The 144,179-nt window shown below is 40.8% G+C and overlaps 1 protein-coding gene across 3 annotated transcripts; it reads right to left on the bottom strand.

Moving 5' to 3' along the window:
- Positions 1 to 19,862: 19,862 nt before the first annotated feature.
- BCHE (butyrylcholinesterase) lies at positions 19,863 to 71,041 on the bottom strand. Of its 3 annotated transcripts, XM_059479281.1 has the most exons (5): positions 70,963 to 71,041; positions 62,481 to 62,543; positions 44,160 to 45,681; positions 27,898 to 28,064; positions 19,863 to 21,346 (listed from the first exon to the last, which is right to left on the bottom strand). In XM_059479281.1, the coding sequence occupies exons 3-5, from the start codon at positions 45,674 to 45,676 to the stop codon at positions 21,225 to 21,227; spliced, it is 1,806 nt and encodes a 601-aa protein (XP_059335264.1). In that variant the 5' UTR covers positions 45,677 to 45,681; positions 62,481 to 62,543; positions 70,963 to 71,041; the 3' UTR covers positions 19,863 to 21,224. The 3 variants fall into 3 exon arrangements, with proteins under 3 accessions (XP_059335264.1, XP_059335265.1, XP_059335266.1); XM_059479282.1 differs by lacking the exons at positions 62,481 to 62,543; positions 70,963 to 71,041 and adding an exon at positions 48,771 to 48,951; XM_059479283.1 differs by lacking the exons at positions 62,481 to 62,543; positions 70,963 to 71,041 and adding an exon at positions 48,577 to 48,622.
- Positions 71,042 to 144,179: the final 73,138 nt, after the last annotated feature.

The following is a 144,179-nucleotide window of genomic DNA, read 5'->3' on the forward strand; positions in this document are numbered from 1 at the left end:
ACCTGCAGCCCACAGATGCTGTCCCTGCTCCATCCCAGGTGTCTGGAGATGGGGAATTGATTCCCATGGGCAGCTTGTGCCTCTGTCCTGCACCCCAGAGCCCAAGGACATCCCAGCAAAGGTGGCACCCATGGAAACCATGGAGCTGCAGAGTTTTACAGCCCACATTTCTGACAAAGTGGTGGCAAAGTGTTTCCCGTTTCTCTTTTAAAAGTAGCAATTATGGGATCTCCTGCGCTTCAGCTTGCAATAAAACACCTGATTGTGGGAGTTTTTTGGAAATGCCTTCACACAGCCCTTGCCACTCGGTGCTTTTGGCCTCACAAACCCTGCTACTGTTCACTTTGCTTTGCATAACTGCGGGCCAATTAATTTCCCTTTACATTAACTTGCCTGAGCAGGAGCACAGAGAGTCCCCAAGGGAATAATGCATGGCTTGCCCTCCTCATTTCCTTCCCCAGGTGAGCTGTGGGTGCTTGAGGTGCCCAGCACAGCTGTAAATCTGCCAGGCTGTTCAGGAGAGGGGGGCTGCAGCTGGGATGCCATCCAAAATTTATCCTAAACTCACTGAGATTGAGCCATGAGGGAGAATCCTTGCACAGAACTCGTGTTTGAGGAAGGGGAGCCCAGCCACATTCCCTGCCTGTGCCAGGAGGTTGGAATGAGATGATTTTTAAAGTCCCTTCCAACCCAAACCACTCCATGATTTTTTGATGTGTTCTTTACCAGAATCCTCCAGGATTTGTATTAATTCCAAGAGTTACCAGGTCGCCTTTATAAATCAAAATATGAACCAGGAGCTGTTTTCTTGTCCCCCAGCCATGTGGAGGATGATTGCAGAGCATCCATATGGTTCCTCCTCTGTGCTTGGTACAACTACACCTGGCCCAAAACATTTATTGGATGTAGTATCCCAGGAATTATATGGCCCCTGAGACAGCAGAGCTGGTGTTTCTGCCAGGGTAAGTTATGTTACAGCTAAATAATGTTACAACCCAAAGTTCATTGTGCTACAGGAAGTGTGGGAAAAGGTTTAAAGGGATCTTTGCTTTCCCAAAGGATCTATGTTTCTTCACCTTCCACCCTTGCAGTCTAAAAATGTTATCTCTATTACCTCAACAATCTTTTTTTTAAAGCTTTGCTGGTTATTTCTATGTGCTTGTAGGTTTTGGTGGCTTTTTGCCCTCTTTGCTGTCTTTTACGTGTGCATGAAAAATGAATAAAAGCTGTGCAATAAAAGATATTTCATTTATAAAAGCTTTTCAGATCTTTATTAAGCACTAGTGGCATTAGTCAGGGAGAGGAGAAAATTCCTCACAATCAGAATTCCCAAGCTGATTCTTTGAGACAGCAAAAAAGGGTAAAAAAAAAAGGGTAAAGAGGTGTTGCAATAAAATAAAACGTGGAAAATTCCGAGCTGCTGCCTTCAGTGCTTCATGATTGTGTTAACAATCATTTCACAATAATGAAAACAAGCACTGGCTGTAAATGTTAGACTTCAGGATCTGAACCAAAGTGCTGGTGCCTGGCTCACTGTGGAACCATTTCCACCCCACAGTTACTGCAGTTATTGCCAATCCACCCTGCCTTCCCCTCAGATTTTGTATTTTTGTGACTAACCACACTCTAAAGAGCTTCACACAAATGCTTCATTAAGGAACTTTTGATTAGTCATGAACACTCCACAGCCACCAAGAGATTTGCTGAATATTAAAACCTTTTTCTGTCCCACCTTACCATGAAAAGATTGACATATTTAATAGGAACAGTCACGTCTTTTCTACAGCCATAATTTTGGAATCTAAAATCCAATATCATATGAAGAAATATTTGTCTTAATTTCTTAATTAATTTCTTTTTCATTCTCATTATTTGCTCAAACATGATATTTGTTTCTTAAACACGGGAAGACACAAAGCCATCTCTTCACTTGAGATCCCTGCACCAAACTCCATTTTTGGGAAATTCCTGAAGCCCTGTTGAGGCTGTGCAGCAAAACATTCTCATAAACACTGTCCTGCAAAATAATTTTTCTCTTCGCAGGAACTCCTTTAAGGTGCAGGAGAATTCCTAAAAATATTGTGTACTTTAAAGGAAGAGAGATCCCAAAGGCTGGATGCTCCATGAGCTAAAGAAAATGGTTTTTATGAGCTGGTTAACATGGCAAAGTTTACTGCAGTTAATCAAGCACGGGCATGAATGACCTGTTAATCAAACACAGGCATGAATGACCTAATATTATTTTGGGGATAATAATTCTGAAGAAAATGAGCTCCAAGTTTTCAAAGATTTGGACCTGGACTTCAACCTCTGGCACAGGGTTTGGGTTTAGATGGACTGAGAGTCTAGTGATGATTCTTGTCATGATAGTTGAAGTTTTAAGGAAAGAGCCATAGGAAAAATACTGTGAGGAAAATATTTTGGTGCTCCAAAAGTGAGAATTACATTCAGGTTCTGCAGGATGAAGAGCTTTTGACAAATTGTTCTAAATACTTCGAACAACCCTGTCTTGTAGGTACTGATTAAATTATGGTAAGGAAAGAAACCAAATATTTTATTTCTCTTGGTAGTTTTCCTTACTAGAGGACTTCAGACATCTCTGACCCTTTGTACCCAGCAAAGGGAAGGACAACACCAGAGTCATGTTGTGCTTCAGTGGGGTTGCTGGAGTTGAGCACACACATTGCAGACACCTCATTCCTGCACAAACAGGAGCTGATTTCCCACTAACTGGGATAATTTTCTTAGGTTCAGTGGAGACACTCCTTATTCATATCCTTGAGACAAAGGAAGGCCCACGGTGTTTGCAATAAATTTTGCTTTTTTGCCTGAAGATAAAGCAGCCAGGATTACATTTGCAGCAGGAACAGCCACGGCCTCTGTGCTATTGATTTTCCATGCTGCTGCAGATGGGGAATATTGTCTGCTCCTGCCCAGCTGGAGGTGTTGGGTGAATTTCCAAGATTTAAATATTTATTGCTCTTTCAGTAATTTCTCGAAGTTTCCCTGGGTTTTTTCAACTTGCCTGATCTCCACCTATGGGGAGGAAAACTTTTAAAGCTGCCAAAAGCCAAAGTATTTTTAGAGAGGGCATCATGTATTGATTATTGCCAAATCTCCATGGACCAAGACACTATGTTATTGTCAGCATTTTTATTGCTGCCACTGCTTTTTCTTTTTTTCCCTTTAATGGTTACAAGTGAGTCCAATATATTTTAGGTCAAACTCTTCTACCAGCTAGAAGCCACAGAGAACTTTTCATAAGAACCATATCCAGCTTCAAGAGGCAGAAAAATGAATATTTTTTGCTGTGTTTCTCTTCCTATCAGCCATTGCAGAGAAGAAGAAATGCTATTTCTGTTGGTTTTGACAAGCAAAGAGAATAATCTCGTTCTTCTCTTGATCTCGCTATCCCTTCACAAATTACAGCTATCTCACATGTAACGTAAAAATCATATAGAAATTGAAATGCGTGAAGGAGAGACAGGAACAGATCTCTCAGGATGCAGGGGAACAGGAATTTGTCTGGGGAATCGGGCCCAGGAAACACAGGGATAATTTGTGAACGACGAAGAATCTGCCCATCTGGAAAATGTTATGGAAAGTTCAATTTGATGCACATCTGAAAGGCAAAGCCCTCCTTGGTGTGCTTCCCTCTCTCTGCAGCTTGGTCAAGATTTACCCTCTCAAAACCAACCCTGCATGGAGCACAAGGGCAAAAGGGACATCAGGTTTTGGGGCCAGAACATTCATGGTGCTGTGGGGAGGGGCTGAGGGAGCTGGGAAGGGCCTGGAGCACCAGGAGGGGCTGAGGGAGCTGGGAAGGGTTTGGGGCACCAGGAGGGGCTGAGGGAGCTGGGAAGGGTTTGGGGCACCAGGAGAGGCTGAGGGAGCTGGGAAGGGTTTGGGGCACCAGGAGGGGCTGAGGGAGCTGGGAAGGGTTTGGAGCACCAGGAGGGGCTGAGGGAGCTGGGAAGGGTTTGGAGCACCAGGAGGGGCTGAGGGAGCTGGGAAGGGGCTCAGCCTGGAGAAAAGGGGGATCAGGGGGGACCTTGTGGCTCTGCACAGCTCCTGACAGGAGGGAACAGCCAGGGGGATTTGGGATCTTATCCCAGGGAACAGGGACAGGAGGAGAGGGAACGGCCTCAGGCTGGGTCAGGGCAGGCTCAGTTGGACACCAGCAGGAATTTCCTCATGGAAAGGGTGAATAAACATTGGAACAGACTGCCCAAGGAGGTTTGGAGTGCCCATCCCTGGAGGTGTCCAAGGAATTCCTGGATGTGGCACTCAGAGCTCTGGGCTGGGGACAAGGTGGGGATGGGTTACAGGTGATCCACGATCTTTGAGGGCTTTTCTATCTTTTCTCATTCTGTTTTTCTGTGACCTTCATGGCCGGCAAAAATTTATTTCTGCATTTATCTTCATCAAACAGCTTTTTATCTCTCCTGCTTTAGTTTATTCAAAAAAAAAGAAAATCATATCAGAAACGTTCTCCTTTTTTTCATGCCATAATTTGGCATAGACCCTGACATTAAGCAGACCTTTTTTTTAAGATCCCGATAGCACATTTCTGTTCCCAAACAGAGCCAGATAACCAAGGCCACTGCTGATGAGAGGCTTATCTGTGGTGTTTCTGTCAGAGAGAGTGCAGTGTAACACAGGTCAAGTGCACCAGGGTTCGTGTGAGAAAAAGGAGAAATTAATTGCAAAGCCCAGCTTACAACATCTCCAATAATGAACTCGTTCAGCTCACTGCTCTCTCTGATGTTGAGATTCAGAAGGCTGGGGCTGAACCTGCTGTGTTCCAGCTGTGAGCACAGCATTCCCCCCCGCGGGAATAAACGGGATTTTTGTATTCCTTGCACTCCTCCCTGTGGGTCAGATCAGGGGGATGTCAGTGGGGATGGTGTGACAGATGAAGCAGGAGCCTCAGCAGGCCCAGATTTCCTGCTGCAGTCTGGACGTGCCATTCCTGGGGCTCGCTGTCCCTTGTCCCACACCCTGGCACAGAGGGAGGGCTCTGAGGGACAGGAGCAGGAACGCTGCAGCTGCTTCCCAGGGGCACACGGAGGGAGCAGGAACCACTCCAGAAATGAGGTGTGAGGAGAAGTGAGCTCCACTTGAAAGCACTTAGAGAAAACTCACAAGTGCTCGAGTGACTGGGTGCATGGTGACGGGGAGGAGAGCGGCTCCTCTGCTCCATGCCAAGGCAAATCCCTGGAAAACGAGGTGGGAATTACCCAGGTACACACGTTACCAGCACTGGAAAGTATTTCTTCTCCTCTTCTCTGGTGTTTCCTATTGCTTAAGTAAAGGGACGTGTGGAATGAGAGCTGGAGCTGTAGAAATTCCAAGGATTTTAAAGCCCTTTTGCTGATCTGATCTGCTCTGGGGAACACCTTCCCAACACCCCTGCAATGTCCAAACCTGACACTGTCATTGTGCTCATCCCTGAAAATAACCCAGATTATTTTAACCAACTTCTGGGCAAAATCTAAACTCTTCCATGAGTTTGCCACCCCCAGAGAGCAGTGATGGAGCCAATGCCATGGATCATATTGAGGTGCCCTCACTTGCATAGGCCAGCAGGAGTGCTCTGAATTTACTCAGCAGAGTTCTCCTTTCTGCATTTGTTGCACATAAACTTTGTACAAATAACATTTTTTTCTTTTTCTTTTTTTTTTTTTTTTTTTTTTGCCTTTGCTTGTTATTCCCAGCGGCTTTTTTTAAGTGCTGTTTTGCCATTTCTCACAAGTTTCTCTGTGCTGTAATTATGCCAGTCTGCTTTCCAAATATACTTTTTCCTTGGTGCTGAAATAGAAAGGTTGGGACTGCACGAGGGAAGGGGGAATAATTTTCACAGAATTATTTCGGCGACTTCAGGGACTGCACGCGACGTTTTTACAGCTTCCCATAGATTTTCCTTCTCCCTCCACTTGCACATGTTTGGAAATCACTCAGGCAACACGACATCCTGAATATCCCAGCCCAGGAACAGCAACTGCTGTGCCTGCAGGAGTGGATATTTTACATGAGACAAGTGGTTATTGTCAACGAGACTGGGAATAACTTGCCTGAACATTTCCAAGCTGGCTCCAGCTCTGTATATGCAACAGGAGCAGTGATGGAGTAGTTGCAATATTTCTCCAGCAGCACAGCTCCCTGCAGACGTCAGCAGGTTTTATCAGGCTCACAGGGAATGTTCCCACTGTTTATTGCACTGGGGAAGTTCTGCCTCCAACAGCTCAGGCCAGATTAGGCTTCTCAAAAGCCCTGGTTCTTGAATTTTATATATTTTAATGCTTTTTGACTGGCAGGTCTGAAGGGGTTTTTTTGGCAGATTTTTATCAGAGGCAAAGAGGGAAAATATTTCCCAGAGACCACTTGAACATGCATAATTTTATATCATTTTGGGGCTGAAATGTGCAGTCAGCATGATTAGGCAACATAAGAAATGCCATATAAGATAAAACCGCCAAGAACTAAGTTCCTAATATTCTGAGCAGACTTTGGGGCTGGTGATATTTAAAGCTATGAACTCCAGCTCTCTTAAGATAACCAAGAGAAATCCACTGCAGCTGCCTGCACCAAGGTGGAGATGCAGGGATATCTCCTTTAAAATCTCTGTTCATCAGTATGGGAGGCCAGCTCTCCTGCCTCAGCTCAGAACTCTCCCTCCAGCAAGGTTAGAGAGGGCCATTATCATTTCATAATAAGGCACAGGATGAGCACAGCATTCCTGATGTGTGCAGGACTGTTTGGAACCAGGAGGTGCCTCCAACTGAGCGACGGCAAATTGCACAGCCCACTGAAAATACTGACTCAGAACTTTGTGCAGCAAAGGGCTTCAGCTCAAGCCCAGCCTCTCCCAGCAAAGCCCTTGTTTCTGGGGGTGGCTCTCAGTTGATTTTAAGAGGGCTTTGCTGCTTAGATGTTTGTGGAAACTAAAACCAGGAGAAGAGTTTAGCAAAGTTCTCCTGGCAGGGGCGTCAGCGCTCGCATTCGCAGGGATGAGATCCTGCTCCCTGCCAGCACAGCACCTCTGCCTCCCTCTGAGCCCTCTGCTCATTTGCTGGCCAGGGGACAGGTCTGTCACCGTGCCAGCCTGGGCAGGAGGTGTTTGTGCCAGGGAAGCTCTGTGCTACGTGACCCGGGCAGGGCATTTCTGCCATTCCCTTCCATTTCCCGCTCACGCCGGTCCCAGGATAACTCTGTCATCACTCCTGGGAGCACAGTGGGGACAGAAACCAGATCTCTGACTCCATTTCCTTCCAGGCACCTGCTTGAGGCAGGATTAGAAGGATAACAAGCTCAACCTTGCCCTGCCAGGTCTGCAAGAGGAACTTGCAGGCCAAATATTCTGTGCTACACAGGATCCAGGATTGCAGTGATCCTGCTGATGGCAATTTACTCACACATATAAGATAAAAAATGAATAAATGAATAAACAAAAATCCATATTTTGGAGTCATATCCCAGCAAGTGATCTCCACAGGCTGCCTAGCTGGCCCACTGGGCTTGGCAGTGTCACACACCCCTGTTTGTGAGATGGGGAGCAGTTTGGATTGTCCCACATGGGGTTTGTTACCATCCACCGCTCCTGACATGAGTCTTCAGGAGGAGGATGGAGCTGCTGAGGTCTCTCTGCTCTGTGAGACCCTTCTGCAACATCTTATAATACTTTATTGATATCATGGAATGATTTGAGTAGGGAGGGGCTTTAAAGTTCGTCTCAGTTCCACCTCTGCCATGGGAATATTCCACTGTCCCAGGTTGCTCCAAGCCCCTTCCAGCCTGGCCTTGGACACCTCCAGGAATGAGGTATGAAGAATTTAGTGTGTCTCCTAAAAACAGAGGACTCATCCTTTCTAATAAGAAACTGCTCCAAAAGAAATGAAACCAATTAGTAATAAAAGGCAGATGTCAAGAGTGTTAAATCCAGATTATCCACCCCAGATGAGGACTGGGGGCAGCTGATGGCAAAAGCTTTTGGTCTCTGAGTTCTCAATTGGAATGCCCTGGCTGAGCTGGTGGCTGTGTTACAACACTGTTTACAGACACTGGGTGGAATCAGAGGCATAATAAATCCAGGGAAAGAGCTCCTGAAATCGAGAGGGAAGTTCGCACTTCATTGAATTCCGTGTCAGCTTCCATTAAACTCAAAGGGACCGGAGAGTCTTCACGGGGTTACTGAGCATCTGTAAACACTTCCAAGCATGCCCCAAGTTACAGGTTTATTTTTCAGTTCAGAAAAATTGGCCAGGCGAAGAAACGTTTATTTCTTATTACAGAAATAGGAGAGCAAAGAAGAACGAGCCAAGAGGCTTCATAAGCGAGCAAAGACATAAAAAAAAAATGTAATCTAAATATTACCTTATTTGGGGTGCTACACAGTTTAGGGACCTCATTGGATGGAGGGAACCTAATCTAATATGATTTATTTTATTATTTGTTACTGCTCCTGGCAGTGTATTTTCATTCCAGGCAGAATGTGAGGATGGCAGGGGCACTTGACATCCTCACATTTCATGTCTGATGTGCTTCACATTGAGGCTCTGGATTAATGGACACATTCACAGAGTCTCAGGATGGTTCAGGTTGGAAGGAACCTCCACAGATCACTTGCTCCAACCCTTCTGCTCCAGCAGGACCACCCAGAGCCAAGGTCAGCTTGGATGGGACTTTGGGAAACTGGGTCTACTGGGTGACATCCCTGCCCAGGGCAGTGGGGTTGGAACAAGATCATCTTTAAGGTGCCTTCTGACCCAAAATATTCCATAAGTCTATATCCAGACATCTTTTGGATAATTTCAAGAATGGAGACTCCAGAACCTCCCCAGGCAGTTGGTTTGGCTATCCTCACAAGTGAGGGTGCGTTTGGCCACCCTCACAATAAATTTGTGTTTCCTGATGTTCTGGGTTTCAGGTTTTGCCCACTGGCTCCTGTCCTGGAGCGCTGCTTCTGTTTGGAGACTGCTTCCTCCTCATCAAAAACCAAACAGCCAGCTCCTCTCCAGGCAAGGCCAGCAGGATCACTGGGGTTTGTGTTAATTAATCACAACTTTGAAATGAGGAAATAAAACAAACCCTGCCTGTGATGAGGTTAAAGAGCTCTTGTTCAAACAAAGCTCCTTGCTTAAATATCAGAGGGAGAAAAGAGGAGAGGAAAGATAGGTAAATATGTCAGTGCTAAACCAGGTTTAAAGGTAAACATTTCAGTGCTAAACCAGGTTTAAAGGTAAACATGTCAGTGCTAAACCAGGTTTAAAGGTAAACATGTCAGTGCTAAACCAGGTTTAAAGGCTGGGCCTTTCCCAGCAGAAACAGGAGAGGCCCCTGGTGCAAAAGTGAAGTTGGCACCTCACTCCTTCCTAAATCTTCCTGGGGAATGTTATGGTCAACAAAGCACTGCAGTTCCTGAGCATGTGTGGCTTACTCATACATTCAACTTCAGCTATAAATAAATGCTTAATTGTTCTGGACTCTGTGTGTGCCTGAGCCCAAGCACAGCCCATGGATCCTCTGCTGGAAGGGTTGGGGTAAATCAGGGTTCACTTTAAATCCCACAAACCCCAACTGCAAGGCTGGCAGGCTTCAGTCACCTTTAAATGAGGTTTTTGGTGCAAAATATTGAAACAGTTGGCAGCAAAAAAATCTTGGAGAATGAAATCATGAGATGACTGAAAATAAAACCATCAAGTTTTCTTAAGCCTTGGAGTTTCATTGCTATTGGGAGCTGAAAGGACAAACACAAGCTGGGGAATGGAAAAGCTCTTCTAGGCTGAAGCTTTAAGAGTTCCAAACTTCTTGGAGTGGTAGGAAATGCAGAGTGGAGAAAGAATGAGGAAATTATTGCAGCTGAATTCTGTGGATGGCACCACCCTGGTGCAATCTCTATGGAAAATCACCTTGCCTTTCTTTCATCATAAAGCAAAAGGATAGAGAAGAATTAATTTTTAAAAATTCCATAACACTGAGTAACAGACCAGGCAACACAGGGAGGAAAAGCAAGAGACAGAAAGGAAAGGGTAAAAAACCACATGAGTAACTGAAGCCTACATGATGCAATTTGCCACAGGGATTCAAAAGAAAAATAGAGATTACTTAGTGGTTAGTGAGAGATGGCAAAAGAAAATTACCTAAGTGTTTTTCTTATGTGAATTTGGATTGAAACTGGAGATTAGAAATCACCACAAAATCAGCTGAACTCTGCACTCTGATGTCAAAAAAAAAAATTGTATGTGTTCATATTTTGTAGCTGGCTGGATTTTAATAACCTAAATATTGACCAGGATAAGTATTACACAGGAAAGGCTGTTTGATTCAAGGGAACGGTTCATCTCTCTGAAGATTTTCTTGATAAACGACTTTTTCCTTTTCCTTTTGCACATTTCAGGTTAGTCGCAGGTGCAGGTCTGGAGGTGAGGAGGTTTTTGCTGTGGTTGTTGGGATGGCGCATCCCAGGCTGGAATATCTGACAGGACCAGCAAAGGAAGAAGAAAGTTTTCCTGCGCGAAGGAGGTGGAAGGGAGGGAAAACCGCGGTGTCAGCAGCTCTGAGCTGCGCCATCCATCAGGGCTGAGCTCTGAATCACTGCAGCTCCCAGGAGCGCCCAGACACCCAACTGGGGAACCATAAAGGGACGCCAAGCAGACCAGCCCTGATCCCCAAACAGCTCCCGAGGAGCTCCGTAACTCAAACAGAAACACCCTCAGAGCTGCTCACGTATTTATGGCCGACCGCAACTCATTCCTTTGTGCTTTATTTTACAAATTCCCCATTACTTGCTTCAGCTGCGCTGGAATGGCCTCCTGTATTTCACAGTATTTCAGGCTGATCCTGTACTTGGCTTTTCTGTGTCTGAAATCTTCAGACAATTGAACAATCAGATTACTGAGAAGCTGTTAAGTGCCTCGTGATGCAAGGAAGTGTGAGCTATTTAAGAACTAATGTGAAAAATGGCAAATTATATGCTACCAGCTAGGTCTGAAAGGGAAAAAAGGAGGAATAAGTCAATATGATTAGACAGGACTACATTCAATAAGCACAATTTTGGTTTGAAATTGTGCAAGAAGAATTTTATTCCTTAGGAGATTTTCCTCTGGATTATTGAAGACACTTCTGCTCTGCAAGACACATTTTGCTTTTCCAATCCTCATATTTATAAAAATAATCTGATTGAAAAGAACTGGATGCACAGAAATGAGAATTTCTTGTTTTTTACGATGCAGATATTAAAATGGATTCTCTATATTAAAAATTGCAAAGATTATTTATACAAGAAGTGCCCAATCAATCATTTTCCAGGCAGAAAAGCTGTCAAAAAGAAAAATCTTGCATTAATGATCATTCTTTGGCAGCTCTGCATAGGTTTCTCTGGAATGAGAAGTGGTTGAGTTCATTTGAGTGGACACAGCACAAAGCCATTACTTTAAGCAGCTGGTAACTTTGGCCAAAGGACTAAGTGAGCATTTGCACAGAAAAAGAGAATAAAATGAACTGCAATGCCTGTGTTTTGCTGCATTTTATTGATGGGGATTTACCAAGTGCTCAGTTCTGAACTAAATCTGTGGTTAAAAATGCAAATATTAACAGAAGAATTCCCACATCACCAGCTGAGGCACTGGGTGTGTAAATGAGAGTGTCCTTTTGCAGAAACACAGGAGAAACCCAACAGTGTCAGAGAATTCCTGGTGGAATAAGAGACTCTTTGGAATCCTTATGGGATATCCTGGTCACAATAAATTAATTAAATCCAGGTTTCAAACACCGAGGTTCTGTTCCAGCTGCCAAACTTTCGCTCCCCAGTCCCCAAAATGCCCCCCTTCCATAGCACCATCATTTCTGGATTGCACAAGTAAAAAACTCAAGTTTATCTTCTTAAAATTCTTCTATTCTAGAACTTATTTAGGTTTGAATCTGGCTTAGAAGGGAGTGGGAAATTGGCAATGCAGAATATTCACTAATCTGTGGGTCATGTGCTCATAAAATGAGAAAAGCTTTAAATCAGAAAATACTTTTTATAATTATAATTTTATAATTATAATTTTATAATTATAATTTTATTTTACACAAAATATAGCAGAAACTGTGTTTTTAATGGAATTTCCAGCATGGAAATACAATCAATGTTTAATATTGGGAAAAAAATATTCAAATGTTTATGGCAGTAAAGATGGAGTCAAAAGTATTTACCAGACTGCTCATTTCCATTGAAATCTAAGTCAATGACAAACTATTAAGATGTTTTGATGAAGCCCAAAGGATTGCAAGAAAAATGCAAAAAATGCTTTTAATTACAGCATTTTGTACCATTATCTATGTATTTACAGAAGAAGCCATACCCTAGAGAAAGATGGCAAGTGTTTGCAGGAAGGAAGGTGAAGAAGGTCACAAAAACTGCACATTCTGTGGAAAATGGGGAACGTGGGCTCTGTAATTAATGGATCAAATTGCCAGGGAATTGTAGAGAGGATCAGAGGGTAAAAAGATAATTAGCAGATCAAAGGGTAAGAAGGCAAGTGTTGAAATAAAGTGGTGGTAATAGAAACAGCTCAAGAGGAATTATTGACCAATAATTGTATTGCTTTGGGCAATGTCTGCTTTGATAGAGCTGTTATTAAGGAGGTTTTTAATGCACTAATCTGTTTTTATAACTGGAGTTATGGGTGTCAAATGCCATGAATTCACTGCAGAACTCTGACTCCAGCCTGGTTTTTAGGAGCTTGTAACCAATGCCAGTGGGAAAGACAAGGAATTCAGGCTGCAGGGGTTGGATATGTGTCAAGAAATCTTCCTTTAAATGGAGAAATAACAGAGGGGGATTTTCAGGGATTTTGGCATTTTTCTTGAATGAACAGGAATTTCAGAGTTTATTCTGCAGTGGGGGAAATGTTGGGTTAAATCTTCCACTGCTCTGAGCTTCATTCCCTTCCCTGCAGGCTGAGCTTTGTCTGAGATCCCTCTTTGCACTCTGGGCTAACAAACGCCAGCCTTGGGAGCTCCTGCAGAGATTTCTTGTCAAGATCCCTCTCTAGAAAGGAATTTTTGGATGTGTTGGCCTAAATATTTGGAATAATACCTATTCTGAGTGTGGATAAGGATGGGAAATGGATTAGATTTATGGGACAATGACAAAAATCTGTGGAGAGCCTTGGTGAACAGAGGCGGGCTGCAGACACTGCCGGTTCTCCCAAGGATTGGCAGAGGAGAATTTGGGTTCTGCTTCCATTTTTCAGAGTCCATTTATTCACAAATAGCAGCAGCATGGAAAATGTAAAGGAAATGGCATTTGTAGTGGATTTTCCTCTGCAAAGAGGAGAAGATAAACACAATTTGTTCACATCTTTACGCTCCCATTTAGCTCATCATTGAGAGAAATCTGTGGAAAAAAATACATTCTGAGGTGTGGATTTTTTTTTTTTTTTTTTTTTTTGTTAAATAGTAAATACCTCCCAGATTATGAAATGATAAGGAAGATTGCAAATGTCACTCAAAGGAGCTTTTGTGTTTCCTCTGAGGGCAATGACAAAATTTTAATTAACTGAAAGTCACCCAATGATCAAGAAGTGGGAGTGCTGTGTCATTCCCAGAGATAGATGGATCTAGAAGTTTATGGAATGGAATGGAATGGAATGGAATGGAATGGAATGGAATGGAATGGAATGGAATGGAATGGAATGGAATGGAATAGAAAAATGGAATGGAATGGAATGGAATGGAAAAATGGAATGGAATGGAGGCAGTAGTGAGTGTTTGTGGATGAAATTGTGATTTTGGTTTGTAGTAATGATTTTTGAAACCTGAATTCTGCAGTGAGAGCTCCAGGGTCAAGATCTTAAGAGCAGAGATGGGGAAAATTCTGACTGTGCTCATCACTGTAGCGCTGAAAATGAGAGATGAAATGGGATGAAGATCAAGATAAAAATATGCTGAAAACAGAACAGGAGCTAATTCTTTTTTTTTTCTGCAGTTGTAAGTCTTAATTTAAGAAAATAATTTTAATATATTGGCTTTAGGTCATGAGAAATGAGGCTTGGTTAGGGTATTTAATGACTGATGTAACTCCTGCTAACAGTACCTATAAAATTTATATCCCTGTAATTAGTGAGTGAGAAAAGTTTAATATTTCAGAAGCATCCCTTTGGATGTGTAATTTCAGCTGGTTCTCACAGTCCTGAATAAGGTCCTTTGAATTACTTTCTAAACAATTCTGGGTAAATGATCAGTCACAGGTTTTGCTCCTTTTTCTGGGTTAAAACCTTAACTTTCTCACATGTGAGATGATGAAATGAGATCAGTATTAAATGCAGTTGAAATGTAACTGTTTTGTAGGAAAAGGTGCTGCACAGGCTGTGCTGGGGAGAGGCTGATGAGGTGATTAAACATCCTGCAAGGAGGAATTTCATTGGGAAGATTGAGAGCTGTGGTGAGAACTCCTCTCTGCCTACACATTTTTACCACTTCTCACTCTAACTGAGGACTTATAAATAGTTTATAAATTAAAATAATTAACCCCAGCACTCCCAGACTCACACTTTTCACACATGGTTCTATTAACAGTGGATAAAACATTAAGTCTTGCAACCAGGGCTCATATTAAAATGGAAAAGATTGGAAATGTCAGCAGCTGGTGATATATATATATATATATATATATATATATATATATACACACACACATATACATACATATATATAAATATACATACATACACATATATACATATATACACATATATAAATATACATACATACATACATATATACATATACACACACACACACACACACATATATATATATATATATATATATATATATATATATATAAAATGTACGGATTTGGAAGGAATAGATGGATAATTTGCAATACAATGATGATTTAGTACAATAGTAATTTCCTGGCTAGCTCCAGATCCCTGAAAAGAATACCAGGGCGTTTAAAGAGTGATACATGTAATGACCAAATTCAGTAAATCCCAAAAAACAGCACCCACAGGCTCTGGAAGTGTCATCGCTTTTATCACTGTTCACTTTGTTTAGAAGCCCCTGTGCAGGAATTAAAGTTCATTTTTTCTGCTGCTTCTCCTCAAAGCCACCCAAACCATCACCTCCCCATCCTGCACTTCTTGGAGCATTTCTGGAAGCCTGAGTTAGTCTCACCTGCAATCCAATTAAAAGCCTCTCCAAACCTTGCACCTGCACTAATTGTAGATTCACATCACTGCTCTGCAGTCATTAAGTGCACGAGTTAAAGTTTGGATGAGTGCAGCTGATCTGATTTATCAACAAAGAGCTGCAAGGTTCCTGTGCTGAACCAGGATAATCAGCAGGGGTCAGGCAGGAATTATCTTGTCTGGCCAAGCATTTCAAAATGGCTAATTATGTTTGTTCATAGAAGCTGGACCTAAAACAACTGAAATCCGAGGGAAAAGCTCTGGAACTTTTAGCTGTGAGTAACTCATTTGGCTGAGGTGTTGATTTATATCAGAAAGTTCTGTGAGTGTTTTATTTTTCAGCAAAAAAGCAGCATACTGGAGTTGTGTTTTTAGGTGCAGCAGATAAAACTCCACCTCCATGCTGCTGAACCTGCATTTCCATGGATATCTGTGGGAATGGATGCATATTCCCCAAGAAACACACAGTGCGGTCCTCTCACCTCACAGAGTCAGGCTGTTAAATAAGAACCCAGTCAGGCTGTTAAATAAGAACCCAGTTGCCAAATTCCTGTTGTAGATCCCAAAGTATCCAAACAGTCTAAAATTCTGTATTTTACCAGAGAGTTTTTTAAAGTCTCTTTGTGTTCATCCAGCAGCAATGGAAAAGAGGTGTAGGTGAGGATAAATAACAAAAGGGAAGGAAGGAAGGAAGGAAGGAAGGAAGGAAGGAAGGAAGGAAGGAAGGAAGGAAGGAAGGAAGGAAGGAAGGAAGGAAGGAAGGAAGGAAGGAAGGAAGGAAGGAAGGAAGGAAGGAAGGAAGGAAGGAAGGAAGGAAGGAAGGAAGGAAGGAAGGAAGGAAGGAAGGAAGGAAGGAAGGAAGGAAGGAAGGAAGGAAGGAAGGAAGGAAGGAAGGAAGGAAGGAAGGAAGGAAGGAAGGAAGGAAGGAAGGAAGGAAGGAAGGAACTGTTTTTTTGGGGGTTTTTTGTTTGTTTGGGTTTTTTTGTTTATCCTAAAGGATTCTTGCTCCCAATTCAGCACACCTGTGGCATGTGGAACAGATGGAGCAGGCATGGCAGAACACCTCCAGCTGCACAGATCTGTTACACAGGTGCTGGGTTCAGGCTCTGCCTGGCCAAGGGCACTGGGGCTTTGGCACATGCCCAGAATTCCAGGGGCTGGAAGAGAAAAGCCAGGGAGAAAGGAGTCAGCTGGCAGCAGCACCTTCCAGAGCAGCCCCCAAGAGAGCCAAACCTGCCTGGCTCATTCCTCACCCCGTGCTCAGGATCACTGTCAGATTCCTAAACTTATTTGGCGGTTCATGGGGAGGAATTTTTGGCTGGAGTTACTGGAACAGAGACACTGGGATACTCAGTGCCTCAGTGGAGGGTGTGAAACCCTTCCATGGTTGAGCATTCTTGGGGGAGATGCTCTTGTGTGAGGCTTTTTAATTCCTTCCCCTTATTTGTTCGTGTTCTTTTCACACCTTATTTTTATCACTCCCATTTTCTGCCAGACTTGCTCCCCCACCCTGGTTGTATCTCCTTCCTCTTTTCCCCTTTCCTTTCCTTTCCTTTCCTTTCCTTTCCTTTCCTTTCCTTTCCTTTCCTTTCCTTTCCTTTCCTTTCCTTTCCTTTCCTTTCCTTTCCTTTCCTTTCCTTTCCTTTCCTTTCCCTTCCCTTCCCTTCCCTTCCCTTCCCTTCCCTTCCTCCTTGTTTGTTTCCACTTTTTTGTTTGGTTTTCTTTTTTTAATTCCCCTCCTTGGTGTTTCTTTGTGGGGAGCGTGGATATTTTTGTTCATTTTTTTTTTTTTTTTTTTTTTTTTTTAGTTTGCTTGGTTTGGTGTGGGTTTTGTTCACTTTTTAAATTTTTATTTTTCCCTTTTTTTTTTTCCCTCTATATTTATTTTCCTCTCCTTGGTTTTTATTTTTTTGGGATGTTTATTTTCTCACTTGTGCAAATCTCTCCTCCACTGAGGAGGACAGTAACTGTGTCAGGGGGCAGTGACAGCCCAGGCTGCTGTCTGTCACAGACATCTTTTATGAAAAATCCTTTCCTTAGGATTTTTCCTCCTGAGAAGCTGAGAGACCTCAGGAACAAAATGCAAACAATGGTTATCTGCTGCTGTGGGATGCAACAGGTGCATCTGGGATTGGTCTCATGTGGTTGTTTCTGATTAATGGCCAATCACAGTCAGCTGGCTCGGACAGAGAGCGGAGCCACAAACTTTTGTTATTCATTCGTTGTTATTCTATTCTTAGCTAACCTTCTTATGAAATCCTTTCTTCTATTCTTTTAGTATATTTTTAATGTAATATATATGATAAAATAATAAATCAGCCTTCTGAAACATGGAGTCAGATCCTCCTCTCTTCCCTCATCCTGGGACCCCTGTGAGCACTGTCACAGCTCTCCACGCTCTGGACACGCTGCAGGTGTAACTCAAGCACGGTGACGTTTGTTGTGTCCCTCTAAATAGCTCTGCTGATGGTGCAGAACTGGTGCTGAGCCAGGAGAAATGATAAAACATAATCAAGCCCCTGAAGACGATGTCGTGATGTTGATAGAGACAAATTTATATCCCTCCTCTGCCCATGTTATGTTCAGATTAATCCATTTGGTATCTGTGTGTTATAGAAGCCAAACCACTTGGTAATGATCTGCTGGGACAGGAACATGAGAATTCTTTTATAAACTAATTTTCTCTCCCAAACCCTAATTCAAATACTAATTTTTCTGTTTAAAAAAACCCAAAATGCTTCATTTCCTTCTGTTGAAATGACACCTTCCCAGCTCTGAGCTGGTGGGGATGAGCTGTCTCCTCATGAAGATTTAACTGGGTACATAAATCCGTGTGTTTATAGAGCAGAAATCTCTGCTGGATAAACACACTGAGCCTCTAGTGACCAAAGAAGGCCAAACCCCAGCCTCCCACTGAAACAGAAATTTGCCTTTTTTGGTGTGAAAGCATCAGAGTGACAGCCAAGGTTTGGAATGGCAAGGCCTGAAATCCAAAAATCCAGGCTATGAGGGGTAAAAAACTATGAGGGGGTTATGAGGGTAATATCTGCAGCTGGGAGGAAGCTTGGAAATTTTGGGAGGGTCCAAACTGTGTTAAGGACAATTTTGGACTCTGTTGAAAGCCAGAAATCTTCAGCATTGGTTGGTCCAGCTCTGCAGACCAGGCCTGGTACCGTGAACATCCCAACTCTTGTGAGTTTGACACCCAGATTGGATTTCAAACAAATAATGCTCAACTTTACTGAAAGCTTATCTAACAAAAAGTTCTTCAGACAAAACATTTAAAATGTGAAGGAAAAAAAAAAAAGAAATGGTGGGTTTGATTGCTGGGAAATGTCTGACTTCAGTCCTCCAATGCCAACATCTAAAATAAGTGTGAAATATCTGTCATTAAACCTGGGAGATTATAAACCCAATGAGAACTGGTTTAATGCCAACGTTTTTGTTGGCACTGCAGTTCATCTTGTTCTGATCTTTCATCGACTCTGTGACTAAATTCAGAATTCTTGCTTTGGGTAACAAAGATGGTAAGAAAGAAGCAACACATTTTCTCAGGTTTCACAGAGAAACCTGTGTTTCTTGGCTCTCAGGAGCGAAAAGAAAACATCAATTAACAACATTCCATCTTCAGGAAGGTCTGGGTGAGACATCCCTCTAATATATAATCATCATTTTCAGCAATCACAGTCTTTTTTCACTCCTCATTACTTTAACCACTTACATCCAAGTACTTCAGGCTTTCCTTGTTTTGTTTTTTTTTTTTGCAGGTATGAGCCATGAATGACTACATAATGTACTGATTTCATTTGAATGATAAATGGTGATATTATTTCCCAGCAAGTGAATAAATACAAAGCTAGCAAGTCACACCAAGAAAATCAGTAAAACCTTCAAAAAGTGGTTTAACCTTTGTTATACTCAAACAAAAACCACCTTTGCAACCAAATATTTTATAAACTCCTTCAGCACCTTTCCAAAGGTTATTTTACATTTTAATTGGCTCAGATAATTTTCCCTCATTGATTAGGCTGATCAGACAGGTGGATAAGGAAATATTGCAGTGAAGAGGATGGCTGAAGAAATAAATGTGCTTTGATGGTGCTGTCAAGACTCACTGTGGCACAGCAGCACCCAAAATCCCCACGAAGAACAGCACAGAAATAAAATGGAGAGTGCCAAAACTGCTCAAGGATCAACAAAAAATTCCCCCTTCTGTGTTTATTTTGATTATCCCATTGAATATTTGATAAATACTATGCTAATGTATGTCATGGGGTAATTACCTGTGGTATAAACATGTAGTGCTACATAAAAAGGGCTTTTGCATCCCAGATCATTTCAAGTTTTGATCAGCATGCTCAAAATTCATCGGATTTTTTTTTCTCTGTGCAGGTTTGACTGCAGCCTTTGAAAATCCTGTGCTAAAAAGTGGTTTTCCATAGAGTAGTCAGGGAAATAATCATGTTCTCTTAGAAATAACTGGAAAGATGATAGGGCATCCTCTCTTGCAGAATTTGGCCTTCCTGTATAAATAAATCCTTTCACTGGAGGGAGCCTGTGTGGTCAGACTGATTGCCAGGAAGAGAACACTCTCAGTTCATTATCTGGAGTTCTTCAGCTCAATCCAAGGAGGCATTTTGCAATCACTAGCACAGAAAATAGATGCACTGAGATGCTACTGCATTTACAGAAAGCTTCAGGATAATTTATTTACGAGATGGCTTGTTGCTCTTACATACTACTTACATTCATCAAATTCTTGGCATTTATTCTTCCCAATTGGGCCAGTGAAAAGCAACCAATTACGGTGGTGTTCAGGCAGAAAAAAATTCCAGAAAGAATTATCCATGGGGCCAGTGAAAAGCAGCAAATTACAGTGAGTGGTGTTCAGGCAGAAAAAAATTCCAGCCCCATCCAGAAGCAGGGGAGGAGGAAGAATTATCCATGGGTTTCTGTAGAGGTTTTTAATGGGCTCAGCTCAAGCAGGTGGAAAGGAGTGTGGGAGACGCCAGCTCACAGGGCAGGGAGCTCACCTGGCCGCGGCAAGGAGTGCTTTGGGTCCTGCCCACCAAGGCCACGACTGCAAGGATCCTCTCCCCAGCCTTCCATCCAGGAGATTCCTGGTCACCCCCACTCTCCTGGCAGGTTTTGGGGCTGGGAATCTGCTGACACAGCGAATGAGGTTCTTGTGCAGGTATAAAAAACCTGTCCCAGGTGTTTCAGTAAATGTGGGGGGTCCCTCAACCAGGAGGCAACTGAGTGGGCAAAAAAGAAACCATAATTGGAGTTTGCCTCCATAGGAAGGACTTTTCCCAGCATGCCTGAGCTGGAAAGGTGTGAATTCATTATTTGTGAGTCCATAATTCTTTACTCCTTAAAAAATGGGAATTATGGGGAAGGCGTTGGCTTTTCCAGCTTATTTCACTGTAGCACTTGATTTAGATTTTCAATACAAATCCTCTCCTGCCGTGGCTTTGTCCACGTATTTGGCCAGAAAGAAGCTCTGATTCCCACTTTTGTGGCAGTCTTAAAACTTTTTGGTCTAGCAAGCAAATATTGCCTGGTGCGTCCAGCAAAGTTATTGCATCTTTATGTTTATGTTGATGAAATTATGCCTGAAACAAGGCTTGAGTGAGGTGGCATTGCAGTTAAAGATTAAATCTGATTGTGCTCTGCATGGCAATGCTGTAAAACTGCTATTTCTGTTTTAAATAAAATCCATTTTCCCCTAAAAGATTGCATTGTTTCTTTGAAGGGTGAGTTTAAGCAGCCAGTGTTTATAAGAATATGTACACCATTAATCTCCAGCCTTTAATCTCTGCAGTCCTACTTAACCTGGGGAGGCTTCAAAGGGTGTGGGTGCCTTATATTTTTATATTGGGAGAGGAGGTAAAATATAAATGAAAGATCTGAAATCAGAGTTGTAGCTGTCATATTTCCTTTTAATCTGCATAATATATTTAATGCTTGGCAGGTTGGGAAGCTACCTGGATATTTGCCTGATGAACAGTTCTAGGGACACACTGGAAAGAGTAAACATATTAATTAGAGACTGCACAGCTCCTTCTTGCTGGTGTAATCATTAAATTGATTTTTCCAGTCTGACATGTAATTGTTCCAGCGATGGAATCCTGCTTTCCACTCTCGTTCTGCTTCATCAATATTTCCTGTAAAACATGAAATGGGTTACATTAATCTAAATTTGAATCTCTTTGTATGCTAATTGAAAAATAATTTTGATTATCAATGTCATCTGCTTCAAATACATTATGGGATGGTCTTTTGCTTCTTTCCTTAAACCTGGAATGACTGAAAATTCAGTGATTAGTATTTTGTCTTTACATCAGAAAGGAAGGAGTGCAAAGATATTATTCTGGCAGGGTAATAAATATACTTTGGATTTTTTAAAATATGTATCTTTAAAATACATTTTAGATAATTCTTCTGTCCATCAAAATCATAATTTTAAAGTCTTTTTTTTTTTCTTTTTTTTATCCTCAACATATTCCTTTGGTTAAATATACCTTGCATTCAAACCCACACACCCTGAAGAATAAATAATGCAAAATGAGAGAGATGCTTGTAAAGACAAGGTGAAATCACATCTTTGTTTAAGGCAACAACAGGATTTCCATTGTTTTAATGGATTTCAATGGATGTCCAAGACCTCGACCTCCCATGGAACAAATCCCCAAATTTAAAGCATCAAGGGCACAGGTTTGGAGAAGAACACTGTCAGATGTGCACTATGTCAACATGAAACCAACTTCTCTTTTCCTTTCCATCCCCACCTTTAAAGCACTTTCCAAGTAATCCTGAGTCCCAAGGAAACGTTTATTGCCAAATTTGTTATGAGCATGGGAGCAGAGGGTGAGGATGAAAAGAGTCTCAAAAATACAGCATTTCACAGGGTTCCCAGAGTATTTTGTGGACAGGGATCCCCTCCTGAAGCCCCAAAAGGTGATTACCACCACGAGAGGAACATCCCAGACAGCACCAAAATGCGGATAAAACCTGCAGGCTGTACCAGACGCTGCTGCTCATCACTTTGTACCATCTGTAGAGCTCAGGATAAAGTTCAGAAACCATTGATGATCTGTGACTGCTCTGTTCATTCTGGACCCAGCTCTGGTGGTGTCCCTCACTGGCATGGCTCCCTTCCAGAGAAACTTGGGGATGGTGCTCCTGAGGTAACAGCTCCGCGGGTTCTTTATGCTCCTCTGGCTTTTATGTTCTTCTGCTGTTCTTCTTCCCTCCATAAATACACCCCTTCCCCCTTTTTTACAACCTGCCAGCGCTGCAAGTGTAACTGGTGATGTGAAAATGAAATACTTCAGTGTTTTACACATCACTAGAGAGAATATTCGGGGGAGAGAGTTCACTGATTCCGAGATTTAGCTTGGAGAAGCATCCAGTAATTTGGTCGCTTATCTGCAGTTTAGCTCAACGTTTCCAAACCTTTTTGGTCTGGAAATCCAGATGGCAATTTAATGAGACTTTGAAATGAGATTTACTTCTTGGTTCCAGTGAGACCAGAAATAAAACCAGGATATTTTTTTTCTCCGGGAAGTCCTGTACTTTTAAATGCAGTCAAAAAGAAAAGTGTGAAGAACACATATAGGAAAAAATGTCAATAAATTAACCACATCCTTCTCCCTCAGCTCAAAGTTGTAAATAAGCTTGGTTATAACAGAGATCAAAGGAAAGTTCACATACTTTAAAATTTTCTTTCTGCAGGCCACAACTGCCATTAACACAGAGATGATTTGGAAGTGCTGGTAACAATAAAATCTCATTTTCATTGCTAACTATGTAGATAGAAGTCAGAAACATGGGGACAGAACATGCACAACATTCTGCTTCCCTGACTCTAAGAACTCTCCTTTACACATATTTAATTTAAGGATGTAGTCAGGGACTCAGGCAAAGCCAAATTTTTCACATTAAGTCAAATGGATTGGTAATTTAGTGTATGAAGCAGTAGCAGTATTATTTGGAGAAAACTGCCTGAACTGTGTTTCTCATTTTCTTCTTGATTTTGGGTATCCAGTTCTATTTATTCAGGCAAAACCTCCACTTAAGAATTAAAAAGGAAACTCAAAACCCTCTCTTCTTTAATTATTCAGGTGCAGAGGTGTTTCAAATCTGCCCAAAGACACCGAAATATCTCTACCATAGACACATCTTGAATTAAAAGTCACCATTCTGGAGTATAACTTATGGGGCTTTTCAGTCCTTTTTAAAGATGATGGTGAACAAGTGAGCCAGCTAGAGAAAGAAGACATCAAAAAATTCAGAGGAGCCGCCATTATGGAACTAAAAGACAAAAGGGGGATGGAAACCACTGAAATAAGAACTTGGATTCCCATTTGTTTGCTTTTCTTCCCCCCAGTGATAAGACCCAAATTGAAGTCACAAGTCAATGCATCCCATTATCGCCAACATCATCAATCTCTGGGAGGCAACCACCCATGACTTAGATGAGCTGACAGCTGGGAGGCAAAAAAGGAAAAGATTAGAGGGTCCAAGCTGACCAATAATTACAGCTCAGAGCACTGAGGGCCTGCAGAGCCAGCTAACAGTGAAAACTGAATTTTCTAGAAGCCACTGGGGCAACCCCAAACTTCACCTTAATTCCTGTGCAAAGCGCAGTGAGGCTGGGCAGGAGAAAATGGGAGATTCTACAGGCAATGAATCAGTGCTCTGAAAGGCTTCAGTCTAACAGATCAAAATTTAAAAAGGGGTTTTTTTGATTCTTCATCTGGAATTTCCTCTCATTCCATCTCTCCCTTACTTTCATGGTCTTACAGCAAAGTTAAATTCATCCCCATCCCACCCTTTGAACTGCTGGATGTGCCAATGAAGTGCTAATCTTCATGTTAACACACAAAACCACATTTAGGATTGGGATAAAGGCCACATAGCTGTTAATTAATAAGGGATGGCAAGTTGGAATTAATTTTTCTGTCCTCAGCACCTCACGATTTCAGGTTTCATGACTGCAGGTTTCTGCAAACCTTCGTTTCTGGGTTCAGTAGTATGATAAATGCCACAGGTTTATGCTGAAGATTCTCATGGTGAGAGTTTCTCCACAAACATCACAAATAATATCTATATTGAATATTCTTTAAATCACACTCTCTGGATATCAAAGCTTTGTTAGACCCAGCAGTATATTAATTTTCACATGTGTTTTTAAGGACTACAAAATCCTCTCTTTTATTTTTTTAGTTCTTCCAGAAGTCAGCAGAGCTCTCAGGGAGATGAGTTATTCCAAGGGCTGTTATCTTCCTTGACAAGGAATGAAATAGAAAGAAATCAGATGGTTTAGGCACAGAAAATTTTTACTCACAGGTGCAATGAGTAAAGTCTTTGTTGGGAGGTGTGATAGTATTGGTGAGGTTACCTGTGATTAATTCACATTTCTTCATGTATCCTGCTCTGTGGAAATTTAATTTAATTCTGATGGTGAATTTTATATTTAGTCAATTTTTAAATATTCTTACCACCCTGAGTATCTATCTCTGTAGAATCCAGATATAGGTTGGAGGATCACAGAAAATAAAGTAATTTTTGTTGCTCATTGGTCAAGAGGTTCAACATTTCTCTGCCTCCACATTAAAAAAATCTTTTTCTGGTGGTTTTAAAAAGTAATGTATTCATATGGCCAAGCTTGATTTCTTCATAGATGATACATGATCCAGTAATATCAAATAAAATAGAAAAATATGTATTAGGCTCACTAAAATAGTAATGGGGGAGTAAATGGAAAGTTTGGCTGCCTGCAGCGTTCCACAATCAAGAGGAAACGGGCTCATATAAATAGGAAGGGCTTTAGATGCATTAAAGGTTGTGTTGAGGAGCTAAAGTCCAACACAGATCCTTTTATAATTAACAGATGATTGCTCTAAAAGCCACTTAAAAGTCACTTACTGTTTACTGTCCCTCCAGTGTGATTGTCCCAGCTGCAGCACAGCAGAAACCCTTCAGGTTTCAGGCTGGAATGGGAAATGCTGAGTGCCCCCAGCTTGTGCTGGGCTGGGCAGGGAGTGCTCAGGGCCTTGGAAATTGGGGTGAATCCTGTAGGAATTGTGTCTGCCTGGAGCTGAGAGCACAGGTCTACTTGTCCTGGACACAAAACTCCAGGTTCTGATTGTGTCTTTAGTTTTCTAATTGAAACCCGAGGAGAACACCTTGAGAAATCTTCCAAAATCACACAAATCACTCTATAGGTATCAAAGCCATATTTTATATATGGCTGTTACTCTTGTATTACTGGAGAGCCTTATTTTTTCCTTATTATTTTCCTACCCCACAACCATAATAATTTTATTTTTTTAAATCTGATGTGATTGCTTGAGGAAAAAGTGAATTTTCTAACAGTAAAGATATATATTTCTCATATATTTAGCTGCCTCAGGGAACTTGTCTTACCCAGCCTGTGACGGGAAGAGGCTGGTTCAGATCCAGGACACATTTGGAGCTGGCCTTTAAAGGCTTTAAAATCCCTCACTGGGTGGCAAGACTTGGGCTAGGAGTGGGTCAGGAATTAGGCTAGGGGGTACCAAGAAAATCCGTGGCAAATCCTGATCACTTGATGCTGAAAAATTGTAATTTCTGCAAAATAAGTTGTTTTGATTGTCCCTTTTGGGTTCTACCTGATAGAATTCTACTTTGCCTATCTGAACCCTACTTGAACTTGTAACAATGAGAACATAAAAATTCCTTACTTGTTCCCTGTCATCTTATATCACCTCATGTTAAAGCAACCTTCTTTTCCTAAGAATATTTCAATGAAAGGAGTAATAGAAAGGACAGGCTCTCAGAACAAGAGGAAATCTCTGCATTAATGCTGTGCACTGTCCTTTGGGCATAAAAGGAGAGAGAAAATGCAAAATAATATTTCAGTGAAGAGAATTGTTGCAATATAAGCTATTATATCACATTTGTACACAGGATTTCAAAGGGTTTTCTGTCAGAATTGGATAATATTGTACAGGGAGCATAATGGAAATACTGTTTTTATTACTGCAGTGTTTCAAGGACTGACAGATGATACAAGACAAGGCAGTGCCACTTGTTGACAACATCCTTGCCTCAGTTCTATATTTGGATCCAGACACGACGATTCTGCTCTTTTTGCTCAGAATACGCTCGCGAATTCCTTTTAATTAAATTATGTAAATTGATGTTGCCAATTACCCGACGTGGCACGGTGATGAATTCATGTCTGCTGGCAGGTCCTGAGTGCTGCTCCATCATCCCTCACCCCACAGGAGCAGGCAGGGCTCTCCTCTCCCCCAGGATGTGTTGGACTCTGCTGCTCTGCTCCACGCAGGCTTAGTTAAGCTCAGCCCATTTGTAGGATCCACATTTTCCCTAGGGTTCCCCAGCCAGGTTAAAGGAATATGTAAAAGAGTTCAGTTCTCCTGGCTCAGCACAAAGTTGTCAGAATCTTTGAAACCTCCCCGAAATCCACCCGTAATTGGGAAAGCTGTGATTTTAAAATCACACAGTAGGCTTCATAAATTATTCATTTTACCTACTGATTTCGTGTCTCTTGATTTAATTGAAAAACATCTGTTGAATTGAGAGGGGATAAAAGTTGAGCCATAATACAGTCACAGACTCAAATGAGGAGGGAATAAATTATTTCAGAAGGAATCATCTGTGCACCATGACAGTTTACATATTTTTAAGGCTTATGTCTTTTTAAGAGGAGCATTCAAACTGAGTCTTAGAGAAAGATTTTAAATTACTAATTAACATCTTAAAAGTGTATCTCATTTTTGAAACAAGACTTTCCCTCAGTCAAGCTGCAGAATGTGATGCCAGAGCTGCAAAATCACTTTATAAAATCAATTCCTTTTGAAATCCAGAGCACAGAGGCTTCATCTATTGCTGGGCTTTGGTAAAACAGGGCTATGGGGTCTTGGAAAAACTTGGATCTTCTCTGTTCAACTGATCCTAAAGTTTCAAACAATTATACTTTTCCTGGCAGTGAAATCTCATAAATCCATTGTAGACATAGACATGGCCAGGCACAAATCAGTTCTGTTTTCCATAGCAAATCCTGCAGGCTCTGGGTTCTCAGCAATGACACTCCAGAAATAAAACACAGGGCTCTCACGTGAGCTGGAAACCAGAATCCCCTCTTGGCAGTGCACTTCATATCCTCAGGGGATCAGTTGCGTAAAATAGAATCCCATAAATAATAGATAATATAATCCAAATATAACATCCTGTAACGTCCCACAGTTTATCCAGAACATCTGAAGCCTCCAGAGCTCCCAGTGCAAACTCTCCTTTAGCACTGATATTCCTGCTCACTCCAGCACCCAGGAACCCTGGTGGCACCAAAACTCTTTCAGGGGGCACCCAAGAACAGAGGTTTCAGCACTCAGTGTCTCACAGTGTGGCCGCATCTGGATTTTGGGACAGAAAAACTCCGTATCACAAAGTCCCGGCCCTGGGTGTGTGCCCAGGTCTTGTGCTGGTACAAAACAGGGTGGTGACCCCAAAGCCAGAAGGACACGGCTGGGGTCCACCCTCAGCACAGCACGGACAGCTCAATCCAACACCAGTTCAGTTCTACCCAAATGAACATCTCAGTTACAAACAGGGACAGAAGGATCTGAACCCAGTTATCACATTAACATCCCGCAAATGGTCCTTGCATGAAAGTTTTGTATAAAAGCATCTAGAAAAGAATTGTTACCTGTCATTTCCATCACTTTGGGGAAAAAGTGTTTCCAGAACCGACAGTGCTGAGCTCGTGGCTTTGTCAGTACCTCAGATGTGTTGGAGTTCAGTGTCAAATATTTCTGGTCAGCATTAGTGAAGACTGGCCATTTTATTCCATTAGTTGGGGTCCCGTTTGGAGATCTAAATGAGAAAATAAACACTCCATTTAGAATGATAAACCACCTCAGCACACAACAAAGCATGATTTGGGTTTATTTAATAGTTGTTCAGCTTAAGTGTGTTAGTTTGGGATGACTGATGTGTTCTTTTGGAAGTAACAGGGGAAAAAAAGCCAGATAAATTTCATTTACCCTCATTTGAAGGGAAAAAAAATCCCCTTTTTGAGGTGTTCTGGGTTCATCAAAGGGAATAACTTAATAAATGATCACATTCAAGCAACTTTTTAAATCTGGAGATTTTCACAGGAGCTGTGAATTATTAGGGATGACTCTAGAACTACCCAGCCTGCCAGTCTGAGAGGCTGAGTGTTTGTGTCTTAGTTTGAATGCCTTTGATCCCTTTAGCTGGATTGGAGTAAATGACTGGGATAAACATGCAAGTAAGGGTAGAAATAATGTCTAAACTGAGATAGGATCGGTACTGAGAGAGAGAACAATTATTCCTCATTAAGAAGGAACTCTCATCCTGGAGGTGTGCTGAGTCCTGTTTGTGGAGGGCCAAATGGGAACAATCTGAATTCTTGTGGAAACTGGGAAGAGGTACAGAGGGCTTGACCCTTATAAAACCAGCTCTGCATGTGAAAGGAGCACAGCTGTTGGTATTAAAAGAGTTGTGATAAATATTTATGATACAACAGAATTCTAAAGGCTCTAAGGACAGCAATCCAGATTTCACCTCCAGAAAGGACAGAATCTGTATGAGGGGAAAAAATTGGTTTAAATGTGTAGGAGAACAACAAAATGGGCAGTGTTACATTAGGGAACAAACAAAACAGAACATGAATTTTAGAATAAGTAGATTTGTATTTCAGTCACTCATCTCCATTAGCTCAGAGGAGGTTAAGAACAGAAATTAAACATTTTATCTCAGTGCAAGCACAAGGAGCCATTTTCTTTCCTGGAAGCTGACATCAAGGAATCTGGGATTTAGGGCAGAGCAACAGTAATTGGTGGTTCTTGGTGGGTAAATTAACCCTGAGCTGAGTTCATTTGGTTCTCTCTGCTTTGCTTTTCACCAGGACTCCTGCTGGAAGGCAGAAGGCAAAGAGGAGTCCAGGGAGTGGAGCCCATTTGGGTTCTGCTTCCCCATAGAGGGAACAAGGCAAAAGGGGTGGGGGGGGGGGGGAGCACTCAGAGCACAAGATGCTGAAGAAATATCGATATTTCTCACTTAATTCTGAATTAATCAAGTTTTCAGCCCTTGTGTTTGTGTTTTGGGGTCTTTGGCATTGGCTGCTTCAAGAACAAGTGTTGGAATAAAAGCTTCAGGCTGTCATTTCCTGACCTGCTCCCTTCTTCACTGATTTTTCCTGACGAATTCAGCACTGATTAACCCATGGCACCTTTTTTGAGTGCACATTTATTCGTGGCTCCTGAGAATGATGACTTAAGCAGAGCTGACTTGCACTTCAGTTCAAGATCAGGATGCTAATGGTGCTGTCAGTATTCATTTAACAGCTTTTATGCTATGAAATAAATCATGACATCCCACATTATAATTTACAGGTGTGTGGGGGGATTACACAATGCCTCGATAGCTACAGATGTATTTTACTAAAAAATGATTGAAAGAACTGTCAGGTGAACACAGCACTTTGAAGCCCGTGAACTTGCTGATTATGACAATCTCTGCATTTCTAGGAAGTTTACTGTTCAAAGAAATGCCCAGTAATTTCCTTCTTGGCTTTAATATTGAAAATTTCCCAAGTTAAAAAGCAGCTCCCAGTCAGAGCAAAAGGGAGATCACAGGAGTATAATTTGGAACAAGTTATGATTATAACCTTGTTGTTCCCTCACAATTACTGCTCATTCCTTCTTACTAATAACTTCATGATGAGAATTGCAGTGCCCAGAATAGGCTGTAAAATTCCCTGTTCTTTGCACCAAATTCAAGGTCTAATAATATTCATACAGAACAGTGGGGGTGTGGTGGGAATACCTTCAGTGAGCAGACAGGAATGCAATACCCTGCACAAACCTGTCGCTGCCCATTTAGGTTTGGATGGACAATCTTTGGTGATCGATTACAGGAACTTGTTTGTACTGAAAAAATAAAGTTCCATTTGCATGGAAACCTCCATTCTGTCATCTTTTATCAATTCCTTAATCTTCTGCTCTTTTATTTTCTGGTATTGCTTAATCACCTCTGCCTCAGTAATTCCAGTTTTGCCACTTTAGTGGTGGCACTGGGGCCTGATGGTGTGTCCTGAAAAGGCTTTGGGCTGTGCACCTTCAGGACAGGCCTCTATTTCATGGTTTTATCTGGTCAAATCACCTTTCTTGGACAAGATTTATTCAGAGAAGGCCTTAATTTTGTTTGGAGAAAATCATCAAATGGTATGGCTTGGAATGGAAGTTGGAAGATCCAACCTCCTGAAATGAGCAGGGACATCTTCAGCTGGACCAGGAATATGAGCTTCACTGAAGATCTTAGAAAGAATCTTTTTCCTTTTTTACCCTTTTTACCATTTGCAGGAGCAAGTCCTAAGGCAATGAAGAAATGCAATTCTTTGAACTGCTCCCAGAAAAGAAATGCGAGGCAGAAAAACAAAACAAAACAAAACACAACAAAACAAAACAAAACAAACCAAAGCAAAACACAAACTCAAACCACCTGTGTTTAAACTCTGGTGTAAACAGAATTTGTCTCATTCCTGCAGCTATGTTTGCTCTTTTCATATGCCCTGAAATTATAAGCTGGATTCTCTCTACTCTGTCAGTGGCACAGCAGCTCATTTATAGTAAATTATTTTGTTAAGATATGTTTTTAAGTGGAAGTTTCTTCATTGTACTTGTTGTTACTTAGATCAGGTTCTTCCTCCTTTGGGTTTTTCCATCCACAATTGCCAATAACTTCTAGTTTTCGAGATTAATTTATAGCAAGTGTACTAAATTTGATATAGGCGTGAAGAGGGTTCTGAAGAGCTTATTCACCAATCATTTCTCTGTATTTAATATTCATCTTCAGCAACTTTAGAAACAGAAAGTTAATTTCATTCCAATGGAAAATGCAACATGAACAGAGCTCTGTTAATCATAATAAACATACATACATTACCATTCTCATTAATATGATCAATATAGCCTGAGAAACAATACCAGCTCACTGCATTTTTATTAATATTCACACAGCATTACCTTTACAAATGGTTTATCATACAGACACACAAAAATATGTAATTCATCATCTGACTGCTTTTGGTAAACATTCAGGATATAAAGTACCTGGAAAATGTTCCCTTTATTTTTGGGAGCAAGTTCCGAACAGTGAAAAGTCATGGACTGAATTTCATCATTACCACATAGAGGTTATTCTTTTGTAGTGTTAAATTGTACTTTGAAAAAGTCCAGAATGGCAAATATTCTCTGCTAACCCTCCTGAAAACATGTTTAGAGTGCTTTAGGATTTACTTTTGTAAAGCAAGTGTCCTACAATGTAGCTTGGACTGTCCCAAGCTTTCACCATGCTCCTGTTTGTGACTTGTATTGTGGGTTTCTCCAGAGGACAAGAAAAACAACCCCACATCTCAGTGCCCACGAAGATGAATGAAAACTAATGATAATTCTGCTTCACCTTGTGCCTTCCCTGTGCAGAAGGAATTGACATCCAAGGGAGGCCTGTCCCTCCCAGTGTGAGTGGATTGGCTTCACCCTGGTTGGAATTGCTGCTGCTCCTTTCCAATTTGGCCCCTTTTCTTTTAAAAGCTGGTTTAAAGGCAGCAGAGAGGGAATGTGAATCCCTTTCATTGGCTTTTGTGATTCCTGGTGGCTGTGGGGCAGCACTGGCAATCAGCTGGTGTCCATGGGATGGTATTTTATGAAGTGTTTCCATGGGCACAAGAAAAACGGGAAGGGGAATTGCCTTGGAGGGAATGCAACAGCAAAAATAACCCCAGCTCCTGCAGGTTTCCTGCAGCTGCAGTGCAAAACCTCTGAGAATGATGGAAACAGTCAGTTCAGCATCAAACAAGAAGGACAACATAAAGGTTTCACCCCAAGGGTAGCTCTGGGAGTAAGGGCTGCTCCTGCATATCTGATGGTTGGATGATCTTCAAGGTCTAAACCAAACAGATGAACCTTTCTTTTTATTGTTTTTCTTTCCCTTCACATTTTGGAAGGAAACATTTTGTTGTTGATGAGGAGCTCCAGGCCCTCCTGTGCTGCCCCAGCCCTGCTCCAGAGGGGAGGGAAGTGTTTGTGGCATTAGCCAGGCCAGCACAGCCAGGTGTCTTACATGATTCCTGAAGGCCAGGATGGGTGATATCGATACCTATGCTCATTTTCCCCTTGCAGCACACTGCCTGCCAGGTTAATCTCAATTTGGGGGGCTGGTGTGGTCCCTGGGGGGATGATGGGGTAGTGACAGCAGATTTTGTAAGGCTTTGCTTGGATGGCACCATGGATGTGAAAAAAAGGAATAGTTTTCTGAAAATATAAGTTATTAAATTTTTCACATATAATTGATTTAAATGATCATATAATTGAAATTAGAAAATTTTCTCATATAATTGTTCCTTAATAAGGTGCAAAAATCCTGATTTTGTGGCATTTGAGCCTTACTGAGATTGCCACAGTAGGAAAGCAAGGGCTCCTCTGATGAGCACCACGAGTCTGAGGGATGTGCAGGCTCGAATCCTTCCAACTCCCTTTTTAATCAGCTGGTTCTGGGAAGTTCATTATACCCTGCTGCGCTCAGTTCTCACTCCCACATCACACACACGAGTCCATAATCCAGTGACTGCAAAGTGTCCCTGAGCCAGAGGGAAACTGCTTTGCAAGTCCTAGTCTGGGTAAATATTATTCCTTCTGCTGATCCCTGAAGAAAGCAGCAGGATCCAGCTGGCAGAGTCCTTAACTGAGAGAAAGTGGAGAAGAACCTTTGCAGCCAGGCTTTCTTACACCTTCACAGGCTAAATAAAGCTCAGCATATTCCTCCCAGATTCCAGCCTGGACACGGCAGCTGCCTGTTTAAATGCCTTCAACTATAAATTATCGTGGGATGTGATATTATATATCAGTTTCAGGAAATGAAGCAACAAGCTGATATTCCTTTTTTTCTTGGAGGGGTTTTTTTTTGGTTTTTTGGGGGTTTTTTTTGTGCTATTTGCTATTATGTTTTTTGTCTTGTGTTCTGCTCCAAAGAGCCTCATGGAGCACCCATTGAGTTGAAGCAATTCCTGCTCGTGCATGTCATAAATTCCTGCTGGACACAAGGCAGGCCTCAAGGTGTTGGTCATAAATAATGGAGTATTTGAGACATTCAGATGCAGGATGTTCTGCCTCAGCTCTTTGCTGAGTGTTCAGTATTTATATGGCTTTTGGATAGACATGAGAGAGGCAACACTGCAGCTTAGTCCTTTAAGCTGAAGGAACAATTTTACCTCTTTTTTTCCCCCCAGTGTTCCTGCAAAGTGTTTTGTGAGACCCTTCTGCCCTTTTGTGTGGTATCAATTTCAGCTTTCAAGGGCCACTTTTCAAAGCTGTTATTTCTTAACAGTCCTGGCTGCAGGATGACATCAAATGGAACTACAGCTTTTAGTGTTAACTTGTTGAAAAGGGATATTGGGAAATGGAAGAAGGTCCTGAACCCCACTGAGACCTTGCAGGAGGAAGTACCTTCCCTAACAGGTAAGCAAAGAGAGAGTAGACAGGAAGGTATGTGGCACTTGGCCTTCTACTCATCCTCTGGGGCTGTTTTATGCCCTCTGCCACTCCTCTTCCTCCTCATGACCTGGAAAACCACGAATTTACACAATATCTGAACTAGAATTACTCCCTGGAACAAACCAGGGGTTTCATCAGAAACAAAAAAAAAAAAAAAAAAAAAAAAAGAGGATAGGGAAGAGAATAATGTTTTTATAGCCATAAAACTATTAATACTGTGCTTTAAATTCCCACTGTCTTTGGTAAAATTTGTCAGCCCAGCTGGTTCTGAGAAAGAGTAAACACTGTGCTCATGGATATTATTGCTGGTTCCATTCCTTCCCTTCCCTGCCATTAATAAAGTTCATCCCAGGCACTCAGAAATTGTTGGATAAATGCGTTCAATGCTTTTCTTATCTCGAGAGACTAAATTTGCAATTGAGACTGTGTATTTGATACTATGCCAGGATATGATATTTGAGGTTTGTTTTCAATGGAAATTGCCCTAATCATGATTTATTTTCAGGATGGATGCTCCACAGAGCCCTGCACCAACCAAAACCCTCTGGATTCGTTGTGTCCTGATGGATTTCATCACAGTGGCATTTTTCTTTATATTTTCTACTACTGTTTTATTTCTGTGAGTGGGAGGAAGTGCATGAGTCACAAACTTTCATGACCATATAATATAGGCCAAATTGAGCAGTCCTAAAAATGAAACTATTGGGTAGTTTTCAGGAGGGGGAATTTGTGTTGCTGCCTCATCAGAAACTGAACCACTGCAGGTTCGTGCTGGGAAATGTAAGCAAGAGAATAGAGTGCTCTCAACCTTCTCCCCAAATATTTAATAATAATAATGATGATAATAATATTTTCTTATGGTATAAATTCATTATAGGTTTGACATTTACTAGTGGAAATTACATATGACTTCCTTTGATAAGGAAATTTGAATTATGTCCCATTCTTGTAAATTCTTCTGAGTCTCTGCTTTGAGCTGCAGCAAGAGGGAGATCTCCAAATACCAACACATGGACTGGGAGCATGGAAGTGTTGCTCTTAAGGAGAAACAATATGAGAAGAGAGGAGGAACCTGTTTAAAGTTCTTCTCTTTCAAAATTGAGAGGGTTTTGTGGAAATTATTAAATGCAGACTAGTTTCTTGCTAGGAAAAAACAGCTGTTAAACGTCTGAGCATTGCCAGTTGTACAGAAAATCCACTTGGAGGTTGCACCATGAATAAGACCCATGAGAGGCAGATATTTAAAAGTTCATTAAAATGAAAAGCTTTGTTAGAATTAAAAAAAAAAATCACTGTTTTTAAACAGCTGTTCCTGTAGGAAGAGGTGCACATTTGAGGTAGTGCTCTTTAGGGTTTGCATTTTTTGAAATGAAGAAATTCTCTTAAGTTCCTGCAAGGAAAGGTAGAGGACACAGAAGTGTCTGGGGAAGCAGAGAATGTCACCTTTCAATCTGATATTATAAAATTGTGTAATATCACCAACTGCCAGCACAAAATACCCAATTTCTACCAACACGGCTTCAAATTCTTGGGGACAGAATCTCCCAAATCCCAACACTGAATTTCTAACTACATTTCCCCACCACTGCCTTCCCCTGCAGCTGATTGAAAAGAGAATTAAACACCGCATTGAGCTGCCTTCAAAAATGTGGTGTTAGGTAACCTCTGCTGCTCCTCATTTCCTCTCCCCTCGCCTCTGCCACTTCCCTGGAACAGCCAATCTCTGGCGTTGGGGACTAAATTAAAATGTGCACTGGCAGGTTTCCATTCCTCCCCTGGAACTTCTCAGCGTCCCTTCAGATTAGTGTTCCAGAACCACCTGGAAAAATGGGGTTTGCAGACCTCTCCAGCTCCCATTTCTGCCTCCTGGTGATGAAACAGGGACTAAGCTGCAGGAAAGCAGCATGGAAGAAGAGTGGCCCTCAAAAAGGGATTAACTGTGGGTGAGCAAACGTTAATTAGAATTTCTCAGAGCCTTTTCGGACTGTGTGTTTACATGCCTGTAAAATACATTCTCTCTGAAGTGTCTGGCTTTATATGTGAATCAAATACAACTCATAATAAGTCCATGTGTGTCCTTCCTTCATTTCTCTGTTCTCTGGTTTGTTCTCCCCCTGCAAGTCTTTCAGACATTTTCTGCTCTCACATTTCAATCTCTTTTTTGTTCTCTCTCTTTTGTGCATTTCTTGGTCACCTGATGTCTTGCAGCAGTTACATTTCCCTCTCTTGCTTTCCCATTTTCCTTACTTCCCACCAGACACTAAATCATTTACATCTAACTTTCCCACTCCCACTCCCAAATACGAGGTGGCAACCATGCCATGGTTTTATTTCACTCTTGAAACGTTTCTTTCTCTTCACGCCTCTCCATTCCCCAGAATGTGTCTGTGTAGACTCTTTGCCAGGCCCTTGGAACTCTGGCTTGTCACCATCATATTTTCTGGAAAAATTCCCTTGCCCAGGATTTCTCTCCTGGGAAGCTGAGAAGCCTCAGAGAAAAAGGAAAACAATCTTATCTCATTTGCTTCTCCTGTGCTTTGCTGCTTTGAAATGTGGTTTGGACATTGTTTACCAACAGGTGATTGTTTCATTGGTTCCATGTGAATTGTTTTTACTTAATGACCAATCACCCTCCAGCTGTGTCGGGGCTCTGGAGAGAGTAATGAGTTTTTCATTATTATCTTTTACCTTCTATAAGTATCCTTTCTCTATTCTTTAGTATAGTTTTAGTATAGCATTCTTTAAGATAATATAACATCATAAAATAATGAGTTAGCCTTCTAAAAACATGGAGTCAGATTCATAATTTCCTTCCAATGATAGGGACCTCAGAAAATACCACACCTAACTCTCCAATAGAGGCTCTTCAACCCATCTCACTTATGAGGAAAGGCAGAGCCACATCCAAGATTTGGATCCATAAAATCAAAGAATTAGGTTGGAAAAGACCTCCAGGACCCTTAAGTCCAGCTTCTGACCCAGCACTGCCAAGGTCACCACTGTCCCATGTCCCCAAGAGCCACATCCACACGGATTTTAAATCCCTCAAGGGATGGGGACTGTACCACAATCCTGGGCAGATTTACCAGGGCATTTTCCAGCTCCCTCAGCCTCTCCTGGTGCTCCAGACCATTCCCAGCTCCATTCCTCCCTCCAGCCCCTCAGATCTCCCTCTCTTCCAGGGCCTGGTTCTCCTTGCTCAGCCCCAAGCCACCACTGATGGTTTTGATCCCACAGCCTTTGACAATTGAATTTGAGCTTCCCCTGCTCCACAAAGCACTGCCACAGTTCTCTTCCAGGCCATCCTCTGCATTGCAGCTCTAGGTTTAAGTTTTGCTCTCACTCAAAGGCTCCTACAATATTTGGACATTTCCTTAATAGATGTTCTCATCTCCTGTTTGGAAACAATGGTTTGACTCATCTGTTGGAGGGAGGAAAATCCGTGAGGACAGAATTGAGTTTGCTGCACATATGGAAAGGAACTTTGTATAATTTGCAATGTTTGTAATAAAATTAAACCAATCTCAACAATTTGAATCCCAGACTAATTTTCAAAAGGCATCTGAATCCAATACTCCTGTTTTCAGTTTTGAAATTCAATGACAGCTTGTCAGCTTGCAAGCCAGAGAGAGAGAGAGATGCCTGCCAAGGTGAGTCTCTGGTTACTGATATTTTCCATGATCCACTGTTCCCTATTAGTTTGCTAAAAAGGTGTTTCCATTGCTGTTCTGAACAGAACAATGGATGTAAACTCTGGTAAAGACGATGAGTCACTTCTAAGTGGAAAAATAGGAGTAAATTTTCTTCAAAATTAAACCATTTTCCTCCCTTTTTTTCAAGACTATAATTTCTGCAATTTCCTTGCATAGCTCAGAAATTTCGCACATGAAAGACAGTGAAAGAGAGAGCAAATGTGTCCTTTTGGGTCAAAATGAAAGCTTTGATTTTCCCTAACACGGGGAAGAAAGACTTCCCATATATATTTTTGTATTTTTGGGAACCTCTCTCCCACTCTGCTCATACTCCTTTTTTTTTTTCTGGATTCTTGACCTAATCAGGAAAAAATCACTTGTTAAGATGAAAAATTAACTTTTCTGGAAAAGTGTGAGATCTCAGGAGCAGCAGCCTCAGGGAAAGGCTCCTCTTGGTCCCCCTGAGCTCTGATGTGTTTGAAGGCCCCGTGAGGATCAAAGTGACTCCAACCCCAAAACTTTCCTCCATCCCTGTGAACATGAGTGAATCTCTGGCAGAAATACAGCCCACAGTAAATTTCTTTCCTTGAAATGGCTCAGAGGCACATAAAACTTCCAACTTCCTGAAGTATAAGGAAATTAAAAGTGCTAGGAGTTTTTTATTTTTATTTTTTCCCAGTATATTCAGCCCTTCCCATACCCAGAGTATATAGGTCCCCAGTTCAAGTGCTGCCTGGACTCTATATGAGGCTGTTGGTTTTGTTCTCACTGCTCTGAAACTACTCTCCATAAACAGGTTGTGTTAAGTTGGTAACAAAAGCACTGAAATTTATTATGTGTCTACCAGAGGAACATCAGGGAAGGGCAATAATAACCAGACAAAATGCTTCACAGCTTTAGTGGGACAATCAAAGCCTCACAAATTCCCCTAAAACATAGGAGGAAATATTTCAAAGGCTTCACTTTATAGAAAAAGCTACAAAGATTTGTTTCAGCAGTTGTAAAACTGGCAGGGAGACAAGTTTTGCCCGTTTCCTTTTATCAGAAACATTTTTCACAAAGCCTTAAAAAATATTATCTTTGTGTGCTCTGTTATATTCTTGCTTGAGTTCTCAGCCCATCTGATTTGTCTGGCTATTGTCACTTTGCATCTCTCATCACTAAAGAACACACCAAATCTAATGGATAAAGGAATGGAAAAGGCACCCACAGATTTCGGGATCCCATCCTGTTTTCCTGGGGATAAATAAAATTTCCCCTTCCCAGAGCTGGCAGAGCATCCTGGGGCTGGGGATTTGTAGGACCTGCTGGTGTCACCTGCCTGCTTTCAAAAGCTTTCTGAAGAATAACAAAATTGAGGCAGAAAAAGGAACTTCAAAAATGTTCAAAAAGAGAGATTTCTGTTTTTTCATGAGCGTGGCTTAAAATCAAGTGTGCTGGGAAAAATTTAGGAGAAGGCCAATGAAAATTAACATTATTGTTAAAATAAATGTTATTTCCACACAAAGACAATTATACCAGGGCTGATCTAGCACTTTCCCTGACACCACACTACGGTTTCCTGCTGAATCCAATCTCTCTTTGTCTCACTGTGGTGATATCTGGTATTTCATCACATGATTTTGAGGCTATGAATTGATATTCAACTGCCAATACTCTTAAATGCAAGAATAAGCTGAGGAGACCCCAGGTCAAGGTGAAGGGATGAATTCAACCTCAAAGTGTAAATCAAGAACGCTGATTTTGGAATCTGTTCTTTCTTATAACCCAAATATTTTGTTAGGCTTGATTTATTCTGACAGCAGGAGTAGTAATTCTCTTTCTTCCCTTGCTGGTAGAACAAGGATTTTTCAGGGTATGATGAAAATGTTGCTCTTTTAAGGCTCAAATGTATGAAAAATAAAAGTATTTTATGGAATAACTTAATAGCTTAAAAAGGAATGGCTGGGATTCTTGGTTAAACTTACTTGATACCCAAATCCAGCCATGAAAAAGATTTTTTGAGCAGGATCTTCACAGACTATGCCAATATATGGCTGATTCCTAAAAATGACCCTATTCCCTGGGATGCAGAAGAGAAATTGGAGTCTAACAGCAGCACCAGCTCCAAGGCTCACAGGAAAAATGTGTGTTCTGTCTCCTGCTGAACCCTCTACATCTCCAGTCCTGTTTATACTCAAAAATAGAAATGCTTGTCATTTCCCAGGAAAAATGGTCACTAATCACTGCTGTTTATTTTCAGCCAGGATGTGAAATAGGAAGTGTTGGAGATCTGGAAAATTGCATCCACTCCTGCTGGGGACGGTGGTGGGCTGGGAAACCCCTGGGCTGGCTGACAGAGTCCTTCAGTTACTGAGAAATGCAGAAATCAAGGATTTCACACCCTTGGGATGCTTTGAAGGAGCCCCTCTCTGTCCCTAACATCTTTTCTTTTGTCCTTACACGACATTAAGGATTTCTCACAAGTTTTCTTTGCTTTTATCCCTGGAATTCTCTCTCCCATCCCTCTGTGAAGGAAGAGAGCAGCATTTTGTGGGGTTTAGCTGCTGGCTGGGGTTAAACCATGACAGAAAGAGAAAATGTTCCTCAGTGCATATTTTTAATTTTCCTATCAGTATTTTTATTCCTCGCATGATAATAAAACCCAGAGCTCACTAAGGTCAAAGTTTGGGCTCATGAGAAGCAGCTCTGGAACCTCCCAGGCAGAAAACACCAGGAAAAACAAGATTTCTTCCAGTTTTGTTGACTCTACTCCATCTCGTTTTCTCTGCAGGCTGCTCTCCCCTCCCTTGTGCTTTTGTACTTCAGCACATTAGAATATTAGGTCAAACACCCTCACTAAAAAATGTGCTGTACAATATTTCTCATTTTTTGCCTGATTTTTTCTCTTCATCTGCTGGAGACATCAATGGTAATTTTCCCCTCAGAGGTTTGCCCTTTGATCATGCCAGAGTTTCCTACAAACATTTAAGTCAAAATGGGGCTTCCCCAGCTCCTTATAAATGTTTGCTGTGCTCAAATGTGCTGAGAAAAAAAAAGATTGCTTATTAATTTTGGAATTATTAGGAATTTTTATTACTTCCCCACTGCTTGCACACTCTGAATAATGGGACACAGAGCCTTAGGTGTCTCTGCTCTGGATAATGAGTAAAGGGTCACACAGAGGGTTAATCCTCATCTGATCTTTCACTAGCACAGAAATTGCTGGGTTGTATTGTTTTTCCCAATAATGGTGCTTTGGATCCTCGTGGTGGGAGCAGAGGGGGGGATTATTTGCTGTTTGCTGTGGAAACCACTTGAAATTCAATCTGTGGGGTAATCTAATTATAGTGTGAATGATGATCAGAGTAGGTGACAGGACTGACTTCCACAAACTTAAACCTGAATGTACCTTATGCTGTCTAATTTTAGGAGCTGCAGGGACAGGAACAGTGTTTTGTGGAGCAGGTTATTGAGATTTATAAATGCTATAAATATATATATTTCTCTATAGACAGACAGATTTATATAAATAAATATTTATATTATATATAAGCATATAAATATATTGCATTTATAGAATAAAAATATATATAAATATAATATATTTAGATGTATTTATAAATATATATACATTTTTATAATATAAATATATTATATTTATATTATATATAAATATAATAAATATAATAAATATAATATATAATATATAATATATAATATATAATATATAATATATAATATATAATATATAATATATAATATATAATATATAGTATAGTTATATAATAATATATAATTATTATATAATATTATAAATATTATATATTATATAATAATATATAATATATTATATATTATATAATATATAACATAATATATAATATATAATATATAATATATAATATATAATATATAATATATAATATATAATATATAATATATAATATATAATATATAATATTATATTATATTTATATAATATATTTAGATGTATTTTTAAATATATACATGAAAATGAAATACACACATGAAAATGAAATACATACATAATCCAGTGGAAACCAATAGTTCAAAGAAATGTAAATATTGCTCTGCAAAATCAACCATAGACCTGAATTTCTCTTTTTCCACTAAGAAACAGTTGTGTTCAATGGCAGCACGTGCTGTTTCTGGTGGGAGATGCTGCTGCAGGGTGGAACAAGGAACTTCCACTCAGTTTGCTCTCCACCATCCCCAGCCCCAAAGGGACGGTGTCACAGCACATCCTCATGGTGCAGGATGTGCTCCCAAGCCTGTCCCAATGTCTGACTTCATCTTGGGAACCCATCAGGTGCATTTTGGTCCTTGATAAATCAGCCTCAGCTTAATTCCAGACTGAACCCCACAGAAAGCCTTGCTCTGCATCACAGCCCTCCCCACCAAACTCACGCAGAGGGGTGTGCTCAGGCTCTCAGCAGAGAGGGGGCCGGGAAGAGCTCGTGGATTAAATTTTAGATTAAATTTTACAATTATTAAAGCTGTATGAAAGCATTATGCAGTGATGAGTACAGCTATTGGTACAGTTATGTTCTGAGTTTTAATATGCTCATCTCTTCTGGTAAGAGAAATATTTATTACAAGCTCCAGCATATAAAGGGGATGGGATTTATTAAGGTAATTAATCCTCCTACAAATCAAGGCAATCCATCAATCAATGAATCAATCAGATACATTGATAAGTAAATCTGTTAAAAAAGGGATGCACATAAAAATTAGCATTGAGCTCACCATGGAGGATGAGGGGAAGGGACAGCACAGGGCTGGGGTTGGCAGCCTCCAATTTTGGGGTGTCCTGGAGCTGGAGAGAGCCCAGGCAGGGGCAAAATGTGGAATTGGGATGGATGGGGGAGCCTTTGAACAATGGCAGCCCCAAGATAACACCACGAAGCACAAACAGCTCTTGCCTTGGATGGATGAACAGGGAATGTCAGGCTGAACTGGGAGGGAGAGGTGGCACCTGGAATTACAACTCTGTGGGGATGAGTGTTTAATTCTAGCAGGGAAAGTTCCAACAAGGTGTGGATGGATCACAGGTTTAAAGGTGTAGAGTTATAATTTGAGAAAAAGCACATTAGTGCAAGTCTCAAGGGTATGGCCTATTTGTTTAACAAACAATTTAAAAAAAAGGATTAAGGAATATTTTAATAGATCCTTAATAATCAATCTCTATATGGAACAAAAATCATAAAATGAATCTTACAAATTATCAAACAAAATGTAAAATCTGGAAAATGCAGAATTAGAATAGGCAAATTCAGCCTGGAAACACTTACTTTTATAATGTAATGTTTTAAGTGGAATTAAGGTTTAAAACAACCTAACAGTGTTTGTTCTGGATTTTTAATCAGTGGAAACATTTTTAATCAGTGGGAACATTTCAGTCCTACCTGTGTTTTGTGTTATGTACAAGGTTGGGTGGACTAAATGAGCACAGTGGTCCCCTCTGGTTTCTAATCTATTACAAAAATTAATTAGATCCTGTTCCAATGTTGATTTCCCTTTACAAATCCATATATCCTTGACAAATCAAATACAGGCTCCACCTTAGAAACAGAATTAATGCAGGATTTTAACATTAAAGAAATGCTTTTAGAGTGTGAATTGACTGTTTGGTTGTGTGTTCTCCAAGGAACAGCTTTTTGTATGTATAATTTTCTCAGGAGAGAGCACAAACCAAACTTCTGTAAAAAGAAATCTTCCCTTCCCACCAGGCTTGGGACTAATCCTACAAGATTATTGCGGTGGGGGCTGTTTTTGTTACTGATCTGAAACGTTTTCATTTCAAACTGAGCATGTCATGGAGAGCCCCCAGCCCTGCTGAGAGGAGCAGGGGCTGCCCAGGTGGAGAGGGGTTGGATTTATCCATTCCAACACCCAAATTAAATATTCCTGTTTGCACCTTGTGCAGGCTGGGCCATATTTCACTTCAAGACGAGTGGACTGGAACTGGAGATTTTGTCCTGGGCTTGCACTCAGCACACAGGGAGGAGAGGCTTTATGAAATCCCAATTTCTTCATCGTGTGAACATAACACACCTCCCTGTTATACACCTGAATTTTCTCAGCATATTACATCCTCTAGGAAACTGGGCTTTTTTCCTCCTACTTCTACTGCTGGAAGTCTTTTATAGTGTTTGAAATATTTTGTTTCCAACCCTTGAAACCATTACCTGCCTTTGGAACAACCGCTGCCCTCGCAAAGAAATGTTTTGTATTTGCTTTTATGGGTGGATAAACATTGATCCCTTAAGCTTGCCCAATACAGGGAGCAAACATCTACAGTTTATTTTACTGAAACCTTAGTGCTTTTGTCAGAACTAAAATAGGAATTCTGGATAACTGAACAATTAATCTCTTTCCATCATTCCATCAATTAATAATTTCCATCAGGCTCCAAAGCAGCACTGAAACAGCCAAGCTTTTCCCCCTGCTGAAACAACGTCCAACCAACTAACTAACCAACCAACCAACCAACCAACCAACCAACCAGAATAAACTCACCCAGTTTTGGCAAAAGTTGCCTGAGATTTCCTCTGCTGAAACAACATCCAACCAACCAACCAACCAACCTCCCAGAGTAAACTCACCCACTTTTGGCAAAAGTTGCCCAAGCTTTTTCCCCCTGCTGAAACAATGTCCAACCAACCAACCAACCAACCAAACTTCCAGAGTAAACTCACCCAGTTTTGGCAAAAGTTGCCCAGTATCTCATCATAGAGCGGCTCAGGAGCTCCTCAGCCTTGGTGTAGTTGACTCTCCTCTCCAGGGGCAGCCCGAACACAAACTCGATCTCGTAGCCATGCAGGACCCCCATCCACTCTGGCCAGGGCAGCTTGGAGGAGCGATGCTCAAAGAAATAAAAGAAGACGTGGTTGCCCAGCTGGGCGAAGCTGGTGCTGAACTCCACCACGGGGCAGATGATGATGGAGTCCCCGACAATGTCGTCGATGGCATCCCGGTAGTGCTCCGGCTTTCCCAGGTTCTCCCAGTCTGTGTACTGGAAGATGATGGACTCTATGGCCAGTTTGCTGGCTCTTGGGAAGGCCAGATTTAAAGCTGCCTCAAACTGGGTTTTATTGATCAAGCCATCGCTGTCCTTGTCCAGGCCAGGCACTCCGTATGCCAGAAATGATAAACCTTCATCCTTATTAACACCTACCAGGATCTGAGTCTTTTTTAAAAGACCCTTCTCCACCAATACTTCTGGCATGTCCGTCAGGAAATCGCCGTCCACGCTCGGGGGGAATTCTATTTGTAAAAGAGAACTCTCTGAAACGGCAAAAATTTCATTTTCCACTATTTCCTTTGGGTCCTTGTCTTGGAGGCAGAAAAGGAGCTCTGACTCGTTGCTGGTGGGACACTGGAGCTGTTTGGCCAAAGCCACTGCTCTGTTCCTGGCCTCAGAAGATGTGATTGCAGCCCAGGCGGCATTTGCAGACCCACTCTGCATGATGGCCCTGGTGAATAAAGGGTGGCTTTCAGGAGAAAGGAGGTGATAGCTGACAGAGGCCGAGCCAGCGCTCTCTCCAAACAGAGTCACGCTTTTGGGATTGCCTCCAAAGGCTGCTATGTTCTCCTGGACCCACTGAAGTGCCAACCTTTGATCAAACAAACCTGCATTCCCAGGAGCTTTCTCGTTTCCTGGCAAGGACAGAAATCCCAGTGCACCAGTCCTGTAGTTCATGGAAACCACCACCACTCTTTCCACCCTGGCCAGAAACTTCCCATCGTAGACAGGCAGGGAAGTGGACCCAGACTCGAAGCCGCCCCCATAAATCCACACCATGACAGTGGCGTTCTTGGGCCTGGGAGAAGGAACCCACACATTCAGGTATAAACAGTCCTCACTTAGGTTGGTTTTTGGGTTCCACATCTCTGAGCCAGCAAAGCCGGGGTAAGTTGTGTCTAGGAGCTGGTAGCAGGAGTTTGCGTGTTTGGTGGCGTCCCAAACATCTGCCCATTTCTCCCGAGGTTCTGGCTTTTGGAATCTCAGCTTCCCAATGGGGGGCTGCCCGTAAGGGATTCCCAGGAAGGCTGTGACTGTCCCCCCCAGCACCTGCAGGCTGGTCCCTCTGACTTTGCCCTTCTGGGTTGCAATGATGTTCTCCTCAGGCACCACCTTACTGGTGAACACGGACAGGAGGAGAAAGCCCATCAGAAACCCGGTGAAGAAACTTAAACCATTTGTCCAAATCATGATGCCTGGAACACAGGATGAAAAATAAATGAAAATTAATTCAGAAAATGAAAAATAAATGAAAAATAAAATTCAGAATTAGCATTGCAATATATTAGTACCAAAACGGTTTGTTAAATAAGAGTGCAAGTCATCCCAGGGGATCTGAAAATGAGAAGGTGCTGCTACACAAAGCACAGAAGTTTTAAACTGTAAGTTCTTGTCGGTTATTTGTGTTGCAAAGATTGTGTTCAGTATTTAGTATTTGGTCAGTACTTCAGAAAAATTCTCTTGCTAAAAAGTGTAGAACTGGGGAAGACAAACCAGGAGACATGGAATCATACAAGCAGGCTCTGACCACTGCAGATGATTTACCCACCAACCAAAAACTACATGAATAATTTCTTCTAAGATCTTGTTTTTCTAGAGCATCTGAACCAAGTCTACAGCCAGAAGAGTCATATGAAGCAGTCATACTTCTACTATTTAGAATTAATGTTAAAATGCTAAAACATCAAGGATTTTTGAATATATGAAGATAGTGCCTAATAATTTGGGTAAGGTCTGCTCTTTCCTTCCTGAGAACTTTTCCAAGTGATAATTAGTATTACCTTAAAGCTAAGTATATAAATGTTGATTATGTATCACATTTAAGCACTCTAATAATCTTACTTACCCCAACATTTTCAAATAAAACCTCAGCACCACCCTTGAAACTGAAAATTCGCAAAAAGCCCATTTGCATAAATCCATTTCTATGGTTTACATATCTGAAAATGCTCAACAAAGCTCCCTTCTATTTTTTTTTTTTGCCAGTTTCCCAGTCACACATGGCATGCTTTGTCCTGTCCCTTTAAACAGGCCATTCTTTGTTAATGAGGAGCACTCGTGGCCTTAAAAGGAATGAGGATAATTTCTCTGGAAAATACAGCTGTGGCCCAATTTGAGCTCCTCCTGCTTGTTTGCCTGTTCTTGGAAGGAAAATGCAGCAGAGGGGTGGAAGGGAAGATTTTGTGCGAAGGGGCTCCTGATTTTGAGACAGCATCAAAGGAGCAGGGAGGAATCTTCAGGGACAATATTTTTAGCATTCATCTAAACAGACAGAAAGTAGATAAATTTTAGAGAAGATAAACATTTATGGTTGTTTTGTTAAAATAAAATAGATGAGGTGGCAAAGGGGGGTGATGGACTTCAGAGTTGGTTTTACATTCTACCAAGAATTCAGCCTGACTGAGAGAAACCTGCAATTGTCCCATTTTTGGTTAAATAGTAGAGATGTGATTTGTCAGCTCACGGGGTCCAGCAGCTCCCAGGGAGTTTGGGTCAGCACAACTCGCCCTGGCACGGGCAGGAGGCTCAGTCACAAATTCACTGGCTTTGGTTCCCCTCTTTCTGTGCCAGGCGTGGGAACAGGGAATATCCGGAGTGTGAAAGGCCCCACAGGGATCATCCAGTGCAGCTCCTGTTCTTGCACAGACACCCCAGAAATGCCACCCTGGGCATCCCTGGGAGTGTTGTCCAAAAACTCCTGGAGCTCTGGCAGCCTTGGGGCTGTGCCCATTCCCTGGGCAGCCTGGGCAGTGCCCAGCACCCTCTGGGTTGGGGGAAGAACCTTTTCTGATATCCATCCCAAACCTGCACAGAGACCAAAACAAGAGCCTGTATTTACCCAAGTTTGCTAAAGCACTCTGTCTCTGAGACAACTGGGCAGAATTTACCAGGTTTGCTGAATATTTCCAGCCTGCTAAACCAACACAGACTTGGGATTATTTTTCTTAACACAGCACGTTTCATTTTAAAACACTCTCAAGAGGATTTAAGAGAGGCCATAGAAGGAGAGGTGAGAAGAATGATTTGGTTTGCTCTGTAAATCTGTGCTTAAAAAATCATTAGTGTTGAGCATCCCAGGGCTTCTCTCAGCCCCGCTGCAAAACCAAACCCAAAATCCTGAAAAGCCACCAGAGCTGGGAGAAGGATAATGATGGAGGAGGGATCCAGTTGGGTTTTGGAGCGCCCAGTAACACTGTGAGATGGGAGAAGTTATTTCTCCAAGTCTGTTGTGGCACTGGTACTTCGGTGAATTTGATCACAACAAAACCACAACAAGCTGGACATAATAAAGTATTTAAAATATTGTCATTATGAAGAGAAAATGATGCTAAGAAAAACAAGAGACTTTAAAGTTCCTCAAGATTAATCCACCTGAATACTAATTAAAATTAATTATTCTCCTGTACTTTCCTGTTAATTAAAAAGAGATGGGATGAACAATGTAGCATTGCAAAATACAGAGGCAATAGTTTTAGATCATAATGGTAGTGAGAAAAAAACCCAAAAAAATCAGTTCTGTTCCTTTTAAATTAGCTCTGGCATTTCAAAGAACAAGTTGGATCAAGCTTGAAAAACACAGAAGTTTTGTACTACTGAATGAGAGAACTCATCTACTCCCAGGTCACTCTGCCAATATTAACAAAAGTAACAAGTGACAGAGGATTATTATTACACCTTGAATGCCTGGCAAATATTACATTTAATAAGGATTTTAATGCTGCTTTAAACCAAACTCAGCAACGTAAAGCAAACCGAGCAAAACAAACATTACTTGATTGTTACAATGAGAGTAAAAGGGTCAGAAGATTGCTTTAGCTCGTCAACACCAGCCCAGCAGAGTTATACCAAACAGTGTATTTGCACATTGTAAAAACCTGCTGCTCTAGTAGTTTCCCCCAGCAAAAGTTAAACATACTCTACTTTTGCATTCTTATTCAGCGAGGGAACACTATTTATCTCAAAGCCTCTTTCCTCCCCCTTGCAAATCTTTACCCAGCCAAAAAAAAATCTATACACTGGACTACGTAATCGCTATTTAAATAGGAAAGATGGTTGAATTAATAAGTGATTTCTAGCTCAGCTTAATTTACTTAGCCCAGGATCCCTTGAATAATGCCAAGCTCTGCTACACACGCCGTTCCATTTGCAGAGCAGAGGCAGCTTCCCCCGGAGAGCAACAAATGGGCAGAGCAGAGCATTCCCTGCGATCCCAATCCCCGCGCAAATCAGGCTGAACCGCAAATTATCCCGGCAGGCAGAGACGTGCAAAGAGAGAATCACTTACCCTGCTTCTATTACAAGGAACTACAAAGTTTTTAAGAGTGGGGCTCTTGGGATCCCTGGGGGAAATGCAGCGGTGCAGCTGCTGCTTTAAGCCCGTAAATTGGCCGGTGCTGACATTATAATCAACTCTTTCTGACATGGAGCTCGCGAGAGTTGGCAGCAGCCACTTGATCTGCCTCCCATCCCACATCTGCTCCCAGAGCTGCCCTGGAAATGCTCCAGGGACAACCCCAGGCTGGGCAAAACCAGGCACAGGGCTGGGGGAACACAGGGATTTGCTCTGTGCGTGGGGCATCTGTTTATAGGAATAAATAGAAATGTAAATATTTCAAGCCTCTCATTTTGCTTAGAGCATTCTCACCTGTAATTTTTTTTCCTGTACTCAAACCTCAGATTTTCTTTGTAAATAAGTATTTTCTTTGTAAATAAGTATTTATTATTGGTTTTAGCAGCTGTGGCAGATAAAACAGGAATGTGCCCTGCCTGGACATGTCAAGCACCAGCTGCATCACTTGGCTCCTGCCCAGCCAGGCCGTGGCACAGATCTGTATTGTCCCCTTCTGATTTTAGGGTTAAAAATGGGACCTGTGTGGTGTCACATGCTGCTTGCCCTCTTTCCTTAACCCTCAAACAGGAAATCACCCGTGGTGCTGCGCACACCTGAAATCCTCCTTTTTCCTGAGGCTACTGAGTATTTTTCCTACCAGAATTCCAGGCCGCAGGTGCAAAGCCAGGCTGAACCATGGCTGGGGGATGTGTCCCACACCACAGCATTAAAGTGCAATAATTCTGTAGGGTACAGATCAAAACAGAGGCATGGGGAAAAGAAAAAATTTCATACAACACCCTTACAAACTTTCTTGTCAAACCTCCTTCCCTGAGCCACCCCAGACAACACCCCATGGAGCTGGGACTGCTGTCCCCCAGCAGCATCTGCTCTCTAGCTCTGCTCTGAAGAAATAAAAAAAGCAATTTTTCCACAATTTAAGCTTTTTTTCCTGCTGTCCACATTTGCTTCCCCCTTTAGAGCCGAACACAATTACCTTCCCTGTTTAATAATCAAACTACAGCTCTGTTTCAATTACACAAAAGCAATATTTGGCAACGCACAGAAGAGGAATAAAGCAGAAATAAAAAAGTTAAGGATGAAGTTTATAGACCTTAATATGGAGATTACAAGTGGGGTTTTTAAAGCCAGCATGGGAATTAGTGTTTTAACAGAGGAAAGTTCAAGAAAGCAGGATTATTTAATTTCTCCTGGTAATTTTACCATGTCCTTTAGGATCAGACCTTCCACAGGTATTTTGCATGGATATGTTCACTGGAGAGAATTTGTCCCACTCTAAACACAAACCACCATTGCAGGGGTTGAGACTGGCTGATTTTTAGGATTCCTTCAACTCAGGCCTTTTGAGGATTCCATAATTTTATGAAAAATCACTAAACTTTCTGCACAGAACTGTGCAATACAGTGGGATTTCAGAATTCTTAACCAAGATTGTTAATTCACCAGTGTACTATAAATATTCAATAATAAAATAATATAATATAATATAATATAATATAATATAATATAATATAATATAATGTATATGTAATGTAATATAATATAATATAATGTAATGTAATGTATTGTAATATAATATAATATAATGTAATATAATGTAATGTAATATAATATAATATAATATAATGTAATGTAATATAATATAATATAATATAATATAATATAATATAATATAATAATTAGCAATAAATATGTATTAATAAAACTTTAATAGTAACATATTTAATAAAAATTTAATAATTTTTTTATAATTAGATTAATTCAGAATTATTTCTGGTGACAGCTCTTGCTGATGAAAACCTTTCAAGTGCAGGAAACACTGAATGGTGCTACTCAAACTGAGGCAGTTCTCAGTGTTTCAGTATTTGCTGCCTTTCTCTGCTGCCTCCTCAGCCCATTTGGGGACGTGTCCAGGTGACACACACTTCCTTCATTTCTCTGACATCAGAGGGATGAATCATAACCCCTAAATCTTGTTAGAGGCCACTTTAAAGCAAATTTCAGTTGCTTATGACCATGCTCGTGCTCTCAACCTCTTTGCCTTGAGCAGCAGAGCAGCAGCAGGAGACTCAAACACTAAAAGCTGCTTCTGGCTTCATCTGTTTTCAAACCTTGTCCATTTTTTCCTTCGTTTGCTGTCGGGGCTGTGCCTTCCCCTCCCTGCTCCTCTTCAGAGAGCCCAGGGCACCAGGAGCAGCCTCCTGCTCCGAGGCACTGCTTTAGTAAATGCAAAATGTGGAGTTTTCTGACAAGGTGACCCTGGGATGAGTGAATCCACTGTTCTCAGGCTGTTTCCGAGGCATCAGGAAACTCCAAGTTCAGCCTTGGGGTTACCTGGATGTCTTCAGGTAAATGTCAGCCCTCTCCACTGCTGTCCTTCAGCCCAATGTTCGGCTCTTATGCTGTATTTTTAAAGAAAACTAAGCCAAATTCTCTATTTTTCCCCTCTTTAATTAAAAAAAATTAACATATAAATTAAAGTTTTACAACTGTGCACTGTGAGAGGAAACACTTCTTTTTAGTTATTACTTAGCTTGCTAAAAATACCTGTGCAAAAATTAGAGATTAACCACATTTAATGCCCTCAGTAATTGTGTGGAGAGTCATCATTTTCTCAGTGATCCTATGGGAGAGTGGAAGAAAAGGAGGTGCAAACCAGTGGAGGTTTTATATATATTTTACGTATATATAAATATACATTTATATTTTATATATATGTTATATGTTATATGTTATATGTTATAGGGTATATAGTATATAGTATATATATTTTTATATATATTTATATATGTATATACACATATATATATATGCTATACACCTACATACATATTTGTATTTATACTCTTACTTTTATGGGTTTTGCCTTTTTAAAAAATATCTCTATCTATCTATCTATCTATCTATCTATCTATCTATCTATCTATCTACCTAATGAGGTTTTATAAGGAAATATATAAAAACCTCACTTAGGGTGAGGTTCTTAAAAACCAACACAAAATATGAAAGTGTCTTTTTGTTCTTTCAAATGTGAAATCATTGTCACATTGACACGGGTACTTTGATCAAAGAAATGCCCAAGTGTCTGAAGAAATGAAAGCAAAGTTCAGGTCTAGGGAAAATGGATATTTGTTAGTCTAAGAAGCTTAGAGAACAATAAATATCATATATAAATGTATATGGAAATACATAAAAATACAGTATTTTTTACTTAGTTAACTATAGTATATAGAACTATAGTACATATTACTATAAAAATATAGTATTTTTTTATTATTTACTTCACCATTATTGCCCCTCAGGATTTTACCTAAGTATTATTAATATCCTAACTCACACACATTCCATATTATCACAGAATCATGGAATCCCAGGATGGTTTGGGTTGGAAGAGACCTCAAAGCCCATCCAGTTCTTACCCTGCCATGGCAGGGACACCTCCCATTGTCCCCAGGCTGCTCCAAGTCCATCCAACCTGTTCTTGAGCACTTCCAGGGATCCAGGGACAGCCACAGCTTCTCTGGGCACCTGTGCCAGGGTCTGCCCACCCTCACAATTCCTAATTCCCAATATCTCCCCTAAACCTCCTCTCTCTCAGTTTAAAGCCATCCCCCCTTGTCCTGTTACTCCATGCTCTTGTAAATTCTCTTTCCATTGATCTTCAGGACTTAGCAGAGCTGAGAAATCTTTGAGAGAGAAAAATATTTGGAGAAATACATGTCTCAGATGTTTCTGCTTGAAAACATGAGCCTCTCTCCCAAGGTGTTCTCTGACCTTGCACATGAAGATCCCGTTCACCAGATTTGGTGCTGCCCTTCTAAGCCACCCACAGCTCAAAAACAGCACCTGGACTCCTGCCTGGGTAACTGGGCTGAAAATCTTTGCAGGTGTCACCTCAGAGTAAAGGATGTCACACACCAAGAGTGGGCATGTCTGAGGAAAGTAAAAGTAAACGTAGGAAACATCCTTATTTTTTTAATGGCTGAGAGGGAAACCAACAAGACAGTTATATCCAAACTGTATTTGATGTCACTTCTGTGAAGATGTGGGGAGGCTGCTTTAAAGCTGAGCCTTGCTGAACTCCCCTGGGAGGGCTCAGCTCTGTGTCTGATCCCTGGCTGGATTTCCACGCCGAGCATCTGCGCGACCTTGGCTGGAACCTCTGAGCAAACCGCCCTGTTGTGAGAAAAAGCTGCGAGGGAAACAAGTAAACTGCAGCTCTACGAGCTCCAAGAGGTCAAACTGCAGACAGGGGGAAGATTGCTGAGAAGGGGACAGTTAGCAGCTCAAGGACTCGCGGGGAAACACATCAAAGCTGCGAGCTGGGAAATTTTCAGGTTGGAAAAAAAGCCCACACAAGGTAGGAGCTCAGCAGCAGCAGCAGTAAGGAATTACTGATGCTCAGCTCTGGGGCTTGCAGCCACGTTGTTCTGCTGTGAATATTAGGAAATAAATCATTGCCTTGTCCTTCGAGCACGTCCTGCTTGCAGAGCATCTTTCCATGCCCAAACACAGTGACCCTGTGGGGTTACACCTCTCAACCATTTCTGTATTTCTTTTTCCAAATCCCACCCTTGTTAGGAGACTGCCCACCTGTATATCCATGGATTTAAACCAGGGACACACTAAATAAACATGCACAGGGATGAAATGTTGCTGCAGATGATTGAAGCTGATGGTCAAACCCATCTGAAATTCTATTATTTTGCTTATTCCTCACCCCAGAGGAGTTACAGGGCCAGCAGAAGTGCCCAACAATAGATCTGAAGGGTAATTTGATAATATCAGGAAAAGTGTTTCAGATACACACCATGAAAATGGGTACCAATTTATTAAGTATACAGAATACACTAACCCTCATGCAAAATATAATCATTAAACATGATTATATTTTCCCCTTATTGGTTCAATTATGATCTGCTGTACCTTTCTCCTTATTACTCTAATTATAGATCAGTATAATTTCCTCTTTATTAGCACAATTATGGTCTGTACTTGTATAAATATCTTGGAGAAATCAGACCCACTGAGAAAATAGAGCCAGTGAAAAGATAAAGGTATTATTATTATTATTATTATTATTATTATTATTATTTTGAATGTTCACATATTCTTAGTTCCTCGAGGTATTACATAATTCTGTATCTTATCTTTTAGGGATCAGGTTCAATGAAGAAAATAAAAAATTATTAATATGTGCTCAACATGACTTGCATGCCATTATTGCAGCCTGGTGTTTAGCTTGCAAGAAAAAACTAATTAAATTATAACTTAGGTTTCACAGATTTCTGCAGACAATTAATTAATTGATTGTATGACTTTTTTGCCTTTATGTTTCCTGTTTCTTTCCTATAGATAGTAAAGTTCTAATTGTTTAAAATACAGATATTTGAACTCCCATGATCACCTAACAACAGCAGCTCAAAATTCACCATTTCATGCCCTCCCATACCAAAACTCTGTGAATAAATAAGAGGTTTGGTGGATCAATGAGCTCATTTGAATCTCTTAAGTAGAATTTGTATCTAAAAAGTAGAAATTGTTCCCAGTCCTCCCAATTCTCACTATTTTAGGCTTTGTCTAACATGATCCTCTGCCTTTGAGTTTCTGCATCCACAAGAGAGACGACGTCTCTGATGGAAATGCCATAAGGATGTTCAAAGGTTCAGCCCAAGCCACTGCAGCTTTCAGATTCCAATTTCATCCAGCACGGTGCAAATAGGAATGTAAAAATTGATCCTGACTCCAGGACCTGCTGGGACCTGGGGGTGGGAAGCTACACAGGGAACAAATTCAGCGTGTCACAGTCCGCGATCCCATTAAAGGGTCACAGCTCCTGAATGTGTCACAGCCACGGATTTTAGTGGGAATAATTGGGTGTTTGTCATGAGATAGAGCCTCAGGTGCCCTGCTGTAGGTCTGACGTTTGTGGAGAGCAGGTTTGAGAGGTTCCTGCAGCCCCCATGCAACTGGGCTGCACCTCCCCTAAACCATGCTCCAGCAGGAGGAAAAGAGTGGGGATGGAGGGATTTAAAAGATGTGTGCATGTGGCTCTTGGGAATGGTTTAGTGCTGGGCTTGGCAACGCTGGGTTTGTGACTGGACTTGATCTTACAGGGCTTTTCCCGCCTAAATGATTCTGTGACGTGTTGGTCAACATCAGCACACACTTTTCTTTTTCCTCATCATTACAAAAAACATTCCAGAGCCATTTTCTCTTCATTTTCTGCAGTTCCCAGCAGATTTTATTTTTTTGGCTTTTCTGTTTCATGAAATAAATATAACTTTGGTTTAACAGATGAGCCTGGGAGAGGTTGTACTTATTTTGTTACCACATGCCAAACTCTTCCAAAGTGTCTTGCCAGATCCCATTGGGAACAGGCTTGGGAAAGCTCTTCCCTAGCACAGAAACAAACTTCTCAGGCTGGGTGGCTTTTCAGCAGAAGGCCACTTTGTCCTGTGGATGTGCAAGTGTTGTGTAAGCAGGAAAACCTCATTATAAACATCTGTGCAAATTGTTCAGGAAGACACTGTGGTGGGTGAGGAGCAGATAATCCATCATGGGACCATCTGCTTGGAAAAACAGCCCTGGCAGAACAGGTGGCTTCCTGCTAAAATACAGGAGGCTCCCTCAGGTGTTGCTGTATGTTTATATATTAAGTACATAACATTAAGTGAAAGGTAAGAGGATGTGCAAAATATGATGCTCAGTATGGATTTTGAGGGCACAGATCGAAATATTGAGGCCACATTGATTCCGAAGCTTATCCATTTAGAACTATTAGGAAATATTTCATTATAGAGGAGCTAGAATTATATTTAATAACAGTGCATTCTACTCATGATCATCCTGCCCTATGCAGATCCCTGATGGTTCAAGCACCCCATAAACTTCTCTTTCCTTCCTCAAACTTTCATTTGCATGATGGAAACTGTACAAGCCTAAAACATCAACTTTTCCAATCCCTTGCCCTCTATCATGTCAGAGCATTTCAACTCCAAAAAAGATCCTGCAGCATACTTTCCCTTAGCAGGAGTTGCAAGAGGTCAAAACAGGAAGGGAAAACTTCAGTGCAGTGCTGGAGAACCTGGCAGAGCTCACTGACCTCGGCTGGGGAGAGGAGTTTTAGTGGCTGCAGGATTGTTCTGATTCTCTGCTCATTTTCTCCCTTTTGCCTGGAGGCAGGTTCAGCACAAAATGCATTAAGAGAGTCCAGGGCCTGAAAGACTTTCTGTTTAAGCTGTCAGACCAAGGAGCCTGGGAAATTGAAAGATGTGCCCAAGATCATAAGAAAATACTGGATTGCATTCAGACACCCAAAAGTTAGGGACATCACCATAATTTTGGTTTGTTTAAAATACCCCACTGTTATTGCTGCAGTTTCCTAGGTTTTCTCTCAATATATCACCAAACATAAGGACCTTTTGATGGTAATCTTGACTAAAAGCATCATTTCCATCCATTCCCCACAGCAAACAGAAGTCAGCCCTTGGGACTTAGAGGCTGCATTTTCTAGAAGTCACTACAGGCAATAACCAAAAGATGTTATGTAGAATATTCCTGGGCTCCTTGGCTGGCAGCCACTCCCTGGGGAAGGAAAACCACCTGGGATCAGCCCGCCCAGGAACTGCCAGTGCTTCGTGTTGGAGCCACCAATAATCAACCCCAATGAGAATTGCAGTGAGGGTTCTGTCTGGAAATGGATTTGGAAAGCAGGGATGGAACCTCGTGGCACAAATCCCTGTGCCTTCATTTTTGCCAAAACCAAAACTCCCTCACACTGGAGAAAGCCCACAGGGTTTCACATGGACTGCCTTCCCTCAGCTCCCCTAAAACAGAATCACAGCATCATTCAGGCTGGCAAAGACTCTCAGTCTATTTCCCAGAGCCCCTGGAGGAATAAAGCATGATGGTGAGGACTTGCTCGGTGAAAGCGTTCAAGTAATTTTAATTTTTGTGTTCACGCAAAAGAAAAAAAAGAAAAAGGGCAAATCCCATCATCAGCTGCTGAAAACATTGGAGGGTTTGAATGTCACACAAAGAATTGGAAGTGCCTGTGGGGTTGTTTCTCTGATTGAGCCCATTTGTACCTGTATCACAAATGAGCTGCCCTCCCCACTGAAAGGCCATTTACCAGTGGTTCGGATTTAACCATTGCAAAGGGAAAAGCAATTTGCTCACCCTCCTTTGCTGCCTTTCCTCCCCTCCTCCTTTTATTCCACACCCCCTCCCCAAATTTTAGTCGCAATTCATGTTGCCAGAATATCTGCAGCGATGTCCTTCCACACAGAGTGTAAATTAATTCCTCTAGTAAATGTTAACAGCAGCCGTAAAACAACAAAATAAAATAACACCAAGAAAAGCAATCAATAAAAATCTGTGTGAAAATTAGGTATTGGTGCATGAGATAGGAAAGGGCCTGAATCTGAGTGTTTTACAGAGAAACCTGGAAGCTATTCCAGAGAAGATGGGCAAGGAGTAAAATTTATCAAATGCTGCTGGGGTAATTAAACCAGAACAGACAGGAAACAAGAGGTTTGACCAAAGGGAATGCAAGTGAATGGATGCAGCTCTTTCTGTGCTTCCCAAACCATTGTCCCTCTGGGCTTAGGTGACCCCAGAGTGTCACCATGCAGATGATTTCCAGCTAATGCTGAGACAGGGGTTACCATGATGGGTACCTGGGCAGGGGGAATTTCGTTTGTGCTGGGCATCTGGTGCATGAGAAATGGGGATTCAGTCTCTGGGATCAGCACAGAGGTTCTCCAGAGTGAGAGAAAAAAATACAAATTAAAAAAAATATATACAAATAAATAAAAATAAAGCAGAAGGCCTGCACTTGCTAACACCACCAGAACTTGCTTGGAAAGCTGTGCTGGGTCACTCCATGGCAGGATTCATGCAAGCACAATCAAATATGAGCAGCCTCAGTGGATAAAACCTTCCCATTTATGAAAACTGGCATCTGGTGGGAGCAGAAAGGTGGGACCCACCCAGGAAAACCCACAAAACAACTTTTGTCAGCCCACACAGGGCATCCCCAGAGGAATGTCAGGCAGCAGGAGCTGACAGAGTTGTGTGGAAATGTTTATGGGAAGCCCTGAGGAACTGGGAGGTGTTTGCCTGGGACAGAGCCAGCCAGAAATGGGGTCTGGAGCTTTTGGCAGGACCTGAAATGGAATCTCAGCAGCAGTGAAAACAAGAGGTGGGATGAGGGCAGGCCTTGAGGAGGAGCCTGTCCAAAGGCACAGGAAGGGCTCTGGCACCATCAGGATGAAATAAACCCATCCTAACTCAGTTATTAGCATTGCGTCCCTTTGACACGATGCCTGGAGTGTTTCTCCACGGGGCAGCTGCTGGACTGTATCATGTCAGAGCACAGCATGCAGCTATTAATGGCTTTTAATGTGATCCTCTGGATCCTGACAATACCTGCCATTAGGCAGGCCTTAATCACAGGATCACAGGTATTGATATGCTTTAACCATTAAGCAAAGACTCAAAATGCTCTTCATTCACAGGAAAATTATGAAACTTCAAACCAGAGCATCCACAGACCCAGTGCATGCTGGAAGAAATCTAAATTTTTATACTCCACGTGTCCACCTATTTTTGGGCTAATGACTGAGAGTTACAACCAGCTTTTCAAAAATATAACCAAAAAATATTGCCGTGCATTTCCTTGGCAGACTGCTTGCATCACTTTAATTTAGGAAGCAAACTGTGTTACAGCAACCACAGACATGTAAATGAGGCAAAAAAAATGGTGTTCTTTTTGCTGCTTTCCAAATTTAAGCTGACCTAAATAATTTAATACAAAATTTACAGCAGTGAGAACACAATTTGGTGGACAAATATGGGAACACAGTGAATTTGTAGGACAGATTTTGTACTCCTCTGGGTAAAGCATGATTCACCATCTGTGTGTACTGAAAGCAGCTTTCACTTTGGGGCCAAACACAGTGCAGACCCTCTCTATTATCCCTCAATTTAGCATGGGAAAAGGAGAATTTTCCTATATCCCAGCAGGAAAACTGGGGTTGTTTTCTGAGGGAATGTTTGACATTAATTTTTCAACATTTTGTTCTCTACAGATACCTGAAAGGGGTCCCAGCTAGGTGGGTCTTGTCTTTCAGGTGAGAATGACAGAACCAGAGGAAATGGCCTCCAATGGGTTTTGACTGGATAACAGGGAAGATTTCCTCAGTGAAAGGGTGAAAGGCAATGGAACCATCCCTGAAAATGTTCAAAAACTGTGTGGGTGTGGCACTTGGGAACAAAAAAAATTAGCATGAACAACTTATGAATAATTAAAGAAATATAGGCATTTTAATCTTTCAGTTATTATGGTAACAGTGCAAGCAATATGCTTTTATTCCTTTTGTTAGAATTACAAATTTGTTACTGACTTCAATAGGTGACTTTAGTTTTTAGAATTATGACAGGTGGCAAATTCTCAGTTGAAAAACTTTGCAACTGGAATTTGCTTATGACATTACTGAATTAATGCATATGTGTATGCCTTAACAGATCTAAAATGTTACAAGTAAATCCTTTGAGTTTTCTAGGTTGATCTAGTAGCATTGCAAGTAATAATGATAGAAGGATTATGAATAAACTTACTAACATACGTTCTAGGATATTTTTAATACACAGTGGCCTGTACTTGAGACAGAAACGTAATACTTTCTTAGTAGCTGTAACAGAATCAGCTATCAGAGACTTGTTAATTTTGATTTTACAAACAACAATAATAAACACTGTACTATGAATTCTAGGGCATATTTAATAAGCAGTTGTGTATTTTTATAACCCTTGTGTGACACCCTTTCTACAGTTTTACCCTTAGCACATGTTATTAGTGCATTAGAGTCCGTGGAATATGAGAACCTTTGTACAGTTGAAGCAGTAGAGGCTGAGGAGCTTTGTTGATGTTTGAGGCGTAGAACTTGGCGTTTCTTTTGTTGGCACTGCTTTGGCTGGAGCTGTTAGATTGTTTTTTGTTTGCATCTTCGCTGCCCGTACTTAGGGTGTGAGGGTGGCCTGCTCCTGCTGCTGAGAGGCAGCTGTGCTACGCGGCCAATGCCATTTTTTTGGGCAGCCTTCTTTACCAATATTCCTATGTAATAACACTCTTGGATGCTTTTAACGCCCTGCAGGGGCTCTCCCCATGCTCTGGCAAGCTTACCATTGCTGTCAGGAGATGTTGCAAGGTTCTGAGGGGCTGTGGTGGTTGCAGGATGGGCCATGGCGTTGGAGTGGCTCTGCTTCCGGGTTTGACATCAGCAGCTCTGGAGGATGTAATTCCCAGAGCCGCCAATGGAGGCAGCGTTGAGGGAGAGGCCACGCCCACTAGGAGGCGTGGCTGTGTCCCCTGAGGTTGGCATGGGGTGGGGCCATGCCCACTGGAGGCATGGCTGTGTTTCTCAGAGGTTGGCATGGGGCAGGGCCATGCCTGCTGGAGGCGTGGCTGTGTTCTCAGAGGTTGGCATGGGGCAGGGCCATGCCCACTGGAGGCGTGGCTGTGTCCCCTGAGGTTGGCATGGGGCGGGGCCATGCCCGCAGGAGGCATGGTGGTGTGCTCAGGGGTTGGCATGGGGTGCAGCCACAGACACTGGAGGCGTGGCTGTGTTTCTCAGAGGTTGGCATGGGGGTGTAGCCACACCCACTGGAGGCGTGGCTGTGTTCTCAGTGGTTGGCATGGGCCAGGGCCATGCCCGCTGTCTTCTCAGAGGTTGTGGTTTTTAGCTCATGTTATTAAAGCTAATAATGGTTTTTCATCATAATCTATGTCCCATTCCTCAAGAAGAAGTTTCTATTCCTTTAGAACTGGCTGGTCTTGCACAGACAAACCTCCCCATATCTTCTGTGGGGTTTTTCTTGTATTTTCAGCTTCTCCGGGTTTTTGGTTTCACATAGCTCTTTGGCTATAATTTTTGGAGAGTTGGCTCCCTGATTTTTTTCAAGCTTTTGTCTTACAGAGCCCTTTGGCTGTAATTTTTGCACTTTTTTCTGCAGGGTCGGCTCTACTCGCCTCTGTCTTTTTCCAGCTTTTTGCTGTGGGGACAAGCTCTGCCGGCACTGCTCTGTGTCTCCCTCCTCTCTGCCCATAGGACAATTCTTGGACTATTCTTCATTACATCGGGGTCACCACATGTTCCCACAGCAGTTGAGCGTCAGGGACAGAATCCCCAACAAACCTCCACTGGTCACCAGCAAACAGCATGTTTGATTGTTCTGAGCTGGATTTTATAGGCAATTCAAAACTCCCGGGTCTGGACAGCTCATTTGTCTGATCTTTACAGCCCCCAGGTGCTGGACCAGTGAAATACTTGCACGTTGGGAAAGATGTTTTTGGGTGAAGACCCTGTCAGTCAGTCAGCCCAGGGGTCAGATTATGGAACTGGGCTGGGTTTCTTTTTTATAACCACATTAATGCTCACCTTCTACTGTGACATAATGTGGCAAGAGGAAGGGTTGGACTCAAGGATCCTGAAGGGTTTTTCCAACCCTAATGATTCCATGACAGGAAGATGTCCCTGGTAGTACATGAAATTATTCCTGACAATCCTTTGTGCTAATATGAAAATGTGGAATAACTTTGTGAAACAGCTGGGGAAGAAGAGTAGAGAATTAACCCTGTCAGTGCTGCCCCAGGCATCACCCAGCACCCACAGCAGGAGGAGATGTCAGCTCAACCCAGCTGATCTGAGCTTCTCCAGCCAGCTATCAGCTCTGTCTGCTGCTCCTGACCAAGGCACAAATCAGTGTCTGAGCTGATGGGTAATAATTACAGAGTGATCAAAGCACATCAGGCAGGGAGACCTGACATCCCTGTGCTTGCCAAGGGTTTTTAGACATCTGAAAAATACTCTGGTTTCTCCAGTCTGAAGCAGGATGTGTGGGAAGCCAGGACAGCTTCCATCTCCGGAGTTTGGTTTCTGTCCATGGTTATGGTTGGCTGAGACACAGCTCAACACCCTTCCCATGGCGGCTCCAGAGGGATTCAGGAACTGCCTCAGTGGGATACAGAGAATGGTTGTGAACAGCAGCATTTGGTCTTTGATCATTTTGTCTTCTACTTCAGCACTCAAGGTAAAGAAGGCAATTTCCTTCCTTCCTTCCTTCCTTCCTTCCTTCCTTCCTTCCTTCCTTCCTTCCTTCCTTCCTTCCTTCCTTCCTTCCTTCCTTCCTTCCTTCCTTCCTTCCTTCCTTCCTTCCTTCCTTCCTTCCTTCCTTCCTTCCTTCCTTCCTTCCTTCCTTCCTTCCTTCCTTCCTTCCTTCCTTCCTTCCTTCCTTCCTTCCTTCCTTCCTTCCTTCCTTCCTTCCTTCCTTCCTTCCTTCCTTCCTTCCTTCCTTCCTTCCTTCCTTCCTTCCTTCCTTCCTTCCTTCCTTCCTTCCTTCCCTTCCTTCCCTTCCTTCCCTTCCTTCCCTTCCTCCATCCTACACTTTTACAAAGATCTTTGTACAGTTTCTCAGAAATTTTGCCCTGTTTACGTAACAATGAGTTTCCTCTGTAACAAACCAAAGCAGAATAACAAACATTTTCATTAATTTCAGCAGGATTCACATACATTGGGTCACAATAACATAAGAGAAAAGAGAAAGCTTTAGAGTCAGTTTAAATGCATGAATCACACACACCTGCAGTGGACTCCAGTGCTTTCTTGAGAGTGATTGTGAGTCATTCCTCAGCCATGGACTGGGCTAAAGGACAAAGAGGAAGCAATGAGACACCTCAGCATTCTCGTGTGGAGACAATCCTATAGGAATATTCACTGCATAAAAACAATGAGCCTTTTGCCCCAAAGCACTTCAGTCGTCCTGAGGTGGCTTTGAAAATCCCTTTGCTCTCAGCTCAAAAGCCACACAGGTGAAATCAAATGTTCTTTGTATCAAGTCAAGCAGGATTGAGAATAACTCTGGGACTCCGAGTCTCTGGAATGTCCAAGGCCAGGCTGGATGGGGTTTGGAGCAACCCAGGGTGGTGGAAGGTGTCCCTGCCCATGGCAGGGGTGGAAGTGGATGAAATTAAAGGTGCCTCCAAACCCAAACCTTTCTATAACTCCATTATTCCATGAAAAAGCCTTGCCTAGTGTCAGGAGCAGCACCAGCACTGGACTGGAATCCCCTCTCTAATCACAGTGGCTTTTGTCCCATCCTACATGATGAGAAAATGAACTGAACATGTAGTTTGCAAGATGTTTTGTTCAGCACCCACATCTGCATTACTGGCAATCACACAGCCTGTGCTTCACAACCATGCAAAACACAAAATGTAATTAATTTTATTTGAAAATTCTCTCTGAGCAATTTGCCACCCGTTTCATTTCACTGCCACCTCAGAAGTTACACTCTGAACAACGCCACTTACCCTGAAGACACACAAGAAAGAGAATAAATATTATTATTGGTGTCTGAATATTCAGTCTATGTAAATGCATTATATACCTTTCTTGGCTTTGTCATAATAGAAAAAGCAAGGCTAACTTCCAATTTTTTCTGCTCACACTTTCCTTTTGTCCTTTTTTCTGTTTTTTTTTTCCCCCAAAATTTGCATAGTACATATTGCAAGATTTTTTTTCCTCAATTATATCCCTCTAGTTATTATCTTGAAAGCAAAATTCAGACATATCCAGCACCCTGAGGTTTCAGAATCGGGGATGTTGAGAAGGACCTGTTACTTCATCTTTTTTTGCATATGCCCTTGCAGTCTGTTGTTTTCTATTTATTCAGAAAACCTCGGGTAAAATGGAACCTTACAAATGAATTAATGAAAGCAGGCTTCAGCTCTGTGCAGGCAACGAGCTGGGTTCTGGGGAAGGGAAATTCCTGTGCAGATCCTGATGCATTGGAATAAGCAGAAACCACCAGGTTGTGCTGTTGCCCTTAAGCAATGCACATCACCACAGAGCTGCGCTCAGCTCCTGGCTGCAGTTTGTCTGGGAAGACCCTGAAATCCTGGAAAACCACTTCCCTCAGACTCATTTTCACTTGTGATTTTACAGCTCAGTATTTTTCACCCCATTTTGGCTCACTTTGAAAGCCATCATCAGTGTTTGCTAGCCAGGAAATTCAGGTAGGGAAAAGAATAAAAATAAACAGTAAAATCAAAAGTAGTAAAATAATGAGAATGAAGCAATAAAATTAAAATAATTGAAAATAAATCAGCCATCAGCATAACCTTAGGATGCACTGCACAGCTCACCCAAAAACTGGCTGTTTTTTGGGATAGTTTATACCCAACCTATTTATTTTTCTTGAAAACTTCTAAACAAAATCAATCTTTTCAGGTTTCCCATTGCACGTTTTCTAAGTACACCACAGCTAAACTGAGCAGATTTGTTCCTGCAGGACTGAGCCCCTCAGGCAGTGAAGTGACCCAGAGTTACTTTCCTATTCTGACTGAAGAAATGTGTTAATTGCAGAGGAGGAATAACACTTTTCATTAAATAAAGAATATTCAAAAATGGCCATGCTGAATCTGAACAAAGGTAAATAAACAAATTATAAAATTACACGATGGTTTGGGTTGGAAGGGACCTGAAAGCCCATCCAGTCCCATGGCAAGGACACCTTCCACTGTCCCAGGTGCTCCCAGCCCCAGTGTCCAACCTGGCCTTGGACATTTCAGGGATCCAGGGGCAGCCCCAGCTGCTCTGGGCACCCTGTGCCAGGGCCTGCCCATCCTCACAGGGAATAATTCCTTCCCAATATCCCACCTAAACCTCCCCTCTTTTGGTTTACAGCCATTCCCCCTTTTCTCGTCACTCCATGTCCTTACAAAAATTCCCTCTCCACCCTTATTTCGGGCCTTCTTTCAGAAGAACCCACATAAAGTCTCCCCAGACCCAATTCTCCAGCCTTTCCTCCCAGCAGAGCTGCTCCACCCCTTTGCTCATCCTGGTGCCTCCTCTGGACACTCTCCAAATGTTGGGGAAGTTTGCAGAAGTAGAAGAGCAGCCAAGCACAGAATTACACAGAATTAAAGTGAAACTTTCTAGCCAACAAAAACCTGAATCTCAGTAAAAGGTGATGTTTTTGTCTCCTATTGCCACCCAGAGGTTTTTCTCCCTTGAATTGATCTGAGCACTTTTTCCAACCTTGTAAACATTTGGAGTCCAGAACATCAGGTGCCCGATCCATATGACAAATGCCATGAACCATGGAAAACCTCCTTGTGGTTTGCTTTTGAACCCACCACCTGCCAGCCCTCCATGTGATACAGGAAAAATCAAACCTGGCAAAGATCCGAGGCTGGATGCTGATTCTTTCCCTCAGAAATGCAGGCAAGTGGATAACACCAGTTTTAGGGGTTTGTGGCGCGACAGATGAGACGGTCCCACCACACAAACCCAAACTGGGGCCCCAAATCTTTAGATTTAGAGCAAATTACTGAGAGTCACATTTAGGACATGATTTAGTTGAATTTACATCACTAAGTAAAAAAAAAAAATTGTTTATTCTCCTCTTGATTAACATTCCCAAAGATTTTAGGAGTCTTGAACTACCCTTGAACTTTTCCCCTGGTGCTGAGGAGCTTTTCCACGTTGTGTGCTTTCCTCCTCAGCTGATACAACACCCACCTTCTCCTACCTTCCCTCAAAGCACTCCAAGGAAAAAAAGCTTTTAGCTCAGCTTGAAAAGAAGGAGGAAGAATCCTTTTCTTTCATGCACCTCGGTGGGAATACAGCAGCTCAGGAGTTGTTAGAACACAAGGAACACAACTCAGGTTATTCAGCTCCCAGGTGGGAGCCGGGGCTGTCCTGGCTTGTAGAGCACAACTTCAGTAGCAGATTATGTGCTGCACAATGCTTTTCTCTCCTAAAATAGTATCCCAAAGGATACAACCAGGATTTTTTAGCTACTGAAATTCACAGCAGCACTTCAGAGCCTGCTCCTGTCCATCCATTTCACTGAGATGTGAATCTGTCCTTCCACAAAGAGGGTAATTATCTGTTGGGCATTCTCAGATTTCCTCCTGTCTAAATTATCGACAAGCAGCTGCTCCTATGTCGAGTTCAGAGTCTCAGATGGGCTGATAAATGCGAATATTTAACTCCAGAATATCTACAAAGTGGGGAAAGAGGGGGAAATCCTCGCCCTCCCTTTGGACTCGTTCAAAATCTTGCCCCACAGATCTATTGAGTGCCATCAGGAAGATCTACAGAATAAAAGCTGTCTGAAGATGATCATCTAGTGCTGGTTTTAGAAGGCTTTTGACCCAATCCATCCCCAAAGCTTATTAGGGAAATTTGAAAGCTGCAGGGTAAAAGGTAATTTTCTGCCATGGATTAAAATGCATGGGTGAGATAGGAAAAACAAAGGAGAAGAAGAAAGTTCTAATTCTTGACATACAGAGAGGTTAATGTGGAGTGCCCCAAGATTTGCTGCTGGGATGGATTTATTTTGTCCCTTTAAATCCCTGGCATAATGCAAGAAGTCCTGGCTTACTCAGCACATATTCTGCACTTCTCTTCTGCAATAAATCCTTGTGCTTGCTTTAGCTCAGGCTCCTGAGCTGCTGTGCCCCAAACTGTAACAGCCCCCACAGGCCAGTCAGGGCACACCAGGAGGCAGCTCCATCTCCATGTGGTTCCACTTCCCCAGAAATATCCCCAGGGGGGAATCTGTATTACTTGTGATTTCTCATAATTCAGAGTAAAGACATTTTTTCTTTTAAACATCCTGCCAGTCTGAAGCTCTGCAAGGTAGATAAAACATATTTTTCCCTTGTATATATATATTAAAAAATAATTGGGAACTATGCTGGTGCTGTGGAAAATGTTGCTGTTATGTTGTGTGAATGAATGGCATCAAAAAGATTCTTTAAATCCAAAGTAAACTCTGTCTTGAAGGTTTAAGTGATAGCACAAAGGTGTGCAGATGTTCAGCATGGAAATAAGCCAGCACATGGAGCCAAAAGACAGTGGAGGAACTTTCATTCAGATAAAGATTTATGAGTCTACCAATAGAGACACTAATGGATTCAGGTTTGGACGTTTGGATGTTAAAAAAAATTAAACAACTCAGTAAAAGTGTCTGCTTATTCTTCAAAACCACCCCAAAGTTGTTAATGTGTTCATGGCAAAGAAGATGAAGCTCAAATAAATGTTTGGTGGTATTGCACATCCTCTTGATTTTAAATTGTTTCAGTCATGATACAGAAAATATGGAAAATGTTCTGAAGAAGCAGACAGGAGTGTCTCCAGGGCAGCAAGAGCTCTGAAAAGTCTAAAAACAGTTTTACACAGGGTTCTGCTCCCTTTTGACCATTTCAGCTGTGCCATGTCCCAGAAGGTGACAGGCTGGCATGGGCACGGGGTCTGAGAAACCTGACTCAAACATCTGGGGCACATAAAGATAAAAATCCTGAATACCATGAATGCTCATTATTCCGAACAGAAACTGATTCATGGTCAGTCCAGCCCAAAAGTTCTCTTGGAGGTGCTATTTCATAAGCATCATGGCAGCTTTGTTTTCTGACAGAAAACAAAGCTGAATATTTAATTTCCATTGTCAGTTACTGCAGCCATGATCCCAGAACATCAAAATTGATATGTGGGACTCTGGAATATTTTCATTTCCATTATAAATAATCCTGCCTGGTGGAGGACACCTAAACCACCTCATTTTTCTAAAAATGTCTCTTGGAGCTTTCCCAACTTACACAGTACTTTTACCCTTTTGAGAATAATGGAGAGCTGAAGCCAATAATTGTATTTTATTTCAGGTTTTGTGTTGCACATGTAAAGAATTCACCTTCTATTCAAGACTGATGATCCTTTATGGAAGAGCATTTGACACTCACTCATGATTGGAAACTTTACTGCCCTTTCCAGATAAACCTACACAAATCTCCTTTTATTATAAATTTTACAATTTCTTCCCTTTCTTAATGGGAAGAACTTGTAAAATACACTGCATGCATTTTACACCTATATGAAGGAAATATATTTCTAAGTCACTCCAACCTGTTTTCCATTTTTTGGGGATAAGAAAACAAAATTACTTTCTTGCCATCATCCAAGCAAACTTTTTCCACCCTGTCCTTATTTGAAAGCAGCACTCTTGATGTGGAAGGATCAAAACTATTACATCATTTTTTTTTTCATTTTATGTCTTTGAGGTCAGTCTGGTAGAGCACAGGTCATCGAAAATGATAGTGCCACCAAGACATAAAAAATAAATAGTTTGTGTAAAATACACACACACACAGAGTGGAAACTTCTCCAGATACAATTTCTCTTCAAAAAGCTGCTTTATGTAATTCCATATTGACTGAAAGGATTTGCAGGGGAAAATACATCCAAATTAAAATCAGCCACTTTAAAAACATGGAAAGAAAATTGCTGTGTAACAGCCACACTGCTGCCAGAGAAATCCAAGTGCAGAAAAGGGAAGAGACGCCTTTCTGAGGGTTTTACAGCTGGGAAAGCCTGGGAACTTTATTTTTCAGAATTCTTAGAAATGCAGTGATTTGCTGCTATTGCTCAGTGAAACAAGAGTGCTGCTTATGGAAAAGTGTTTATGCAGAGATTGAGAAGATGAGGAGCTCTGGAGCAGCCTGTCTGCTCTATGATCCAAAAACCCCAGCCCAAATCTGTAAAATGGCATTAATCCCAAGAGGAAGAACGCAAAGATTTAACCAAGCAGCACTGCAGGATCACAGGTGTTAATCAGCTGAGTTACCTGCAGCATCCACCCCAGGTAATGATTAACTTAATTAATTGTGCCAGCTCTGGCTGCTGCAGGTGCCCTTGGGGTCAACTGGGAGAGAAAAGGGAAGGGAGAAAGGGAAAACTGAGCACAGTTTCTGTGTCCTGAGGAAGCTGGGGAAGAAGAAAGAGCCACTCCTCAGGGCTATCAGGGAGGTTACATTAATAATTGGAATTTTTAACTGCAAAAGATCTGGGGTGTTGATGCCTTTTATTGGGGCTACCTAAACAGAGAGGCCAGACAGAGTTAAAGTAATAAAAAGCAGTTCTGTTTATTGAAGTCCTTCAGGTTCACCCAGGGCAGCCCAAGCCCCCCAGGGCCTACACCCAAACTGCCCCACGGCTCACGGCTTTCACACTTTTATAACTTTGGGCCATTTGCACTTTGGGGGTTCATCCTCCAATTCCAGCTCCAGGTAATGAAGGCATTGAGCCCCAGTTTGCAGCCCCAGCTCACTTTTGTTTCCATCTCTGGCCCTGAGGCAGTGAGGTGTCCTTGATTGCCAGGCCTGGAGAGGAATTGTTGTGTCTGCCCCAAATGGGACAGCAGTAGCTGGCACAGTACATGGAGTTTAGAGTCACACACTAAAGAATCACAGGGTTAAAAATAGATGAAAAAATATAAAAACCAGAACCCTAAGGCATGAGGGATGACCTGGACAATGTCACCAAACTGCCCCCTGTCCCTGCAGGGCTCAGGGGTGACAGCAGTGCCAGGCAAGGCCGCAGTTCCTGAGGAGGTGCAGGGGAGCTCTGCAGGACATATTGGGGGCTCATCTTCCAATTCCAGCTCCAGGTAATGAAGGCATTGAGCCCCAGTTTGCTGCCCCAGCTCACTTTTGTTTCCATCTCTGGGCCCTGAGACAGTGAGGTATCCCTGATTGCCAGGCCTGGAGAGGAATTGTTGTGTCTGCCCCAAATGGGACAGCAGCAGCTGGCACTGGGTGTGGAGCTCAGAGTTACACACTAAAGAACTGCAGGGTTACAGAGAGATGGAAATAGAAAAGCTCAAATCCTAAAGCATCAGTATCAGCAGGGCCTTGGTGAGCTGTGACCAGGGGTTATCTGAAAGGAGGCTCCAAGGAGCTTCCCCAGCCCTGAAATCTCAGAGCTTCTCCTGCAGAAGCAAGGAGCAGGCTGGAAGTGATGGCAAAGTTCAGTGTCTGAGCTTTGTGCACAACCACAGCACAAAGGAAAACACTCCTGAAGCCTCAACCCTCTGGCACCCAGCCCTCCTGAGCCCTGGAGGAGCAGGAGATGAGCTCAGAGGGGAGTGCTCCATTTGTGGTGTTTGTTACACACCTGCACAGCCACCTGGGAGTGGCATCAGCAGGAACAGGAGCACAGTTGAGAGTGCACTGATTATGGCTGGATTTTTGGAGACTGGGGAAACTCACAGTGGGATCAAGCAACAGACTTATAAAATATTTCAATTCCACCTTGATGTCCTGCTAACACTTTGAAGAGAAAAGAAAATGTGCACCTTCATGATCTTGTTGGTTTGCACCACCAATGCTAATTGTCCCTCCAATATTCCTGTGCCGTTTTAAGGCTGGCATTGATTTTTTTTTTTTTTTTTGACCACACTAGATTTAGGTGATGTCTCTTCCTCCCCTGCAGCTCTGCTTGTTCCTACACTGTTCCCCTTTGCACAGAGGTAATGCCCTGTACATTTCCCTGTACCTGTACATTTTGTAGAGCCTATCATCATTCCTCAGTACTACACAGAGGTGTTTGCATGTCCTTTCTGGGGTTGGCTAAGGTGAGATTTCTCAGTATTTAAACAAGGCTGTAAAGTATTACAACATATTTAAGTGCTTATCCACTCTTCAGAGCATTTCCTGCACAAACTACTCCAGTGGGTGTCACCCCTGCCCATGGCAGAGATGAACTTCAAAGTCCCCTGCAACCCAAATATTTCTAGGATTATTTCTTTTGCTTTTAGAAAGCACCAACACCACAACGTTGTCCCCCATCAGCAATCAGTTAATTGTCCTTTTTGTGGTTCCCACAGAGGAGGAACCCCCCAATTTCCTGCTTTAATCCCAAAGCCAGGGCCAGTCCTGTGCAGCAGCTGCTGCAGGTTTTGGGTGCAATTCCATGGTTTTCCTGGATTTCTGCAGCCCTGAGCACCCTCCAGCTGCTCTGCTCTGGTGTCTGTGGAACCCAGGAGGGGACAGTGCAGAGTTCAGGACTAAAGGACATCACAGAGCCCCTCCAGCTGTGCTGCTCATCCTGCACCCACTGAAACATCAGAGCTGTGGAGTGGCATCAAATTAAGCCAAAATGTAGGGGGACAGCAGGGCTTTGTTTATCCACCACAACCTGCCTGTCTGATCGCTTCAGCACCTCCACCTCTCCCACTTTGAGCACTCTTGGGTCTGAAAAGGAAGCAGAAAAACACCAACCTGGAGAGCTGCTTTTCCCGTCTGGCTGCTCCTTTCTCTGAATGAAGGAGTTTCCCTGGGCCAAGAGCTGACTTCCAGAGCAGCCAGGTTACTTCTGCCCAGAATTGCTGGTTAACCTGTCAGATAAGCAGGAAGTTCAGGAGCCAGCAACACCACATGACTGCAAGGATATGCTATTTTTTATCTGTAAATAACGTACTGCAGTAATGACACTTTGGTAAACAAGTGAATGAGCCACGCACACATTTCTGCTCATCTCTGTTTGCACATCTGTGCTTTTCCCACTTTGCTGAGACCTTTCCCTGATATTTCATTTTTTTTTTTGTAGTTACTGATATGACCAAGGTTTTATATTTATTTTGAAATCCTTTCCAAGGTCCCAAAAAAGTACATTTATGTGGATTAAATTGTTTTTAAAACCATTTGGAGTTTCAATTCATGGGCTTGACTTGTCATTTGAGTGGAATTTACATTCCACATTGCTTTTATTAGAAATAAAGAAGCATTAACATCCAGAATAACTCAGTTATTCAGCTTTCATGTCTGGTATTGCTTGGCTGTTCAAGTGTGGGACATCAGCTCAGGGAGAAAGGGCTGGTTCTGCTCAGGGAGCTGCTGGAGCATTTAACTGCTTCCTTTTCCACTTCCCATTTTCTGACAAAAAAACAAAACAGTTCTTTTTGGTTATTTTTTTTAAATACTATTTTCTGGGAACAAATTAATTGAGTAGAAAACCTCCATCAAAAAAAAATGTCTGAAAAATAATTCCAGTTGAAGAAAGTCCACAGTTCAGTTCTCATCAGATCTTCAGTGTTGTCACTCTCATGTGTCCACCTGGGTGTATTCCCAGTCCTGTGTGTATTTACCATCTGAATTTCAAAACCTTGACTCTGAGCCATTGATTTAGTCCTGAATTTTGTCCATCCAGAGCAACCCAAGGTGTTCAGCAGGAGAGAACCTTGGCTGGCTCCAGCTGCTCACACAACCCCTCCCAGCCCAAGGAGCTTGTTATCATGCTCTTGATACCATGAAATGGAACACCAAATGTCTAAAAAGTTTCAAGGGTGACCATGGCCAAAGCTGAAGAGGGGGAGACCCTCAGGAAATGTTCAAAGCCAGGCTGGAGGAGATAAAAGAGCTAAAAGGACCCCAAAGGAGCCTCCCCTGTGGAAATCCTGGGGAAGGTGATGGGAGCAGGGTCTGAGCAGGCTCTGGGAGGAAAGCTGGGCCAGGGAAACGAGTTTGAGCTGAAAAACTCATCAGAAAACCTGGCAGGAGTCTCTCAGTTGTTATTTCTGTTTATTTCTACAGTGTATAAGAAAATGTGGCTTGGATTATGTAGTTTTGCAATAAATATTATTGCACCTAAGAAATACTTCACTAATGCCAACAGTGCAGTATTTCATATAACTAACTACTGGTGTTTGTATTTTGATTATTAGTGTGTGAAAAATGTTCCCTGAGACCACAATATTTCGCCTCTGGATATCTGATTTTTTTCTGTGCACATTAAGACAGCTCTGCCTTTCAGTATTGTAATTTGGAAATATAATCTACACACTCTTCACAAGAATTTACTCTCTCTCTTGATCCTTGACCTGTTTATATAGTAATTATTAACCAGCTTAATTCTGAGAACTCTGCTCATGTTGTGGTTTTACACAAGATATCTTGGCATGATAAAATGATGCCTCATACAAGTCAAGGTTGTTTTTTGCTCAGCCAGAACAGCCACATTAATTCTAAATTCAGTGTAAACAAGAAGCAGAATAAATGTTTTCCAAATAGAGGAACAAACCTGGCAAGGAATAAAACACATTCATGCTTTTAAGGTTCATCATACAAGTGTGTAGAAATACAGAATCTTGGTTTTCAGGAATGTCAGGGCATTTTACAGTCCATGGTTTGTGTATTGTTTCCCTTTAATTTTGAGCTAATTCTTTACTTAACCAACCTTAATCCTTAATCTGTTTCTTTCCAGGTATTTATAATTTGTGCATATATCCAAGACTGAATTTAATTTGCATCTGGATTGGTTGTGATCCTGAATGTCTTTTCAGGCAAGTGCAAATCAGAGCAGGGACTGAATTTATTGAGGAGAAACCAGCACAGAATCCCCCCAGCAGATTTGACTCCCAGAATTGTGGGGCTCCAGTGATGCCAGGGCTGCTCTCAGAGTTTGTGTGATGATCAGAAGAGTTACTGCTTTTAATAAGTCATTATTACAATATTTCTCACATCAGTGCTTCCCTGACTTCAAGGAAATCATCCCCTAAACCACACTCATATAAACCAAATACACTCAGCCTCATAATTTTCTCTCCATAAAACATCTTTTCCAGGCATCCCACCTTCCTTTATTCAGAATATTTTCTGCAGCCTCCTTTCCAGGCTGATCCTGAAAATATTCCTATTCCTTATTTTCTAACAGGAATATTTTCAGGATCAGCCTGGAAATCAGGCTGCAGAATTAAACAGATTGTTCCAATCAAGGGCTCAGCAATTCCTTGTGGACAGCTGCCACCTCTTCCCTGCTCCTGCTCCTTCCTGTCCTGCTTTTGCCCTCAGGTGTTGTGTCCTTGCCTTTCCTGCAGCATTCCACTGACGCTGAATATTCAGCTTCTCATCTCTGATGTCTGCAGTGCAGGACATGTTGATTTTATTTTTTTTTTTCCCCAGGCATAAATTTATGGTGTTGCAGATGTACAAGACGTGTTTTGCTGTAATAAAATCTATTGATTTACACTAAGACATGGAAAGCTTTCTCTAGTGTTTCCTTAAGCTGCAATTCATTGTGCATTAGTATCAAATCAAGTCAGGAAGGGCCAAGAAGTATTTTTAATGTTTTCTGCCATAGACTGTAGCAGTGTCTAAAGTCTAAAAACTGATTTATTGTTGCCTGAGCTCATTATTGGTCATTAAAACTGGTATTAAAGTGAGTGAAGTCCTGTAATTTACCACACACTGAAATATCCAGTGTAAACAGTCATGCTCAAATCAAAAAGAATAAACTTGGGATCATTTACACCGAGTGAGAACTGGCATTTCCCATGTTTACAAATATTTAGCTGTATTTAAAACTGCTTTTTTCACATTGATATGAGAAAAAAAAAAGCCTTCCAGATTTATCATCTGAAATTTGTCTTTGCTTCCTACGTTTGGTGGAGAGCTGGGAACCAAAATGCAGGGGGTGGAAAATGAAGGAATTGCTGGATAGAAATAGCTCCCTCTCCTATCATGGACTGCATGATGGAATAAAAGTCAGATTTTTATATTTTTCTCTTTGATTAATATTTTTAGTCAAACCCTTTGCTCTGTGAATGAGTGGGCACATGCAAACAAACAAATTCATTCATGGTTTTTAGTGTAGTCAGTGGTTTTAGAATCTAAAGATATAAGAAAAAAACGAGGCCAGGGAAGAAAAACTCCAGAAAAGAAGTCTTATAGCACTTCTAGACAGTATTTCTAGCAGAAAAAAAGAGAATTTTGAGACAAATTGAGGTAAAAAATGTCCTCTACTAATAAATCTTTGGGGTGCTGCTATGAATATCCCCATTTCCCACTCCAGTAAAGCATTTTATTTTTGCCTGAGCAGAACAAAGCAGTTTGAAGATACTGACTTGAGAGAAGGCTGTGATTTGAGAAAAGGCTGTGATCCCAGCCAGACAGGGGTGGGAGCAGATTGCACAATCAGAAGATATGAGGAGTGTTTATTCCTTATTAAGAACAATTTATCCTCTGATATTTCTGCATCTCCTGGTGTGGGCTTTAAACCACATGGAGCTTGCACAGGGAGAGGTCAGGAGAAGATCCCAATCTTTTCAAGGCAGATGCATTTCCTGGTGTCCTGGGGAATAGAAAAGGTTCCTCTCTGCATTTCAATAGCTGGCATTCAATCTGAGTCTCAGAAATCCCAGACCACAGGACTTCCATCTCCTCTATTATTCAACAGTTTAATATGCAGCATTTCCTGATATTTACATCAAATGTCTTTCTTCCCTCATAATATATTCCCTTCACCTGTTAAACTCCTTCTGCCATGTAACAGAGTGAATAATTATTATCCTTTATACAGGCTTAGGTCCTCAGACATTTGAAAGCTGTTATTGTGCTCCTGCTTATTCCTTATTTGGCCAAATTATAACTGCTTAATTCCCTTCATTTTTCTTCCCACTTCAGCTCTCACAAAACCCCTTCATTTTTTATTCTGTCTCCTCTCTGATTTGCTGCCAATTTAACATCTTTCTGGGAGAGCATCTCCTATGGCTGCCTGCAGTGGCCAGAACAAGGTTGCAGATAATCCCTGCTCTGGGACTGCCAGCCATGCCCAAAACCCTTTGAAGTCCATTGGATGCAAAGGGCACTGGATCCTCAACTTGCATTTCACTTTTTATCATTCCTGTAGTATCCTTCTGCTCTCTTATCCATTGCCACTCTTCCATCCCCTAAAAGACAAACCATTGTTCATCTCTTGAGTTACTCTGCTTTGTGCTGGTTTTGTGTTTGCAGTAAAATAATTTTCTTCCCTTAATTAATCTATTTTGGCCATGTTTTATCCATGTTTCCTTTTTCATTTCACTCCCCTTATTGACATCCATCTAGGATGGGCATAATATTTAATTGTGATCATGATTATATATTTTTTCTAAGCCATTAATGAAGATATAAAGTGAACTCAGACTAACAATCAGTGCATGTTTGTTATGTCCACCCCACTGGACATTTCCACCCATCTTGTTACCAGCTGTTTATCAGCATTTTTTCATTTGTGCTTTAGCCAATATTCAACCCACACACCATTGTCTGCAGCCAAGCTGACTTGAATTAATTTTTCAATTAAGATTTCATGAGACAGTGTCAAATTCTTTGCTAAAATCCAAGCTTCTGTCAACTCCCATATTGAGATTTTTTTTCTGGTTTTATCTTATTTGACTTTTTTTCCCTCGCTCCCTCTGTTTAAAGCTATTTCTGCATACAAAGACATCAACAACTCTTCCATGTCTGCATCACTTTGAAATTGTGCTTGTCAAAGGTAGGATGGAAGTGTTTGTTTGCCCAAAGCCCACCCAGCTCAGGGTTTGTAGAACACAAAAAGATTTTTCTCTCCTTCTCTCTGTGCAGTGACTGGGGTGAGCTGAACCAGGGTTTTCTGCCTAAATCCTCTCTCAGATTCCCAGTTGTCTCCATTATTTTCATTCACACAGCCAGAAAACACCTCCTGTCCATCCCTTATCACACAAACAGCAGCAGATGAAGGTGTAATTCCGCACACTGATTTTTCTGCCAATGAGAGAAATCTTTCTCCACCTCCAGCCATCTCCTGGTGTCCGTGGTGTTCCCAAAGTACCAAACCCAGGCCCCTGAAATCCAGGGGCCTCTTCCTCAAAGGGCCCAAAGATCTGAATTTATACAATCTCATTGCTGGACATTAATCCTCTCTTTCTGTTGTTTTCAGAGGGACTAATCATGAAGTGCTGCTTCTTGTTAATTAAAATAGTCCAGCCTGGCTATTTTAGATGTAGTGTAGTATTTAGAAACTATTTAACGTCTAGTTAATTCTTTTCATTCACTAAAAATATAAAAATGATTGTTCTTGTCTTTATTAACTCACTGTGCCCTCAGTCTTTACTAAGGAACTTCTATGTGGGTAAATAAACAGCAACTTTCTATGGACTTTCCTTCATATCCAAATAAATCTCCAGCCACCAGGATGAATTTCTAATTAATTCATAGTAACCAGTTATAAGGTGCTCCTTCATTAATTCTGGAAGGGTATCACCAAAAAAGCACTTTATAATGTATTCAAACTCCTGCCAACAGAAAGGAACCAATAAGCAAATTTTGAAGAATTAAAATGCTTTCTCCTTCCATGAGAAAAATACAGGAGGACCATCAATACCCAATTTTTTAGTAGCCAGACATTTAGATTAATTACTGAAGGATTATGTATTTCCTCTTAAAAAACCAGATTTGAATCTATGAAAGATTTAAAGAGGCTTTTGAATAATGAAGAAACTCATTGAAATTAAAAAAAGCCAATGGCTTCTATTTTATTGCAAACATATTTTAAGGCTTGACAAGGGTTGCAGTGTTCCCCTAATTTTTGCTGTAAAAGGGAAGTAAACCAACTGTTTATTGTGGCAATACTTCACAGTGCCCTACTTCTGTAAATTGTCTTTAAGCTCTAGGGTAAGGATGGAACATTCATGTTTTTAAATTGGATACAAAAGCTTTTTCTATGCAGTGGCTGCTGGAGCATAAATTGCCACACAGAGACTCCCAGATTTATCTGAACACACTGATGCTCAGCAAGCTGGCAAGGTTTTTCTGCCTTGCTTTACTTGCAATGCTTGTAGCTCATTCTCCTTTTAAATGTTTTTTAATGTTTGGGGTGCAAAACACAGACCTTGAAAATATTGTTGGAAATCCTCCTTGAAACAGCCCCAAAACCCTCAGAGCCATCCTAAAGTTTTGCAGAGTTTTAGCACGGCTAATTTATAAAATAAATTGGCTGTGCCATTTTATCCCCATTATCCCGTGTGGACGGCCGGGCTGAGGACACAATGTTCCACACGGGATAAAATGGCACTAATGAAACTTTCATGGGAGGGCAGCAGGGGGTGGTGGCACCAAGGTGCCAGCAGGAGCAGGGAGGTCACTGCTGAGGGCACACATCAAGTGCTGTGCCCAGTTCTGGCCCCTCAGCTTGGGAAGGACTTTGGGACACTTGAGGGCATCCAGAGGGGACAGCCAGGCTGGAGAGGGGTTTGGAACACAAACCCTGTGAGGAAGCCCTGAGGGAGCTGGGGGTGCTCACCTGGAGAAAAGGAGACTCAGGGCTGTCCCCATCACTCTGCAGCTCCTGAAAGGTGCCTGTGCTCAGCTGGGGCTGGGCTCTGTCTGCAGCAGCACTGACACAGCCAGAGCACACAGCCTGAGCTGTGCCAAGGGAAATACAGGCTGGATAGCAGGGAAAAGGTTTTTGCAGAAAGTGATGAAGTTCTGGAATATTCTGCCCAGGGAGGTGGTGGAGTCCCCATCCCTGGGTGTGTTTAACAAAGCCTGGATGTGGCACTGGGGGCCAGGCTTTGATTGAGTGTTGGGGCTGGGTTGGACTCGATGGTCTTGGAGGTCTCTCCCAACCCAGTGACTCTGTGAATTCTGTGAATTCTGTGAATTCTGTAAATTCTGTAAATTCTGTGAATTCTGTGAGGTGTTGCTCCTGCCAGGTGCCACCCAGGAGGGAGTGGGGGTGGCTTTGCCTCATCCTCCAGGGACGGGTGAGCACAGGTGAGCACAGGTGAGCACAGGTGAGCACAGGTGATGAATTTCCAGGTGGCTTTGGGGCTGTGGGGCTGCAGGGGAAGCAGCTGAGCTCTCCTGCCTGCTCAGGATTGCAGCTGGCACCTGGAATCATGGCAGGGATGCGGGAGGGGAAGGGAGCTGGGACATTGAGGAGCCCAATTTGTGTGTGTGGCAGAACTGATGCTGAGCAATTAGCCACCGAATTAGTAATTAGCCACCGAATTAGCAATTAGCCACTGAATCGAGATCTCTGCTGCAGATACCAACCAGCTCTGGGAACTCCTTCCTCTCTTGTGTTTCCACTACACTTCATTACTCAGCACAGGAGAGACTTTTAACTTTTCCATTGGAAGGAAAAACATATTTTAAAGCTGTTAAGTGCCAATGATCAGATTGGAACCACCTATTGCTTGCTTTATGTATTTTAAGGTTCTACTGCTTTATTTGTTTATTTATTTATTTATTTTAATGTCCTACAAACTTATTTGTTTTAAGAATCTACATTTAAAAAATTATTTATTTACTTATTTATTTTAAGGTCCTACTGTTTCGTTTATGTATTTTAAGGTCCTACAATTTCATTCATTTATTGATGTATTTTTAGCTCCTACTGTCTTATTTTTTATATATTTATGTATTTTACAGTCCTGCTGATTGATTGATTGATTTTAAGATCCTGGTGCTTTATTTATTTATTTACTCATTTTAAGGTCCTACAGTTTCATTTATTTATTTATTTATTTTAGGTCCTGCTGATTTATTTATATATTTATATATTATTTATTTATTTGTTTGTTTGTTTGTTTATTTTAGGGCCTCCTGCTCTTTATTTTTTTATTTTAAGACCCTGCTGTTTAAGTTTTTTTTTATTTTAAGGTCCTACAGTTTCATTTATTCTAAAGTCCTACTGTCTAATTTATTTATTTATTTATTTATTTATAGGTCCTGGTGCTTTATTTAATTTTTTTAAGGTCCTATTGGTTTATTTATTTATGTATTTATTTTTATATATATTTAAGAGCAGAAGGAGCAGCATAACTCCCATCTTTAACAAGTTTGCTTGGGATTAGGGCTGCTTGCAAGAAGAATTTTTGCATTCCCAAAGGAGAGCAAGGCCACTTGTCAACTGCAAGATTAGCAATGCAGTCACCCGGGGTTTTAAACAACGGCAGAGATTCTGGAACATGGAAACAAATTAAGCCTTGCCATGGATGAGAAAGCCTCACCTGAAATTTGTGTTGTGTATTTAGAGCTTAGCAACAGATGCTGAGCCTGGAAAAAAGGAATTTCCAGAGAGGGACGGAGCTGCCTCTGCACCTCCCCACAAACTGCTCCAAAACTCCCAAAAATTGTAAATTCCGACAGACAGAATGTGCACAATGACCTATAACCAAAGGGAAACAACTTTTCCTTGTACCTCAAATTAACACATACATTGAGGTTTAATTGGCATTGGATTTTAACAAAAACAGTTTTAAAAATAACATAGCATGTTCTTATTTGGGTTTAGTGCCTGGGTGTGAGATTTATTTATTTATTTATTTCAAATTCATTCGTGAAACCTTGAGTTTGTTATAATAGAAAAAGCAGCAGTTTTCTTTATTGCTGTTTTCTGCTTGAAGAAATAAAACTGAAAGACATTTTTATCAACATTTTTATTTCAGAAGAGACAGCCAATCCACCTTTTCTTGGGATAGTTTTTAAATCCTATTTTTAATAAATCCCATTTTTCTTCATAGGAAACTTGGTTGCCCCTGATATTAACACCATTCAAAAATTATTTCCAGCAAAACTGAAAGTCCTCAGCTATAACAGCCATATACTGTTGATAATTGGATTATGCCTTGGGTTCTCTTTTAGAAAAGAGAGAGGTAAAACCCTTTTTATGAACTAGGCCTACAATGGATTAAACCTCAAGGCTGGGCTTAGAGAGGATGGAGCTGTGGCAGGTGAAGCTTTTATCATCCTCACAAAAGATAAGAGCAAGCAGAGGAGAAAGGTGAGGAGGTGAGATACCCACAAATCAGGCTCTAAATACCTTTTAAAATCGTATTTCTTACAGTAAGGAAAGAAACAGATCTCATCAAGTGATTTTTCTCTATATTTAAATATCTTACTATGTTTTTTCCAAAATAACTTTCCTAAGGCTGACAGTGCTATATTTTACTGAAGCTCTTTACAAAGTCCATTTATTTCTAATGACATTAAGAGAAAAAGTGAATTATGGGCAGCATGCTCCGTTTATTAATCTTTCCCAAAAGAGTCAGGGTAGAGCTGCAAACATTGGTACCTTAGGCTAAGAAAGTTTGGTCCAGAATATTCCAGAAATGGTGTCCTGAGCAGGTTTTGATGCTGGTTTTTTGGTGTTGTGGAACAATTTCCCTTCAATACTGGGAGTATTGTAGAAAAAAAGTGTTCCCACAGCACAAACTGCATTTCCCACTCATCCATAAGACAACAGCAGCTTAGACAATATCACAGCAATCCTTTATCTTTGGTGGGGCTGTCCCTGGATGAATTCTTCTTATCTCTGTGATGACCAGGGATAAAATCTCTGTGATGATCGGGAATAAATCCTTTTATCTCCTCCTGTTTGCTTTGGGTGGAGAGAATGGACAGAAAGCACAGAAAGTTCCATTTGCAGGGAAAATCCTGGCCAGGCATCCTGTTCCATCAACCCACACTCAGCACAAAACAGGTGGTTTTTACAAAGCTGGTTGTGAGCAAGAAGTTTTATTTATTTGTGTGTTTTATTCAATTAAAAAATCCACAAGAGATTAGGTGAGCATTACAAATGTAGGGATTTCTATCCATAGAATATTGGCTCTTGTCTGTTTGTCCCTATCACAATAAGAATTCCCAGAGGTTCAGGAAATTTATTAAAGCTCACATTTGAGCTATCAAATGCTGATTTCCAATTTCTTCCTTGTGAGGTGTCCCAGGAAAACACAGCAGAGTCAGAGTTGTGCCCCTCACCAGACTCCAGCTGGATGTAAGGTACTTTCTGCTCCCTCTGCAGGGTGGGGAGCAAATCCTGAAGTAGATTTGTCCTGTGTTGTCCAGGGAAGAGGAATTCTGCATTTTCCTGGCAGCAGAAGGCACAAAGGTGATGCTCAGAGGTGTTTGATCATCCCTGTGAGAGCAGAGATTTCATCCCTGTCACATCTGTCTCCTCCCTTCCTGCGCTGTAGGCAGCTCCAAAACAGCTCTGCTTCTTTATTTTGTGCTTTCTAAATAATACCTAAGAAGCAGATAGCCCATAAAGAGGTAATTTTATGTTTTGCTTTAAGTGTGCATCATTTTCCCTTTCTGTTGTGACACTGATTTATGTATTATGCCAGAAATAGAAAATGTGTATGGAAAGAGCAGCAGCATCCCACACAAAACCACTCAACTCAGAAATTCCTTAGCCTGGAAAGTCACTCACAGGATTTTAAATCACATCACGGGGTTTTTGCTCTTAGACATCACCTTCCATCACAAGAGAAGTTTCTATTTCTCCACTGTGTCCTGCCACCTTCAATTGATCCAGTTCTCCCTGCTCTGTAACACAGTCATTAAATATTGACTCTAATCCTTGATTTTTACTGTATTAATTGCCATTGATTGAAGATTTTTTTAAAAACCAGATGGGGAAAAACCCCTTTTCTGCCATGAGCTAATTCTGAGTGCTGCCCTTGAGGCGCCCTGGCTGTGCCACATCTGTTCAAGCATCCACAAGTTTGGGATTGTCCCTCCAGCACAAAAGCAACAACTTTGAAAGGCTTTCTTGTCAACATAAAATCCATTCTTCTTCCCATACACAGAGAGCAATTTCCCAAACCCAGGGATCTTCAGCAGAGCTGCCCAAACACAGCCAGCCCGGAGGGTTGGACACACAAGGAACAACAAATTGGATGTTTCTGTCTCTCAGCGAAATCTCCTGATGAGCAGCAGGAAAAGGCTCTGAGCACAACAAGGGCGTGGAATGAGGGAGTCCAAACTCTCCTTTACAAGTTAAAGAAGTGCCAGGGGGAAAAATAAAAGTTTAATCCCTCCTTTTATCTTGCTTATAAGCAGATCCCTGCTTCCCATGGATTGCGGCAGCTCCCAGCCGGGCAGGTAAGCAGGGAGGAACAAAGGGAAGTGTGGCCTGACAGAGGCTGGGAAGGGGAAGTGTTGCAGCAAGGTACAAAAATCATAAAGAAATGCTTCAGAAAATCAAGGCTGCTCTCCTGGAATCACTGTCTGGCCTCTGCAATTCCCATGTGGAAGCAATCCTGGTGTGAGCAGTTCATTAACACAACAATCCATTCCTGGGAAAAACAACCAGCACCTGGATAAACTGTTTGTACACCCTTAGGAAAATGAAAACTATCTCTCACAAACAACTTTTCAGCACCTACACACCAAGGGTTTGAGTGACCAATCAATACAGAATAACAACTTGCTGTTAATAACAACTGACCAATGAAGTAATTTGCAAGAAATCTCCTGACCCATTGGAGGCACACACAGCTCTGTACAGCTGGATGAAAAGGAGTTATGTGAATAAATAATGGCTTTTCCACCATGAAGAAAATGGAGTCTGCATGATTTATTGCCATAGGGAAGGATGTTGTTTATTTGGCAATTTACTTTTAGGAAGCCCCTGTGGGAAGCTGTTACCTCTGTTCATGTGAGGGGTGATGTGGATTGGCACTCAGATCACAGATATTTGTTAAACAAACACTAAAACTCAGGAAGGAGTTGCCTGGTTCTTGTAGGTGTTGCAGAGGGTAAAAGTCTCTAATTAACCTTTCCTGTAGTCTTGGGAAGCTTTGTTTTACCTGGTGTCTCTACTGATATTTTTATTATGAATTTTTGTAAATCTTTCTTTAGAACAGAGTGTGGCTCCTTCCCTTCTCCCTCTCCTTTCTGCCTGTACTGATATTTTTATTATTTTTTTGTATCTTTCTTTAGAGCAGAGTGTGGCTCCTTCCCCTCTCCCTCTCCTTTCTGCCTGTACCTCCAGCACCCCTCCAGCACAAATTCCCATTTCTCCTCTCCATTTCCTCCTGCTCCTCTCATTTTTTACCACTCTTTGATTTCACTGTTGTGGTTCTTGATTCCTCCCAGGTTCACCATTCCTCCTCCTGTTACCATCAGGAGTTTCCATGCAGAGGGCCAGGGAGAGCCCCTTGTTTTTGCTTTTTGCCCCTTCCTGCAGTGGGTCAGGTGGGCAAAATCTGTTTGGGGGCTTTGGACAAGGGAATGGAGAGACAGGGAGAGGGGGAACAGCTTCAAACTGATGGAGGGCAGGGTTAGGTGGGATGTTGAAGAGAAATTGCTCCCTGGGAGGGTGGGCAGGCCCTGGATCCCTGGCAGTGCCCAAGGCCAGGCTGGACACTGGGAATTGGAGCTCCTGGGACAGTGGGAGGTGTCCCTGCCATGGCAGGGGTGGCACTGGGTGGGATTTAAGGTTCCTTCCATCCCAAACCAGTCTGTGGCTCTGTGACCATGAGTAATTGGTAAATAAGATATGAGACAGGGGACAGCCCAGAAGTGGCAATAACCTGTCAGATGTGTTGTCACCTTGTCTGGATTCCTAACAAGCATCTCTGTGCACGCTGGGGTTTGAAAGTCTTGTTACAGAGCCAAATTCCTATCTGGGAGATATTTTGTGAGGGTTTCCCTAGGTTAAAAAGATCTGTATTACATAAAAAAAAAATCCCAGGTTATGCTCGGAAAAGCCGAACTTAAAGGGTGCTGGATGTGCAATTAGCACCATTCCTGACTAATGTTGTGTTATTATACATGAATAATTCCATTCCCTGTGCTGTGGCACTGCACAGCTCCAGGGCAGGGACAGTTCAGGAATAGTTCAGCAGAAATTGGTTTTAAGAGCTACCAATTCATGTGGTGCAGGTATTTTTTTATCTCTATATTTATATCTGTATCTTTATCCATGCTTACAACTTGTTCCACCACATAGAAACATAGAAACAGGGTTTCTCCATAAAACAGCACTGAAAGCATCTTCCCTTCAACTCACAATCGTCTGGGGTATTTTAGAAAGCAGACTATTCTATATATATATATATATATATATAATTTATATATATATATAATTTATATATAATTTATATATATATTATATATATAATTTATATAATATATGTAATTTTTATATATATAGAATTTATATATATATATATATAAATTTCCAAATATCCCTTAATAATTTGGGTTGAACAGTGAAAACCAGGTGAACAGTGAGCCCTTCCCATAAAAAATTCCAGACAATCACAAGTACAGCCCATAACAGGAAATGCTGAAATGTTTTTTCACCCTGTGCTACTGTCTGGTGTTTTTTACTACATGTCATCCTGGCTATTTCCCCTGTACTTAGTGCTGCAATTAATAAAAGTCCTTCTCTAAAGGTAACGAGGTGTCAGCTCCACTTCCAGTTGAAGCTGCCTGTTGATTAAAAATTGCTTCACAATGACATTAAACTGCAAAGAACAACTCAAAAAAAAAGAAAAAAAAAGAATCATAAGCCCGAGCCACGCACTGCCAGTCCCCATATATTTAAATTTAATTAAATGAGAAAACTGCAGGACTCTTTTTGTTCACATTGAAGATTCCCAGAGCTGTCCCAGTGCTCAGTTATTGCAAGGCACGGGCTCAGTTTGGAATATTGTTGGATCATTAAGGCTGCCAGGCACTCCCTGGTAGGGCTGGCAGCCCAAATGCCACCATGGCAATAAATGGCCTTGGCCCTGCACTGAGGATGCAGGGCTGGGATCACATCAGTTCACCTGGTTAGTGAGAATTTGAGACTTTCTAAGTTTAGAATTTTTAGGCTTTCTGTGCTGTCAGGCACTCACCCCCAAGAGAACGCTGCATTGACCTGAAGAAGCTTCCAAAATGGAATGATGGAACTGGGATTGTGGGTGTGGAGTCTGAATAGAATTGTGTGATATCCCAGGGTGGGAAACTCTGAGTTTAAGGGTTTAGAATATAGTAATAGATATAAAGCAAGGTGGAGATTTTGGGGTGGAGGCTGGTTCTCCTCCTCCTTCTTCTTCTTCTTCTTCTTCTTCTTCTTCTTCTTCTTCTTCTTCTTCTTCTTCTTCTTCTTCTTCTTCTTCTTCTTCTTCTTCTTTTCTTCTCCTTCTTCTCTTCCTTATTCTCATTCTTCTCCACGGGTTTGGGTGGTTTTGTGTAATGGGATAAAAAGTTTCCATTGTGGGACCATGGGTGGTTGATTATTGGGTTAAAAGTAAAAATTATTGAGGTGTCATTTCTTAATTGGACGGTTTATCCTTAAAAGGCCTTGCAGAGAGAGATGGGGCTCCATTTTTAGCCTGTTAAACTCAAATACTGCAGAACTCACAACTTGTGAGACTGTGACATATAAAAGAACTAATAAACATCTGAGTCCCAACAAGAAATACCATCTCACACATTTAATCCCAACCTTGGCAGAAAAGAAGCAAAGAATTGACATTCACCCATTTCCTAACAGCCAGTTGTTTGGGATGTGAAACCCAACACTGGGCTCTGCTGTTTTGGGAGGTGTTGACCACCTGCTCCTGGAGGCAGCAGAGCCCTTCCTTTTGTAACACCAAACCTATGGGGTTGTGAAATCATGGATACAGAAATTATGGATATGGAAATGATTCTGTTATCTCCCTTTAAAACCCCCTTGGCATGTCCTGGATCCATGGGTGGTAATACCCTACCTCCTTCCCCCCGGGCTGATGTCTTCCCTCCCCAAACATGGAAAAATGCTGCCCCTATTCCCAATAAATCTGATTTTTTTCCCACAAAATATAACAAAGAAGCTGGCATCGCTTCCTAACCCCTGCAAATAATTTGTTGTCCTTTGAAGTATGGAATTATTCATCTGACATTTCATCTTGTCTTTTTCACAAGAAAAATATAACATCTTTAAGCCCAGTTTTCTAATTTTTTTTTCAGCTATAATATTTGTAGGTTTTCCTTTCTCAAAGACAAATTAGGAAATAAATGAGCCTGCAGACCAAGCTGAGAATATTCTAAGTGATTGCAGTAATGCACAAAGATGAACATGAAAATGTCATCAGCATCATTGCCACACACCTCTTGATGATTTTTTTTATTTTTTCAGAAAGATTGGTTTATAGTGTTGGAGAGAGAAAGGACAAGAGGCTGAGGAGATGAGAAGAGAGAAAAGAAAGGGGAGAGCTGGACAAACAGACCTCTCCTGTGCCTCTTCCTTGCTCCAAAAAAGGTCATTCTTGTCTTTGTAGCTGCTGAATTTTTTAAACTGGCCTGCTCTGTCTGTGAGAAACTGTCCTTTTGAGCAAATACTGTGACTTTTGCAGATTAAAGGCCAAACCATGTGTTCATGAATTTTAATGTAAACAAAACCAGCTTTTTAAAATTGTTTTTTTATTTCCTTCCCCTGTTTTTAAGATGTTCCTTGGCTTTGTTGTGCGGGGCGAAGGGCAGAGGAGCAGAATGGCCAAAGGGTGAAGCTGCAGCTTGCTGGAACATGTGTTTTCATCTCCTGCTGAATCTTATCCTCCATGCTCTAAAGAGATCACATTTACAACAAAGAGACCTGAGAGACTCGGAGCAAATCAGCACCTGGAGCAGAGCTTTTCCAAGGCACCACTAATAGAAAAGGAATGGGAAAGAAGATTAGCCCCGCTGCTCTTCACAGGTTTCTCTGAATCTGCTGAAGTTTGTGCGTCTGCTGCAGCAGTGATCATTAATAACACTCATTTTCAGACCATTTTTGGCTTAGTTCCAGGGAAGTAGTTAAACAGACCGGGCTGTTTGCTCCCTGGGGAAGAGGCAGAGCTCTCGGAGATGCAGAGCTCTGGTGAGGGTGTGGTGCTGCCAGCTCCATCCCAATTAACCTCAGCCAACATCCAGGCCAAGGTGACCTGGCTGAGCTGCTCAAAGGGGACTCATGCCCAGAAGTGCAGAATTCACAGAACTCACAGAATTCCCAGAATTCCCAGAATTCCAAGAATTCCCAGAATCACTGGGTTGGAAGAGACCTTCAGCATCATCAAGTCCAACCCAGCCCCAGCACCTCAACTAAACCGTGGCCCCCAGTGCCACATCCAGGCTTTGTTAAACACACCCAGGGATGGGGACTCCAGCACCTCCCCGGGCAGAACATTCCAGATCTTCATCACTTTCTGGAAAAACCTTTTCCCTGCTATCCAGCCTGTATTTCCCTTGGCACAGCTCAGGCTGTGTGCTCTGGTTGTGTCAGTGCTGCTGCCGACAGAGCCCAGCCCCAGCTGAGCACAGGCACCTTTCAGGAGCTGCAGAGTGATGGGGACAGCCCTGAGTGTCCTTTTCTCCAGGCTGAGCACCCCCAGCTCCCTCAGGGCTTCCTCACAGGGTTTGTGTTCCCTCTCCAGCCTGGTTGTCCCCTCTGGATGCCCTCAAGTGTCTCAAAGTCCTTCCCAAGCTGAGGGGCCAGAACTGGATACAGCACTTGATGTGTGCCCTCAGCAGTGACCTCCCTGCTCCTGCTGGCCACAGAAGAACCCGAGTAAGAACCTGAGTTTCCCCTCTTTTCTGCCCTGTGGGTCCCTTGGACACACAACATGTCCCCAGCATGGTTTTTTTCCAGCAGAGCTGATTTGCAGGGTGACTCCCCTGCCCACATTTTCACTTTTGAGGCTCCTGTGCTCACTAAGGATGCTGACACACCAAAAAGTGCCATCTGTCACTTCAGGAGCTGCCACCTGCCCCACACATCATTATGAGCAGCTCCTGGGCTAATGGCAGAGACATCCAGGCTTTAATTCCCCCTCCCACCCACCCATCTCTCCCAAACCTCCCCACACACCTCTCCTGCTCAGATGTTCCTGTTCGTGCATCTACAGAGCTGCAGCAGCAGCAGAGAGGTGCTCTGGGAATTAAAAATGCACCTTCTAGGAATATTTTTGGAAAAGAGCACAACTCCTATTACTGCACGACTTCGCTTTGAAATCTGCCAGACAAGAAGTACCTTCAATTTATTTTATCACTGCATTTTAAGGGTACATACATATATATATATGGTGCATACATACATTTATATATATATATAAAATTAAAAATTTATATTGGATAATATGTATATGTATTATATATATATATGTAAACATATAAATATATAATATGTATACATTTATATACATATAGATATGGATTTATATATATAAATCCATACATTTTTATATATTTTTATATATATATAAAATCCAAAATCAAGAGTCTAGATGAATAATTGTATTTTGAAGTGCATTTTCTCTGAAATAAAAGGAGTTGTGCATCTGATTTTGACACCTGCAGAATAAAGGTACCAAAACTCTGAAATTGTAAAAAAGCCCTAGAATTTCTTCTAGTACATTGTAATCATTTTAGCTGTGTGCAAAATTGTGGTCAAGTCACCAAAATGCATCTGAATTAGTATTCCCTGCCTGGATGGAATTCCAGCCTTGCCAGGACGGAGCTCCAGCCCTGAAGGATGGACCTCCAGCTCTGAGGGATGAAGCTCCAGCCCGGAGGGATGGAATTCCAGCTCTGCCAGGATGGAGCTCCAGCCTTACCAGGATAAAACTCCAGCCCTGAAGGATGGAGCTCCAGCCCTGCCAGGATGGAATTCCAGCCCTACAGAATGGAATTCCATCCCTGCAGGACCACCCCAGGCTCTGTGGGGCAGCTCCTCTGCTGAAGGAGCACTCAGGAGCACAGAGCTCTCCTGGCTGCCACAGCCCAGCCCCAGCACAGCAGCACCGCTCACAAGGGCTCTCCTTCAGCCACCTCTTGAAATTTCTGTGCTGTGTCTTAAGAGCTGGAGGTTAAATTTGATTCACGCGCTCTCCAGGCTTCCGCTCGTCATCTTCATTTCTGCGCAGCGTCGCCTTGTCTATTTTTGTTACCCATCAAGTGCAGGCGAAATTAATCTTGTCTCTCCATTCTGCGCTGGTTTTTGTACAAGTTCAGCCGGGTTTGCTCATAGGGATGTGACAGGAACACACAAATTCCAAAATGTCCAGGATTTAAGGAGACACAGGGGTGAGGATGCACTGGAGCCCTGGTGCAGCTGGGATGCAGCAGCTGCATCCTGCAGCCCCCACTGAGGAATCCAGCTGTTTATCTGATTGATGCAAAATTGATTCAGTGACACAAATCATCGAGAAATAATCAATTCAGGATTGATTCAGTGACACAAATCATCGAGAAATAATCAATTCAAAATTGATTCAATGACACAAATCATCGAGAAATAATGAATTCAGAATTGATTCAGTGGCACAAATCATTGAGAAATAATGAATTCAGAATTGATTCAGTGGCACAAATCATCGAGAAATAATCAATTCAAAATTGATTCAATGACACAAATCATCGAGAAATAATGAATTCAGAATTGATTCAGTGGCACAAATCATCGAGAAATAATCAATTCAAAATTGATTGAATGACACAAATCATTGAGAAATAATTAATTCAGAATTGATTCAGTGACACAAATCATTGAGGGATGATCCATTCAGAATTGATTCAGTGGCACAAATCACTGAAGGATGATGCATCCAAAACTAATTCAATGATACGAATAATTGAGAAATAATCAATTCAGAATTGATTCAATTATAAAAGTCACTGAGGAGTTAATCACATCCTGTGGCTGCTCAGGTGTGAGAGCTCAGCCTGGGAGGAACAGAATTTTGGGGCATTATTTTAGAGCTTGTTAAGCATTTTAAGCTTCCCACCTGAGGTATCAAAGTGATTTTAATTTCTCTTTCTTTTCCTATAAAGGCTAAAAAGGGGGACTATCAACCCCCATCCCATCCTCTTGCATGGAGGAATCTATTTTGGTTCTGTGAAGCTGATAAGGTTAAAGCTCTGTGTGCTGTCTCTTGTATTGAACTCTTACATTCTGTTCATCGGAAAGGTTACACAGAATATAAACACGTTTAATGAGAAAAAGACATTGTAAAACAAAGCAATGCAGAGCACCTGCTTTTAAATTACTTTTGCTTCTCGTTTCTGACACAAATAATGGCCAAGGCACGATGCTCTTGCACAAATCATTTCCATTTCAATGAATCAGCGCTTACCAGCAGGACAATATTTACATCTTCGCTTGTTCCATCAGCCCCTAGATTGCAAATATCACCTCCAAGCAGCAGCTAAGCAAAAAAAAATCTTTTGGGAAGCTACAAAATGAAAAAGATTTTCTTGGCCAAGAGAGAGAAAGCTGGAGGGATGAACTCTAACATCTCTCATTTAGTGTGGAAGGATGGCAGCGGGATTGTGCTGAATGGACAAAAATTACTTCCATTCACTTCAGCAGCCCAAACTATTTTGGTTCCAATTAAGCAAGAGAGGAGAAAATGCAGAAAATTGGACAAAAAAAACATTGACAAAAAGTACTGATGAGCTCAACTCAAAAGGCCAGGATGAAACAGCCCAGCTCCTCAAGGGCAGAAGAGAAAGTTGAACCTATATTTGGAAATGGCAAGAACTACAGACTGAAAGTAAAGGATGGTTATATTTACTTTGTTTTTCACAGCTCTATCTTAAAATATTTGGAGGGCAAGACATAGGAAAGATTGCCAGCAAGAGGTTCCATTTTACTGGTCGATGATTTAGTTCCAAAACCAGCAAAAAACTTAAAAATAAAATAGTTTTGGCCTTTGATGTCCCATTTTCCCCATTGAGAAACCATATAATTATTTATAAACTAGAGCGACCCTTATAAAATGAAGGGTTGTGTCTTCCTTCATCCTTTCATTAGATCAGTTTATTTGCTGTGCTGAGAGGGTGATGGAGCCACAAGTGGAAAAGTGGTGGGAATTAGGAAATTGGTCTGAGTTACAAATTCCTTGGAGTCCATTGCTGAAGTCGTCTGGCATCAGCCACCAGAATATTCTGTCATACAAAAATGAAGGAATTCCCTGCTGGATTGATCAATCTGTCTGCAACACACCTTTAAAAAGAATTTTGTAAGAATCAGCTATTGTTGTTTGATATCTCAATAAGTTCCTTCTCCATTATTACCACGTTCCTAGTATCTGCTATATAAATTCAATTTAATGCAAACATTCTTCTTGAAAAGAAGACAGCCATTGATAATGCAGGTCCCTCTGTGCAAGGTGTGTTAGTGTGGGGTTTTTGGGAATGTGGGATAGTGCTGAGCCTCAGGGTGCTGCTGTGTCACAGTGTGGGCTGTGAATAAAATCCAGGCACAAAAATCAGAGTTATGAGCAGATCAGAGTCTGCCAGAGCAGCAACATCCAGCTCCTTGCTGGCGTTGCTCACCCATTGAGCAAAATGTTATTTATGGAAAAACCTGTCATTATTTTCAGTTTTACTCTACCTTGAGCAAATCTTCATCTTAATTCTACACTCTACAATAAAATTAGACCTTCCTGAGTACCAAAATCAGGCCAGATTTACTGAAAAGTGTCTACTGCACATAGAACTTCTAATAATGGTGAGGCCATTTCTCTACTAAGTTTGCTGGAGTCCAGTGAGAAAAGTATTTAATAGGACTAGTTAGGATATTGTTCAGGTTTTTATTAACATCTCAAAAAAGTAGTTTCACATTAAGTTTTCAGTCAAAGAAATACTAAAATGCTTCAACTGGTTGTGTTTATCAGTTGAGTTGATTGCTAATTCTGTGTTCCCCTTCCAAAAGTTTCACAGCTTTGGAGCTTCAAAGCAGAAGGTGTAGCCTGGGTTTCTGAAGTAGTTACAAAGAAATGTAAGTTTATTTTTGTCTGTTATTATTTTATTTAAATTCCATTTCTCCACATTGTCTTATAGAATGTTACTGGTTTTGTTTGATGCCATAATGTTAATTTCTGCAGCGTTTTTGGTTGATGTTGGTTTTGGAAAGATTTTGATACCTTTGCCTTGCAAAATTTGGTGATGCCTGCACTGAAAGTGGAAATCTGAGCTGGTGGCTGTGGCAGGAGTAACACTTTTATCAGTTTCTTTCTTTAAAGTTCCACAGAATCAGGTTCACTCTGTTTGCTCCATTCTTCCTCCCTGAGCCCTTCCCATGGAGTGAGGTACAGCAGGGGATCCATCACCAAATCCCCCAGAGTTTCCTCTCGGATCATCCTTCAAAACCTGGACTTGGACCAAAACTCTGGCAGTTTGACACCTGTTTGGTCACTTAAGCAAACAAAATTAGTGGCCTCCATCCAGCCACTGGTGGAAGTAGGCACGTGCATCCAAACATTTAGATTAAATGAGCACCTTGATGCGGAAATGTGGGCAGAGCTGCCAGGACTGAATGTCAGGGAGATTTGTCTCACCCAGCTCCTGCCTCCATGGATAACTTCCCAACTCCTTCCAGGATGTGGGCAGCACATCTTCCCTTTTTCTTTCCATCTGTCCTTTCTAGAGGAAAGTGTGATAATGATCTCAGCCATCACCCGCACTTGGCACCCCAATATCAGCTTCTTGCTGTCCAGCTAATTTACTTTTTTTGGGTTTTTTTTTGCTTTAATCCCCCCGTTCTAAGGCTGAGGATAAGATCAGCATCCCACTGCTGTGACACTCTCTGTGAGTTTTCTCATTTCAGTGTCTTTTGCACCTCAGACACCCCTGAAATCCCCAGGGACGTGTGGAGCAGGAGCTCATTCCACGGCGAGCTCCTGGGGATGGAGTGACCCCACCGAGCCCTCCCCAGCCTCCAGCCATCCTCTCCTGTGCCATTTGCTGTCGCAGACATTTCTCCACAGAAATCCTTTCTTTCAGATTTCTGCGTCTTCGGGAGGCCAGAGGCCCCCGAAGAGAAGGTAAACAATTATTATCAGCTGCTGGGGAATGCAACAGGAACACCTTGATTGGCTCATTTCCTATGTTTGTAATTAAGGGCCAACCACCAGTGCAAGCCAGGGGACTGAGTCCTTGAGCACAGCTTTGTTGTGGATTCTTTTCTATCTCTTCCTAGCTAGCCTAGCTGCTCTGCAAACCTCTCTCTATATTCTATTTAGTATAGTTATAATGTATTATATCATATATTAATAAATCAAGCCTTCTGATTCAAGAAACAAGATTCACCGTCTCTCTCTCACCAGCCGCGCCCACTCAGGTGCGGTAATAATTTGCAGCCATGCACACCCAATTTTCTTTAATTAAACACTGATGCAATGGTGCTGCTGCAGCCAGGCTCCTGGCAGGGCTCCGGTTCCCTGGCTGGAGTGAGTTTATTCTGTGCTTTATTCACTCAGGGCTGTGTTGGTGCCTCATAAAACAGGCAGATAGCACTATTATCTCTTAATTATGCTCCAAGCTCTCTCAAACTCCGGTGTCTGCCATCCCACATCAGCCCCAGCGTGTTTCTCTGAACCCCAGAATGTGTAGGAAATACAAATTGGTCTGTTGGAACGCGGAGGAATAAATCCCAGGAAGCTGTTTTGCCAGTGCTGGGAGATTTATCAATGTGTTATACTCCAATGTGATAAGTTGCTGCTTTAGAACAAGGCAACGAATGCATTCCTAATAGAATTAATTTTAGCAGATAATTCTGACTCATCACCTGTAATACCTCACAGAAAAAATATCCCAGCAACAGCCATGGGCTACTTATCTGGGGAATGAGGATTCACTGAGCAAAAAATAGATAAAGAGAGAAAGAAGTGCTGAAATTTAAACTGCATTATCATTAACTCTAACTGTTGGGATCTTCAATAGGTATTTTTGGAGGTAATTTCAATAATGAAAATATGTAAATGTCACACATAATTGTAATTTATTCCAGGAAATGAAGGTTATCTTTTTTTTCCTTTTTGATGATGAACAGACTATTTCTGTGTTGAAGCACTTGTTAAAATAAGGAAACACTGGTAAAAAAGAAGCAAATAAAAAAGCTAAATCAAAGCAATATCAATATCTCCCAAATCCTGATTATTTTAGGTAAATTTAAGACATAATGACACACTAATAGGTGTAAAACACACAATTACTTATTTTATCCCTTATTTTTATTGTAGCAGTTATTCACTAAAGATGATAATTTATTTATTCAATTTTAAATTCATGCTGACTGAATCAATGTCTGACATGACGCTTGAGCCAGGTTTATGCTGAAATGTAAAGGCTTTTACAATATAATGATATTAAGCAATCCATATCTGTCTCTGGACTGGCAAAATTGTTAGGAACAATGAATGTTTCATTTCCCTTGAAACAGGCTGGGAAATGGGAAGATTTAGCTTAAATGATTAAAGCAAGGTTCACACACTTCAGTTTGAAAGTTACAAATGAAGGGTTATGTCCAATTATCTCAGTTTCATGACCTTCTTGGATCCATCAGGTCTTGCAGGTCCCTCCTGCTTTGGTGTGGCATGCAGGAATAAAATAAATAAAGAAGGAATAAAATAAAGAAAATTCTTCCCAAGCAGTAAATTCTGGCCCAAGGAAGAGAACAAAACACAGAGCACAGCGTGTCACACATGGGATGCACCAAAATTCCCTCACTGGTGGCAACAGCAGGGAAAAAAATTCCATCTGTACCCTGCTAGGAAATCCAGGAGAGCAGGCTCTGAGGGTAACTGCTGATCTTGGGGCCAGCTGCTTTTTCACCATTGAAAATGTGAAAATAAAGAAAAAAATGAGAAAGAAAGAGAAAGAGAAAAAGAAAGCGAAAGAGAAAGAGAAAGAAAAAAAGGAAAAGAAAAAGAAGAAAAAGGAAAAAAAAAAGAAAAAGAAAAAAACAAAACCAAAATAGAAATAAAAATAATAAATAGAAATATAAATAAACGGAAATAAAAATAAAAAGAAAATTAATAAATAAAAATTAAAAATTAAAAAAAAACCAAAATAGAAATAAAAATAATAAATAGAAATAAAAAATAAATGAAAATAAAAATTAAAAGAAAATTAATAAATAGAAATAAAAATAACAATAAAAATAAAAATTAAAATGAAAAACCAAAATAAAAATTAAAAAAAGTAAAATAGAAATAGAAATAGAAATAAAAATTAAAAATAAAAATAAAAAATAAAAATGTGAACCACCAACTCCAATAAAGAAGTAAAGTTCAGCTGCTGCACGTTCACAGCCCTGTCCCTGAATCAGAGCCCAGCCTGCATTCCGAATGCTAATGCTCATTTGCATATTCATAAACCACACCCAGCCCTTCAGCCTCCATTATTTACTACACAGCCTAAATTCCCATGGCCTCTGACTTCCCACACTGTAAATTCAGATTTATCACAGACCCATCAGGTTTTCCACCGCTGAGGATTTTACCTCAATTATTCCTCATTTTGCCGTTCTTGCAGCACCGTGCAGCTCGCAGCCAAATTTATCTCCAGGTACACATTGCCTAATTTCAGATGCCTGTAAGCATAAATGATGAGAGCCTGGCATGAGCTAATTCTGGTATTAGGATTTAGGCAGGAAAACAGCTCAGAGATGTTGGTTTTTGTTCTAAACAGTTCTGGTTTTTGAGTCTCTCTGAAGAACTTGGAAGGGGAGGTCCTGGGCTTCAGATAAGCCAATGGAAAGAGCAAACTTGGCAAAAATGATGGAATATTTCCTAAATTAATCTCTCCACTACAACATCCATTTAATTGGGAATTAATCTGCCCATAGCTCTCTACCAGGAAATTTTTTGCCTCTCCCTTTTACCATTTCTAGCATTAAATATAGAAACATCAATGCATGAAAAGCCAATTTTATCCTTTACTTAAAGAAATCAAGAGATATAAAAACAACTGAGAATGACTAGAAGTAATTCTCTGGTGCATTCCCGACAATCAAGTTCTCCCTGCACATCACTCACAGAACTAATTTTGAAAAGGGAAGCTGCAGAAATGAGCATTGTTCCATTCTGTGAACATTAGCCTGCAAGTCTGGTTCTGTGTCTACCAAAGGAACTTAAATAAATATGGCTTTTTTCAGCACTGGGATGAACACGTCACACTTTCTAGATTGAATTAACATCCTAGGAAAACTTTAATTTCATTATTTGTTCTCACAATGGAAAAATTCAAGGTGTTCGTTGCCATCTACTACAAGAGGATTTTGTCTTCTGTATCTGAGAATTGATTTGAAAGGAAAAATTCGGGCTGCAAATGAAGATATCCAGTGACAAAGAGGGAAATCTGCATTCCACGCTGCAGATAAGCCTGGCAGAGGGTGGTGCTGTCCTGCAGAGAGGCACTCGTTTCCTTTTAGAGGGACACACACGTTCCTGATGAGAAAATTCAGCAATTTCTTTTAGCCAAAAGTCACAGAAGGGAGAAAAAAAAAAGAAAAAAAAAGCAGTTCAATAGGAAAATATATAGATAAATACTGAGGTGGAGGAACTTAATCCCAACAGGATCCTTTCTGAAGAAATCCAGGCTGGTAAAGCTTAATACTCCACATCTGCTTTCTGCTGAATTGAAGGCATTAAAGAGATGGGTGAGATGGGTGGGAGATACATCCACACCCAGAGAGATTTGAGCACATCTTCCCTTCAGATTAAAGGGAAAATACAGATCCATCCCATTGTGCTGGCCACAACAAGTTTTGTCGCTGGTAAAAAAGGGAATGTTAAATTCCACTTTTCCAGTTTGAATATATAATCTTCAATTCTCATCATCAAAATAACTCCCTGCTGTTAATCCTTCCCGGACAACAGCAAAGTCCTGATCCTGTGAGCATCCATGGGATGTTTGTGTTATTTAATTCACAGTTCTGATGCCTTGTGCAGGCTGCCCTAGAGCTGGGCAGAGTCCCAGAATAAAGCAGGGATTTACCCAAAGGATCTCCTCCATGGATCCACCTTGGGCAGCACCAGAGCCCAGCCAGGGCTGCACCCAAGATGAACCAAAATGGCCCCAAAATGCACGAGCGCTGCCGGGGTCTGTCCCTGGGATCAGCTCTGCTCCATTTGCACCTTGCAGTTCATTGTCCCATTGCAGCTTTAGCCCAGGCAGTCCCACCCTGCTTGTTTTTCTCTCTCCAGCCCACGGGGTTTGTGCTCCTGGGCTGAGATTTGGGTCATTTGTCCTTGGTGCCCAGCTGGAGCAGGGATTGTTTTGTCTCCCTGCTCTGTGCACACAGCTCACCATCCCACAATATGAAACCCAGACTTACACACTAAAGCAGCACAGAATGTGAAAAATACAAAAGCTAAAACCTGAGGCATCATTTCTAGATCAGATTTAATCTTCAATTCCTCCAGGTAAAAACAATATGTTTATTAAAAGCACTGAGAACCCTTTGCTGTAGAGATTTGAAGGGATTTGTGGCTTCCCTTTCATCTGTAATTGGAATACTTACGTGCTTTATGCTTTATCTGGGAAATATTTCATTTAATGCTGTCTGTAAGGACCAAAATCCGTGCTTAATGATGGCATTGTTTGGTGCTAATTGTTCAGCTCTTATCACTTAGGAATTACTTATCATTTTGGTGGTATCTTGGCAGGATACTTTATTCATGAGTTAGCGTTAGGTTGTCAGGCAGCAAATGATGGTGTACATTAATAATAAATGTAATAATACTTAAATCATGATTTTAGCACCTGGATCACATAAAATCTGTATCACAGAAGTGTTGCAATGCATGCCAGGAAAATATTCTATCTCCCAAAACCAGCACTTGAAAGCAAACTTCACTGAGGAAAAGCAGTTTTTGATCTGTCTCTCGTATTCACATTAGGCTCTATTTATATAAAGACCTCACTCATACACTGAGCACAAACATCATCAGCCTCTTTTCCTCCACATATTTCTGTCACTCCAGAGTTTTCCCTGCCCAGGGTCAGGTCTTTCAGCTGCTGTTTGTGTTCTTTGAGCAAAGCCTGCTCTAAATGAAGACAGTTGGGTGAGCCATATCTACAAAAGCAAATTTAAGCCCAACTGCTGCTCCAAATGTGAGCTGAAGGAAGTGGAGCTCCTTTCATTGGCAAGGACCTGGCATTTTGTATTCTGGCAAGGCATCAAAAGGCTTCTTTGCTGTGAATCATCTGCAACCTGCAAGAGAAATGTCTCAGAAATGTGTGAAGGCTCCCAGATATTCACGTCTCACTCTCATTTAAATAAAACTTCCAACGGAGGAGAAGTCATCTCTCGGGGAGTAAAGAATATTCAAAGTAAATCTGTCTCTGGGTATTGCTTGGGAAAGGTAAAACCAGGCAAACAACCATTTACAATTTGTTGCAAAAGTTAACCTTTTATTTAGGATTATGTACTTAGACCTGCTGCCATTCCTCACATGAATAACTTCTTAAATAAGAAGTACAACAGCATTTCAAAGGGTTTTCACTAAGTAAAAAAAGCAGTTGGGTTCAAACCTCCCTGTAAGAAACATGTTCTTTTAAATTAAAAAGTGTTTGTGCAGGGCGAGAATGGCCAATAAATTCCAGTTAAAGGCAATTCTGTTAAAACCTTAAATGTTGGCTCTAATAAAGACTTCAGTGGAAATAAATAGCACCAAACACTTCACAGGAGGGTTCAAGTACGAGGTATATTTCCAGATAACGAGGCAATCCATACCAAGATTTGTTTGAGGCAAAATGTGATTTTTTTTTCTAATCTTTCCAGAAGTCCCTTCCAGAACGGGTAAGAGACTTGGATTTGAGAGGGTTTGCCAGGCATCCAAGAGGATTATCCTGGGCTCAATATGCAGATTTTCCTGGATTTTGAGCAAATATTTATTCTTGTACAAAAAAAAAAAAAAATTAGTATTATATCAGGTTTCAGCCTTGACTACAGATTTCATAGGAGTTTAGAAAGGAAAAGGAGAGAAATTTATTTGTGTTTTGATTTGAGTTCGGTTTGAGACCTTTCCTTGTTTATTGAAGATTTGTAGAGAGGTGGGGGCACTTTTTCCTTAAAAAAAAACCCTTGTTTTAAAGGAATTTCATTCTGTGGAATGTAGGACTGATTTTGGTGGCCCTCAGGTGAAATCAGTGCCTGGGGTGTGACCAAGGATGAGGGGACTCAGTCCCTGCTGGGAATTTGCTCATCCTACATCAGAAAAGTAGGGAGGGAGGCCTGAACAGCTGGAAACTAAACCCGATCCAAGAAAAAATCAGGGAAATTTCTCATCTCCTCTGGCTTTTCATTTGGGGTTGGAGGATTTGTATTTCTGTAGTTAATAAATCTCAGGAGGGGCAGTGCATGGAATGAGGAACTCAACATAAAATTTCACATTTCCACTCCTTCTTTCCACCTTTTGCTTTCCTATTCTCTTAGAACAGACTGAAGCAATAACTGCAGGCATTCCAGAGAACATGAAATCCATGGAATCCAGGCAATATCCTCATTTTCTCAAGGAGAGCTTTTCACAGAGGAGGAATTGGTGTTAGGAAATCCTGTGGCTGTAGAATTATTTGGATTTAAAAACCAGGAGGGCAGTCCATAACTAATATCTCTGTGAGTATTCACTAAATATACACTAAAATGCCTCAAGAATAATTTAATGAAGAAGATTAATTGAATGCCACTGGAGTGGACTTGACTGAAATAGCTGCATATCTCAAAACTTCCTAAAATTGTTACACTTTATCCTGATTTTCCAGTTTCCTCCAAAAAGACCTGGTTTGTCTGCTACTGATAAGCTGGAATTGATTCTGGAGTTGTGTCAAGCAAGGCAAAGTCAAGGGGAAGATTCTGGTCTGTGGTGTAGGAGAAATCAAAATATGGCAAAAATAAGATCCAAGGTCTGATTTTGAGATGTTTAGAGAGAAAATAATTAACTCAAATAAACCATCATCTGTTTTGCTGTAAAGAAGAAGTGAAAATTGCAAGAATATTTTCTGCTCTGTTCTTTCAGGGCTGGTTTAGGTTAGAAGCTCATTTATTAAAAATCATGGGAGTTATTGTGTGTCTTTTCTGTCTGAAATTTAGATTTCCCAGTGTTCTCTCCAGTCCATGGCAGTCAAGAAGTTTTTAGGCCTGAAAATTATTATTTTAAGGCTGTATTTCCCTTATTTTTACTCTATGGGAAAGAAAAACAATTAAGAAATTTTACTCTGGATTAGTTTATTTCAAATTCCTGCCCAAACTTCTTTCTTGGAGACTCCAAAAACACAACTCACAATTTTTAAAGGCAGCTTCTCATTTGCATTCACAACTACAGACACAAATATTCAGCTGCCTGCCTGCTTTTAACAATCAGATAAAGTAACCTCTGCTTTCCTCTGCTCATGCGTAATACAGACAAAAAAAAAAGCAGAATATAATATGAAACCCATATGTAGATATGCAAATCAGGTTGTGCTGCCTTTTAATGGTCAGTAACAGGTTTTTTTGGGATTTCTTTATTTTTTTGGTAATTAATGGGACCAGCTGCTGAGGAGAGTGCTAATACTGGTAGGGGAGTAAGATTCAAGAAGGCAACCCTGTGTGAATAATAACCTAAGTACCCATTTAACTTTAAGCACTTCTTTATGGGCCTGGAGTTAATGGCTTTACACATTTGGTCAAAGTTAAGCATATGTTTAATGCTTCCCTGAATTAGAAATTAGATCTTTGGACTTCACTTTTGCTTACACTCTGGATTATTCTGTTGGTGAGTTCATTTGGGGAAGGCAGGGAAAATAGCAGTCATTCAAAATGATATCTTTTTGTAATTAAATGTTGCCTGTACAGTATATTCAGCACATCAGCAATTAACATTTTTCTTCTTAATGCGTATTTGACTGTAAAACAGCCATTAAATGGAAGTAACTGTACAATTGTTTCATTAAGATTTCCTCTTTCTTCAATCCAAGTAAAACTGCTCGAAGTTAACAGAATAAAATAACACTGACTCCAGTTTTCTATTAAATATTTCCATGTTCATGGTTTAGGCTTAGATTTTGCTTTGTGAAACCTGGCAAATCATCATAATCAACTCTCATAAATTTTCATTTATTAGAACTGCAGAAAAACAGTGATTTACCTCATATACAGATTTATTTATCGTTTAAACGCCCTTATCTGCACTGTACTTATTGGGAATTAAGGGGATCAATGTCCTTTTCAACATTTAAAGGCCATTCCACTTGTTCACAGTCTTCTTTAGAGACAGTTCTGCCAGTTTTCAATATAGACACATTTCCAAGCATCTCCTGCTTTATATCTGCAGGTAGTTCTTAGATCCCAAATCCCCCCCTAAAGCCAGGTTTAGACTCATCAAATAGACCAGAAAGTCAGGTGCTGTTCAACAGAAAACTTTAGATCTCTAAGAAATTGTACAGGGCCATCAGAAGCCTTCAATAAAGTCTTGTGGGGCATTTTCTGCTTTAAAACCTGGGAAATCGGGGTTCTGTCCACAAAAATCAGAATTTATTTCCACAAGAACCTCACAAGTCAAACCTAAATATTAGCAGGAAGTCCAGCTCCAATTATCCTTCCCAAACCCTTCCAAGTTTACTTCATCCTTCCGTTCCTATAACCACATTTGTGTTATCTCATATTAATATTAGACATGTATTGTTATTCTAATAACTAATTATCAGCCTCACAATGCTAATTATGGCAATTCAGTTTGTAATCCCATCTGTTCACTTTACACAGTTGTTTATTTTCTTTCCTGCTTTCAAAATACTCTTGGTTTGTAATTAATCACGCGTTTTGGCTTTTTTAATTAGAGATTTGCAGGTTTACTTCAAAATTCAGTATCAGGAGGGATAAACAAGGGCTGACCTGGTCCTGCAAACAGAAAATATTTTTGTGGTTTTGGTGACCAAATGATTGAAAAAAATGTGGCTGTAAATGAGTGAGGGAACAGCTGAGTAATTTGTATAAAAAATAAAAAGTGGATCCTTTGCTATTACAGGATATTCCTGGAGAAGACTGAGCAAATATTCCTGCTCTTTATGCTCAGTCCTAAAGTGGTCTTTGCATCAGCTGTTCATTGGACTTTTATTTCAGAAAAATTGGTATTGTGCCTATTCCTGCTTGATCCTGTTCTTAGGAGAATGGATGTGGTGAGACAGAGGAGTTCTGTAGGAAATGAAAATGTGGTGAGGGTCCTAAAATGCTGTAATGTGCTCACACAAGCACATATTTATTGTCTTGTCTGTATTGTTTATGTTGCTGGCCAAAATTCTGCACAGTTTAACTTTGATCCTTACAGATCAGAATGATTTTGTTGTGGGAATTCACAGAATCACAGAAATTCAAGGCTGGAAGAGACCTATAAGATCATCAAGTCCAACCCATGTTCTAACAATTCAACTAGATCATGGCACCAAGTGCCACATCCAGTCTTTTTTTGAACTCCTCGAGGGATGGTGACTCCACCACCTCCCTGGGTAGATGATTCCAGTGTCTGACCACTCTTTCTGTAAAATACTTCCTTCTTAATTCTAACTTGCATCTCCCTTGACGCAGCTTGAGACTGTGTCCTCTTGTTCTATCTGCTGTTGCCCGGAGAAAGAGACCGACCCCCAGCTCACCACAGCCACCCTTCAGGAAGTTGAAGGGAGTGATAAGGTCACCCCTGAGTCTCCTTTTCTCCAGGCTGAACAACCCCAGCTCCCTCAGTCGTTCTTCATATGGCTTGTGTTCCAAGCCCCTCACCAGCCTCGTTGCTCTCCTTTGGACACACTCGAGCATCTCAACGTCCCTCCTAAAGTGAGGGGCCCAGAACTGGATGCAATACTCCAGGTGAGGCCTCACCAGTGCTGAGTACAGGGGAAGAATGACCTCCCTGCTCCTGCTGGCCACTCTATTTCTGATACTGGCCAGGATGCCATTGGCCTTCTTGGCCACCTGGGCACACTGCTGGCTCGTGTTCAGCCGACTGTCAGCCAGCACCCCCAGGTCCCTTTCCACCTGAGCACTGTCCAGCCACACCGTCCCCAGCTTATATCGGTGCAGGGGGTTATTGTGGCCGAAGTGCAGGACTCGGCACTTGGACTTATTGAAGTTCATCCCGTTTGATTCTGCCCATCCATCCAACCGTTCCAAGTCCTTCTGCAAAGCCCTACGTCCCTCTAGCAGATCTACACACGTTCCCAGCTTAGTGTCATCTGCAAATTTGCTAATAAAGGACTCTAAACCCTCATCCATGTCATCAATAAAAATATTGAACAGAGCTGGCCCCAGCACAGACCCCTGAGGGACACCACTGGTGACTGGTCCCCAGCTGGATGTGACACCATTCACCACCACTCTCTGGGCCCGGCCATGCAGCCAGTTCTGAACCCAGCAAAGAGTGCTCCTGTCCAAGCCACGGCCTGCCAGCTTGTCTAGGAGTATGCTGTGGGAGACAGTGTCAAAGGCCTTGCTGAAATCCAAGTAAACAACATCTACAGCCTTCCCTGCATCCACTAGCCGGGTTACCTGGTCATAAAAGGTGACCAGGTTAGTCAGACATGATCTACCCCTCCTAAATCCGTGCTGGCTGGGTCTGATACCCTGGACATCCTGCAAATTTTGAAACCTTGAAAATATGTGATGAGACACCTTCACCTGAGTCACCTTTCCAGCCTTCAGTCTCCTTTGAACTAAAAGAATGACACAAAATCTGTTCTTAATTTCTTTAACACTTCCTCCCTTTCCCTGGGGATCCTTAAATCTAAAAATATCTACTTTGCTGATCTAATTCTTGTGTTTAATTTGGCTATCCAGAAGGCTAAAACAATCAGCTCTCAAATGGAAACAGTTTCCATTGATCTCCCAGAGTAATTATGTTATTCTATTTTGGATGTGTTTTAGTAACTTAATGAATTGAAGGTAACAAAAACATTTATTGTATTGTTCATACATTTAACTTAGATTGTTTGTTTTATATTGTTTTATACATTTAACTTAGATATTATTTCTGAAACTGTAAGGTGGTCTAGCAATCTCGTTCTTTATCAAGTTTGCCCACTTTTCAATAAGTGTAAATTTATGGCCTCTCAAGCTTTATCTCATTTTCATTTAAGAAAAAAAAAAAAAAAGATAAGTAATAGGATTTGGGGGCTGGTTTGGGTTTTTTTTTCTATCAGTGCTCTTCCAATTTGCTTCATTTTCTATACTTTTTATAAACTGATTTTCTTCACACTCTCTGCTCTCTAAGGTGTGCAGCTATTGCTGTGAAGATCAAAAATTCCATCCAAATAAAGGTTAATAAAGCCTCGGTCTGGATTTGAAATGTGTCAGTGTTTGGCTGATTAAATGCAATCCACCCTCCATAATAAAGAACAGGAGAAGGGTGATTGGTTTTTTTTCCTCTAAATGTAGCAGCCCCTGTGTTTGAGTTTTGTGAGGTTGTTTTATCTCTGAATCTGCACTGCTGACCACAGTGCAAGAGAGCGATTACCTGAGACAAGAAAAAATAGATGCTTCTCACCCCTTTTTTTTTTTATTAATTAACAACCCCAAGATATAAACCCTTCCTTCAGCCAGTGCTGTGATCAGAAAAGTTTCCTTGAGCCTGAGAATTTGATTTAGACCTTAATCTGCATCCCTGTGTTCCAACGCGGGATCAAAGCAATGGGTTTGCTCTTTGCTACAGATCTTTTATCCGTGGTGCAACGTGAAACATCAAACAAATCTCATTTGTTAGCAGCTAACACATGCACAGAGAGGCCAAGCCACTGTAATTACACGCATGTAATCCAAACTGAATAAATTTGGAGTTTTCTCTGCACAGCTGAAGCACATTCACACCTTCAATATTCAGTAATGCCCCGTCCTGGGTGCTGGTGAGTGTTGCCTGTGAGACATTACCCACCTTTGGGACAGATATTTTTATTTTTTGGGTGTTTTTCAGTCCCAAACCCCCGGCCCAAGTGGCAGAATAATTTATTTATTTCCCTAGAAACAGCTTTCCCAAACCTGGCCTATTGTTTGGATCTGCCCCTCCAAGAGCCTGTGTGGCTAATCAGGATTTCTGTGTGTTAATACAGACAGCTTAGAGCTGAGAAATTCTGACTGCCATCACCAGGGGATTATGCAGAGATTTACTCAGGTAACTCAAATATTACTCTGTGAGCTTTAAAACAAGCCATGCATTTCAATTTTTCCAGCTTGCCCTGCATAACTAAACACCCTCCCTGCCCGAGTGCTGCCATGGGCAAAGGACGTGGGTAAAATGTAGATTTTTCTTTTTTTCATAATGTGCACGGAAAAGGCATTTGTGAGACATCAAAAATAAAATTTTAGCGAATTTTAGAAAAATTTCATCTATAAGGGCAGGAATCTCTGTTGGAAATATTCCTCACATCAGCCTTGGCTGTGGGCTCTGCTGAGTGATGGACTGGCAGCGGGAAGAGCAAGGGGAAAAGTGAGAAATTGATATTTATAAATCTGAGACTGATAAATTGAGCTTTCCTTGGGTGACATGGGAATGCCTGGTGAGCAGCAGAACCACCTGGACACATATTCACCCAAAAATTGGGATTTCTGCCTTCCAGAAAAATGGTGAAGGGGAAAAAAATCATGAGAACCCTTCTGTTCAAATTCTGTGTGGTGACCTTCACTTGTGAGGCCTCAGAGGCAGAGGTCAGTGAACACTGAATTCCCTGTGAGAGGGGATCAGCTCCTGCCACAATCCCTAACCAAGGTACCCAGTTCAGAAATCATGGCTCATTTAATTTTAAAAAGAGGGTCTCGTTTAATCATTTATGCTGTATAAATAATGAGATTCCACCAGTGTAAGAAGTCACTGAAACATTATGATCTTTGCAAAGAGGCAGGAGGTGAAGGGAGAGGCTCTTGTGTGTTAGAAAGAGTGAGGATTAGCAAAATGTGAATTAGTAAAGGTCTGCTGCATTCAATCCAGAATTTAGGGGAAACTATTTACTATAAGTATTAATTGCTTTTGGCTTATTAAAATTAACTCTAAGAGTTGGTAAATAATAGAAAATGTGCTTGATGAAAGAAATGCTAATTTCTTTACTGAGAATGTTATTTGAAGTGATTTAACAAATTCCATTTGCTATTATCTCTTAATAAACAAGAGGAAATATTCAATTCATAAACAGGAGAAATGTTCAATGCCCCATGTTCAAACCTTGAAGAATTTCAAGCAGACTGAATTTTTTGTTGTTTTCATCATTATTGTTTCTTGTACCTGTGTTCAGATTGGTTTGAAATTAAACTCATGCAAGATGAAGGGTGTGGGAGAGAAGAAATATTCTTGATCCTGGGATCCTGAGTTGGGAAATCAGAATTTGGTTGGCTTTGTTGGCTGCACTGAAATAAAGCAGAGAGAGCTCTCCTGAAGTGATGTGGGGTCTGCTGAACTGGAAATTGGGCTGGAGATTTGGGTCATTTGGGCTGAGATTTGGGTCATTTGTCCTTGGTGCCCAGCTGGAGCAGGAATTGTTTTGTCTCCCTGCTCTGTGCACACAGCTCACCATCCCACAATATGGAGCTCAGACCCACACACTAAAGCAGCACAGAATGTGAAAAATACAAAAGCCAAACCTGAGGCATCATTTGGAGAAGCACTGTCAAAGTCCCTCTCAATTCCCAAGGAGCTCTAAACCCGTGAGTGATGTGGCACTGTGAGGGCAAAAATGTGAGGAAATAGCAATGTGCTGCTTCCCCCCCAGAACCCACAAACCTGGCACCAGAGACAAGCACCCACGGTGGTTATTAAACCTAAATTGCTTCAGGAGCCGAGCCAACACTTGCTCCTGTTCACCAAGCCAACACTTGCTCCTCTTTCCACAGCTCCTGCCCCACGTTTTGCTCCCCTGATCCTTTATTAGTTGCATTTAATTACAGGGTAATCACCTCTGTAGTTTATGTTCCTGTCAGTTGCTTTCCTTCTGAGGGAACATCCATCAGCAGCACAGAGATCTCAGACACCCCACACGTCAGCTCCCACCTATTTTTCATTTTGACATGGTTTATAGCAAATGGCATTACAGGACTGCATTAGGCTGCTGGTGACAGCGTGGCATTGTTCAATTAAAATTTAAACATCTCTCCTAATTGTGTATTTCAGCACTTCATATTCCTGTGGACAGTTTGGTTCTCACCTTCCCCAGAGGTTTAAAAGGCAAGAAATTCTCTGTCCTTTCCTCCAAAGGTGTGGAAGATTCTGTTGAATTTATTTTACAAATGTGGCAGAATCGCACTCAAGACTTGCAGGTTGACACAGGGCAAAAATTCCTTGTGAGTCTGAGGGGTGGGGAATTCACCCACTGCTGGAAAATTGCAGAAATCTCTTGAGTTTTCCCCACAAAATTCTGTTTTGGGCAAGTTGAAATGGATAAAGGCACATTTCAAACAGTGTTTTAATTATGTTCTTGGCTGCTCTGCTGAAGTACTAAAAGATCAGCTCAGTTTTGAGGCTCTTTTTCTTTTTCCCCCAAATAGATGTCATTTCTGAATGTTAATAAATGGACAGATAAGTGAAATAGATGCAGAATCCAAAACCTGATTGAATTACCTTGCTGAACAGAGGTACCTGACCTTTTACAATATATAAACACAGATGAATTTTTTCTCTTTTTGCTAAAAGCATGTTTGAATTTTGTTTCTATGCTTGGACTTGCAGTTGGTTTTTTATTTTTTTTCTTTCTTTAAGTAAAAGCTCAGACTTCCACAGAGTCTTTTTTGGACTGCACCAGAACAAAACATTTCAGAGTCCTGGAGGAGGAAAACTTTTGTTGCTGAACCTTCATGGAATGAGTGTCTTTGAATTACAGTGACTGGAAAACCACAGAAACACTTTAATGGCACAAAGTCCATTTCTGGATGTCCTTGAAGGGTCTTTAACTTTGAAACCTTTTTTCCTAGGCTGGTCAGGCACACTCAGGTACTATTTTGGGGAGAAGGATGAAAATGCTGATTTTCCCTTTGAATTTTTTTTGCTGGATAAATGCAATCAGTAAGACTCTTGCTTAGAACTGAAACAGGTTGTGCTTCCTTGAATAAGAAATACAAACCCAGCTGTATGTCAGCAATGCCATCCCATTATAATTATAAATATTGGAAAAATATGAATTATATTTATAATTATATAATATTTATCATATAAATTATGTTATGAAGTGGTATTATATATATAATTATAAATATATGAAAAATATATTTTTCCACAGCCACCATGGAGAAGTTTTTCAAGCAAATGGAAAATTTCAATTTGGTTTCTTTCTGTAAGCCAGAACTCCATTTAATCCTTAAGACAGCAGGTGTGGGCAGGATGCTTCACTGGGGAATAGGCTTTGAATTTTGGATCTCAGTTTAGGACAACTTCATCTGTAAGCAGGAGCATGAATTCCCTGTCTGTGCTGATGTGTGAAGCTCAGCAGTTTGAAGTTCCTCCCACTTTCACCAGGGACAGAGGCTTTGCAGAGCCTTGCAGCCCTTGCAGGAGCACTTCACAACCTCAGCCTGGATTTCCACGTGGACTGAAAATGCATTTTCATGACATTATTTATTTTATGGGAGGGAAGACAACCCCCCTGCTCAGCAGTTTTGTGATTCACCTGAATTAATGCTTCAGGGCGGCACTGGGCGAGTTTGGATAATGGGCAGCTTCAGAAAGGCATCCTGAAAATTCTGGGTGCGAATTCAGAGGTGCAGCAAAGCTGATACCAAAGGGATCCAATCCAATCCAAATGGATCCACAAAAAAAAAAAATTCACAAAAAACACCGAGAAAATCCCTGTCAGCGCTGCCCTGCCCTCACCAGCAGCCTCAAACACAACCACAGAATAATTGAGGCTGGAAAAGAGCTTTAAGGTCAAGCCCAAACCACCCACCACCACTGAACCAGGTCCTCAATCCACTCGTTTTCAAACATCTCCAGAGCTTCCCTGCACACCCTGTTCCATCCAAGGCTTTGCAACCCTTTCCATGAAGAAATCTTTCTAATCTTTAACCCAAACCTCCCCTGGCAGAAATTGAGGCCATTTCCTCCTTGTTTGGCATGCAAAGCAAAGCACAAGGATTTAAATCCTGGTGGGATCTTTGATTGAGTGAAACAGCAACAAGCTCCTCTTGAAAAAATAATTGAATACTAAAAACTTGCAGCAAAACACCTGTTTGGCAAAATACTGCAAACTGGTATCAATGTAGGTGCAAAGCAACATCTTTTTAAAAGGTAACATTTTAAATTAATAACTATTTAATTATGTTTCTGAAGATTTGGGAGTATTTCTGGTACTAATGGAGGGAATAAGGATATACAATAAATCATTGCACATCTGTGTAGAATACAGCTGGATATTTATTTTCACGCTTTCTCATATTTTCCTTTAACCTTTCTCTCTCTGTTCTTCCACCTGCCATCTCCTCCTAACTGTACTCACAACTTTTCCTTGCACTAGATAAATTTTATTTCTTTTCAAAGTATCACCTATTCCAACATTACAAACTCCATATCTCCTTCTTTTTTATTTTTTTTGATGTTCCATTAACCTGAAATATTTCTTATCTGCTACAAATTGTTCTATTTTCAGAGCTTTTGTTGTCTCTGACTCATATATGCCAAGATAACGTCTGAGATACTTCTGGGGATTTTTTCTTTTACTGGTTCCTTTTTATTACTGTGGTCAAAAGAAATCTATGGTGGAAAGGATCTGACTCATAGTCCTGCTCCTTAACAGATAATAATGATAATAATAATAATAATATTGCTTGTGGCCAGGATTTTCAAGACAGGTAAATTACACCCCCAGCTCCCATCAGCTTTCCTGGGATCCTTCCTGACCTTTGAAGAAACTTGAGCATGAGTTAATTTTTATTTTCTTGCTTTGAGAGTATTAATTTTACAATAAGCACTGCAGCCACCAAGCAGGAAGGAGAGGAAAGCAAATGTTTATTTAAAGAAAGGTGAGTGAGCAGGAGAGCAGCAGGGCAGAGAACGTTTCCTCTGAGAGGGAACTGAGCAACAGAAAAGATTAAACCAGCAGCAGAATTTCAGAGCAGTAGGAATTATTGCAGGAGGAGATCTAGGAAAAGAAGTGGTCACCTTAATAAAAATTTGCTGGGGAAATCTAACAAAAATATCTCTGCAGAACTCCACAAGAAATATTAAATTATTTGGGGTGGAGGGGAATTTAAAGGTTTGTAGTGTCAATAGCAGCATTTGTTGTTGTTAATTTGTTTGGGGGTCTTTAAGGTATTTCATTCCTCTAAGATAACCCAGGCATTTTCAGGAAAGATCAGGTTTAGTGTTGAGCCAAAAGTGTTGGTTGTGCTATTCAGAGGTCAGACTGGATGGTATGAAAGGACACTGGAAAGCAATATAAACTAAAATAAAATAAAATAAAATAAAATAAAATAAAATACATTAAAAAATTAAAAAATAAAAAAAAAATTTTAAAAAATTAAAAATATAAAAAAATTAAAAACTAAAATAAAACAAAATAAATAATAAAATAAAAATTATATAGATAAAAAAAGAAAAAAATAAAATTTAAAAATAAAATAAAAAATAATGAAAAATAAAATAAAATAAAATAAAATATACAAATAAAATTTTAATTTAAAAAAATTCATAAAAATTATTTAAAAAGTAAAGTAAAATAAAATAAAAATAAAAATTAAATAATTTTTATCCAATTTTTATAATACCACATGTATATTTTAATAATTTTATTTTTAAAAAATAAGAAGAAAGAGATTGATACCCACCAGACAAAACTCGAGAGAACTTTACCAAGCAGGTTAAGGAAATTGAGACAAAAATGAGAAGTCTTCTGCACTTCCATGTTTATCATGTTCCTCAAGGCAAAAGAGAGGAGGAAATGAATAAGGTGGCAGCTTGGGGGGAAGTGTCAGTGTAAAGATGTCATTGGGACAAAAATGAGGAGAGCTGGCACGCAGGAGAAGAATGAGCAAAACAGCTCTTGAGGTTTGCTGGGGAGAAAGGAGCTGCAGCAGCTGCAGGCAGTGCAACACCTCAGCACAGCAACTGAGGACCTGGAAACCCCCACTGGCAAAAAATTGGTGAGGATTTAAAAAAAAAAAAAGAAGAAAAAAAAAAAAAAAAGGAAAGTTTTCATTGCATTAATGGAATAAATTTCCAATTTGGCCCGGTTATATTTGTGGGTTTGCTGTTGCTTAGAGAATGGGTCTCAGGGAGAAACAAAGGAAAGCTCCAGGTGGTTTAGGAGCATGGAGGTGACAAATTGCAGCATCAGCTTCGTTTGGAGCCTCCAGAGCCTTTCCCAGACAGAAAGTGCTGCTCCTGACTCCTGGAATTCACGCTGGCCCCTGGGGGCTGAGAGGGATGGGCAAATTCAGGGCTGGGATGGGATTTCTGCTGCTCTTGAAACCTTTGGTTCTGCTCGTGTGTTTTTTGATCAGACTGGGCAGTCAGAGCTTGAAAAAAACCATTCTGTGAATGAGCAGAGATGGAGGGAAAATTATGGAAAAACCCCCAGGATTTGACAGATTCAGGTGTGAGCTCTGGCAAGTGACTGGTCTAAATATTCATAGGAAAAACGAGTATTTGATTACTTTTAAATTGAATCCTTAATCTCTGCGGACCTCTTATGTTCTGACAGAAGGGGGCTTAGGAAGTATAAAATAACACATTCTTTTAAGCACTTACAACTATTTAGAGAAAACATTTTCACTTAGACGTGGGAAGGGGAAAAAAAAAAAGTTTAGAAATAGGTACCAGTTCAATTTAAAGCAAAAAGAGAGAACTTTGGAGACTGCAAATCATTTTATTCATGGAGGACTTGTTGAGATTTATATTGGAGCTCATAAAAGGCAGAACCAGCGTTCCAGCTTTCCCAGCAGCCGGGCAGAAGCGGAGACCGCTCGGTTTGGGATTTACTTTTAAGTGCCTAAAGTCTCACAAAGGAAATTAAGTGCAGTGGAGCAGGCAGTGCTGCTTTGGTCACCACTTCTGCGCTCGTATTTCAGCTGCATTCGCCTCCTGGCCAGCTTCCCTCGGCAAATTGAAAAGTTTTATGGCCACAAAAATTCCTCGGAAAAGTTGCGCTCGTGCTCACGGATGGCAGAGGTGGAAGTTGAAGTCTCCAGCTCCTTGTTTCCACAAATCAAACAGCTGGATGTGAAATGCCATCACCAAAAGCTTGGCAAATATGTTGTGAAAAACTGTAGTAGCACCAGGATAAATAAAATAATAAAGGGCTTTTATTTTATCAAAAATCTGCCACAATAAGTGGAATCATCCCCTCCTGTGTACGGAATTAAGGATATTTCCAGAATTCCAGGGAAAAATCCCTTTTATTTTTTACCATTTTGTGTTTCTTAGGAAGCCAATATATGCCATATATCCTTGTAAGTTGCTGTTTGGGCTGGATTTTAGAGGAGGGAAGAAAAAAAAATAGTCCAGACAGATTATCACATTTCTTTTTCTGGTCTGTATTTTCCAGCCACCCAAAGGGAACTCCTGAGATAAGGACATATTTTCCTGGAGGCTTTCCTCTGTGAAAAGAAGAGCGAAGAAGTGGAATCCATGGGAAAGGGATGTTTGGAAGCAGAAGATTCCAGGAATGAGTGCAGGTCAAGGCCCAGTGTCGCACCAGGGCTCTGGACAGCACGAGTGGTCTTGGCAAAAGGTCTCTCCCAGCTGCCCAACTTCCCAGGCAAACACATGGGAGCCAAATGGACCTCGTAAATATTTGTTTCCAGCACCAGTTAATGACAGGCCACAGGGAAGCTCGTGGAAGTTTAATTTGGTGGGAGGTTGGTTGTTCTGAGCTCTCCAGAAAGCACGAGGAGCCAGAGGGAATGGAGCCCAGCGAGGGTGAACTTTGCTCCTCAGGGAGAAAACAAACAAACAAACGAACAAATGAACAAATAAAACCCCAAACAAACAGGAAAAAAGCCCCCCCGCAAAACCCAAACAAAACCCCAGATGTGGAGAATGAGCAGTGGATATTAGGCAAGGTTTTTAATTTATGGGAAACAGCACATGCAGTAAAAACCTTTGCTTTGATGATATTACCAGAGCGCCAGAGTGCAAATAGACTCTAATCCATTATGTCTTAAATTTATAATGTTTATTAGCCCTGAACTGTGATCTTGATTCATGCCAAGCTCTCTCCTGAATTTATGGCACTTGTGCAATCATTACTCAGCCTGCGTGGAATCGTATATTTCTATGAATTAAACTGAGAAGCAGTGTGCTAATTAGCATCACCAGTGTTAATGAAATGAAAGATCACATGAGCTGCAGGGAACTGAGAGACTTAATCTCATCAGGCATTTGAGTCAGACTCTGCTGAAACATCCTCTTCCTATTTTCTGAAATTCCCTCTCCCAGAAGTCTCCAGAATTTAGCCAGATCGTAAAACTGGAGCAGCATTTCATGGAGTCCCTTTTAGTTAATATCACTGTGTTAAACGAGATCTTGCCTGCAAAGGGAAGAAAATGATTGTTCTCCCTCCTAAGCCAACTTTGTAAAATGTTCTTCAATAAAACCCAAGAAATTAATATTCAATGATTTACAGTAAATCTCTTGAGCACAGGAGGTTTGCTCGAGACAGGAAAAGCAAACACTTACGGGGTGCATTATTATGATGGCTTATGCTAATTAAATTGAAGCAGAAATCCTTAATTTATGCTTTACCATCAAGTGCAAAGGGGAAAATTCTTTCTTGGTTCAAGCTTTATCTTGTTAAGGAGATTTACCTCCTTATTTCCTAGAATAAAGAGCTATTTTTGAGACTCTACTGAGAAAGCAGAGGCTTGCAAAGCTTTTCTCCATGTTGCCATGACACTTTGGATCTCAACCTCCAGTTCAACACAATAGCTGCAATTAGGTTAATTAGAACATTATCTCAAAGTACACGGCTATTGTACAAAAGAAGAAACATTCTCACTGAATATGCTGCTTAGTCACCAATAAATGATTTTTTTTTTTAAAGTTACATTTTTCTAATTGTAATGAATAATTTATTTCTCCTGTGGACGCTTGACATTTAAATATTGTAACTCAAAAAAATGAACCATCCAACATCAGCTTAGGACATGCTGAATTTTTCTGACCTTTCAGTTATTTTCCTTCCATAAAATAATAAGAGAAAAAGAACTCCTGTGATAAGGGATTATATTATTTTGGCTCATTAGTTATTTCCAAATTCAAAGGCTTTAATGTGCTTAGGAGCAGGGTCCAGTGGTGGACCTGCAGTGCTGGGCTAATGGGTGGACTTGTTGATCTCAGAGGTCTTCTCCAACCTTGGGGAGTCCCTGATTTAAATAAATAAAGCTTTTAGCATGCGCACACAAAAAATGACAGCCAGGTGTAGACTAAAAAATACAAGAAATTAGGAATAAAAAATGATTAACCTGATGAGATGGGTGTGACGCCACAAGGAGCCAGATTCTCTTAATATTGGTGTTATGTCAGCTAAGAAAAGAAAAGCTTTAGGGGGAAAAATAAAATATAGATTTATTTTTTAAAACTCAGCTCAAGCACAGAAGGAAAAGGTACCAGGAGTGTGTGGATGAAATGCAGCTCTGTGAGAATCCATGGGAATTTTGCCTCTGGTGTCAAGAGAGGCAGACCCAGGTCAATTTTTGGCTTTAACCCGTTGAAGTTCTGAGATAAACGTTCAGCTCCCTGAGCTGCTCTGCCTGGCAGGTCCCAGTGACACCAGAGGCACTCAGGCCATGTGTGTGTGACAAACAGGACCCTGTGCCCAGGCTGTGCCCAGCCGAGGCTCCAGGGAGCAGAAAATCCAGAAAATTCGGAAAATTCAGAGAATTCCTCCTCTGCAGCCTCCAATTCATGTTTGGGTCCAGTTCCCATTCCTGGAGAGCTGCACAAACCCGCTGTGGGCAGAGACCTCCCAGCATCCATCTCCTGAATGTCACCCCTGCCACTGGAAATATCAAATGCCAACACTCCCATAATTTATTTCCGCCTCTTTGACAGGCGGGGACTTTCTGAGGACAGAACTCTGAATCTGAGCATTTGTTTCCGCCGTTCTGTGCCCCACATTCGTTGCCGTTCCCCACCCCATTTATCAATCATTTTCACCCATCGGTGCTGCCCATATTCATCTTCCAGAATCACCAACTCTCCCCTGCCACGTCCTGAGGAGAAGAGAGCTGCTGTCAGGTTTTATGCAAACTAGGAGCGCCTCTGGAGTGAGATCTTCTCTCCTCACCAAAAATCAATTAACACCAAACCAGCACGGTGATGGAATACCAATCCCTGGGAAATGACTGCAAAGCTCCCTTAACTTCAATAAATTGATATTTTCTCTGATAAGAAAAGTTACCAACCAGATGCTCAGCTGAGCACATGAGGATAACTCCCCCAAGAGCCAATTTTGGTGCTTTTAGCTTCCAGGATGTTTCCCCAAAATCAAGGAACACAGCTCACACTTTAAAGGAGTTTGATTTGATATTTAGACCGGTTCAAACCTCTCAAGTCCATTCTCTTTTTTTTTTTATTTCTTCATTGCTATGCAAGGGATGATGTTTGCTACAAGCCAGTTCTTTGCTCCTGTGAGACAATTACAGGTTTGCTGACCTGGTACTTCAGGTGTATCTGACACAAGTTAGAAACAAACTCAAATACAAATGCTTGCAAAGCTCACCTGACACAGAGTTCTTATTTCAGACAGAAAAACTTCACTAATAAATTCCAACTGGAGCCCCCAAAAAATAAATATTGTATGCTGTGAAGAGCCTTGAGGACTAACAGAGCAAATTATTTCAGGCCACAGGGTGAAGCATTTTTATCAAAATGAAGGTTTTTCTTTTTTTCATTTAAAGAAGCAAGAAAACAAAATTTAAAAAAAATTGTTTTTTTAGATTTATCTTGGGTGCATGCATTTAAAAGAGATCTTCAGTGGCCTTGTACTTCATGGCTGTGCCATGCAACTCCTCCTAGAACAAAACATGATTCCAATTCCTCATTTTCTGCGTCTTTTACTTCATTTTTCCTTTTCCGCTGTTTACCTGTTCAAAAGTGCCTGTTCCATAGATTTAGGATATGTGTGCAAGAGTATCCTACATAATACAGCACACAGTGATATTTGAGTGAATCACAGATGAAAAATTAGAGTTAAAATCTCCTTCCTGAACTCAGTCAAGAGCCATAATCAATGGGGAGAGGCAGGAAAGCTGCTCTGGCACTTCCCATCTCAACCTGCAGCATCTTCTCCTCTCAGCCACCTCCAGCTCCCCGCCCTGAGAGCCAAAACCATCACTGCCACATCAAATTTGAACTCAAAATAGCATTTTGAGAGTTCCAGCTGAAACTCTTTAAAACAAATAAACAAAGAAAAAAATCTTATATTGTGCTTGCCAAGGCAGGGAAATAGCAGGAGAGATGAGGATATGATGATAAAATGTGTGGCTGTGGGGAGATTCACAAAGATCAAAGAGAGAAAAATGTTGATTTTCCAATGTTGTTGTTTTGTTCTCTTCTGCTTTTGCTACATTTCACCAAAATCCACCTCCTCTTCTGTCCTAGTGGAGATGGAGACAATACAAAGCAACACACTCCATTTTCATAAGGCTTCAAACTATTTTTATTATAGCATGCATGCTTTTTATTCATTCTTACAAAACTCATAAGTTTAGACTTTACTCACGAGAGAAAAACAAAGGAATTGCTCATTGGAGCAGGCAGTTGCAGGTTGCTCTGATTTATCCTTCTTTCTTTCTTGGTTTCTGTGTCAACAGCCTTGGTAGGGAATTATTTCAGGGGTAAACATGGATCCCCTTATCAAACATGGATCCCCTTATCAAACATGGATCCCCTTATCAAACTTCTCTCTGGCTCACTGAAACATAAACTTTAAGGAATTCAGAGATTTTAGAGGAGCTGAGGTTTTAGTTAGAGATAAGCTTTATTGGAGTTAATTAAAATAAATGGGTAGGCCTTGATGAAGTGAAGAGTTTGTCATTAACTAATAATTGATTGCTTGTCAACACAATGTTGGGTTAGCTGGATTTATGATGAAGAATGTAGAAACTGATGAATAGCTTTTGGGAACATAGGACAATTGTTTTTAGGAACATAAGACAATTGTTTTTAGGAACATAAGACAGCTGTGGGCCTCCTCTGCTCTGAAACCAACTGAAGATGAGGAATAGGAGTTCTACCAAGGGTTCATTTGTCATATTTGCATTGAAAAGGTTGATAGATCAGAACGAGGAAGATTTCATTACTTCATTTACTTCCTCATTTTGGGACCCCTCCCCATGAAAGGGACCACCGACCCATTTCAAGGAACAAACTCTGCATGGTTAATAACTTTTGAACTTTTTGAATTACCATGGGAAGTGGGGAATGGGATCTGCCAAAGTTATGAATATGCATTTGTATTTTGGGTATTCAGTACTCTTATATACTTGTAGATACTCTTATAAACTCTTATATACATATAGATAAAAGGGCTCTGGAATCACCTGTAAATTGGGTGTGTATTTGGGAGCTATCCCACGATAAACACACACTGTCTAACTCTAAACTGTCAGAGAGTTTTTGGATATGGGTACTGGATCAATATCTATATTGAGAATGGGATGTACCAAAGTTATGAATATGGATTTGTGTGTTGGGTATTCAATATTTGTATAGATAAAAGGACTCTGTAATCACCTGTAAATTGAGGTGTGTGTTTGGGAGCTATCCCACAATAAACAAACACTTTCTAACTTTAAACTGTTAGAGAGCTTTTGGATATCAGTACTGGACCAATATCTATATTGAGAATGGGATGTACCAAGATTATGAATATGTATTTCTATTTTGGCTATTCAATACTTGTATAGGTAAAAGGACTCGGTAATCCCCTGTAAATTTGCTGTGTATTTGGAAGTTATCCCACAATAAACACACACTTTCTAACTTTAAACTGTTAGAGAGTCTTTGTCCGTCACAGTTGGATATCAGTACTGGATCAATATCCATATTTTTTAATAAATCATCACAGAAATCACTGTAAAACCTCTTCCAAGTCACCATAAAACCTCTTCCTCACTCTTCTTCCAGTCTGCCACGGCTGCTGCTGCCACCCCAGTTTGCCATCCCAGGATGGGAAGAGGCTCCATGGAAATCTCTCACCTTTCCCTATTTCTGCTCGCTCCCATTTTCACAGCCCCCTACAGCAGAGGTGAGAAGGAACATCCTCACCTCATCCAACACCTTGTCTGCCTCTCCTCTGCCCCTGCCACTCTCCCTGGGCCCTTTCTCACCTTTCTGCTTCTCTCCAGCCCAGCCCTGCTCGTTGTCCTGAAGAACCTGACAGCCCTCAGCCCACGGCAGGAATATCTGATGCCACCTGGCATCTGGAAACCATCCGGCATTATTTCCTTTGCTCATATTGCAGATTCTCACCTGGGAAAATAATCCCCTTGTCCCGTGCCTGCTGCAAATGGAAACCTGTCCTCAGAGGTCCTTTGGGAGGAATGGAAAAGGGAAATTCCACCTGAGAGTTGGTGACATCCTTGCAAGGCGCGAAGGGACTTTTGAGATTTGTTTTTCTCAACCTTCGGCTGGTTTCTCCTGCAATGTCTGCTCACCCTGGAGGTTTTTTGCTGATAATAATACTGCAGCTCCTTCCTCTTCAGAGCTTCCTCCGCTCCAGAGACACTTCCCTCATCCTGCTGCTCTTCGGGGAAATGATGAGGAGAGAAGGATGGATCTTCCAGGACAGGGCAGATACAAAGGACAGGGACAGACAAAAAGACCCCACCAACCCCAAATCATCAACAGCAGCAGAAATCTGGGTATGGAAATGGAAATCTGGGTATGGAAATGGAAATCTGGGCATGGAAATCTGGCTATGGAAATGGAAATCTGGCTATGGAAATGGAATTCTGGGCATGGAAATGGAAATATGGGCATGGAAATGGAAATCTGGGTATGGAAATTCAGCAATGGATCTCTCCAGCCCAATCCTTGGTTTTGCAGAATTTTTGATATCCAACCTCAACCTATCAAAATACATCGAATTTCAAAGCCATTTATAGCAAATACTTCAGTAAGAAACAGGAATGTTTAACCCCACCAAGGGGATAATGTGGTTATTACCAGAATATCAAAACCAATTTCCATTTTCTTCTGGGGACCAACAATTTCCTCTGTGTTTTATAACCATTAGTGGATACCACATTCAAAATTAATATTTCTGTCTATCAACTCTCAAAAAATCTGTGTTTCCCACAAAACTGTGAAGAAGTTAAGGTTCCTCACAATTATAATCATCTGCAACACCTTTGAAAAGATGTCAACATTCCTGGGCAGGTTTTTTAATCCCTGTTTACTGAGCTCCATCTATTTGTCCTAAAAAGCTTTGTATTCTATTTATTATATCTTGTTTACATGTATTAAACCAATATAATTCCATATATTGACACTTACAGGAGCACTTCATATTTTTTCTTGAGTACTCTTTAATTCACTGATGCAATGCAGCAATTATTGATTTTTTTTTTCCCCTTCCTTAAATTTAGTAGCAGCAAATGTTACTTCATTAATGCATCCACCGAGGGTTTTCTTCACAATAAATTCTGCATTAAAGGCTGCAGCCAGGATTATTTTTATTTATGCCAGGGTTCCACCCAGAGGCAATAAAAAGCAGCAGGGTCTTCCAAGGATTACCTGGATTTTGTTCTCTCTTTATTCCTTAGGTTTGCTCATCCCTGGTCCAAGCTCACTTAGAGGTTAAAATGAAGCTCAGTCTAGATGGAGGAATAAAAATGGTTAAAATTGGAATTAAAGAGGAAGAAATCCAAGCAAGGGAGCAAATTCTCACCATCAGTTCATTTCTTCCTGACCTGTCACTTGTTCCTTGGGAGTTTTATGTGGGTTCTGATTTATGGGGCAAATCTTTTCTTTCAGAAAGAAACTCGTCCTTAAAGTGTCTGTTTGGGGCAGCAAAGTGCAGCAGGAATAAAGATTGAGTACAGAGTTCTTGGCTTTAAAAGTTTAAATTGAAAAAATAAAAAAAAAAAAAAAGAAAAGGAGTTCAAGACCTACTCGAAACAGAAACAAACCTTGGAACATTTGGCAAAATCATTTAAAAAACCCTAAATAAAAAACCCCACTAATTATCCACTCATTAAAAGTTACCTCTGCCCTGTGAACAGAGTTTGTTGCACGTGTTGCAATGGGAAAAGGGAAATTGGTTAATCTTTGTGTGGATTACAGTAAAAATAGATATTTTATGAGGTGTTTTGCTCCTTAGAAGAAGAACAGAAATACTTAGAGGATAAATTTATGGGGAAAGTTTTAACTGCACTCCAATGGGCAGCACAGGTTCCAAAAGCAAAGCCTTCCCTAGGACACAGAGGGTTAAATTGAAACAAATTAATTCATAATGTAGGGGTTTTTCACCCAGGACAATTTTATATCATTGAAAATAGGGAATTGAGATTACATTATTCCTTTTACAAAATATATTTTATATTTTTATTAAATGTATTTAATTATAAACTTTAATATATTATACATGTTTAATATTTAATTAATAAATGTTAATATATTCATAAATATATAATTTATTCATAAATCTATATGTAGATATATTTATATAAATGAATTTTTAATAGATAAATATAAGTAAAAAGATAAGTTAAAAATAAATATAATATAAATAACTATAACTATAACTATATAACTATAACTATAACTATAACTGTAAGTATAACTATATAACTATATAACTATAACTATATAACTATAACTATAACTATAACTATAACATAACTATAAAATATAAATATAAATATAAATATAAATATAAATATAAATATAAATATAAATATAAATATAAATATAAATATAAATATAAATGTGAATATAAATATGAATACATAATTTAAGCAACCTTCTCACCAGAGACTTTTAGGAATTTGGTTCCCAGTGAGGAATACCTGGGGATGCAGATGGACACATCCACTGTCAGCTGCTACAGAAACAAGGACAAGAAATCACTAAATTGAGATTTTTTTCCTCTGTTAGAAGACCAGGATGGGTTTCATTACCCAGGGAAAGAGCCCCAAAGACTTCACTGAGCTCAGCAGGAAGGGACAGAGGCTGAGAGCAAAGGAAACCTCTGCTGGCTGTAAGCACTGTCATTTCTATCCCATAAACAACTCCAAAGATAAAAGTTGTGTAATAGCTTTTTTATGGTAATTATGTCTATTTGTTTGGTCTTTTACCAGATCATTAAAGCTACTGAGGTTGCTGGAGAGGATTTTTTTTTTTTTTTCTTGAAATGTTTTAACTGTTCTTACGTGATTACTGGAGTTTAGTGATGATAAAGATTTATAAGCAGCCAAGAAAAGCTATTTTTGAAAAGCTTTTCTTCTGAATATCAACAGTCCCTTCCTCTGGAAATAGTTTCAGTGACAGTTTTTTCTTTATTAAAAAGAAGAAAACAATACCAGAGAAAATGGAAAGTATTTATCCAGAAAATATTATCTAGCAAATATCACAAAGAAAAATAAGTTTTTCCCCCCACAATATTACAGGGAACTGGGGAAGGCAAGCAGAAATAAAAAAAACATTTTAGCAGCGAGGTCTGGCAGAAATTCAAGCATAAATTTGCTTCATGCATTGGGAATGCAGGATCAGGGGTGGAATGAAGAATAACTTTGTTCTGCCCTAAAATTCACCTTGCTTGGCATGGGATTGGTGCTGTGAAACCATGGATGGGTGGGTGGGGAAGGGGGAGGGATGGAAAATACAGAACATAAAAAGTTCTCCCACCAGAACTCAAGTTCACACCCCCAGCTCCATCAGAACACAGCCCCAGGGGTGGCTCAAAGGAATCAAGCCCTGAGACACCTCCTAGAGCAAAATTTCCACCTTTTGACAGCCTGAAGAACCAAAATATAAAGGTAAAACCCCAATTTATTGAGACGTGAACTCCTTTTAATGCACAATTTGAGGTTTTTCCGATTGTTTGCTGAGTCTGAGCAGTTCTGTGCAGCTCCCTGGGTCCAACAGCAGCATTTGCCACCTGCACTGAGGTTCCCAGAAATTTCATTGCAGTCCCATGCACACATCCCTGCAGCTTTGGCACCAGTTCCTCCTGGTATTTATTGGATCTGTTTAACCTCTGCGTTTCCCGATTGGTTTTTGAAGGGGTGTTCCAGGCACTGCTTGCTGTGCTTGGAGTGCTGTGGGTTTAGATTTAGACGCACATTTACACAATTCTTCAAACTGAACCATTGAATATCATCTATCTGCACGAGACTCTTGTTTTCCAAAGTCTCAATCACATCTCCATGCAATTTGATTTTTCAGGTAGCAGACGCGCCTGTAATTTATTTCCTTCCATTTAAAACTCACGTTTACATTTTTAATACCACGGATTTTGTGGAAATTAATTTAAAATGTTGCATGGTTTAGATCACTGTTGTTAAAAAAGAACAAGTGTTATTGGGATAGTTTTTGTGAGGTTATTTATACAGAAATATTGTATATAACCAATTGTTTCGTCACTGAGCTGACTTTTCAGGGTCTGTGTTGCTAGAATCTCAAGATTCCGCTTTGGTTGGACACAACTGTGGATCAAACACTGGAAATTTTTGCTCTTCCCAAACACAAACCATGCCATGAAGGGCAGTCCCACACAAAATGCTCACCTGAGAATCTGCTGTTCATTTATTTCTGTGCTGCCTTCATAAAGAACCCTACCAAGTATCAGTCAATAAATGCAGCAAGTGGGTGTTTTTTTCTGGCTCTTTTAATAAAAACAGCAGCACTTGAGAACTAGAGGAATACCAAGGTTTATACCTGCTGTGATTTGAAAAAAACCCAGAAAATTAAAAAAAAAAAACAAAAAAACCAAAAAAACCAATTCAGAATTAATTGTCCTTAGAAAATAAAAAGAAACAGAAAGTTTGATGAAATAATAATAATAATAATAATAATAATAATAATAATTGTTTTTGTCATTGTTGTTGCTATTATTATTACTATTAATATTACTATTATTATTACTGAATACCCCAGAGAAAGACCTGGAAGGTGATGTAGCAGCCTGTATGCAGGCATTAACTATAAACTTTTAAAATTAACTCTCGCTACAGGAATTCCATTGGGTTAGGAATAATTATTGACAAAAAAAAACACCCCTCAAGATCAAGATCCAGGGTGATGGAACTCATTTCAATCTGCAGATTGCAGAATTTCCAAGAGATGCTCACATCCTCCCACTGACCAAGCAAACCACCCATGGAAAAAAGTCCAGGGCTGCTTTCAGCTCAGGGGAGAGAGATTAGGAATTAATTTAAACAGAATAGAAGGGAAATAAACAACCAAGGTGAGCTCCAGCCTGCAGCATTCCCACTAGGACACCAAAAAATGGAATCCTCATCTCTCACACCTGAGCAAAGCAAAGCAGCCCATCATGGGGATTTTACAGATGTTTCCTCTGATGCAGCAGCTGCTCAATCTCCTTTGGCCTGGCAGGCACCAGATCTGAGAGGCTGGAACAGCAAAATTCTGATTTCTGCAGGAAAGGCCATCAGGGCTGAGAGGGGTGATGAGGAAAAGCTGCTTGGGCTGCACAGGGAGGGAGGAGATTTGGCACAGAGACAAAATTTGGGTTCCACCAGGTGTGCCAAAGAACCCAGAACCCACCCTCTTTTATCGCCCTGCGAGAACAAACATCTGGATTGTTCCACCCTCCTCCAAACTCTGACAATTGACTTTTTTTTTTTTTGAGGTTTCTCACGGGCAAGAGCAAGAAGTGCAGTGCCCCAGAAATGGCTGAGCTCAGAGCGTTTGCCCTCAGCGCCTGCTCGACAGCAGACGGCCGAGGAACACGACGTGTGCTAATGATGAGCGCAAAAAAAATGACATTGCTGGCTCTGCACAATCCCTCCCTGCAAAACCTCCTGGGCCAGCGCTGGCACACGTTCCACAGCTCCAACGCTCACCCTTGTTTGTTGTTATAAAGCAAATATTCGTCAAATCCCCGCGCTCTGAGGTTTCCCAGGGCTCAGGTTCCTGCGCTGCGCTGTGCCAGAGGAGGCTGCAGGAATTCAGAGCACAAGAGGGGAGCTGGAGCCTGGGAGGGAGAGGAGAAGGATCTGAAGAGTTTAAATGTAAAGAGTTTAAAGGCAAGGACTGGCTCAGTCTGCAGCTCCCTGGGCATCACCTGCAGCTGGCAAAGGGCACTGGGAGGGCTGCAATCACTTCCCAGGCTGGGGCAGGGGCAGCTCAATCAAAAAGGGGATTGGAAGTGCAGATTTTTTGCCTAATTTTATAATTTTTTTTGTCAGATTTTTGTCCAGTTTTTAATTTGTAAATCTCAGAGTGGTTTGGGTTGAATGCATTCAGAGATCACCAATTCCAACATCCCCACCAAGAGCAGGGATATTTTTTTGTTTCGGTTTGGGCATTTCCATCTGGGTACAGAGCAGCAAACATCACATTGTGCCTTCCCCTCCCACCTCTCTCCAAAACCCCAATTTCTCAATAAATCAGCACCATCAAAATGACTCCCGTGTCACCAGAGGGTCACAACTCTAAAATATCAAACTACATTTATTTTATTCTTTGCTTATGGCTGAGATTCAGAGGTGAAGCAAAGAAATTCAAAACCAAATCAAAAATCTGGAAACTTTATTCCTGCTCTTTTTCTTATTCAAAATATCCAATTGGTTTTCAAACACATTTTTAATTGACTTCAGCAAGTTCTGCTCTGGGCATTGATGTGCCTTAAAACACCTTTGAAAGTCAAAGTTGTTTCTATTTGCTAATTAGTTTCCATTTACATAAAACCATTTTGTCATCTTCAGAGTTTCCTCACTTGTTTCGTTACAGTGAAGACAGGGGTGGAGAACCAGAGTGTACCAACAAAATTAAAAAAACAAAGAAAAGATCAAGGAGAGGGAAGATGCAAAAAAAGTAAAAAGAAAAAGTTAAAAGTCCATGTGTCAAAGTTTTCAAAAATGTAGATTTACACTACCTTGAAAGCAAAACATTTAAATTTATAATTGCACAAAAGAGAATTAAAAAGTAAATGAATTAGCAAGATGGCTCTGGTAGTGTTTGCCAGTATTTCCTGCTTTATTCCAATTAGCCATAACTTTATAATTTGACTTTTTTCTCTGCACAACTCTTTCCAAGACAATGTCAGCGTTGAGTCCATAAGTATTTTGAGAATTAATTAAAATGTCATGAAATAGTTCTTGCATTAGCATATATATGGTCATAAAAATAATTACAATTACTTCTTAGAGGTGGAGGAGAGTTAAGTTTGATTGATGGAATTAATGAAAACGGGGACAGCTCCACCATACTAAATAGCAGAAACTTGAAGTATTAACTATCCACTATGTGAAGTTATAATAATTACAGCAAGAGCTAAAAAGATTAGTATTCAAAAAGAATAATGTACCTTAGAGCCTAAAATACCCATTGCAAATTATGGATGTATTTTCAACTGTTTATAATGTTCTCAGAAGAAAAATATCATTTTGATGAACTTCCAAAGGCTCTTAGATTAATAGGTATTTGCAGCCTTACAGAGAGCTCAATCAATCCCTCTAATCTTGTTATCAGATGCTAAACAGCTGGGTGACCTGATTTAAGTGCTGTGATTTTAAGGAAGTTATAATGGATAATAGTTTCCAAATGCCTGCTAAGAAATTGCAAAGCTGTATAATACACCCAAAGATATGCAAATAAATGGCATTAAAAGAAACATTATAATTAGCAGCCCAATGCACAGAAACTGCTTGTGCAGCCATAAGCAACCTAATCTTATTTCAGTGGTGCTGCTTTTAATTTAGTCTCCCTTAAAGACCTGCAGCGCTGGAGGGATGGTCTGGGCAGCTCAGGTGAACACCCAAAACATCCAAAATCAGATTTAAGTGGCACTAAACTCCCTCTGCAGGGCCCAAGCTGTCAGCAGTCCCCTTGGGGAGGTGGAAGTGACCAAAAACCAATTTTTTCATGCAGAAACAATTCCTTTTTTAATACATTTAATTCCTTTGTCATTATTGTAAGTTATTTCCAGATGGCAGGTGGCTGATTTTTAATTTTTTTTTTTTTTAAGAGCAACTGCCAAGTTTGTGAGGAGTTATTTTGCAGAAGCCTGAACTGCATTTAAAGGCCTTTTCTTTTTTTTTTTATGAGACATTGCTAATCTCACATTTTTTTTTCCCCCCCTCTAATCGCACAAACAGTTTGGGCTAAAAAAAGCACTCCCTGGTAGGAAGGAGAGGGAGGGAGTGGGTGCCACAGCTGTGCCTGCTGCTGCCAGGGAGTTTGTTTTCCACTCTTGTCTTGATGGAGACGCTCTGACAATTGTGGCGCCAGATTCTCGCAAATGCCGTGTTTTGCAAACTGCCAAATTAAGGAGGGAAGATCTCGGGTTTTCAGCGTAATGTTTTAAATATTTCCCTTTATTTTTCTACTGAGGGAGCATATGGTGGAAGGCAACACATTTCAGATGGTCTGGCTGGCGCCAGGGAGGGATCACTGTGCTAGCAGGAGAATTTCCCTGCTTGGAATTATTGGTCAGCAGGGAGAAACTTCCACTAAACACGGGAAATGCCTGCAGGATTGACAAAAATGCACTCCCTTGAGCCATGGTCCTCGTGCTGGCACTTGGAGGGATGGAAATTTATTTTCACACTCTCAGGCTGGGTTTCCAACTCCTTGGAGCTGAACTGCACCTTTACTCCAGTAGGGCTGAGGTGTCTTCAGGGAATAAAGGAATAAAATGAACTTGGAATGGAGTGTTTTGTTTTCAGGTGAGGGAAGAGATGAGGATCTGACTCCATGTTCAGAAGGCTTGATTTATTATGTTATGATGTATATTACATTAAAACTATACTGAAAAGAATAGAAGGAAAAGTTTCATCTCAGAAGGCTGGCTAAGGTAAGAATAGAATAGAAAAGAATGATAACAAAGGCAGCTGCCTCAGACTCTGTCCAAGCCAGCTGGGCTGTGATTGGCCATTAATTAGAAACAACCACATGAGACCAATCCCAGATGCACCTGTTGCATCCCACAGCAGCAGATAACCATTGTTTGCATTTTGTTCCTGAGGCCTCTCAGCTTCTCAGGAAGGAAAAAATCCCAAGAAAAGGATTTTCACAAAAAGATGTCTGCGACAGAATGTCGCTGCTTCCAATCAAACGGCAGCCAGAGGACAATGACAGGGTCTCAAAGTCTGTTCTAGAGTTCACCCTGACTTGAGAACTCCCTGTTTCCATGAGGGATGTGTGATGCAGGGAGAGCTCAGTCACTCCAAGCATTGTTGACATCTGAGTTGTGATGGATAACTGGGGAATCCTTCTCCATGCCAAAGACACCTCTGCAGCCCTTCCCTGCCCCTAAACTGCACCTTCACCTCTTCCACGGGAGCAGGACCGTCCTTCAGCCTGGGCCGGAGCTCCTTTCCCTGCAGGGTACAGGGGAACTCCCACAGTTAAATTTCCATTCATTTATTTCTCTTTCTGCATCCCGTGCCTGGCACGTCAAACCCGGAGTTCCTTCCCTTGGCACAGCTGTGCTCCCTCTGCGAGTTGAGCACAGGGCTGTCATCAATTTTTCACTGCTCTGAAGATCTGAGAACTCATCTCAGGGCAAATCAGGGGTTTTTTTTTTCTCTCTCCTCAGAAGCAGGAGCTGGGAAATTCGTGCACCTGAGCCGGGAGCAGTGGGGAGCTCATTCAAGGGAAGGAAAAATCCACCTGCAGCAAACGCCCCTGGCCTGTGGGGATGAGGAGCTCCAGCCCAGGCTCATCGATAGGCATGCTGGAAAGAGACTGGTGGTTTTCAAGCAGAACTGTCAGGTTTTTTCTGAATTTCAGAATTGTCGGAATAGTATTTCGTATTAACGTTGCCCTTCTTTATTCTTATTCATATTTAATTGTTCTCCTTAGAGGATTCCTACCTTCCAAATGAAGGGGAAGAAATGCAGGTATAGAAATGAGCCGGGTTTTCTTTATTTTTTTTTTTAATGAACACTTTTCATTTCCATCTCTTTGGTTTTCACTCCCAGTATCAGCTCTGTTGCAGTTGTTCAAAGAAAGACATTTAAAAGATGTTCCTATTATGTTGCTTTCAAATTAAATATTTCTTTATGGAATGAGGTAGATCATTTAAATTTGACATAGAAAATAATGCATTTATTAACATGCCATGAATTACATCTTCCAAATTTCTCAACACTCCTAAATTTTTTCCCTAATATCACCACTGATAAACCTTTCACTGTGTCAAAGGAATTAGGCTAAATTTAAGCTTTTCTGCTAATCCTAAATAACACTGCAATCCCACTGTTTGTCTTTGAAAGTACTTACCATGAAATGAGAAGAGTAAGACCCAGAAAAGTAGAACTATTTTCCTTAATTTAAAATAAATTTTGTTTTTCCCCTATTTCTCTGTTTCTTCATCCTAGGGAAAACAAACCTGGAAACAAAAAGTCCTTATAAGCACAACTGATCCTATTGAGATTCCTACATGCATCTTTTACAGAAAATCATTGAAACTTAACACCAGCTACAAAAAAAAAAAAAAATAAAGGTCTAAGGAGATTATGAATAAAAGCTATTGCTGGCTTTGTTTTTAATGAGATACCAAAACAATTTTTATTCCTGCCCATATTTTTACTCGCATTTGATGTAACCCAAGTTATTTTCAAACTAACTCTGTTAGACAGGACAAAACCCTCATATCTGCTGCCAGTTTAGGAATATGCAGGTGCTTGCATCTTTCAGAGCCTTTGTGAATATTGTACAACTTTCAAGTCTAACCTACTTTTCCTTCTTATTTTTTTTTTCCCTAGAAATGTTCTATAGTCCCTTATGAATGTTGCAAAAGATTCACAAATTCTGAGCGCTGCATAAAGTGGCAAAATTAACATCTCCAAGAATGTCATTGAGATGGGCAGGCATCTCCCCCCAGCCCCAGTAGGCTCGACTTTGATGAGCTGAGCTTAAAAAGGAATTTTTAAACCTCTCCAAACCTACAGGAAAAACATAATGCCAGTGATGAATTTGCTGCAGATTTGCCTGTTCTCCTGTGGATCAAAACATGTTGGAATGGACTGAAAGCCACTACTTTATACCCCATTAAGTTTATTAAGCTCTGCATCCCCGAATTTCTGTGTTTCCAAACGGCTGAGTGGAGGAATTCTTTGAGGTTTGGGATTTTGGCTTTCTGCTGTCTCCAGCCAGGTAAATGAGGCCATAAATAAAACATTCAGTGCCTCAGTGGGTGGAGGTCCAGCCTGGGTTTGGAACACACAGAGTTTATGGATTGCCCTGGGAGGGGACAGCTGCTCCTGATGTGCCAAGGGGTGCTCCACTCACACCTTCCAACACAGCTGAACTGCAAACAAAACTCATAAAATGGAATAAAAATCGTGGCTGCCCCATCCCTGGAAGTGTCCAAAGCTTGGAGGAGCCTGTGCTGGTGGAAGGGGTCCCTGCCCACAGCACAGAGTGGAATGGGATGAGCTCTAAGGTCCATTCCAACCAAACCATTCCATGGTTCCATGACTTGAAAAGTACTCATTATCACCTTTCAGCTCTTGGTGGAGAACATTCCCAAATTCTGTCTCTATTACAGATTTGATGGGGTGGGATAGGAGAGCCCCAGAAGAGGAAACCATTTCCACTGAATCCTGCAGAGCTTTAATTTTGGCATCTCATCATTGCACTTGCCCAGTCAGAAGAATAAAAGTAATCCTCGGAGTGAAACCAATAAATCTCCCAGCAAAACCCCATCATAAAATCTGCTTTGCTTATAAAAACACGAAGAACGTTCCTGCCCAAAGATCTGGTGACAAATGAGGGAGGGGAAAAAAAAAAAACCCATTCCTGGTTTCAGAATACCTGACATTTAATTACCAGAGGCTGCTGCTCACAGGAGATGCGCAGCAAAACTGCGTGGCCTTGGCTGCAGCACATGGAACTATTATATCGTCAAGGATTTATTTCTGAAAAGTGCATCAGTTCCAGCTAAAAGAAGCCTGGAGTCGCCCATGGTACACTCCACGTCTGACAGGTGACTTAATGGTGTTTACTACAGAAAATAACAGGCTTTTAATAACTGTTTTAATAACAGTTTAATAACAGGCTTTTGGGGTCTCACAAATCCAACATTTCCTGCTCAGGAGCGCTCGGAATGTGACAAGTCATTAACTCCAGCCTCTGCTCTCTCACTGAATATTCCCCCTCCAAAGAAAAGCATTTCCTTCCAAGGGGAACCTGCAGTGGGGCCAAAATCCAGGTTAAAATTCCCCAGTCTTCCCCCCAGAAATGCAAATTTACCAGTCTTCCCCCATTTGTATGAAGACAGACATAAAGTAAAAGTTTAGGAATGAAATATCAAGTTTTTTCCTTCAAAAAAATAAAAAATAATTGCTTATTTCTCTTTACAGTATAGAAGGTCAAAAGAGTGAAAAAGTTGTTTTCCCAGATGAAAAAGCAGGGACATGGGAGCTGTGATTTCCTGCTTTAGAGGAAGCACTGGGACTTTATCCATGGCACTTTTATAACTTTTATTGAGGATTTAGATCCAAGTAACAGCCCTTGAACACCAGAATTTTGCCAAAGACTTGAAAGAGATGGCTGCCTCTTGTTCTGGCTATAACACTCAATTGGTAAAGCAATTATTTTCCCTCATTTTTATTTAAAAAAAAAAACAACCAGGTGATAAGCTTTTATTTTATTTCCATTTTTTACCTTAACAACACTTCTTTTATTAACTCATCCAGGTATCAGATTGTGCTACAAAATGTTGACACGCACAAGAAAAAATGAAAAAACCAAAAAAAAAAAAAACCCAAAAAAGAGCCAAACATAAAACCGCAGGTTATGCCACACAGAGTCTTTGCTAAAATACAAGCAGGCTCCTTTTTCAGGCCACCGCTCCAGGATATATATTTTTTACTCAACATCTTTGATTATGCTGCCACCAGCAGCTTTTAAGACATAAAAAGGCAAATGACAGGTGCTGTCAGTGACTGGAACAAAAGCTGTGGAAATTCACCGAGCGTGTAATACGGTGGATTTTAGCAAAGCTAAAAACCCACGGTAGCTTTGACTAACTTGATCTTTCAGAAAGCTGTTTGAGGGGAGAGAGGCACAAAATAATGAATTGGACGGAGTGTTACATAACAAAGAACTCCTCGGGGTCTTGTCTGCTGCCTTATCTCATAAATTGTAATGATTTTCATGTTAGATCAAAGGAGAGCATAAAGCGAAATTGAGATGAAAACAGTCATTCATTGCCCTCGAGTGTATAGCTTTTGTTTTAAGACACTCCTAAGTGGAAGGTATTTCTTCCTCTACACAAATCACTGCTCTGTAATCTTCCCTGTGACAGCAGGAGCAGCTCCACTGCTGCAGCACACACCTCTCAAAGCAGCTTTATCTCACTTTCCTCCCAGCTTATGGGCAGCCTGGTGGAGTCTTTAGTCCCTTTTGGATTTATTCTAATTTTTTTTTTGGGGGGGGGGTGGTAATAGGGGGAAAAAATAAGATTATAACCTCCCCTCCAAAAAAATCCTAAAAAACAAAACAAAAAAAAACAAAAAAACAAAAAAACCCAAAAAACAAAAAAAAAAAAAAAAAAACCCAAAATCCCAAAAAACAAAAAAAAACCCCAAAAAGCAAAAAAACCCACCAAAAACCCCAAACCAAACAACAACAACAAAACAAACAAACAAACAAAAAAAAAAAAAAACAACAAAAAACCCAAATCAAACGAAAACAAAAAAAAAACAGGAGGAAAATGTATTGTGAAAATCAAAAATCAAATCAGCTGGGCATTTGAAAATCAAAATATGCATCCTGTAGAGCTTGCACAAGGAAAAAGGGGCAGGAGTAAAGTTTATGTAAAAATGTTTGCTGCCATGGTCAGAAGATCCTTGGATTGGGGAGAACACCACAGGAAAAGGACACATGGGAAGGTTTTCCTCCTCCATTTTATCAAGAATTAAATGTTTTAGTCAATGTGTTCAGCCATGGCTCAATCTGATAAAAACAGAGAAAAAAACACATAAAAGTTTCCATCAAAGTAAAGATCTATACATGGAAGGAAGGAAAAGGGAAGAGTAGAGAAGGTTAAAAAAATAAAGGGTGTTTTCCCCAGTATAGGCCCAGAATTAGAATTAAAATTTCCTTGAGAATTTTTAATTAAAAATAGACCACACAACAAGAAGTCTTAAAAGCCAAACTACCTCCCATCAGCCCTGGTACTTCTGAGCTTTGATGAATTATTAGACAGCAGCTAAATAACCCACAGAATGAAAAGAGAGGAAAAGAATTCCTTTTATTGAGGATATAAATAACTCAGAGCAGGGTGAATTCTCAGTAAATAAAAAGAAGGGAAGTCATGCTCAGGGCTGAAGGCTGTGGCTGGATTTTACAGCAAAATCTCCAGGAAATTTGTCATTTTGTGCACGAGAGATCCTGGAGAGCACTTCAAGCACCAGGGATGGAATTGTTTGGAGACCACTTTTCCAAAGGTAAGGGAAGAAATTATTAAAAAGGGAAAGGACCCTGACTTCTCTTTTTAAGTTGCATTCCCATTCCTTAAGATCAGTGAAAAGTCTGTCTGGGACTGTTTTGTTGGTTTTCCCTCCATTTTTTATAGTGAAATATTTCAACCCTCAACATTCCCAGTTAGAGCCCTGACCCCAGAGGACACAGAGCTCACCCCAGTCTGGGGATCAAAGACAATTTGGAAACCAGAGTCACATTCATTCCTGTTTGTGAGAACATTCATCACATCTGAAATTGCCTTTTCTTCATCCCACCCTCAATTCTTTGCCATCAGCACATCAGATCTTCAATAACATTACCCAAATAAGTTTTCAAGTGCAACAAAATCACGCAGCACCATCCATTCCAATAATTTTTTTTCTCTGAGTTATCAGGGTGTTGATTCATGTGCCCAAACAGCAGAGAAAATAAGGGTAAAAAAATGAAGGGTGAAAGGGAAATTCCAAAAGGTACCAATACTAAAATCAAATATAAAAGTTACAGTGTTGATTCCTGTGCCCAAACAGCAGAGAAAATAAAGGTAAAAAATGAGCGTGAAAGGGAAATTCCAAAAGGTACCAATATTAAAATAAAATACAAAAGTTACAGCACCGTACCAATAAAATTAACAATTACAAAAGGGCAAAAAAAGCATATTTTAACTTTGCAAAGAAACTAACTAACTTCTCTGATTATGAAGAGATTGCTTTGTGTCAGACCAGGTGGTTTTCCTCCCTCACAGTGGTGATTATTTCTAAGTGCGTGCTGGAAAGTGAATGCAGAGCTGGGCTTTCAGAGCAGCCTGAAATGAGGATATCTGATCCAATGATCTGGAGATTTAGCCTCATCATGGAGGCTTCTAATTGTACTCTGCTCAGACAGACCCGAGTTAATTCTCACCATTCATGCCCTGAAATGTATCTGAGCTGATACATTGATAATAATTTTCTTATCTCAGAGACAGACAGTTAAGGGGAGAGCCTGGGAAAATAAAGGGAAATGTTGAAGGTGATTATCATAATGAGAATGTTAATTAGCTCCATTTCAGGCACCAATTGTTGGCACATGAATCAGCAAGCAGCTCTCCAAGTGTTACCATAAGATTTTTCTATTTCTAATCTTTTCCTATTTCTAATCTTTTTCCATTTCTTCCATTTCTCTTGCTGTCATTACAGGCATGAGGATCCTTGCTGATAAGGAAAATAAAAGTTGATTTCAGCAGCTGAAGAAAGTGTAGAGTTGAGAAAGACAGGAATATTCTGTTTCTGCACTCCCTCAAATGGTTTCTATACATGATCAAGAGTACTTGGCAATTTATGTAGTTGAAGGGAGACAAAAATGTGAATTATTTCTTCTGTTCAATGGCCAGGGGATGTGGTACATACTTGAGCAAGGATTGTGCATGGTCAGCACCCGAAATCCAGATTTCAACCTCATCTGTGGGCTTTTATACAAAGAAAAAAGCAGAGGAAGAAATTTTCCTCCTTTTGTTTTCCCAGTTTTTTTATATCTTCTTTTTCCTGAGCTCTGCCTTCTCTGGACACCCCCAAAACCTCTCCTTTTTAAATTTAATTTTAAACCCCCACACCAGGATGCAGCTGAGGGTGATGCTCTAGAGAGAAAATGATTTTTCCACTGCTCTGTGCTGAACAAAGACTTTGAGGGAATATTGGGGGAATATTTGCATTATTTTGGGGGGAATATTGGCATTATTTTTGAGGGAATACTGGCATTATTTTTGGGGGAATATTGACATTATTTTTCCAAACCACTTTGCAGTGTGGAATTGGTTTCTCTGAGCCCCACTCTTGGCGCTGCTCCCTCAGATCCCTACCACCCATTCTGCTGTGAATGGTTCATGTCAGGAAAGGGTAATTCTGTTTTCTTCCCCTGTGTGCGATCTCCCTGGCTGTCTCACATCAATTCCCTGTTTTGGGGGCAGGAGTTCTCTATTTTAATATCAGGTTAGAGATTCAACAAGCTGACATTTACTCCCACTGCCTCGACGAGTCATGAAATTCTCAGCTGCACTCTGCAGGGACATCTCCCAGCACAGCAGGTTCCGGGGCCCAATTTAGGCTGTTTTCAGGAGCCAGGTTAGCCCTGTGCTAATTTGGGTTAGATGTTCCAGCAAATTTCCATGGGATGCATCAAGGGCTTGTTAAACTTTGATTAGTTACACCCACTTGTAACTCTGCCCACTCAAAGCTCATCCAAATAACATAAGTGAATTTATCTTAAAAAAAAAAAAATCCTCAGATGGTCAAGCTGGTCATTATGAAGAAATGATTTATCAGTTTTTGGTTTTCAACTCCTATTTAAATAATAGCGATTGCTGAATTTTTCTGGAAGTTTAAAAAAAATTATGTTTAAGTACACATGTAATGATTAGTTTATTAATAAAATATATTTACTTAATACTTCCATGGCTAGGAATTTATATAGAGCTATAATTAACAGCTTGGATTTTTCCTGGGCTTTTCAGAGCCATAAGAATAATCCGTGTTTTCCCTCACAGTCCTGTCTCAGGACGAAGCTTTATCTCCATAAACCTTCCGAATTTTTCTGGAAGTTTTAAAAAAATTATATATAACTACACATATAATTATTAGTTTATTCATAAAATATATTTACTTAATACTTACATGGCTAGGAATATATGCAGATCTAAAATTAACAGCCTGGATTTTTCCTGGGCTTCCCTCATCACCCTCTTCCCAGCAGCAGCAGCATTTCTATAGGAAAACAACTGCAATTAAAATATGATGTGAATCAACAGTAAAAGTCCATGATTCTTAATACCATTATTCTCTTATTTATTCAATTTGTGAACTAGAGCAGCCCCTGCAAGCTGCATGGCTGGGGAATATGTAAACACAGACAAAAATCAGGAAAGGGGTCTATAAATCCATAGTGACAAGTGTTTTATTCCTATAAATCAGGGTAAGGAACACATCCACCTACAAATATAAATCGCAGATGCTGAAGGACATTACAGCTTCACTAATCTATTAAATAAAGGTACAAAGTGCTCCATTTCTCTGGGAATGTTTATCTGCTGTTCTCGGGTGTGGGGTGTGTTCCCACAGGGCTTGGACCATGCAACCACACAACACAAAGCCATGAAAGCATCTGGTATCAGCCAAAGCTAATCATTAATTTGGGATGTTGTGCTAATGGAAGCAGGGAGGATTTTCTCAGTGTTGGTACAGCCCATAATAAAATCTTTATCTTCCCTAAAGAGCAAGTTAAAACACCTGCGTTCTGCCATTTTGAAGAACAAGCTTTATAAAACAAATTTGAATGATCTTTCCTTGGTTTTTTTTTTTTTTTTTTTTAATTTATATTTGTGTGCTTTTTAAAATTGCCATGTTGCCTGCATTAGGTGTTATTTCATCCTCACTCTTGAGCCCTTCACACTGAATTTTGTTGTGACAGAGGATTAATATTTACTCTGATGCCTTGTGCAGGCTGCCCTGGGGCAGAGGCTGGGCAGAGTCCCAGAATAAAGCAGGGATTTACCCAAAGGATCTCCTCCATGGATCCACCTTGGGCAGCACCAGAGCCCAGCCAGGGCTGCACCCAAGATGAACCAAAATGGCCCCAAAATGCACGAGCGCTGCCGGGGTCTGTCCCTGGGATCAGTTCTGCTCCATTTGCACCTTGCAGTTCATTGTCCCATTCCAGCTTTAGCCCTGCAGTCCCACCCTGCTTGTTTTTCTCTCTCCAGCCCACGGGGTTTGTGCTCCTGGGCTGAGATTTGGGTCATTTGTCCTTGGTGCCCAGCTGGAGCAGGGATTGTTTTGTCTCCCTGCTCTGTGCACACAGCTCACCATCCCAAAATGTGAAGCCCAGACCCACACACTAAAGCAGCACAGAACCTGAAAAAATATAAAAACTAAAGCTTAAAGCATCACCTCCCCAGTGTTTGCAGGCAGGGCCCAAATGCCCAGAGCTCTCCCCCAGACTGAGGGACAGGGGGTGTTCAGGGGAATTGCTCCTGAGAGCAGTCACAAGCTGTTGCTCTAACAAGAAGCACACAGACAGCTTTTCCTCCTGCCCTTCCACAATCCCTCACGTCAGCTGGAATTACGAGTCCCACAAACCACCCTGTTTAAGCAGCCTATTTATAACTGCACGGTAATGTCTCAGGGCTCGGGCCTGGAACATAAATTCACTGTTTTGCTTTGTTTCTCCTGTTTTTTGATTAAGGAAATGGTATCTCTTCAGTGGATTTGATGTCACCTGTCAGATGTTCTTAGCAATTTATACGGTTTTCAGACATTACTCATGGCAATCATGATGGGTTTTGTATTTATAACCATTTGTCATGAGCCTTCCCAATTAAGACAATAAAAGCTCTTCCATTTTTATGTTCTGTGGAGTCCTTTCTTTCCACATTTGATTTTTACCCTTCATTTTTTCCATATTTGTTCACGGCCTTATTTTTTATTGTGTCAGGAAATCCATAATTCCTCATGGATGGGGTCCCTTCAGGCTACCTGTTTCCATGGAATTTAACTTCTACCTTTATTGCCTTACCAATGGAAGGTGCTGTGCCCAACAGAAGAACATGAGAAAAGTCCAGATTTCGAGATTTAAGTTGCATTTTTCTTTAAAAGAAACAATAAAATATGTAAATGCTGCTCAATCAGTCTAATCCCAAGCTCCAGCACCGTCTTGAGCTGCCTCTCACCATCCTCTTCCCCCTCTTCCTTTTTGTCATGTGGCCATTATTAAGATTTATATGTAAAGAAATTATTAAATTTCTCAGTGAGAAGCACCATTACTAAATCTATTTGAGTATTAATTCAATGCCATCAGAAAAATTTTGGTACCTCTGGGAGGGAAAAGATGCCAGGAAATGTAATTCATGTGTTGAGGGGCAGAAGAAACCAAAGTTTTTTTATGATTTGTTTTCTTTGCAGCATTAGGTGACAGCATTAAGAGGCACGGCCTGATCTCCGCAGCCATTTAATATAAAGCCTGGCTTCAATTATTTTATTGTGAGCAGCATTACTAAATCTATTTGAGTATTAATTCAATGCCATCAGAAAAATTTTGGTACCTCTGGGAGGGAAAAGGTACCAGGAAATGTAATTCATGTGTTGAGGGGCAGAAGAAACCAAAGTTTTTTTGTGATTTGTTTTCTTTGCAGCATTAGGTGACATCATTAAGAGGCACGGCCTGATCTCCACAGCCATTTAAAATAAAGCCTGGCTTCAATTATTTTATTGAGAGCAATTCTTTAAGCTCCAAAGAGGAATGTCCAATGTAGATGGCTCTGAAAGGTCCAGGCCAGGCTGGAGAAGACACTTGGGCAGCCTGGTGATCCTCAATGTCCCTTCCAGCCCAAACCACCCCAACATTCTGTGGTGACTCTGTGACCATTTCACGCTGGTATTTCTCACTCTCAGTCTTGTCCCAGCTCTGCTCTCTGCTCCCCTCAAGCCCTCAAACTGCTGCAGAATTGGTTGGAAGCCTCCCACCACAGGAAGGCACAACCAGGCTGATGTATTTCCAGAATAAAATAATATTTGAGATCTTAATGGTGGCCAGAGCACTTGGACCTCTGGCAATCACCTGCAGATAACAGGAGAGTTGTGCTATTTCATTTTGGTGATTTATTAAGTAGCAAACAACAAGCACTGTACTCCATCCTCTTACGAAGCAATTCCTGCTGCTGGAATTTGAACTGAGGGATGGTTCCCTGGTAATTTGTAATGGCTTGGGAGACAGGGCTGCCTGAGCTGGGCAGGGCTGCAGATGAATCAGCAGCAGCTCCCCCAGGTGAAAATAGCTGTGTGTCTTTTAAATTTTTAATGGAGATTAACACTTTGTCACTGCAGTGCATCACTCAGCGTGGAGAAATGCTCTGTGCTGGGGAAGGAGACGGAGCTCTGAGCAGATCCAGTGACAAATCCCTGCCATAAAGCCTGTCCTTGTTTGAACCAGCACTTGCCTTTCCCAAATAAAGGCAGGCACATTCCCATGACAGAGGACATGGGATGGCTTTCCATTTATTTGTTAGTGGATGTATATATCCGAAGGAGAAAGTTAATTAGACTCCCTGTGTGCAAGGCAGTGGAGTACACTCTGATTGCTAATTATTTTAATATAGGTAAACAGCTATTGACAGTACAAGTAATTTTCCCCCATCTCCAGTTAAGAGCCTGCCAGGTATCAGTCTAACGGCTCCGAGCAAACCCGAGGCAATTTAAATTATGGGTTTTAATCAATATGTAAATTGTTATTGTAGAGCCCATCCACGATAGCTCGCTGCAGCTGCCCCACCACTCCTCAGAGTGGCAGCTGCTGGCTCAGGTCAGGCTGGCATTGCTGCTCCTCAAGTTTCAGAGCTGACACTCCTTTACCTCCTCATTCCCTGCTCAGAGCATCCCTTACCCAACAAAAACCCCTCCCTGTGCTCCCCAAGCTCAGCCCTGCCTGTCTGTGGGTGTGAGGAGGGGGCTTTGGGGACAGCAATGCTCACAAGTGCCTGATCACGTTTATTTGCTTTTGGCATTGTCACCCGGAGGCAGTTCTGCCTCAGAGCTTCTGGGAACTCTTTCAGCTCATCTCTCCCAGCTCACCTTGTATTGACCTCTAACTTTCAATTTACTCGTTACCTTAGTAATAATAACAAAAATTAATAACCACCCCAAGTTATTATCTTGTAATTTACCGTACTACAGCCTTTAAGGCATAGCCTAATTTAAAACTGTCCAGTTCTCAGTGTTTTGTACTTAATATTTGAGATGTAGCAAATGATGGCTCATTTGTTCTTGTAATTCTGTCAAAAAGCTCTGCAATATCTTCCATTTTAGTGAGCTAGTTTCTCTTGCAGTTTAATTACCACGTTGTACATTTTCCTTTGGTGGAATTAGATTTAACACTGATTTGGTGAATGATAGCTGAGATTCTTTTCTTTTTTATTTAGTTGTAAGTGTTCTCGAGAGCCATTTGTGATCCCCTCTGATATACTCAGAAGTGGAAAATAGAGAGGTCCTCCAACATTGTTCCTTCCAGCTGGCCTCAAAAACATATTTCTCTAAACCATGACTAAAAATTTATAATTTGGATCAACTTTGGATTAAGCAAGGCCAAAAAAAAAAAAATATGGTTTGCTTGCAGCAATTAATATTTTCCCCTCCTTCTAGAGAACTGCAGAAAGAAGCATAAAGTAATTGGTCATATTTTTCAGCCCGAGAGGTGTCCAAACTGCTTGGTAAAGTAAAGGATAAATACAAAAACCACTCCAGAAGAGGGTAAGAGGCAGAGGAATTAACAAAGAATTAGCGTGAGAAGAAACAGAGAGCAAGAATGGACAGAGGAGGAGCCTCCCCATCAGCCTGAAGGTTCCTGTTTTGCTGTCCAGGGCTGTCCTGGGGCAGCAGCAGGGACAAATTTGGGTGAGTTAATGTCTTGGCACCCACCCCTGGCCCTGGGCACAGCAAAGGGGTCACTCAGGATCTGCACAAGTCCTACCTTGGCTTTGGTTGGCACTGGAGGGGATCCACGACCCAACTTGGGACATTTTTGAACCCCTCCATCAACCACCGCCCCACTTTTAGAAAATTTGGTGAATTTCTGCATTTGTTACCCAACTCCTGCCTGTCCCAGCCCATCAGACATGGTTTGTGCTGGGTTCTGTTGGGTTTGCCCTCATGGGCCGCTCACCTGCCGCCTCCATGGGCTGCTGGTCACTCCCTGCAGGGCCGGCCTTCAGAGCCTACACCTCCCCTTCCATTTGAAGCATATTCCTGAGCATTCAGCACACCTTATGGCCTTTTTGGGGAAAAAAAAAAATTACTTGAAACCACCTAAAAATATCTCCTTACAATGAATTTTCCATAATACCGTGCTCTTGTGGCCCCCTGCTCTTCTGCAGCCTTGAAACTGCACTGAATTCACCACAAACACAGAAATTGGTTCTTCTTTACCCCTGAAACACCCAGCATGCTTTGGGCAGGAAAAAAATAAATAAGATTAACATTGTGAAAAGTTTCAGTTCTTTGGCTTAGTTTCGAGAGGCCGATTCCGTCGGGATCTGTGGACAGTTATTTTTATGCATTCATTGCTCATTGACCAGGATAATCAAATAGAATATTCCATTTGCTTCCTGCTGTTTAAGTGCCTAATTCAGAGCTAATTGAAGTCAATGGGCAGATATTCACAGGCTTTAATGGACCAGCCATAATCTTATGCCTACCCTTGTTGTGTGAGTTATTTTATTTATCCTAATTATTTTCATCTTCCCATGCATGCACGACCAATTATTTATTTTATGTGCATAATCATCATCTGTAAGTGGAAGTATTTTAAAGTAGTTATTAAAAGGTATTTCAAGGCACATATTTGCACAGACCTGTGGCTATGATAATGGCACAGAAAGAGATTTTAACACATTATTGCTTTGGTACCCACGATAACAGTTATCACTATAAAAATGAGTTTAAATGACAAGGGTTTTTTGTCACTGCAGCTCCATGGGCAGAACTTGAGCCCCTAATGTGATTATACTAACAATCTATACATATTTATGCCCTAATGGCACAACTCTTCAGCTTCTGGGAGCAGAATATACCCTGAAAAAGAGCCAAAGTTTGAGATCCCTGGAAAAAAAATGCTTTGGACTGTCTCATTAGTGTTTCCCAGGAAAAACAAACAAAAAACCCCAAAGAAAACAACATAAAAAACCCACACACACACACACAAAAAAAATCCCAACCACGCAGTGAAAAACAAATGAACAAAACAAAGCAAAACAAATACAAAAAAGGAAAAAAAAAAAAAAACAACCAAAACAGACACAACAGAACAATACTCCAAAAGCACAAAAGAAAAATCCATATGTCAAAACCTATGGTTGTTTCTCTGCATATTAAAGCTTTTGCATTTGAAAATAAAATTAAAAAAAAACTCCACACATATTTTACAGCTTTTCAAGCTGAGATAGGGAATGGAATCAATACATTTTGTTAAGGCTGATGGCTCTGAAGTTGGAATAATTCTGGAAACAGGATGCGAATCAGGAAAACCAATGGCATGCACTAATAATTCATATTGCCTTCTGTTTTCTCAGCTTTTGAGCATTCCTTAAGTCCCCAGGGTGCTGCAAAGTCTCAAATCACTTGTTTTGAAAGTTTGGATCTTGTGTGAAAAATTACAACCTGCCTTTTTCACCTTTCTCAGAGATTCCTTTTGGTGGGGTTACATTTTCAGGAACATCTGCATGTGCTGTAAAAATTTCCTGTTATGAGCCATATTAACCAGGAGAAAACAAAATCCTGCTCAGTTCAGTTTTGTAATTTTGTCCCGCCTGGAGTAAAGACAGGTCAGCCTCAAGTGTTTGGGAAAATTTGATTTTCTCCAGCACACCACCAGTAGAGAATCCAAGCACACAATTACCATTCCATACACACAATATTTGGATACTTAATAGTGCATTAAGCAAGTTACACTGAATGCTTTGATATAATTTAATCTCGCTGAGTGTCAATATTTAGCTCCTAATTAATAGCATATTTACTTCTCTGCCATACATTGGTGTGCCAATTAGGAGCTTAAACACCTTCCCCAGCTCAGTGCTGGCCATGGAAATTAAACACACTGAGCTCGACCTGTCTGTGGTGGAACTTCATCAAAAACAAGGAATTTACTCCCAGAAAAACTTTTTTTTTTTTTTTTTTTTTGATCCATTGCAAGGGTTAATGCAATCTGAAGGTATTTTTTGGATAATATTTTCCTTCTGTGGTCGGTGTTGCTTTGATGGGTGTTGCACATCCCCAAAAATCACAGACCTGCATCAAGAGGAGTTGAATTGCCACCTCTTGTTTCCCACACAAGGATTATTTCCAGTTCATCTTCTTTCAGGTTTATTTGGGCAATAATTTTACAATTAACTCAAGCCCATCAAGTACTACAAAAACTGAAATTGTCCCTGACACGCTATTTTTTTTTGTTCCAGAACTGATTAATTAAGAGGTTTAGGCAGTCATTTTTCATCCAATATTTGAGGAAGAATTTTGACAGACCTACATTCAATTAAAGTGTCTTCCATCTCCTTTCACCTTTCTCCATTTAGCCCTTGGTCTCTGCAGAATAACTCTGTTATGCAGGGTCTGCAAAGAATTTATAAATATTCCAGCCTATCCTTTTTTCTGGAATCAGGACCGTGGAGCTTCACCCTACAGATATTTTCTTTTAGGTTTTCAGTTTAGAAGAAATTCCATTGCATTTTTGTCCTATCTATCTATCTATCTATCTATCTATCTATTTATGAAATAATATGATACTTTTATAATTTTAAAGTAGAAGATTTAGCAAAACACTAAACTTACATGCATAATTATATATTATTACATTTGTATGTAATTATATATATTATATAATATTACACCATAGTATTATATTAAATATTATATATTACTTATAATAAATATTGATATAAGATATAAGAAATAAAACTACAATAAATAATAAATTATAGATAATAGATAATAATAAAACTAATATAGTAAATGATAAAATATAATAACATTGTAATATTATATATTATATATATATTATATATTATTTCTATTACATACATATTATGTATAATATATAAATTAATATAGTTTCATTTATATTTGTACACTAATATAATGTAATATAATATAATATAATATAATATAATATAATATAATATAATATATCAAAATATATATAAATTTATATTTCTATTTTCCAGTTCCACACTATAATAAATATAATACAATATTGAACGTATTGTAAGCTAAATAATTTATAATGAGCATCTATATTAAAATACAATATATTATGGAAATATAATATATTTACATATTTGCATTACATGAAATTCTGGTTCTATGTGAAATAACTGCCATACAAACATCCCTCAGTATCTCTGGCACCTTTTAATGTAACAGACTCTGTATTTAGTCTACATTAAACACATGAAGTATTTTAAGACAGCAGATGAAAAAAATCCCCTGTTGAAAACTCTGTTAAATTTAAGACAAAAGTGCCTATGGGGCTATGTGCAAGGAAGAATTTTAATTTCAAGAACAAATGTGCCACTCCTGCTCAGAAAATTTTCCCCAGAATGTTCAAACTTATATTCCATGTTCGGTTTTTTCACAGCTTGCCTTGTTGGAGATGATCAGTAAATGAAGCAGAAAACTAAGAAAAGGGGAAGATTATTCTTTTGTGATGAAGCCATTAGACAGAGACTGAGAGAAGCTATTTTTGATGGAAATACTCATGAGGCTGACAAACATTAATTTTCTACTTTATTTTGCCTGTTTGGCATTGAACTTTTGCCTCTTCTTTTTTTCCCCAGAACATGTGATTGACTCACCCCATTTTCAATTTGAATGGAGTTACATGTCATGACTGCCTGCAGGTTTTAATTCATTTTCCATTCTACTTAACAAAGCTATTTAAACACCTAGAAACTTGAATTAATAAAGTTTTGTCTCTATTAGTTTCTCCCCTACCCATCACCTCTCGTTCACCTGGCTGATTCATTGTTTTACTGCCGTTGATATTTACTTTACATACAAGCTGATTTTTGCCATTTTTACAATATCAAATATAAATCTAATTATCACCTCTACCATTTTTCAG

The sequence above is a fragment of the Ammospiza nelsoni genome, chromosome 10 (assembly GCF_027579445.1).
Source record: "Ammospiza nelsoni isolate bAmmNel1 chromosome 10, bAmmNel1.pri, whole genome shotgun sequence".
Lineage (NCBI taxonomy): Eukaryota > Metazoa > Chordata > Aves > Passeriformes > Passerellidae > Ammospiza > Ammospiza nelsoni.

Coding starts and splice junctions, on each gene's coding strand:
- BCHE (XM_059479281.1), bottom strand. CDS start 45,676: ATGATTTGGACAAATGGTTTAAGTTTCTTCACCGGGTTTCTGATGGGC. Junction 28,065..44,159: donor GCAACTTTTGCCAAAACTGG/GTGAGTTTACTC, acceptor TTTCTCATTTAG/ATCTCCAAACGGGACCCCAA. Junction 21,347..27,897: donor CAAAGTGATGGAAATGACAG/GTAACAATTCTT, acceptor CATGTTTTACAG/GAAATATTGATGAAGCAGAA.